The 144,179-nt window shown below is 39.8% G+C and overlaps 1 protein-coding gene across 1 annotated transcript; it reads left to right on the top strand.

The window, feature by feature from the left end:
- Window positions 1–70,992: 70,992 nt before the first annotated feature.
- On the top strand, window positions 70,993–143,889 carry cntnap5a (contactin associated protein family member 5a). The gene is made up of 24 exons (XM_026375697.1): window positions 70,993–71,127; window positions 86,418–86,528; window positions 87,676–87,869; window positions 95,441–95,588; window positions 99,413–99,616; window positions 100,190–100,374; window positions 102,264–102,407; window positions 105,751–106,018; window positions 109,996–110,139; window positions 110,385–110,544; window positions 113,775–113,881; window positions 115,209–115,328; window positions 118,692–118,892; window positions 121,702–121,858; window positions 122,473–122,600; window positions 124,010–124,180; window positions 125,062–125,280; window positions 127,939–128,178; window positions 130,405–130,632; window positions 132,864–132,997; window positions 134,809–134,896; window positions 135,104–135,304; window positions 137,383–137,457; window positions 140,893–143,889. Exons 1-24 carry the CDS (start codon window positions 71,055–71,057, stop codon window positions 141,090–141,092), a joined length of 3,900 nt encoding a protein of 1,299 aa, XP_026231482.1. The 5' UTR covers window positions 70,993–71,054; the 3' UTR covers window positions 141,093–143,889.
- The last annotated feature ends 290 nt before the right edge of the window (window positions 143,890–144,179 follow it).

Here is a 144,179-nt window from a genome sequence, read left to right as displayed (position 1 = left end):
TCAAAGAACATGACTCTCACAGTGCTCCCGGGGGATGATGGCGTCATCCAATCCGAAACCAGATCAATATGCAAACTGCAGCAGGTCCAGTGATGAGTTCACCTGGGTGCGGAGGTAGTATGGATTTCCTTCATGTCACTGGCTGCCTGTAATTTGTTATGTTTTAAAAAAGTCTGTCTGGTTTCTTTTTGCTTTTTAATAAGATATTTGGGCTGGAAATGTATAGAATCATAGTTATGTCATAATAGGTCTTTATGACCTACTCTTGATATTTATTCCATGTGAATGTAACTTTAAGAGTGTTACATACAGTTGCAAAAAGGTAATGGCTCTGTTTACAGTTTGCTGTTTTTCTGCATTAATACGTCATGGAATGTGTTTTGTACTTCACTAAAATCAAAAATATCAGCAAACACAAACTTTACTTGTGACTGTACATGTGCATACATCAGGATGCACTGTTCTTATCTGGATCCCTTCTACTTGAGTCAAGGTCAACACAGAATGTGCTGACACCTGATGACTCCATTTATGTCTGTGTGTTAGCCAGGTAGAGCCATTTGAGCTAAACACTAACCAAGGCCTTCCTTGTGAAATAAGGATAATTGTCTCTTGAATGGAGTTTTCTTTAGCCTGACCTGACCTGTTGACGCTGTTCATTTCAGACTCCTGCATTCATTTAGACAGCAAGACAAAAACACTTTTGGAGCTTTTTGAGTCCTCTGTGTCAAATTTTCTTCAGCAATATTATAACCTAATGTTTAATTACAAAGATTTTCTTCTTACCTTAATTGCGACTCTTGCTGCGTGAAACCACTTTTACTTACTAGTAAGATACAATTGGTACAACGGACTGTTTAGTGCATATCATTTGTATGAATGTATGTCCAAGTATATTACTGACAGTGAAAACGAAACCATAGAGCACCATCCAAAACCAAATCAAAGAAAACAGAGGCTGTCAGCACCTCAGGTGGATCACTAGAGTAAACAGTGATACTGAAGGTAATTGAGATGCATCAAAATGGCTCTTTAAATGATCTGTCAGAGACTGGATACGGCGATGCATCTATCACAAAGGGACAGTGTGAAATCCACATTTCCTCTTGGTTTGGTTTGTAAATGTATGAGGGTGTCTTGGCAGTCAGCGATATTGCAGCTAAATGAGTTTGCTCTCCTCACTGGGAAGCCAAATCTATAAAGCAGCTACTTTGGCATTTAGAAAATCCATTTACCATAATTGAAACTATCCAGCTGAAACCACTACAGTCTGTCTTTTCATTCCCAAGAGCCAGTACATCACACATATGATATTCTGAAACAAACTGAAAGGAGAAGTGATCTTCACATTAAAACAAAAAATGACATTGCAAAAAAAAAAGAAGAAGAAAAAAAAGTAATTGCTTTTCATGACTTTTATGAGTATGGAATACTTAATTACAAGCATGACGCTGCAACAATTATGGCGTTTTCAAATATATTTGTTAACACTCTGACTTAAATGAAGATCAGATCATGTTTTATGACAAATTAATGCAGAAGAACGGGAAATTCCAAACGGTTCACATAGTTTTTCTTGCCACTGCATATGAAATAGTAGAAGCAAAGTTTATTCAGCAGCGAACTGATGCTAGTTTTTTGGTAACAAGTGGGCACAGATTACCAGTGAACTGACCTGTGCCAGGATTTCATGTTTCCTTGCACAATGAGATTGTAATGTGGGGAAAACAATAAACAGTTTGTAGATGTTTACTGAAGTGGTTTGTTTAACTTGGATTCTAGTCGATGAACTATTCCCTGAACAGCAGAGTAGTGCATACCAAATGTATCTACCTCTTGTACAGCCAGTTTGAGCCTGTAGTGGTAGGATGGCCTCTCATTTAGGGAAAAGGGAACGTTTACAGAAATGGACAGTGAAATGATTGTAAGCTGCAGAGAAGGAGGGATGCTGCTGTACAAACAAACTTGCATTTGACTGCACCTTGAGCCAAAAATGTACTAGTGGTGTCATTTGATAAAACTATTTGATCACGGTTATAGGCTGTGATTTATCACAGTTAATCGTGATTTATTTTTCTTTTTTTCTGTTGTTTTGTTGACATACTTGCACCAGCAGCACTTTTCGTTTTTATTCTATGAGCACTTGTTGCCTCTGTCTCACCACTTGTGTCTAACGTTAGCAAAAATGTTCTTTCTCTGGAGTTGGTACTTTAGATGATTTTGATGGAAGGACAGTTAATCTGTAGAATATGTGCACACAGCTTTGGTTTTATCCAAACTTACATCTGGAAATTTTTTATAATGAAACTTTCAGTGCAGCACACTGGCTGATAACTCCTCTGTCATCGTATTATCTGCATTAGACGTGCTGTTATCACACACAGCCAGGTACCATTTGCAATGTGATCACATGGAGTCAAACTTGGTTACATGATTAATTGCCCCTAAAAATAATGACGGTAACATTTCTAGGCTAATTTATTTGATAACATGTTCATGTTGATAACCCTAGTTAAAACACAACTGTGTAAAATACATGTAAGGCAGGAAGGATAAATACTTGATGCCTGCGAAACACTAGATAAAAATGTCATACGTCTATCACTCAAACAGGCCTTTCTGGGTTGTATTTCATCTTTTGGCTGCTACCCACGCAGCCTCTTGTGTTGATTAAAAGTAATGCTATTTTCCTGGGAGCTCATTTATATAGCCAAGTGTTTGTGATCAATGGCATGCAAATGTGTACTGGGTGAGTTTCAGGCGGTTTTGACTTCAAACAGTAGGTCAGAGTGTTTACACTGACAAAGATAGTAACACAATCAACTGGATGAAATCACAGTGAAGCTGTTGGCTTTTGATCAGACTGCACAGGATATAGTGATGCATAATACTCTTGTTTTCAAGGTCTCTTTGAAGATGTGTCTTTGTCTTTCTTTGCATTTGAAATCTGAAGTTGTGTACTTCACCAAATTACTCTCATCTTGTTTGACTAAACTGTTAGGAGCTGGATTTGACGGATTTGTGTAAGTGTATTTTTATGTTTTTTTTAATAATCCTGTTCTCATAAGAGGTATTGGTTTTTGGCATACTTGAATTCTGTGTGTGTGTGTGTGTGTGTGTGTGTGAAAGAGAGAGAGAAGGGAAGGAAGGAAAGAGAGACTGCATACATAATGTTATCTCTGGCAGAAAGTGAGCTTTAATATCGTCATGTAGCAGGATGCAGCAATATTAAGGAGTTCAAGACTTCAAAGCGATCAGTGAAATTTCTTTCACTCTGTTTCGTAAAGCATTTGTAAAACGTTTTCCACATTATTTTACATATCGTCTTAGTCCTATTATCTGTAAATGTTTTTGGTTTGTTTGGTCTGTGCCGTAAATGGACACAATACAAAAAGTAATAATAATATAAAATTAGTCCGGTACCAAGTGATACAATAACTACTGCAGGTTTCAGGATGTTTAAAACAAAAAAGTGAGAAAAGTGAGATGCACCTCAAGTTTTATAAATGCTATAGCCATGTCACACAGGCCTCTTCTATTTGTTATGATCACAGAACACACAGCCTGTCAGGTATTATCCTTTACTTAATCCAAGCGATATAAATTATAGCATGATCCTCAAGCTCTGTGGCTGTGTCCCAAATTGCTCACCATTTACTACATAATGCTTTGTCCAAGTGCAGTCCAAATTATCAAGTGTTCTTGTTTCGTCTGTTTTATCAAGGATACTTTGGCAGTTGACATGCAGACCTGCTCTGGCCAAGTATCCCAGAATGCATTTTGTGCTATCCAGAGGCAATGGCAGCCATTCTGAGCTAGGCTCAAAGCTGCACTGCCACTCCTAATCCCTTTCTTCTCCCTGGCTGCCCATACTTTTGTTTTCTTACACTAGCAGAAAATCATTCAGTACTTCTGTCATAACCAATACATCTGTCAAAATTACTTTTTAAATCAAGGAAAATATCATAAAGTGGCTTGCAGATTAGAACCATCTGAATACCCCTCCCACTCTGCCTTTACCAAGCATCAGAGGGCCGTTCAGGTGTCACGCTATAGATTCATCAAAGTCAAGCTGCTACTTTAATGTTAAAACTCAGGATTCCTTTAGCTATAGCAGCGGGAGGCAGCCCTGTCCTAGAGAGCTGCAGGTCTGCTTGTTTTCCAACCAGTCTTGCATTTACAGAATCTGATTGGCAGAACACACCTGATCCAGGTAATCAACAGTAGGAAGAGCACAGATAGTTGGAATACAAGCAGGGCTGTGGCTCTCTAGGACCAGTCAATGCTTAGAAACACTGTGCAGCAACAACACACTGTCCATAAAAGAGGACTTGCTCCCCTAAGCTAAAGGGAACATGGTGATTGTTGTTTTCAGGTGATTACACACTAATGTAAACATAATGTATTCCAGCTCTGCAATTAAATCCATCTAAATCTTAAACTCACATGCATAAACTCTGCACATTTAAATCCTTTTGACACTGTAGCCTAACAGTACATAATAGTAAACTAAAATAAGTGACTTTAAATATTAAATGGTTAGTTTGATCAGCACTGAATCAAAGCAATAAATATATAATCTCAAACTACATACAGTTGTCATGACATAACATACTAGAGTACTATGGATAATGGGCCAGAAACAGTGTATTAGAAGGTTTATAAAAGATGTTGTCTGTATTTGCTCAGTCGCTGATGGAAACCAAACTCCAGACGACCTAGCACCTGTTTTAGTGACAGCCAGGGTTCTAGTGATGAGTTATAATCATGTATTGCAAGCTGACTTCAAATGAGTCTGTCTGAAGCAATTACCTCCACAGCCTAGTGATGAAATGAACTGTCGGGTTGGTTTGTGACTTTGTCAAAAATGCTAATCAATCAAGAGAAATTATCTGTTTTCTTTGTTTTGTCAAGGAGCCACACCATGCATTTATGAAATTATAGACTGAAAGAAATGCATTTTCTGCTCCATATCATCCTAAGAACTAGCATTAGCTAGAGTTTCATATGAAATACTTCAGAATATATTTGTGGTGATGATCTATCCTTGGTAACAGGCATGTAATTCCTTGAAGCATGGATCTCCCACTGACACCAAGCAACTGCAACTTTAAATGAGATGCTGTTTTCAGGGGCAAACTGTACTGCATGGTTAAGCCCAGAAGGCTTAAATCCATTAAAATGTTTTTCATTGCAATTCAAACAGATTACTGTCAGCTGGAGTTCAAACAGGTATTTTGTGTATTGAGATTTGCTTTCATTTCCCAGTCTCAGAGTGCCATGAGTACTATTATGGGTTAGTTTCCAACACAGGGGGCATTTGCTCTACAAAGGATGTGTGCTGCTACTAGTAATTATTTTCTTTTGTCATTTAATCTTTGATAAAGTGACTTTTTATTCAATAAATGTCAGAATTATATTAACAGAATTAGTTAAAGTAGAGAAAAAGAATACGTGGTATTTTCATTGACTGTTTTCAAACATAGTTTTGTTTTTTACAAAATCATCCTGTTTCAGACAACTTGCTGTCTTTTTTTTTTTTTCAGGAAAAATGAATTCTTTACATCTGCTCCAAATTGCTGGTTTGTTTTGTTTTGGTTGTTTTTGTTAGAGATTTCTTTGTTTGTTTCCCATTTATTGAAATTTATCGCTATAGAGGAAAAACAACAACAACAAAAAACGCGGAAACCCAGAGCAGGGGAAACTGCATGAACATGGTTATCTAACCACTGAGCATAACTTGTTTGTGATGTTGGTTAATTAACCCTTTCACAGGCAAAGGGAGCAAGAGACCAAACAGCTGCAGCAACCAGATTAATACACTTGGAGCACATGACTTCTCGGCTGCTAAATTGGATTAGTAATTGCTGCTTTCACTCTTGCAAGAAAAGCACATGACACCACTGAGCTCCTAATAACCTCTCAAAGTGCCCTCTTTGGATTAAGTGGTAAATATGGCAGATGAAACAGAAGCTGACAGCCTTCTTTCTTCAACAACTACAGAAGAAATGATCTCACTTTCATTCTAGTGTTACGCACGAGGAAACTTCCAACATAAGCCAAGATAGCATGTCACCCATCACATTAGCAATCTCATAAGAGTTGAATAAGAACTAAGCTGGTGGTAATTTTTTTTGCAAGTCTTGTCATCAGCTTTTAGGCATTTCACCAATTACTATCATGTTAACACAGACACTGGGTTTTTAAGGAGATTGACAGTGTTTCATCTCAAAATGTCCAAATGTGTCTAATGAGCAACTGACAGGTCTTTTGGCTAATTAGCTGGTGAGCGTTGCAAGAACACACCTTGTCAACGTCTGTGTAGTACTAAACAGTTGAGAGTGGTACCTGTGGATTCAGCAGGGTTTATAGACATTTCATTAAATGTATTCAGCAGAAGGCAGAAAAGAAATAGTAGTGTGCAGCCTGAATTTCAGCCAAACTGGGGTAGTATACAGGACACAGTGCAGGAGGCAGAGTGGTGGCTTTGTTGTTGGTGTTTTCTGAAGCTCTGCAACAGACAAATTTTCCCAAATGAAATGTGAATTGGCAGCATCTCTTTCTTTTGTTCCCTGCACATCTTCCAATGAGGAAAGATTGATTGTAGAACATTAAAAAGAATATGTGCTGAGGTTAGCAGCAGAAAGACTTCATCCCCTGGAGTTAAGATGCTGGTGGTGGTGGAGTGAGGCTGGTTGAAGGCACAGATACAGAGATGGTGGGTCGTGCAAACTGAAACACAGAATGTCAGAATTGCAATGATATTTAAAGAACAGCATCCAGGGACTGATTAGATCGAGGAATGCAGGCAGAAAGACAGCTTTTCAGAATAGTATTTGTGGGGAGAATGGGAAAGTGAGGGGGAAGTTATAATAGGTGGATATAGCAGACTTTTCCCTAAAAGGAGCATGACGGGAAAGATCTTCCTCAGCGAACTTTCACTGAAGCTTTATTTTACTGTTACATCTGTAGCTGTAGGTGCTGAACACCTTATTGGAATCTTTAAATTAGCAAATGTGTCTCTAGCTTTGCGTCTTTGCTTTGAATATACTTGCAGCAGTGCACACCTTTTGTGATTCATGTTGTTGATCCCTTTGTTTTCTTGTGAGCTTAAACAAGAAGCAGCTGCTCTGTAGTATTTTTGGTTTAGATTGTTAGAGGCTTGTGTGGCTCAAACATATTCCTCAGCTACCTTTAGGCTCTGAACCGTGCTCTACAGAGAAACCTCAGCTATTTGATTCTGGGTTTTATTTCTAATTAACTGAGGCTAATTGTTTGCATCTAATGGCCGTGCCATTGTGGTCTTGTGTAACTGACTGTAATTTTTCTTCAACTTCAGAGCACTATACATAACACTTTTTTAAGCCTATTGAGAATTAATTAAGGAGCTAGGAATAGAAAATGTAAAAAGTACCCTCTTAAGCAACATTAAAATGTGGGGAAACCTTTATTGAACACATAAAAATATATGAATAATCAAGCCTTTATCAAGCTAAAGGCAGACAGATGGAGAAATTGCAGATCATTTCCCAGTAATGCCACTTCCAACAATGGCAGAAAGCCTGACACACAGACTGGGATTTAATGCTCAGGATGAAATTCTAGGCTCCTGGTGTGAAGTTCTGCCTCATCTATTCTGTGATGAATCCATCACCCATTTCCTGGCTTGGTGCTGTCATCTGAATTCATAGAAAGACAGCATTAGCATAAATGTGCAGGATCTTTAAAGAGCTCTGACAGAACAGTGCGCCTTCAACCACTGGGGAAAAAAAAAACACACTGTTTCTCCACAGTGATCTTCAGAAATCTAAAGTATCTATCGAATCTCCATCAAACATCAGAGACAGTAGGAACTCAGTGATAATTTTGTTCCATCTTTGTAAATGAACTGTTAATAATTCTTTTTTATGCTTCATACAAATGCAACTTTATGGCAAGACATCCATAGGCTCTATCAGCTAGCGAAATGTGGGAGCATTAGTAACACTAATGCTGAATTTCTCTTGGTTTATTTATTATTTATTTATTTGCATTTGTGATGAGGTCTCCCACTGGTTATCTTTAAAGCATTTCCCAGCCATGAAGTCACTCTCAGTAGAGCTCAGTAAAGATTTGAAGGACATTATTTCATGTCCTTTATCTTCAGTTTTCAGGCTGCTGATGCCCAACTACTGAAGATTGTTTAGTATTGGGTGGTGTCAGACATGTTATCTGACAGTCTAATGGAGCATTCCTAGAATCACTGCAATTACTCTGTGTCACAGCTCACTCATCTTACCCCATTTTCTAAAAGCAAGATGCTTTAAAAGTTGGGGTAAGAACCTGCTGCTGCCTCCTGAGCCGCAGAAGCACAGATCGGGTTGCTATAATGGAGCAGAGAGGCTGAAGACAGCGTCCCTTTGTTATCTCTGAGCATGAAGACAATGTCCTCTGAGAGGATGTGGCTGCTCTTATCTTTGTCACCTGACACACACAAACTAGCTGTGATACATCACCCCACTTTATCATTGTGCTTTTCAAACAGTGGCCAAATCTGGCCCATCGCAGCTGTGAACAACACATTATTGTTTTCACAACGAAACAGGATCAGATAGCAGCAGCCACCAGTTAGTGATTCATTACAGAAATATGGACGCTTATCACCGAAAACAAAAACATGTAAGCTTATCACTGACAACAAAGAAAATTGGAAAATAGAAAAAATATCCATGTTTACATGTATTCATTGACCTGATCTAGATCTGAGCATTTCACAGATTGCAGAGTACACTGTTTAACATGTGGCAGATGGATGAAACAGCAGTGTGTGAACGCCGCAGTGTGGAGCCACACTTTCCTTTTCTGTCCAGGAGCCATTGCTGTGGAGGTTACAGCGTGTCCCTGAGATGATGGGTCATTAACAGCTTGCTTTTTCTGATGCAGGCTGATGGCAGCATCCACCTTCATAGCCAGGAAAATGGTGTCCTTCACCGTGGCCTCCACACTTCAACGATCTGAGACACTGTTTCTGACTCTTACATTAAGAGAAAAAAGTATCTTGTTTACACTGACATCAAGCTGCAAATTGTTCTGCCACAATTTAAACTGTGATCAACCAAATCGTACCCCTGTGGATTTGATTAATGTAGCTCCACAAGTCTTAGTAATCACACACTAATCCAGTAAATTCAGCCAATGCATATGTGTGAATTATCACTGCTTTAACTATACCTGTGTGCAACTATGCAACAAATATGTGTAAATGGCAGAATCTGAAAGAATGTGAAGTAATCTGCAGGTTAAAAATGTTTTTGTAGCTGTGGAGTAGAGCTTACTAACTACTAAATTAGTAGAATCATCAAACTTTTTTCTGCATGCCACAATTACACAATTAGTGCAAGTATTAGCTCTCTTAAGTTCATTAAATAAAAGAAAAGTAAAGCAAATTAACACTCAAAGTATCATTTAAATATCTGCTCACTGCAGCAGTTGTATTTATTTCTTTGCACTTCAAAAATCAAGAACTTATTACTTTACCCTGCAGTGCCCAGAACATTTACAGCTCAGGTGTAAAAGCACGAGAAGGAGGAAAACATTTGCAGCATGGTGATTGCAAACAATACCTTCAGTCTTAGAAAATGCAGGATAAAAACTTTGAAGACAGAAGAATTAACAGTGAAGTGAAATCACATAGGAGACTATAATCTTCTTTTCACGTGCAGCTCCATAGTGAGCTTAAAAGAAAATCATGATTTAATGAAAGGGCAAAGGAAGTGTGACCTTCTTACATCTGAGTAACATCTGAGACATGGATGTGTTCTTTACTGTAATTGAATAATTTTACTTTGAAAGTTTCCTTATTGTTGGGTGGTGACAGCAGGTAATCAAGCGGCAGTTCCGCAGCAGTATTGCATTGACAAGACCTGTTATGGAAAATGAAACACTTAACTTGTCACTGTCGTCCTGAGCTATTAATGCAGCTTTCTTGATTTCTGTGGAGAAAAGAGTCGGCTCATTGTGTTGTACGCTCTCTGCAATGTAATACTTGCTCCAGTCTGATGGGAGGCAGCTGTGTAGGGAGACAGGGAATAAAGTCTTCATGCGACATGTTAAATTTCCTCATACACACAGTGATAAATAATGTCTCATATTTGCTGTATGAGCCATTGAGATTAGCCAAATATTACAGTAACAATACTTACCCTTTGTCACCTGAAGCTATAGTACAGCACAGTGGTCTGTACCAAATGCTTCAGCATGGTCTTGACCGTCTGCTTGGAAATCCCATCGTGGTTGAACTGCAGCACAGTGTTTAATGTCCCTAACAGTGTAGTGAGAGTCATAATCAGCCAGCTGAGGAGGAACCAGCTGCTGTCACATCTTGAGTGATTTACAACAGAGCTCTGATATACCACAGGCTTAATGTTATTCAGTGTAATTGGCTTTAGCACATTTATAATAATAAAATGTGTTGGCATGAATCACAACCTTTGCATACGCAATATATCACCTGTATTACTGCTGCGGTGAAAACACTTTGTATTTATTAATGTATATGTGTACATATTTCTGACTTCTTATAGGTGATGTTACACATGTTAATTAACAGAAAAATTATATTTTATCATATATATTCAACTTTATCTGAATTTAATACATATACAGCATATCAAAATAATAAAGTATTTCCACTTATTCCCACTTGTGTTAAGTGGATACACTTTTGGCAACAGTTACAGCCTTGGGCCTATGTGGACTGGTCCACTTTGCACATCTCAACACCACAGTTTTTCCCCCCATTCATCTTTAAGTCACGTATAATGAAGACTGTGATTGAGCAATTTGAGTCACAGATTCTGAGTTGAATTGAGGTGTGGGCTTTAACGTAACCTCTGCAAGACATTGACTTAGTTATTTTGAAGCCACTTTTCAATTTTGACTTGTTGCCTTGAAATAAAGGATAAATCATCTCCACAGAATCATATCTCTGTCAGAAAACAGCAGGTTTTTCTTCCATGTTTTTATTTTCTACATTTTATGGCATTCATTCACCCATCTTCACAGTCTCTCAAGGGCTTACAGCAGGGAACCACATTACTGTGTTAGGGCCACATATCGGCTCAGATCTCATTCAGTTGAATACTTGATGATTCACAAAATTACCAATGTTGTGTAAAGCGAGCAAGCCAGTTCTTTCCTTATACAATAAGATGCAAATGTGTTACTTTAAGTTCACATTTCTAAATTGTAGACCGAGGATTTTTTTTATTTGGCAAATGCAAATCAATTCAAACATGATATGTCTATACTGTAGTTTTAGTTCTCTGTGAGCCAACAGAATAAGCAAGATTTAAAAACCTGCACTACTTACAAGAGCAATAACATGCATATTTAAGAGTAAATATTAGTTCGTAAAGCTGTGCATAGACTGTCAGTAGCAGATGTTGCTATGTTTATCGTTAACAAATTCGATAAAAAGACTAAAACCAACAATTGTGCCTACTTACTGCAACGCCTTTGAATCCAGAAACTGAAATAGCTTATTTGTGTGTTGCATAGAACATTAAAACACATCAATGAGCCATAATCACAATCTGCCTCATGAAATGAATGTGACCATACTGTTTAAAAAAAAATTAGAGAGAATGGGAGTGTAAGAAAAAACAAAACTATGGAATATCACAATATTATATTTTGTGATACTTTTACATTTACATTTGTGATCTATTTCTAAAAATACTGTAGATTTTTAATATAACAGTTTACATGCACATTTTGTGGCAGACAATGGTTCATTTTGTGTTGTTTAATATAAGTAGATTTTGTGATTGCATAAAAGACAAATATACAAAAAAATGTATAATGTGGTTGTGTATTATTTATAACAAAAAAAGACATTAAAAAAAACTACAATATATAATATCGTCTTGCTTGAAGTATTGCAATATATCACAATATATTGAATTGTATCTCTTGTATCGTGAGAATGAACAAATCACCAGATTCTTGCCAAAACAGCCCTATACTGAATTTGGACTTCTGGAATAGGTGGCTCAGTGGATGATGGCCATAATATGAACCACCAATTATACCAAGATAGTTTTTCAGATGGATGATTAAGACATGTGGCCCATTGTAGTTGTCTCTAACACACAAATAGAACTCACCTCAGTGTGCAGATCTCTGGAGTCAGCATTTTGCCAACAATTCGTTGTCATAGCAGTCTTGTAAACTGCAATGGATCAGGATGATCTCCATGGACTGTAACTCCAACCAGCCATATGTAGCTTTAAATACTGCTAAACTTAAATTTGTGCATGTTATAATTACTCTGTTGCCCCAAATAGAAACATCATACACCTAAGAAATAGGAAATCACTGCCTATATATAATATTTAGTGCAGATGTGCCCTGAGAAAAAGAGCAAATGCAAAGATCAATCTTGAGTGTCTCAGTATTGGATCATTCAAGTGGAATGATGATAGCTTTATCATGCTCTAGTCTTTCCTTGACTCAAAGCTTCAGTGTGTTTAAAGCTGCTATGAGTAGCCGCACTTGAAAGAGGAGAAAAAGGACTATCATCATGGAAAGTGGTGAGAGACAATAAATCATACATGACGGGGATAATGGTGCACATGTTTTGGCAGTTGATCCTTAAAGGCATTCATGGTGTTCCACTTGGTTGTACACACAAAGAGAAACAATGCTGCTCTCAGCAGTGTCCTCTCTTGTGTACCAGATGCCAAATACACTGAAAGCATTGCAGCTGAGGCATTATTAAACATTAGCTCAACTGACACCTATGATAAAAAGAAGTAATGATTTTTACACAGATAAAGCTTAGAAATAATACACAGTATTTGTTAATAATTTGTCTAGTCAGTTTTTGTTACATTTCAGAGCAGATGATCACAAAAACAACTAAACAGATCCTCAGATCAGGAGGAACTTATCAGTTTTGGTGTCAAGACTGCTCTCACAAAGCACTTTTCCTTTTGGCTCATACCTCAGGAACATTTAAATACTGCTAGGTGTGAAAACAATGTTCAGTCACACAGCCAATGTAAATGCTAAATATTTTTCTCGCAATGTTGGTCCTTAAAATAAACCCTCTTACAATAATTTAAACTTTGAATAACAAACCTGTATTCAGACTGGTCAAACCACAATTTGCAATATTCCTGATACCAAATGTTTAGCAGCATTTTTTCTAGTTGTAACATACTGTACATCTACTGTATTGGAATTGTTAATGAGCTATATTAAATACCTTAAACAAGTTGGGAATAAATAGCAGTGGTGAAATTATAACGCATCAAAATTGTTTATACGTGACATTGATTAATTTGCAGCTGTTTGGAAAGTTGCCACGAACCCTTAGGGGATCTAGGTTTACAACAAGTTAAAAATGAGAACAAAGAAACAAAGCTGTCAAGTCAAGATTTATTTATAACGTAGAGGCCTTCATCACATGGCATATCTCAGAGGACATTAGCGAGAACAAGTCTACCTAGATCTGATTAAAGCTGTGAAAGTATGAATGAAAAATAAATGGGGGGAAAAAAGACACCAGAAAGTTTCTTTGAAGGGCACAGTGTAGATTTTGTATGTAATTGTATGTACAGACTAACAGAAGAAGCGGAGGTGTTTCCTAGCTGACTGTTTGTCACGAGCAGAAACAGATTGCTTCCATATAATGCTTTAACACCTATTAACACGTATTACCATTTCTTCACAAGGACAGATGGTGCTTCACACAGATCACCTCACAGTTCCGGGGGTATGTATTGGCACCCCTTCATCCCCAGCCATTTCAGACACTTCTATTTTGACAACATGTATGATTTTTAACCTCTGTGTCATTGTGCAGGTTTGTGAAGACACATAATCCAAAGCAGTTACTATTCACTTTAGTAAAGCTTCACATCAATCAAATCAATATGCAGATATAATTAATATAAAGAAGGGTTTTGGTGTAATCATTGAACCTTGTGGGACTCCACTGATGACCTTTTTAAGACTTGACTGTGTTATTAATTTGAACACATTGTTGTCTATTTTTTTAATTTTCCAACCATGACTAAGCTCTTGTTCTTATGCACTTTTCTTATTATGATCTAATGTGTCTAACACTTTCTGTACGTCTGTACAAATACCAGTTGAACACCTTTATGTCTGTTAGCTCCTCCACCACCATTACTGCATATGTAGTGGTTCTGTTTTCTCTAAATTCATTATTGATGTCCACTCAATAATATATGGTACAGTGCAAAGGTCTTAGCTCACAATTAGATTTGTTTTTAGCAATGCTATGATGGCCTTTTTTTTCCCCCTTAGTTTGTACATTAGAGCTAGAAGCACAAAAAATTTATTTTTGGCTTCTCTCCTTTTACAAAGACCATTACTGATCAAGCGTCTTCTGACTATGGAAGGAGTAACTTAACAGCTGGCTGATGCTGTGTCTGTCAAAGAACAAACTGAGAAACTAATAATCAGATTTTGACAGGTCTTCCACTCCTACTTTTGAATTCTAATAGAGAGACTAAGAAAATACATGTATATGTGTGGATGGATGGATGGAACAGTACTGTTTATTTACTTTACTATCATACCATACTTTTTCATATAATTATCCAGCTGTTTGTCAAATACATTGGGGAAAAATGCTCTGTGCAAATCAAATGTATTAATACAACCAAAATGGTTGGTGATCATAAACCTTCAACCTTCAAAATAAAATCCTCCATGGCGTTGATGGAGAGGAAGGTGGAAGGAAAATTAACATCCTGGGATGTGCTGTAAACCTGTAAACCACTCTGCCTGGAGGAGAGTGGCCAAACACCATATCATCCTGGATGGTTACAAACCATTACAGCCTGTTTGTAGCCCACCACCTTTTCTAGGCATTATGTTGTGTATGCTAAATGACTCATTGAGCCAATTTGCTTCAAAGCAAGAATATACCATGTATACCATGTTGTCTTTGATTGTGCTGTGAAGTGAAGACGGTAGTGAAAATGTTATCATTTTAAAATAATGAAGTCAATCAAGTTTATCTTACTGGGATATTACTGGCTATATTTTCAATCCTATAGGTAGAGCGCTACTTGTTATTTTATATCACTAGAAATGAAAAGCCCATGAAAATCTATAACAAACAGGATAAACAAAAATGATCACTTTTATGATTTATATTTCTCTGTCGGTAAAACATACTCTAGCATGACCCAGATTCAGCCTTCACAATCCTACTCTTGCCATTTGTAGAGGAAATAAATGACAGTATAGGTGCGCTGCTGGAGCTCCTGGCACAAACACTAACATAATTTTTGACAGCAGAAGAACCGTACTAAGGAGATGAAAACCAGACCGTTACCTTTCATCCTTCTTGTAATTCAGTGTTAATGGAACCACAATCTGGAATGTACCTAATGAAATCTAAGACGATCCTGCTTTAAATCCTCCTTTACTAAGGTGTTAATGTTCATAAGTTTTTCACAACGTAACAGTTTTAGATATGTGTTGATTCTGTGTGGTTATCTTGCATAGAGGTTGTAATTTATCCAACTTTCCTGCAGTGTTTCAGTTAATAACCCTAACTTCTTTTATGTAAATGGGGTGAACAAAATAATAAAAACACCTGCCACAGTCATGAAATACTATTAAAAAGCGCCACAACCAATATCTTCCAAAATTATCATAATGTCAACAGCAAACTGAATTAATTTTAACAACTAAGTGTATCTAATAAATTACTAATTGAGTGAATGCCACGGTTGTAACGTCATCTGAAAATAATCCACCTTTAGTCAATCAGAATCCAGTGTTTTGTTTTGCCTTGATTTAAATCCAAATCAGCTTCTCTAAGAGTATATATATTTATGAAGCAGGAACCCCTTCAGGAAACCTACTCCATGTGGCTGAATCACTGCTGTCCTCTCTATAGTCTTCTTCTGTTCTATAGCACAGCTCTGCAGAACAAAGTGCTGTCTGTGGCTGTTGTTGATTGGCAGAGTCTCTCCTCCCTGCAGTTATTTGAGCTCACAGGCCAGGCTCTAGCCGACAGCCAGTCAGCAGCAGCAGAGGAGGAATCGGCAAAAACCCAACCACTTTGTCACCCAAGACGCCTCTCTCAAGTTCTTCCTCTTAATCACATCTTGGAGCTGCCGTTTGCGATTTTGATAGCACATTAAGGTTCCTACACAATACTTTACCATACCTTGATGAGAAAAAAGTGATTATTAAGTGCATTTATGCAAATGAGGCTGCTTTGTTAGAGTAGCGGCAGACAGGGATCTGCAGCAGCATAATCAGGCATGTAAGGTCAAGAGAAATGATGGAGCAGCAATTCTTGCTCTCTCTCCTCAGCCAGGGGATGGAGTATGCCACCTGGCTCATCTATCACAGCTGGAACTGCTGAGACGGTGAGTGCTGCCAATAAACAATCCTCACAAAAATGGAGCACACAGAAAATCCACTTAGAAGCAGAGAGAGGGCCTCTATGGGTTCCATAACACCCCATGTACAGTCATTCACAGGTCCAGTAATGCATTGCAGGTTGTGTTTGTAGGTGTATGAAATAGTGGATGTATGTATATTTAAAGAATACACTGTCTGGCCAAACATGTGTTTAGTGGTTTATTTCTTAGGCAGTGGCACTCTGCTTGGAGAGAAAGTATAATTGTACAGCATACTGTCAGATTTTAGAGAGTAAATAGCTTTTGTGGTAGTTTGGAGAAGACCCCTCCCTGTTTTGACAAGGGGCAGAAAGTCATAAATGGTTTTCTCAATTTGGTGAAAAGAACTAAAATGGCCTCAAAGAGCCCAAATCTAAAGCCCATGAAAAAGGCAGGTGTGATCATCTACCACCAGGACCCAGCCTTTCTCAGGCTCCTGTGGCTTAATAGGAGCAGCTAGGTTTCAAAACATTACCAAAAGTCTTCAAAGAAGAGCAGATTAATGTGATTAATGATTTACAACAATTGCATAGTATAATATAGTGTATACTTCTACTTCTGTATTGAAGCTGGCAAAGAATAGCTAAAGGATAGGCTGTGGTTATCAGGTGGGATCCAGGTAATTAGCAGGAGGTAGGGCAGGCTGTAGCACTTGAGGAGTACAGGTTGTACCCTTTGGCTTTTTCTAAATACTACAGTTAATTGTGTGAGAGTTAAAATTAATATGGTAATATTACCATGATAATATGGTATTTCACTTGTCTAGGCTAAACATAAGCTCCTCCTGTCATCTGCCGAAGTGTCCTTGGGCAAGATACTGAACCCTAAGTTGTCCCCAGTGGGTCAGGTCAGCTGCATAGCAGCTCCACCATCAGTGTAGGTGAGTGTGTGTGTGTGTGTGTGTGTGTGTGTGTGTGTGTGTGTGTGTGTGAATGAGAAACATTGTAAAGTGCTTAAAGCACCAATAAGGTAGAGAAGTGCTCTATAAGTGCAGAGTATTTACTATTTAACGCCGCATGCTGGCTCCTCTTTTAGCCTCTTCAGATTACAGTTGTTACACCATTTTCAGTGTCAAATATTTGTGTCTTTGGAGAAACATAAATCTAGCTGTAGACTCACATTGACATAACACATCTACCATCTTAGAAATGAACAAATATTTAAACTGTTATAGACTCGAAATGGAACAAAGTCAGACTTGTGTTGCACTAGAAAACCGTTTTATGTTGTACAATTAAAATAAAAAAGATAGGCATGCAGAGCGTTTATTGTCAGAAGAATGTTTTCATTGCCCTCATTTTCACCTCATCTCCATTATCACAGTATTATGAACATGTGAAATATGCAACACACAGCCACACTTATGGTGTCAATGCGCAAGTCTTGCTACCTCAACAAACATTTCCATCTCCACTCTGCCATGCATTACTGAGTCAGTCTGTTTCCATATTCTTAGAAATTTTCAGCAACTGTGGAGGTAATGGATAGGCTTCATTCCACAGCAGCAACATCAGTAACACCACAACAGTGTGAAATAGAGGAACACCGGGCATCACATGTATTCTTCACCAGAAATTCACTTTACCTACTACACTTTACAGGAGAACTGATTGCAGTGATAAGTGGAGATGATCTGTTTTGCTTTAAACTGTGCACAGTTTTATGAAGCTTTCTTCCATCACATTTGTCAAGATTAATATTGTTGTGCAAAAGAGTCTGTATTATTTTCAGGGAGAAAATGGGTTGCAAAAGAGTGTCATATTTTAAAAACAAAACCACCAGTTACTGAAGCTTTTAAAGCACTTTTTAAGCTTTCTCATTGGTTGTGTCACACCAGTTGATGTTTCCAGAATGCTACACATTTAGTTAATGTTTCTCTTTTACATAAAAATACAAGGAATAACTGTCCTTAGAGCCTTGGTACAATAAACCACCACAGAACAAACATTGCAGGGGACTATGCTTTTACCTTCACTAAAAGTGAAGTTGCATTGACAGCTTCACTTCACACACAAAAAGAAGTCTCTTAACAAGTAGCAAGGCTGCATTGTAGATCAATACTTTTAAATTATTGATGACATCGTTAATTGATTTTGCAGGAGTGTCAGGAGTGTGTTTGGTTACGTCTGACATTCAGATACTTCTTAGGTGTCTAATTTTAAAGATTGTTTTAAGTTGTGCTGTATACTGTATTTAGTTCTGTGTGTCCTTGCTAGTTTATCATGCACATGGCATATTTTAAAGGGGAAAAAAAGACCATTACCATTAGTTATTGTTGTGGTGAAAACTACAAATTACAAACTAGTTTAAAAAGTTAAAAGTAAAAATTCAGATTTTTGTTATTCCTAAATACAGAAGCTAGTATAAGTGAAAGTAGCTGACACACATACAGTTCCATGCAAATATGTTTGTGTAACAAGTTGTTTGTGCTTTTAAGGAGACTTACATGAAACTTTTGTGAACATTCAGTAAGAAAGATTACTCCAATCATCATTCCAAGCATCTTTTGTCACTGTCACACATTGTTAGAACACCTTCCATTTGCAAATGCCTCCCACATCATATCTAATCATCTAATTATCTTTTTTTGGTCACATTTCATGAACCAATCAGCTACTGGGTGCAGCTCTATAAATATCTTTTTGATCTTGTCTGTCAGAGCTATTACTGCACACATTTCCAATTAATCTCTCTCTATTGGTCTAATTTAGAAATCATTTAATCTGTCAGACTTTGCTTTCACTAAAAGGATTCTTCTTCAGGGGGACTCAGACATCATCACCTAAAATGTGTTTTGAAAGCCCTCATCTTAGCCCTTTCCCCTCTGTGACTTAACGAATTATGAGCCAGATTCACTGAAAGTTTGTGTGTACAAAAACATGCATATCACAAACAGCACACACTGCTCTACTGAAGACTGTCGTTCAAATAGTCAAAAGGCTGTGGCTGTGATTGTAACTGTTTTTAATTTAATAAAAGGCTAGTGCCATTCGCTTGTACACAGATGGCTGCTGCTACTAAGGCGAGGAGGAGGCATAGGAGAAATGAAAGAATTAATCAAATAATACAAGTCAAAAGCAGCTTTTATGTGGTTTTATGCGTCGTTTATCTAAAACCTTTATTATATTGAGAATGCATTACCATCCTGTTAAATACAGTCTTGCCAAGTGGTAAGGCCCGCTCGCCTCCTCCTGTGATGGTCACTAATTCTCATCAGTCATATACCTGTTGGTTTTTAATGAGTTCCCTATGAGCTTTTAAGTCAAAATCTGTGTGTAAGGTTGTACAACTCACTGTCATTTTTATCTTAACCCTACACAGCACAGCTTCCCTTGCTTCAACCTCTCAAAAGTATTGCTGCCTCATTTTGCAGTGGCTCAGACTTCAGAGAGCCGCAACAACAAGGTACACAGTTGTTTTGATCCTCGCTCTCTTTTTCTGCTGTTACAAAAAAGGTTGTCATGGCTAAGCCTTGCTTCTGAACAATATGTCATCCTGTTATTGTTTTGCAAGCAGCGGGCCCATACATTGGCAGGCAATACTGTCATGGATTTTAGTATGGATATCCACCAATCAGCACTCGTGTGCATGACCCTTTGATCTTTGCTCTTGTACTTCCACCAAATTAAAACTTCTCGTTGACACAGATGTGCCTGTGGATATTAATAATCTCCAGAATTTATACTAATGACTTCTACACGAGTAATGTTGATACTTACTGAATGAATACTAATGTAGCTTTTAGTTTAACCACCTTACCTGTTCTGTACCACTTAAACCCTGCATCACCCCACCACCATCCATCTATATCTCTCAGTTTAGCTGCTGTTTAAAAGTGTATATCCATATTAATATATCTGATAGTGTCTGTGCCAAAGTCTTCTGCATTTTGGTATACTAATTAAAACTAGTTCAGTGACTAATTCTTCACACTAATAGGAAAATGTTTCCTGTGAAGTTCTGACTCTGGACTATGGACCCAAAGGCAAAGCTAAACAACAAACGAGTAGAAGGTTGCATCTCTTTACATAGTTCAGGCAGGTTCATTAACAGAGCTACACAGGCAGAAAACAGGTGCAGGTTAAGGAAAAGGTGAAAGGGAGGGAGCTGGCTGGAGAGCAATGGCTGCAAGAGTACAAAGACAATCTGGCAACTGACTACTGGGAGAGCAACGGTATACAGACTGGAGAGGGTAATGAAGCAGTGAGCAGTAGGTGTGCAGTGAAGTTTGGTGATGTAGGTGATGTAGCTGCAGGGCAAGTGGGAATGACAGGGTCTGAAATGACAGGAGATGTTAATGACTGAGGGCAATAAGAAGCAAAATAATAGAAAGTGAAGCTGGACCTGGGCGGATGAAGCCAGAATCAACAAAGGAACCAAACAAACCAAACAATGTTGGAGAACAGATGATCTTTACAAACATGCAACACAACCCCAGACGTCTCATCTATTGGCTTCAAGATATTTTTTTTTTCATATTCAGGTCTGTATTGGTTTGGATCTAAGAATAAAAAAACATCAGTTCTAACACTTTCATATTGTGGGCAGGAGACATTCAAAGCAAAGTACAGTAAGAAGTTCTCTGTTTTATGAGATGTAAGTGCCAGAGAGGGGAGAAAGGCTGCACTGCAGATCTTTTTGTGTGTCTCTTCTGTTTTGTGTGTGTATGAAGTCATATGAATGACTTCCATCTTCAGCAGTTTGAATGTTGGGAGTAAGGCTGCTATGAGGATACAGATATAGGTAGGGAGCTTGTTTCACCATTGTGTGAGCTGAGATCTTTTTCTGTGTGATGTAGGGGCCTGAAAGAGGGTGTTTAGGTAGGAAGGTGTTGCTGAATTGACCACTCTGTAGCTGAGTGTCTAATCTTTTAACCTAATGAAGGCGCACACTGGAAGCCGGTGAAGCGATATGAAGAGTGGCGTGATGTGTCCTTTTTGGCTGATCAAATATGAGACGTACTGCTGCAGTTTGGATGAGCTGTAGAGATTTGATTGTGCTGAGATTTGGTTTCCCTGTTAGCAGGGTATTGCAGTGGGGAATGCACTGATCTGACTTTCTGACTTAGCAGGGGCTGAAACAGTGCATCTAAAATTTAATGGATCATTACATTACAAAGGTGGCACTTTGTTGCATGTATTACTGAATTATTTTGGAATGGCACATTCAAATACTGCAAAATGTGGTAGAGTATTGTGATGATTATGGAAAAATGCTAATATTATATTGACGAGATTAATGAGATTTATTATGTATGTTAATTTAAATTTGAATTTGACCACAATATAATTATTTATTAACGTGGAGAGCGAGCACCTATGATTAATTTGGGAAAAGGGCAGGGCCTTGAGCTGCAGTAGTTACTATTACTCGGAGATTGCAGGTCTGCAGGAGTCTCCAGTCTCTCCCATAAAAGTCAACAACCCTGTTTCCAAGAAATTACTTTTATATATGACTAAAGAGCTTTCCCAGTTAGGTTGTAGTGGTAGTGTAATCATTGGCTTGGATTATGATTAGAGGTTTTTTTTTTTTGAATGAATGAATGAAGCGCTACATTTAAGAGCACCGCGGAGTTTCAGCGAGGTGAGTGGCTAGCATACAAAGTGCAGGACTGTGACACCAGCATCGAACACACTCTGATCACACAACATTCTTTCTATTATCTTTCTATATATTTTTCTCTTTGACTTTCTCTCCTCTAGCATCTCCTGACATGTCAGACCCCATCCCTTGGCTGGTTCTGCCTGAGCAGACACCTGGCTCTTCCATTCTCGCGGTACACCCTTTGCTCATACTGCATTCCCCTATAATCCTCTAGTACTGCTACAGACCGTAAGATTTCAGCAGTCTTATAAATTTACATTGAAGTCTTGTGTCATGTTGAGCAGTGCATCATTTTGCCATCATTAAACGGTGTGATATGACACCACCCATTTTGAGCCACAAACAAAGATACAGTATCTGCACATTTAGTGATCTTTCATCTCGGAAAGATTGCTAGTATAAAGCCTTGCTTCTAGTCCTTGTTTGTACGAACCAAACCAAAGCAGTTTCTTTTACAGTTGCCTCTGTTTATAGACACAAATACAGGTGATCCGTTTTTTCGGCCTGTGAGTCATGCTTCTGAATCCAGCTATGAGACACTCTCCACCAGAGATTTTCATCCAGACTTCTATCTGTAGTTTAGGCCTCAAAGCACTTAAGGTAGAAGGTTAAGATTCTGTCATTGATTTATTTATTTAACTTTTTCACTAAATCACTAGACCACTGTGTTCCATGAATGTCTTAATATAGTCATGAAAATGAGGAACAGTCTGTAGTCACTGAGAGTGTATATTGTACTGCGAGGTTGAATACTTGGGCAGAAAACAAATAACATTGTCAGTGAATATTTTCTGATATATTCAGTGTCAGTTTATTTGAGACTTGCCAAATCCATTACAAAAACACTTCCTTATTATGATAAGGGAAAACACATTCTAGCCACAAATACAGTCCCTTCAAAATGTATTTGCTTTGCAAATTAGTTGTGTGTAAACATAATTTGTAGGAGACAGGGTTGAGGTCAGATACACTGCACGCCCACCTACTGCCTCAATCTCCCCACTGTTACTTTTTGTGCTCCCATATACTGAACCCAACATAATATCTTTACCGGATATGAAAAGTGAAGTGTGGGATTGTGATCCTGACAGATTCTTTCAACAAGCTAATGTGAAGTGTTATTTCAGCCTTTAGAAAATATCTACAGAATCAAAATGCTGCCAGTTTATTATGTTTTTTTACCATCTGTCTTTGTCAATGGGAGACGAGCTAAAAACAAGCGAGAGGAGAGGGACTAAATATTATCCAATGACCGATTCCAGCTGCGTTTGGCATGGTACCAGAGACGACGATTATCTGTTCCCAAAGGGCCAACCATACTCAAAGCCATGACCAGTTTCTTGGCAAAGACAAACTGCACTGATATGGCCCCACAGAGGCTTGAAGAGCTTAAGGAGCATACTGATCCACAGCTCCAGAGGGCTCCTTTCACAACCCTCTTTGAAACTGTAGTAAATTAATTACAGAAACTGTTTCTCTCTGTGGACACTGTTGAACCAACATCACATAATGGTCAGCCTAGAGGTTGCACCCAAACAGCCACTGGTTTTTATTATGAGTTTAGTTCATTAAAGTTTATGCCGGCGGTATGCCTTGCTTGTAAACGTCTTGGGTAATTGGATGACACTATCATCAGAAGTTAATTTCACAGACAGAAAAACAGCAAAACAAACCAAGTCATTTGGAAACCTTTTATCGGAGCTTAAGTTCTGAGGCTCAGTGAGTTCTGCCCTAGTTTCCACAATTGGCAGTGTTTTTCTGCCGCTTCATTTAGCTGATCCTTTGAAAAGAAATTCTCTTTGCTGTTTTATTTGACATATCTTAATGTTTAGCAGCCAGCCGTTTCCATCTTTAAGCTGTTTCTTTCAAAATGTCACTATTTCCAAGTAAACATGGAAGTAAGGCGGAAAGAGAAATGGGATTTTTGTCTCTAAGTGACAATTTGGCAGGTGAAAACAAACTGACTGCCAGAAGTGGAATTGTACTTTTACCTTTAAAGACTGCAGGATTTTAGCCAGTGCTGTGGTTATTTCAAATTGTGATGAGATAAACATTTTATTATACAGTAAGGTGGATTTAGTCGTCCACACTTATCCAGGCCTTAGCAACTCAGGTAGCATCAGAAAATACACATTTGAGTAAACAATAGCACCAAGGAAGATGATCAACATGACTGTGTTTTTAATCTTTTACTATAAGGATGATATCAAATTACTACACTGTACTTAGAATGGAGAATCAGTTGTATTAATTTCAGTCTGGGTAAGTAAATAGCTTTGTAAAGGAGATTTTGGGGTTTTTAATACATTTCTAAAAATATACTTTCATTTTATTTTAATGGGTTATTGTTTATAGGTTGATGGAAATTAGTTATTTTCCATTTTAAGTTAAATTTACATCACAGTAAAGTGTTTAAAAAGAAGCAGCTTTACAGTTGTTTAAATTGTAAATCCGATTAAGATCTGTAAACTAGGCTACATAAATCAAGTTTGATCTGAAGTGAATGCATTCAATAGCAAAATGTCTCAGCACGAGTCTAAGTGCATATTATTTCACAGCATATCAAATTTCATTATACAGCCAATCAATATAGATTTCTACAATTCTCCAGCTTTTTGTACGTCTTTTTTAGCACAATGCAGCTGAATTCAGCTAACAGCCTGACAAGTGATTGCATTCTTATTCTTGTATATACAATACATGCATTCTGTTCACATTTCAGACCTGATGTTGAATGTGGGACATACAGTAGCTTTCCGTCATGAGATCGTAGACATGTAGGAAGATGCTCTTTCTCCTTTGTTGTTGGTGTGTAGTATTATAATATTGTAGATACAGTAATAATGTCGTTTGTAGTCAGGCACAACGCTCACATTAGCAGCAGAGCAGAGAATGTGTTGATAGACTCCACAGCAAACCACCGCTGCTTTGTTTTGTTGCAAATAGCTGAAATGAAGTAACTACCAGTTGTAATAGGACGGCCTTCCACATTTCAGCTAAAATACAGAGTTTGTTCTGAGAGGGGTGATAAAAAAAAAAGATTATTATGATAAAGATTTTTCCAATTATTGCCTTCTTTGTGCAAAGAGATTTTGGCCTGAGCATCGCACAAAAGAGAAGCTTAAAATGAAAAGGGAAATTGAGGTGTGCTTGGTAAATGCAAGCAATATTTCTCTATTTCTTGAAACAACCTATGAAAACTGAAAAATATTCAACTAAATTGGCAAATTATAGTACCTGCCACATCCACAAAAATAACAAAGCATGGACCAAAATTATTTATTTAATTTTTTTACTGTGAAGTTCAAATAAAAAAGATGCACTTACCAGAGCTCAAACTGCTTGAGAAGCACATACAGCCGTCTACGGTAGCACCCCGCCTGCAGCCTTACACTTCACTTTTACACAGCATTTGGCACATTTATTTTAGGATTGTTTCATTGAAAGAATGGGGAAAGGCTCACAGTAATTTGTACAAAAAACATCTAGAAACACTATATTTATTAGTGCTAGGTACAAAATAAAGCATATTTATGTTGAGAATATGTTCAGACTTACAGCAAGATGTCTGTGATATTATCACTGTATATGCACTGATGACCTGAGACACTGTGACATGGCCATATGGAAAAATAGTGCACAGTGTGGCTTATAGCTGCTGATGTCAGTGCTTGCCTTCACTGTAGGAGAGTGCAGAGGTGCACACTGGGGACCCATTCATGCCTGACTGACACCACTATCCATCATCTGGTTTATCAGAGTCCAAGTCCAAGTGGCAGTGCTGAGAGTGTCCTACAGCTGTCCATTACGTAAAGAAATGGCCCACAGTTCTGATGGTGGAACCAGACAACAAAAGAAGCACAGGAGCAGTTGACCTTTAAGACTGGCAAACTTCAGAGAATAGATGAACTCTCACTGGAGTTCATCCAAATTCAGTAAAGGCATTTCACATCAATCTCCCGGGTGGTTTTGCAATGCCCTTTAATCATTGAAAACATAAAAAATAACTTTGGAGAAATTTTAAGGTCACTGTATCGTCTTTACTTGTATTCTGTATAAATTTAAACTGAAATAATGAAATGTAAGATCTGATAATACCTGCTTTAACCACTTTTGGCAGCAAGAACCTGAAGCACTCTCTTAGAAAAGCTGCACAATAAACCTGCACAACATTCTTTGGACTGTTCATCTTCTTTTGCAATCCTGTTTTCAAAAAACGACATTTCTAGGTAATTAAGAGATTCTAAGCTGCAATCAAAAATATAATTTCTAAGGCAGCATAATTTTGACTAGATTCAGTTTTCTGTTGATGTAATAAGTATACAGCACTTTTCCACATGCTATAGAAATCACTGTTTAAAAAAATGTCACTCGTTATGTTGCTGTAGGTAATTGTTTGGACATAGCAGCTTAGTGATCAGGGAAAGTAGATGGATATTATTAGTAATCAGTTAGAAATGGTCACATGTAAATATAGTAGGACCTACTGAAGATTGTATTGTATTAGTTTTGCCATATTCTCATTATTATAACTAGTAATAAAAATAATAATGCAAGAGTATTATGGGTGAAAGAATATATTGCATTGGTTGTTTTTTCTACCCATGAGTAGTTAAAACAGTTCTGTGTTGGTGTTTTATTGAGCCAGATTGGGTCAAATTTAACCCACTGATTTTTAGAGTGGGTACTTAGCAGCCATAGTACTTACACACTTTACCCGTGCACCCACCCACGCACATGGTAGCAGACTTGCCATGCAAGGCACCAGACTGGCCACTGGGAGTTATGTGGGATTTGGTGTTATGGATATTTTACCAACCAGACAGTAGGAGTTGGAAACAGAGTCATGCAACTAATGGAGAACTAGCTCCATCCTCTGAGGCCACACAAACAAAGGGACGCACACGGCTGGTCAGCTGCTGTGTAGTATTACTACATAGGAGTAATAAAAGTAGGAAAATCTGAAGCAGCAATGTTAACACTGAGATGTTTGATCATGTTCTAGAGAGAGTGAGCAGTGTAAGAGCTTTAAAGTAATCATATTTTGATTATGTTAGGGTGCAGCATGTTTTTTTAATGAATGAATGGAATATAATGGAATTAATGGAAAGTGAGCAGCAAGGAAGCGATGAGGTCATACAGTGTTCAGGACTAACGAACTGCAGACTTTAATGTAAGTCCAGACTCCAGTGTCAGAAAAAAATCTATTATCCATTTAATTGACATGTTCTTTATGAGTGTATTTTCAATTTGACATTTATGTTAGTTAATTGTTCTCTTTATTTTATACAGAAAAATGCATAAATGTATAAAAGAATATACATTAATATGAAGCATTTGCCAAAAATTATTACTTATATTATTACATTGTTTTTCTATATTGTGTTGTGGGTGATTTATGTAGGGATGTCACGTTCAGATTGATATATTTAAAACAAAGCTTTGCAAAATTATGATGAAAATTATATGTATGAATAAAAAGATGTGGAACATCTGCATCTTGGAAATATAATATTATCTGAAATAACAGGTCTCTTTAGTTTATTATTGCTAATAATTACAGGCAGCAGCTATGCGGTGCATTGTGATAAAGGGTTCATTGTTCTCTTCTTGATGAGGTAACACTTTTTTCGTTTCTACACACCATGTTGTATTATTTTGTTGATTAGGAGCTTGACTATGCAACACTTACTTCAGGCATGCTTTTTTGTGTTTCAGAAACTGGGGCACAGGTTCGGCGTCACCTTGTCGTCTCGTATGTGTCTTTGACAATGAATCCCTGGGTACAGAAAAGAGGTAATTTGATTTATTGTTGTTTAATTCACACTGAAATGCAGGTGTGAGCCTCGTGATTTGAACGTGCTGTGTTGAAAAAGAAGCTTGATTTCAAAGTTTTTAATAATTCTTATTTATTAACACATTCGTAACCTTTTTTTTTGTGAATTGCATGAAACATGTTTAAGAAGAAGAATTTCGAGCATGTTGTGGTATTTGTGCCTCTGTTTGTCTATAACCTGCTGCTTATTTCCTGCTTATTTTTTAACAGTGTGCAGCATGACTCATTGGTGAACTGGGCTGATTGCATCCATCATGTCTGGGCAGGGAAGAGTGTCAATTCTTTCCCCTGAGCCAGTGATTGAACATAGTAGGGGGCCAAATGTAAAACCAGTCCAGACTCAGTGAAGCTTAGCATGATACTCACACTCAAGTAGCTCTTGCAATTCACGTTTAAAAAAAAAAACCAGATGTGTCTCATTGGTTTTAGTAGTGCATTATACTTTATTCTGAGTGCCCTCCAACCTCAGTTTCAAGAGCTAGACATTAAACATTTTTGAATCTGCATTATTTCATGTTTGTGTGTCTGTTATCATGTAACTGCAAGCAAACGCATCATAGATACAGCTGCACTGTCAATTCTACGATTTAATGAATGATGTATGAAGCAATAAAACTGACAGACCACCTGCTGACAATGTGTGGAGCTCCCAGTCTGTGCTGAAGTCTTTATAAAAATCTTAACAGAAGGCACTAAAAGATTATTATGTCCTAATGTTAGGGTTTTCCATTTAGAGCATCCTTGGTTCGCAAGATTATAGTGGCTGTAATTACACTATCAATCAATTGTACTGCTTTGTATATGCACCACATAATGAAGAAAAGCCAATTTAGCATGTGTCAAGATGAATTGCCTTACTTTCTGCAAGAAAGATTTTCCAAAATCAGTTCAAATACTTCAAGTGCTTTCTTTGAGCATCATCATTTGAGTCACAACTGCAAAGAATTGATCAATACGTTATTCAGCAACGGTGAATATGACAAAAGAACATTGGCTTTAATCATGTGCTTTAAGCGCCATTTGTCACTGGCACTGCGTTCACAAGAGAATGAACTGCAATGCATCACTCTTTGTCTTGGTTTAGTATCAGAAAAGCTGCACACTGTACTGTGCCAAGAACCAGCATTAGTGGACTGAGTCAGTTCTGCTCGGTAGTTAACGTAATACACACAGAAAGCAACAGATTGGTGCAGCTTAATTTAGACATTTTAATTGACAGTTGCTCTTTATTTTCCAATTTGCTGGTACCAACCTACTGTCTGCCTCCTTCTGAAGACTTTCAAATCAACTAGCACAGCTCTGTTTGAAAGTTCAAAAGATTAGAGCATGGTCTGCCCTGACTTATTCTGCACTGCTCACCTCAGTTCTTAACCAGACTTGAATATGACTTACTGCACTGCTGTAATCACCCTGTCTGCTCCCAAGGATAGGCCTTCTTTCCACATTGCTGCATCCCATTTTTACTTCATTTTCAAGCCTTTCCTTTTCTGATTTCATGTTCATGGAAAATGTACCGCTGTCCCAGTTCACTCTGTCAAGTGACTGTTTAACCCTCCCCATCTTCCTCCAAATGCAGATTTTTGGCTCTGGACATCTGGGATATTAAATGTGAAGTAAATGTTCTGCACTGCACTCTGCATGCAAATTTATCAATAATGTAGACTTGTGTAGTTATATCATTGACATTATTATAATACTAATCTATTCTGCAACAGCCAGTAGATTATTTACTGCGGGCCAGGTTATATGTTATATTAACCTATTGGGGTTGTTGTCACAAGTAGTAACTACAGCACTTTATTATTGATCTTTAACTAACTTGGATTTAACCACAACCATATTTAATTTCTTTACCTAGACTAAATTAAAGTTCTGAATGTAGATTTTCATCCGTTCATAAAAGGTTGCTTCTGAATTTAATCTGATCTGGTGATTAAATAAACAGTTTCATAATATATAAACCTACTTTCTATGTGAGAAGTATTGGTGGTGGATTGATTAGGTCTTGGTGGGGCATCATCAAAATGATGACTTCACAATGATGGAAAGGGCTAATGTTGATCTTCAGGAAAAAAAGTCAGTGACCAACCAATCAAGCCTGTGACCCATTGACATCACCAACCTTTTGTATTCTTCTTTCCTGATGCTTTTCCAGGCTTTTGCTGCAGTCTCTTTCAGTTTGTTTATTTTGTTACTACCTTCAGTTTCCTCCTCTGATTGATTTTTCATCTTCTCTCAGCTTAAAAATTGCTTGTTTTTTTACCAATAACAGTCTTCCAGTTTTCATGTTGGTTACACACCTAAACCATAAATATGACATAAACAGGCAAAACCTGGAAACTGAGCATAGACATTCAGTTTTATTTGTTTAAATAATCAATGTACTAGGACACACCTGGACAACAAAACACACACTGTTCCAGTACCTTTGGAGTATGGAGGTAATGGGTGCATAAAAGTGACATGAAACAGTAAAGTGGACAAAGAAGTCACACCAGCACTAGGGTTTAGCAGTAAATAGCAAAAATCAGTTCATGTTGCTACAGTTGCAGTGGTGGAGGTGTGAGCAAATCATGTTTAGTGTGTAGTATTCAGTTTTGCAGGATAGCATTAGGGCCATTGTCCAGTGTCTCTGTACAACTGAGAATGAGAAGTGCACCGGAGGAAAACACCTCTACATCGTAAATAATAACACTTCTGCACACTGCCTTGTTTACTGTTGGTGTATTATTCTTTTAATGTTACCTGTATATTAATTCATGGTTGAGGCTAAATATTGTAAATGAATACATATAAGTGAGGCGGTGTGCTGCTGACCAATTTAAAATCACCTTGAGAGTGCTAAGCTTTGAGGAACAAGAAGGCTGGAGTCAAAAATAGAAGATGGTATCATGTTTGCTCTCTCACTGAAGCTCAAATTGTTCTCTTACCCTCCTGCCTAATGCTACAAAACACTTTTGAGTTCACTGACCCGGTTCAATGTGACATTTGTGACAAGAGGTACCCACTTGATAACCCCAAGTGACATATCAGTAGCAGAGCTCAACACAAAGTGTGCAGCATTCAATCCTGCACTGTTTATATTAGGCAGCTGTTGACTGATGCTGGCTGTCTGATGATCTTATAGATTTATGACAGTAATGTCATAAATCTTCTTTACCGTCTTTGTGGGTTTGGCATCTGTCTGCCATTTGAACTTGGGCTGTGGATGAGTGGATTAAGGCCAGCTGAATTCCCACAGGGAGCAGGGGGAACTTCAGAAGTTTCAGTCAGGGTTAGTTGTTTAGATGTTCTCCATTGTGAGTATTCAGATTTATAAATAGGCCACTGTTTAAGTTGTGCTTCTGTTCTCACCCTGATGCTGGAATTGTCGTCAAATAATACAAATCATACCTAGATTTAATATTTGTCAGCTTTTACCAGTACTCTTTGATTTCTTTCTGTAAAACTGCAGTAGTCTTTTTCCAGTGGATGGGAGCAGCCTCTTTTTCTATGCATTTATGCTTTGTTAACTCCAGTTGTCATTTCAGCTGATAATAAATCATACAAGGATCTCTGCACCATTGATTATCAAGGGGAATTATTCAAGGTCTCGATTACAATACTTATGGTTAGTTGGACAGTAATGCAGGTTTTGATGCACTATTATTCAAATAAGAAGGTGATGCCATAAATCACTGCTTGAATTACATATACAGTTGAATCAAGCAGATCATCAGACATTCAGCAGGAATATAATCCACAATAATACATGGTATTTTAAGAGAATGCATTCATATGTAAAACAGTGATATACAATACACGTGACAAAAGTTGAACCAACCTTTATCTGTATAAAGCACATAAATACACATTCTTTATAACAAAACAACAAATCAAGGCTCCCCCTGCAGCATTTACCTGTCAAAGCACTGGTGCCCAACCTTGACTTATGAACACACTGTGGGTAGCGACTTTATATGAATATTCATTCGGAGGTAGCTTAGGGGTTACATAATTAGCATGTCGTATGAAAAACTCCCAGATATACTTGTGGGATAGCCATACCAACTCCAAGCTTTATGCATAATTAATGATAAATTCTTGACGAAGTGCGGGATACTAATTTGAGTGGCCTTATAGCCACAGACAAGTAGGACTGCTAAGCTGAAGTTTAACAGGATCACAATCCCGTCAAAAAATGTGTGACATACTACCAATATAAATGTTTGTGTGACGATGAATTGTTGTAGTTTATAGAAAGCTTAACATGTGTTTGCATTTTATTTTGATCACGAATGCTAAATAATATCCTGTATTGAAAGGACATCTAACCTAAACCATAACGTTTTACTAACCCTAGTCATGTCTCTGCTTAAACCTAGCTAGGTGTCTTTGTGCCTAAACTTAACCAGGTTGTTCCTGTGCCTCAGCATACATTTTTCAGGTGTTTATATTGTTTACATTAAGAGAAAGGAACGGGAGAGCACCTGCAGTTATGGTGCTCATCCACGATTTGTCAAGTGACCGTGTAAAAGTCAGCAAGTGTTTCACAGCAGTGAGAAACTTTCCATTTGCATAAGCAGTAACCAAACATAACCTTTAGTCAGTGTAACAAAAAGGAATTGAATTTAAAATATGATTATTGGAAAATAAAAAAATATTGTTATATTTCACTAATATATGTTGATGCCCTACAGATAATGCTGACTTTAATAAGTACCACAAACAATAACAATTTAATGGTCTGTGATTCCGCTGATGATCTGAGGTCCTGCTGCATTGTTTCTATTCTGCCATGTGTTTTTTTTTAATGCAGTACATGCTTCAAACTGTCAGCGTGTCACATAACAATGTTTTAAGGCTAGAAGTGACTGCTAATTATAGCTGCAAGGCGAGGTAGAAACTCAGGGGCCTGTTCACTTTGACTGAGGACTGTCTGTACAGAGTATTTCATTACTTTTTACTACAATTAGAATAAATGCAATTATATAGCAATGTGTCCCATACAGTTTGAGCTCACACAGCATGACAGTTTAAATCATGAGGCTCTAAGTTTGGTATTTACTGCATGGGTCAAGTTGCCCTTGTGCATTGGGAAAAGCTCATTTGAAATTCACACCTCAAGACTAAACATGTTTCAGTGAGGATCACGGCTTTGAAGAGAGAGGTTTGTAATATAAAGAAAATATGTTACTTTGCTGATCAGATTAGTTTTTACTTGTCTAAATGTGACTTTTTAAGATAGTTTGATTAGTGTCAGTGATGTTGTTGATATTGATTCCAGTGTTTTCATTGTGTTGATTTGAGCTTATTGTTTTTTTCCAGATCCGTATTATTTCCTCTGCATACTCATGGACCTCAGTGTTGACCTGCAACTCTCCTGCTGCTATGCTAAAATGTCATACATTTTATGAATGCTGAAATGCCTGGTACATTCACTACAGCTGGCTTAACACTACTAATGATTGTTTTATTAAGTTTTCTTCAGTCTGAAAGTTACTTTCCAGTGATAGTTTGTATTATACAGTATATTCTGAATGTGCTGATACACATGTTAATCATGCACAAATGTAAATGCATTTTTATGATATATATTTCTATATATATTGGCCCAAGCTATAGTTTGACTTCAGTGTTCCTCTCACACAACCGTGTTCAACTATACAAATGTGTCTCAGTTCATTTGGACTGGCTGTTTTTCACTGTCTCGTCTGTCCGGACCTGAACACTCCCACTGGCCCTGCAGTACTCCCAGGCCTTGCCACCTTTCCAGTCACCCGATTCCCCACCCCCACACACTCCCACTCCCACATTTTATTCCCTCCCTCATTAGCTCCCCATATAGCAGGTCGTTTCCACTCTGTTGGTTTGTCTATCGTGCCATCCCAGCTTTACCTTTCTTGCCTTCTGGTGCTCACCTGTCTGCCTGCCAGTGGTTCTGATCTCCTGCGTGTTTTTGGACAGTGCTTTTTTACCTTTTCCCGTATGCTTGTTTTCCTGTTGTCCCTGTCTAACTGTGGTCAGTAACAAGCAGTGTGCCAACTTTGTTTCTCTTCCAAGCCCCTGCCTGCAGTTTCCTTGCTACTTTTTTAATAAAGGTGACTAATTTGAATTGTTTTTCAGTCAATTATATGGTAGAAATACAATAGATAAAGATAAATATAATTGTCTGTAACACTGATTTAGACCTTTTATGGCTATGCTTTTATGCAATAACATTTCTTGTCAGTAAAAAAACTTAAAATAAACTGAGAAGAAAATTGAACAGTGAGCATGTAGCTGGTATATTTTTCAGTTAACTGTGAAGCTTAAATGTGACTTGACTCCCTTTAACCCTTTGCCCTGACATAGCGAATCCAAGTATTTGATATTTAAATGTATACAGCGTTAACCATGCTGATGCATTTACATAGACACAGGACTGAGGCTAGACTAACTGTTTTTCCACTTTTGGTTTTTCTCTCTCCAGAGACTTTGAATCAAAATATGCAGAAATGGATTCAGAATACAGATGAACTCTCCAACAGCAGCAGAGCGCAGAAGGCCCGTTAAGTTGGTAAAGAATTAGGCAGAGCTGGGATCTCTCAGGTCCCTTTACCCTTTATCCATGTTCTTAAGTGATAACAGCAACACACAATGTTCATGCCTCATTTCATTTCATTATCATGTCCCATTCGCCTCATCGCCTCAGTTCCCGGACTAGTCTTTTATCTCAGCATGCGGGCAATCACTCATTGACAGCAAACATAATGAAAGTAGGGGGGATTGTCTAATCAAAGGTTTGTGAAGCCAATTTACCATGCTCTAGAAAGAGCACTCCAGAGAGAATGCACTCACAAACTATTGTAGATGGGAAAACTCTGCATAATACTATATGAGAAGCTTCAATTTCAGTTATGGTTTCGAGATTGTTTATAAGCAAGAGGAGTGTAGTGCAGTCAATTTGTGTCACACACATCTTGTTATTTGTGAATTCACAACAACATGAGTGAAAGCTCGGCTCTATTTGCACACGAGGAACAGTGATTCATACTCTATAGTGCAGCTGCACAGTCGATTTTCATAGGGCTTCCCCGAGCACTGTTTTTTTTATTTATTTTTTTTTAAGAAAAGGGGAGAAATGCACTGGGCAATGGCAATGTGACCTGTGAAGGTCAGTTTTTACACAGCCCTTCATATCTCTTATCTGGATTCATAGAGTATCACCTGGTCACATGGATCATGGAAAGATGAATGGTCCAGGCCTCAGATTTATAACAATCCTAACACGTCAGCCTGTATACTAGCTGTCCTTGACTTTATCCCATCTGGAAATTGCTCTAGTCTCCTTTTTCATTATATGAACAACATTTTATTGGTCAAGACATATTTACGGAGCTGATTAGACATTTTAGCCCTAACTGAATTTGACAGTCATCGTGTTGAAACCCATTTCAAACCTGCACTGAATCTACAGATGAAGTGTTTTCATCGTTAGAAAAATAGGTTGAAAATTTCTTCTTAGGAGAACTGTGAAATTGATCTGGCATTCACTGAAAGGCGTGTGGAGAGGCTGCTGATTAAAGGAGACATCCCATCCCTTCCCCTGACCATTGTCAACCTCGGGGCTCTGAACTAATAGCCATCACTGCCACTTTTCTAACAAAGAATGGCTCTGTTCACTATGGCTCTTTACCTTTATGAGCCATCCCCATGAACAACTTTAACTTTGTTTACAACTCAGAGAAGCTTGTTCCATGATTATGATTCAGTGGCTGCGTCCACCGAATCGATCAAGAGTGCAACATTATCGGCCTGCAGGATTGATGGAAGCTATGAATTATTAGGTAGCAAGGAAAGTAATATTGGAGGACTGAGGATTGAAGACCTGCAGCAGAAATAACCAGTGACTGCAGTGCTGCGGTTTAAAACAGACATTCATATGATTTATAAAGTGAAGGGAGGCCCCTGGAGAAAGGCCAAGGCTTATGCAATTAGACCAGCCTAGTCAGGCCCAGCCTTTTCACAACACTTGGCCACCTTTAATTCCTTCAGTCAGAGAGAAATTTGCTCCACTTTACTGCGATGGATAATTTTTCAGGCGCTGTCACAGCTGCATCAGAGCATGCCGCCTTAACCTCACTGTGTTGCTAAAACTTTCAGCCAAATAACACCTATTGATTAGATTATATAGTGCTAATTTGTGGTGCCAAATACATTTTAAAGCAAGCATAATTGCTCCCTGGAGTACGTGCACTGGCCATGGTCTGTAGAGATGGACATTCAAGGCTTTGACAGAAGGGTTTGTGCCTGTGCCTCGCAGTAGTTAAGTTTTAAAAAACAGTGAAATATACATTACTGATATTTATTTATACATTCTACAACTTTGCAGATATGTCCATTAAAATCAGTTTCTCTTTATTTTGAGTCATTGAAGAAACCAAACGACTCCTTTGACTGTTAATAATTGGTACAGTTTCAGATTTTAGATAGTTTTGAACTGATTAGGAGAAAATAGGTGTCAACGGTGATGCAGATATAAGCTACTGTGCTTCCAGTGTTGTTTCTGACGTCATTTTATTTTGCACTCACACAACATAGACACTGTTCTGCTGCACGGTATCTGTTCACTGATGTTTTAGCTACATTTCCATGTTTCTGTTAAAAAAAACAAAACAGAACAGGGAGACAGAGTAAGTGTAATGAAGTATTGCTTCAGATGTAAAGACCTGAGATGTAAAGTGGATTTCTACAACATAGTGTGAGCTACCCACGAGGAAATATATAAATGATGAATGCAGCTGGAGTTGCGATAGTGTTTGAAGCACAAACTGTAAGTGGAGCTCTATATTCTGCACTGTACTGACATGACAGATTTCCATGGCTCCTTCTTGGTTTCAGCTTTTGAATTACCATCGATTTATAGTTTCTGTAAATGTCTTGTAATCATCTCTAAAGTGCAGGTTGCACTTACAATATCATGTATGGTCCCAAGTAGAGTACTCAATATCTGTAATCTTTAGAAATAGAAATTCTTACTCATAGTCGTAGTGTTAAACTCAGCCAGTCTCCAGCACACTCACCGCTGCCCCTACCATTAATCCAATTGAAATTGAACTGATTGAACGATTTTGAATATTTCTTTTTTTCCAATCTGCTCAGAAAAAGCAGCCACATTTATGAACAGCGTCTTTCAAACCACAGGGCCTCTTTAAACCTTTCTACTCCACTCAATACGCTTCACTTGAAGAGAATTGTCATGTTGACCTGGTGTACAGCCAGTATTCAAGGTGATGCTTTCAATATTTCCCTTTGAAGTCAGCTCTTCTCTTTGTCTCTGTGTTTGTCCAGCAGTAGACAGGCTGTAATATACTTTCATCAATCAGCTCCACCATAGATGAAAACACAAATTCTTCTTCATTCTCTTTAGTAATTTCAAAGATATCATCTCTGGCTGTGGGAATCTACAGAGGGTATTGTGTGGTATTTTATAATGAATGTAATAAATGTGTGGCCTCAACTTTTGTTTGGCCAATGTAAAGATTTCATTTATGTGATTAGTGTTTTCTTCCTCAATTGTTTCTCTCTCTCTTTCTGTTACACTCGAGGATGGCAGGCAGCACACTTCAGATGACCCTCCAGGCGTTCCTCGGATGTTGCATTGACTTTGACCTTTGATATCTGACCACCAACGTCTAATGAGTTCAGTTGGATCCAAATGGACATCTGTGTCAAAATGAACATCATCATCAAGTGGCTGTACAGAACTGTCAGGTGATCCTTCTAGTATATAATAGTAATAGTAATGTTATTTCAGTCTATATAGTGGAAACACGACCGTGTTCAGTGCAGCTTCAGTGACATGTTGACAGACTGTGTAACATATGAATAATAAAGACTTAGGATATCAGTGCATGAGATTGTGTTGGGGTGTCTAAAATGTTTCGTCACACATATGGTGTGCCATGGCAAATCACCAAATGAAGCTTGATGAATGCAAATTTGCAAATATGTGTATCCACAGTCTCATATATATGATTTGGCACGTCTTTGTTGGCACGGTGACATTTAACCGAGAACTATCTAGGTCATTCTTTCATCCGTGTCTTGGGCTGTGTGGCTCTGTGGGCCCACTCTAGTAGTGAGGCATTACTGGTGGTGAATAACTCCTTTAGAAGCTCACTTTCATAGTCAGTAAGTAGGCTTCAGGCCCCCCTTTCCTTTCAGGTAGTTCAATTATGGGTAAATTGCATGTCTGAGAGTGTCCTTCAAGTGTTGGACATTTTTCTTCTCTTCCCTTCTTGACAGGTGCATCGAGTTGCTTGTCATCTGTCTGAAGCAAGTTTACAAGGTCTGTTTCACTAGGCCCACATTTCAAGAATTTTATAGATTTACTATGACTGTGACCTGAATGGGAATGACGAAAGACCGAGGCCGACCTCCAGTGTCCCATGTAAGCACTAAACTTCACAGATTTAAACCAACGTCACCTGTGACATCCCCGTACATAAGTGTGTTAAGTGCAGGAGGATGTGAGGAAATGCTGTCTCATAAATGGAACAGCACTTTGTCGCATTCCCCCGGGAGACGTTGCTATGCACAGTAGAATATGAGGCTGAAGTCTTACACCATATGTATTTTGATGAGGTCAAATTTCATTGCTTCCTGTTGATAGGCATGAGCAAACAAACATATTTGCAGTCAGAATCTCACGAGAGATAAACAGCTACAGTCAGAAGCAATGGTTAGCAAAATGTAAAATTCTAATTACAAGCAAAACGCCACATTGCTGACTCACTCCATGGTTTGTTTGTTTTTCTTTATTATTATGCACGTGGGCTTCTCATTTCAGCAAAGTCTGCAGAGTTGCAGAATTATAGAACGTGTGCATGAAGGGCTCAAAAAGTCTGTGACGAAGCCCTCAGAGCCTTCAAACACTTTGTCGATTTCACAGTGAGACAGCTTTGAAACGATATGGACTTAATGTCTGTGAGTGTTATAAGGGGGGAGGAGGGTATTGGAACTGGGCCTGAGTCTCCAGTTGGACGAGTAAGAACCTGGCGTTATGTTCATCTTTACACAAAAAGTATTTCTTCCTTTACTGTACATTTAACTGTGGTCTTATTTTGTGAGTGCTGTTTGTTTCTCAACCACCACCAAACATCCATCACTCCATTTCCCACCACTTCACCTTGTCTAAATAGTGGTGGCAGCAGGATAAGTGAAGTGAACAGTGCAGCCTTCTCTCCTGGCTGTGTTTCTTAGTACTGTAGGTTCTTGAGAATCAGAGGGCACTGCAGTTCAGGTGTGACATTTAATTCCTCCTGCATCATCTGGGCATCCTCCCCTATCTGGGATCAGCACAGTCACCCAGTGAAAGAAACTCGTGACGACCGTCTTCACTCTTTGTTACTGGCCGACACTGTATCACCACTGTCTCGATGCTGTTTCATCATAAATGTTTTTCCAGGTCATTGATCGTTTGTGTGGAGTTTTTGGCTCTTGGAAATGTTTAAGGCAGTTGTCCAGAATCATGGTCGGTGGATCGATCTCGCTGCGAACATTTCTCTTTGTCAGGACTCGCTGTGAATTCATAAGCGTCTCAAAGTTCTATAAAAGCAACACAATTCATTGATTTATTATTTCTGAGATATTTTTAGATGTTTATTCCCTCGTGTTCCTCCATGTAGGCTCTGTGAGCAGACTGCCTCCTCCAGTTGTTGTTTTGCATTTCTTTGTTTGTGATTTACATTTAAGGGTGACATTTTCACTGGTGACACGCTGCTTGTGTTAGATTTAAAATATTATTTTAAAAACATTTTTTTTAACCACACAAGAGTTTAGAACCACATACGATGTGTACACAGACTCACCAGAATCTCATCAATCATTATGATGATGCTACAGTAGTACAGGTGAAGTAATGATTTAAGCATAAGCACAAATGATGGATCAAAAATGTTTTATTTATAATAACCAAACAAAGGAGGTTGTGTGGAGTGGTGAAAGAAATCATGCTTGGTATGCCACCTTTTCACAAGCAGCACAATAAAACTGCCCTGACCTTTGACTTTACCGTGATTACCTGTTAACATCTGTATGAGGGTTTATTATTAAACAGCTCATTAGTGACTATAACAGGAACTTTCCTCTGGATCATCTGTTAATAGTAGATATTTTGTTACTTTGGAAATTGCATTTTCACAAAAGCTTTCACAGTAAGTGATATTGCTAGTGCATTTTAATTAACGTTTTTACACATATAGTCAAATAGACCACTTCACATATCCACCAGGGAGGCAAAAGTTAATCACCTACCTGTGTAAATGTGACAAACAATAGGTAAAAATGGTGGAAATATTTCCACAGAGCCATGATTAGAAAGGAAAAAATGATATATGATTAAATGCAAAACCTTTTTGATAGAAACATTTCTTTATTAATCAGCTCTACAATTAACTCATTGTTTGTATTTCTTAATATTTAAGTTCTCTGATCCTGTTTGCTCCCTTATTTTCTCTTCACGAGCTTCTGCTGTGTAGAAAGTGAAGACCAGAACCCTTGAAACTGCACTTCAATGGAACCAATATTCATAAATCATACTCTGATTTTAAAATGGCTCCATTTACGAGTCATTTGGTGCAGCTGCTTTGATGTGAGAGGCTTGAGCTGTTCTGTGCAGACGCCAGACAATAACGGCTTCAGTGTCAAAGTGCAAGTGAGATAAATGACTCACAAGCATCTGTTGTTGAGCTATTCTCCTCTGACTGTCGCTGGGTCAGGGACATTTCCTCTTCCCCGGTCATATCCAGTGATGAGGCAAATTGTTTTCACTACTGTTTTTGATGCTCTGCTAACAGCACACCACTCTGCTCTCCAAGGCAAAAGTTATTTAGTTGATGAATCACTTTTATTACTGTAATTTAGCAGCATGTTTGTGCACGTACTTGCACGGAGTCATTGAGGTGACTTGTTCTTACCTAGTGTTTAAATGGTTGGCCAGGAAAAATTAACAAAGGTTTTTAAAAAACATCCAGAAGGAAGAGACATAGCGTACACTGGAAACCAAACAAAGAGACTGAACATCGTACTTGAGCAACTGGAGACAACTTGAGATTAATGTAAATGTTGCTGAATGTGTAAAATAGAACAAATTAAATAAGGTGATAATGTAGTGTCTTTGGACGGTGCCTGTGTGTTTGCTTTGGGGTGCTACATTAATGTAGCATTACCAACAAGAAATCGCTGAGCCAGCAACATCGGCCAGTGGAAGCCTGGCGTCGAGTTGCACTCTGCTGCGTGAGACAGAGACAAAAAGACTCCAGCGATGCAAAAGGCGAAGGATGAGGAAAACTCAACTAAATGTAAATATGCTGTGACAGAGTTCAGCGAGAGGCAATCAGGATCACGTTGATTCCAGTTGGCCCGAAGCGGAGAGCGAGTTTACTAAGCGACATGAAAAAGAAACAGAGCAAAAGCAGTGCAGTGTTGGCTTCCTGATGATTTGCTTCGGGTTTAACACGTTATGTAACGTCAGCTACCAGGACTGTAAGAAGAACGAGTTGTAAAGTCACAGCATTGCATGTAAATAGACATGTTCAACAACAATCAAACGTTCAGATCTGCAGCTTGGTTAGAGCTCAGAGATTCAGCAGTGATGGTGTGCAGTGCAACATAATAGTTTAATTACAGTAGCTACAAAATGGAAAAGTAATATGTTGTCTGGCAACATGGTGATGACATGTTCAGTATTTGTTTATACTGTCTAGCAGCTGGAGTTAAGTTTTGTAGCAGTATTATTTTTAGAAGACATGGTTGGTTTGTTGTCTTCTGTTCCTTTGTTTACACATTTTCACGTATGAATCTCTTATGCAACTTAAAATGTATGTTGGTTTATAGGCCAACAGTAAAACTCAAGATAGAAAAGCAGCGTACCCACATCCAGAATCTGCAACACAATTCGACTCTTGGTTTTTACCAAAATACAGACTCTGATCGATGAAGAGTAACTTAACATGCCGTGGAAATCTTGTCAACCTCACGTTTAAATTCGCAGCTTGTTGCGTCAGCCATCAGCCTTCTCATCTCGCACCCACACCGTCACTGCTCTGTTGGGCACTGATATTTAACAAATTCACAGGGTGTGAATTGGCAACATTTCAGAAAAGTTCCCAAACCTGTAGTTTGGTAGGATTTCCTCTTTTAAAGGTCATTTTGTAGCTGCTGCTGTTAATGTCACCCACTCCAAATACTACCTCAAGAGGCATTCGTACTTTTCTGCCTGGCACATGTTGATTGCACTTCATGACATGACATTTGTTTCCCAAAGTTTACAAAATGGTGCTGCCAGTTTTCCACAGGATTTTATGTTGTGGTGGTTTTTATTTATTGCGAAAAGAGTAGGTGAAAGCACAACTTGGCAGTGCTAGCTGTAGCGCCTATTGTCAGTGAAAAAGAATAAGGTCAGACTCCCTGTGACAGACAAGAGGCCGTGAGTTGCCGATTCCTAAGAGCTCACACACTATAGAAAGGCAAGAAAGTGGCACTAACAGACTCAACAGCGAGAGAAGGTCAGTCCATTTTTAAAAGGCTGCTTCAGATCATGACTGTGTACTAACCGGGCCGTGGGTTTAAAGTTGAAATAGTATTTTCTTTACTGTCAGCAAAACCCAAGAAATGACAAAGAGCAGCATTTTAGTTCTTATCTTAACATTGTCTGACGCCGGTGCCTTTTCTGCGACACTCAGTCAAAAGCACATTTGTTCCCACTGAAGAGTAAATGCTTGAAAACAAAGCCGTAAACATAAAGCATAAGTAATGTCCAAAGAATATGAGACGGGCTTTGGAGTTTTAGTAAACATTTCTCAAACAGGAAGAAGCTTTATTTGCTGGGGACTTGTTTCATCTGTAGAGGAATATGCTCAAGTGAGTATTTCTGACAGCAGGAGGGCATGTGAGATTGACTCAGAATAAACTACAGTGCCCATGTTTATCATCGTAATGAAGAAACATGTCAGCCAGGGCAGCAGTGTGGCTCTGTGACAATTTCTGTATTGTTTTTTGGCAACAATGGGACTCTACAGAACAGAGAAATAAGATATATCAGGCTTTGGCAACGCAAGTGTGAGTAAGATAAATGTATTGTTGGTTTAGGGCTTTGTGAAAAGATTGGTGACATCAGGAACAATGCAGAAGTCTTATCCTTTAATGAAGGAATCTGAGAAGAATTAATGAAGGCGTGGAGCTGTATTCACAAGGCTCCCTGGTAGAAAATGTAGCTCTTAGCGGAAAAGCTCAAATCTTGTAAATGAAGTCATGCAGCATTGATAATCTAATCTCTTCAGCTCCCTTATTGCTGTTATCCTGAACCAAAGCAACACTCTAAGACATTTATCCTATATTTCAATTTAAATCCCTTCACCTACGACTACTCACTGTAACGTCTGACACCACGACCTTGATTCCACAAACAATTAAAAAGCCACAACATCACATTGGGTCACGTTAGATTTTAATTATGTGACCTGTGCACGCTGTAAACAAACGGCACTGATGCGACTCATGGCGGCTTCATCACGACACTACTTGAGATAAATCTCTGAAATAATATATCACACCACTCTCACCGAACGTCATCACCACAGCAGCAAACAGACACAGCTGCTATATTGAAATAGTGGACACTGGATTTAGTGAAGACTAAGAGAGAATAAATTTGGACTTTTAATCACCATACTGTTCTCATCATACTGTTTACATACACTCTCATGTCTCTTGGCCACTTAATCATTATCTATTAACCATAATATTCCCCTGCGACTTTCCACAGCGAAGGTTAGAAGGCATATTAAGTCTTAGCCACACAGTTCAGACATGCTCGTTCAAGTGTCATCCACTGAATTGCAGGGTGTCACCATCAGATGACACCCTGCAAGAGTAGAATAATGTGTTGATGTACACTTACATTAACATTTACATGTAGTCATGTAGATACAAGTGAGGTACCAGACAAGCAAAAAAACTACTTCAGGAACGTGAATGCAATTAAAAGAGGAGACTTTAGAATCATTTTTGGGTTGATTACCGTACTTATAATAAAATAATGTCTACTAACTACTTTGTTTATTTTAACATCATGAAACTTCACATTATCCTGAAAATCTACTCGTCTGACGAAAAGCTTTAATAGGCCTTCACTCACTCGTTGTTTGCCTGCTCCAGAACTAATTTTTGTTGGTTTAACAAAACATGACTGAGAACAAGAGTCCACCGCTCAGATACAATAAATTTCCTTGAGTTTGTCAGCAGCAAAACAAAACACTTCACGAAACTCCCCCTTGCAGAAAATGACGGTCCCCAGAGACACAGGCTAAAGGTCCTATTCTATTAAGCTATGATGATTTTGAGCTCACAGATGCAAACAGAGAATGCTTTTTATTTCATCTTGCAAATGAATTTGGTTGACAGATAAATTTAATTAACTGAGCTCACAGGCAGATCAGTCACAATGTTGAACCTGATTAACTCACAGCTCCTCTAATTGAGATGCTATGTAGATGCATTCGAAATCAAATGCTGCAAACCAGCTGAATGAAATTAAGATTCAATTTGGACCAAGTCCACTCATGTTGTGCTGATTGAAGATTCCTAAAGCTGCGAGTCTTGTCAAATTCAACACAGTCTTTCCTCGGTAACAGTATTTATTTACATCACTTACAGTGCTTGTTTTTGTTTTTGTTTTTGTTTTTTAGTCTGAGTAAAACACGTAAGGCCTCCAGTGTTCAGATGAACTTCACAACAAAGAATAAACATCAATTAAAACCTTAAATATAAATCTAATATGCTAATGTAGCACTGCACAGTAGTCAGTTCATACTGTAGCAGACGTTTTAGAAGTGATATTACCCGTTGATGAAGCTCATGCCATCTGTCTGCAAACTAAGCTGTTGCTTCGTGTTATTGTTGGATCAGAAGTCTCACTCTGCCATTTATCACCTATTTTCCTGCTCACTACATGTTCATCTTTTGCTTACCTTTTACTTCTCCAGTTCTTCTGACATGTTTGCCGTGGTCACCTTTTTTCGTTGTGGCTTGCAGACTATGAAGTGACTCACCACAGCCACCCACTGCTGTGGAGTGTCTCATTGTTGTCTTTGCTTTTACGTCAGGACCTTTGCTCACGCCTTGTTGTTTTGGGAACACATATGAAGGCATCTCTTAGTCAGGACATCTATTCATCACTTGACTGCTTTAGAAAAACTCTGATTTAGTGGTGAAATATTATGTCATGCTCAGCTGCTGCACCTGATGCTGCTTTCATTTGACCTACTGTACTTCAAGTCAGATCAAATCATTGCCTCAGTTTGCTTTATAGTCTGTTCAGCAGCAACATCTAAATTTGACCCTAACACATTGTGAAAATGATCCCTAATCTATTAATTAGACATAACTGCCTATTTCCATTTTTGTTCTTTTATGATTTTTGCTTCAGTTAATCATGTATTGTCTGAATAGCTGCAAAAATCTGATGCGTGCGTTGATTCAGAGACCTGAAAACCATCTATGGAGATTATCTCTGTCACCACAACATCGTGCTGTGTAGCAGGAACTGCTGCTTTCTCTCAGCCTCAGAAGCCAGAAGCCATTATGTGGTACGTTTCCAGTATAACTATGATCTGATGCTCTAATTTCCATGATGGAAAAAAAACATGGATTCGATCACAATGCAGACAGAAAGCATGTAATTACCACGACTAAATGCAGTGAGACATGGTCAGAGTGGCTGTAATGGTCATTAAATTAGCTGGGTAGAAGATTATAGGGGAGAAGTGTGAGCTTATTTAAGGGCTTTGTTCGAAATGTGTCACTGAAATGGAGGAGAATCGACAACTCCATGCTCGGTCATGAGTTATTTTCAATTTGGTGTTCTGATTTAATCATATTAAAATATGTGCCAATGATCTAAAGCATTGATGCTATTTGCATTCTTAGCACCGCGGTCAAAATGCAAAACACATGCTGTCAGGATTAGCATATTAACAATGCTGCATATTTTAAAAAAACTGTTCCCAAAAATGTGACAAGAGCGTTCAGCAGCAGAGTCCAGGACAATAGCAGAGTAAAACAATAAATAATAGATTACTCAGAGCTGACTTTTAAACTGGGCTAACCATTTAAAGCATACAGAGTAGACACAACACTGACAGGTTTGAATTATTCATGGTCCACACACACGCTGCGGCAAAGCCTCAGAAACAGAGATGAAGAGCAGCTGGGTTGGATATTTTTTATTACTGGTAAAGACAAGAACTGGAAATAGTTGAAGAATATTTCATGTGAATGAGAAAGAGCTGACATGTCAATAGTTTTAATGGACTTTATCACTTTATTGCCAACATTTCAGAAAGTTATTTCTTTGTTCTGTCTTTTTAGATACTTCTCACAGCAAATCTAGCTTCTCGCCAAAGCCTGAACTGAGTGACGACAAACAGAATACTCCTGTAAACCGCCGTACTCCGATGTTGTTGTTTAGGTGTAAAGTCACCAAACTCTCTACTCCGTGTAGATGCAGTGCAACTGTTGCTCTGTGTTCGAGTACACACATCATTTTTGACTTGCCCCTCAGCCCATAAGTCCCAGGCTCAGGACAGCCCAGATTCAGCACCATGGACAGCAGACTTCACAGGAGCTTTATTGATTGTTTGCTAGACTTCCTGTGATAAATTCAAACTTAATGAGTACATTTAACTCAACTTACACAAAGTCCTTCGAACACATCGTTTGACATCGCTCTCCAGAACCACTGATATGACCCTAAAGAGCATCTCTCTGTGGTCTCCAGGTGAAATGTAAACTGAACCTTTAACCTGCTCCAGGTTAAAGGTTATTTCCACTGGGGATTCATCTGACATGTCATCAGCCTGACAGTCGTCCTGTACGTGTTACAGCAACTAGACGGCTTTGTTACGTGAATATAAAGGGAATCTTTATATAAGGGTAATGATCTACTGGACATAGTTTGGTTTATGCAGCGGCTTCACGTGACACCAAATACTGTTTACAGCAGCAACAGTCACATTATCAGTCTCATCCTATTATTGTCCAGTGCAGCTGATTCAGACGTTCGTGTTCTCACATACAGCTCCTCTGGGTAACGTCTACATAAGTTCAGGGTTGCAGTGGTTTTCAGAAAACAGTGTCTGTTAGGGCTTTTTTATTCAAAGGACCCATGCTGTCATTTGTCTTTGGAGGTTATTCACTTAAGCTTATTGTTGCCATTAGGAACAGCATGTGTGACTAAATAATCTATAGTAGAATAAAGTATGGTAGGTTAGTTTAATTTATGGCTGAACACACTCAGAAGAGGCCAAAAGGTGTTTTGAAATGTTATTCATTTGTTCTCCAAGTATACGTCCTGTTTTGATTCATTCTGGGAGAGGTAGCAGGACTTGTGTTTTAAATGTTGGTGTCTGCAGCTACACATTTTTTTCCATCCAGACCACAGATTGGGCCTTTAATTGAGATAATGAGCTTCTGCATTTCATGGTCTATTTAAGCGAGTTACATAATGGAGTCATTCCTCTGCGCCTTGAGAGAAAGAGACATTCCTGGAGAGAAATAAAGCTAAAATGCAAGAGACTAAAGAAGTGGGGTCTAAACATAACAGTACATTTTCAGTAATTAACACACGCTGAGATTTTGAGGTAATTAATTTACAGCACTACCTTTATTATGTAATGTTGAAATGTTCTGAAAATGTTGAGAATGAGTCATAATTTAAAGTAGAACGTGTAAAAGATGAGACGTGAGAGAAGTCATGATCACAAAACGTGTTGATATAATAAGATAATTAAGATAGATAACAACAACAAGGTTGTCAGCTTGATAAACAGGTGTAGAATATGGTAAATAAGCAAACACACGAGAAGTGAGTGGAGTTTCCCACAGCTGCTGGATAAAAGCTACAAACCTTCCCTACGATGGCTGGTTTATGTTTCGTCACTGATAAAGTTTTGAGTCACAACAAGAAACCCTCAACCGACATTTCCCAACCCTGTTGCAAATGTGGCTCTGCACAGACTTGTCTGGTGTCTACCAGGAAGGATTGAACAGGTGCCTGAGAAACTTTCTGCAGCCAATATATCCTCCCAGACATCTGCTCGTCGGAGCAGCAGTGCCAGGTTCTTCCAAGACACTTCGCACATGAACACGGCCGCTCGAATTTAGCCTGACAGCCTTCGCATATCCAGGTCAGAGAGGACACAGGAAAGTAGACTTGAGCTGAAGTAATGAACTAAATGAGATGTGTGGAATCAACCCCAATGAAAGTCACCTCAGGTTTCTTTAAAATTAGATTAGACATCACAATCACCTTCTGTATCTGCTTGTTTTAACCCTGTGATACTTACTGTCCATTGATTTCCCACATGAAGCTGTGAAACACTAGCGCCGTTGCATGTTCTTAACCTGCTCGGCTGAAGTTTGTGGTTATTTGAGGTGCAGCAGGTACAAATAGTCTTCAACAGAAAGTTTGTTTGTATGAGCGACATCATCAGGAAAGTCATGACAAAGTTACAGTATGTTGTAGACGTATGAGCTGAGTGCTGTGGGAGGGTGCAGCAGTCCCATCAGTGTGCAGACACTGATAAATATTGATGATGGAAAGCAGGCCTGTTGACATAGCAAGTGACTGTGACACAGTTACAGCTGGCAGTGAGTTGGGGGGGAGCTGCACACTTGGCACCCATCATTCCCTCCGAATGCTCGGAGTGCTGAGCAGTGCAACAAAACCCCTCTATTAGATCAGAGTAACACATAATAAAATCAATCTCTGTTTGCGCCTGCAATGTAAGCATCTTCTATACATGCAGTGCACTCGGAAATGGACGGACAGCGTGTCTGCATAAAAGATAGCTCCTTTAGCTCTTCTGTTCAAATGCTAGTAACTCATATTTAACTGCTTCAATCTATATTCAATTATTTTATTTATAGAATTGGACTAATGGATATAATATAAAATGCATTTAGAAGTATGAATGGGAGCTTTGCGTTTAATAATTAATTGACTTATTTCATAAGCAATCGCATCCACTTACTTTTTACACACTTTAAAGTGAGACCGATAAACACAGTCCGTGAGTTTCTCTTCATTGTAGAGTTAAAGGTCACGATTCTGGTCTGGAACCAGGTCAGTATGAGCCGGGGCTGAAACAGAAGGCCTCATCACTTCTTCATTCACTCGACATTTATGTGGCGCTGATGTTAAAGTGTGTTTTGTTTGTGACACGCCGTGTACACAAGCCAGTAAAAGCACATATATTAGACTTTCATTCATAATTAGAATGAGAAGCAGACCTTGAAATACACTGCAGCGCTGCTGCTGAAGTCTAAAACCTGTAGAAGGGGGAAAATGAGTCAAACCACTTACTGAAGCACACGTCTCTCATATGCACACGAGAACAGTCCCTATTGAAAGAAAAGAATATTTACTTACAAATTCACAGCTGACAGAATGGAAATAATTAAGTTATCCACAGGCTAATAACTGTAAGTACCATTATTGTTATTAAAATCTGTTTTGCTGACAATGAAATTCTGCTAGCCCGTGTTGTTGCAGGGCAGCGGCGGCGCTCGGCGTGATGCAGCTCAGCAGCAGTTAAGCCTGCAGATGCAGCTTCCTCCACTCGAGGGAACAGCTTGTTTACAAAACACTGGCTCTCTGTGCCTTTGGTGTTGTTACGCTGAGATTCGATTTTTTATTGTTCAAAGAGGTCTGTTATTGCCATCAGGGTTTATCTCTCATCACAGAAAGACATCAAAGGGAGATGAAGTATTCTTGTGATTCTTCAGACTGTGCCTTCTGGAGGAAACCAGCTCTGGCTCCTTGGTAGAAGGGGCTCCTCAAGGTCCCTGCCTCCATGAACCACTGCATTATGTTCTCTTGGCCTGTTTGGCTGCGTTTCCTTATTTATTTCTATTGTGTTGTTTGCCAGGGAGAATACAAGTTGAACAAGAATTAAGCGGAGCAGTAGCCACACAACGCGGCGTGCCGACTGCACGTTATGTTCAGTCCACTGAAATCACTCCATTTCTGATTGGGACCTTTATGTGGAGTGACACCGTTGTCTCACAGTGCGCTGCACGACAGAAATGAGGGCGATCTTCAGCTGATAAATGCGTAGACTTGTCAATTTCTTTCAATTAAAGTGAAAATGTTGCGTAAGTAGCTGTCAGCTCAAAGAAAGAAATCAACTCTCAACTTAATCCTATAGATTAGACGACACAAGAGAAACAACCATTTAAATAATTACCCCTCGTGGTATGAAACCATCACAGTTTGGTTACACTGAGGTATAAAACATCTTGGTTATGTTTAGGCACAAAAATACTTAAAAAATGTCTGTATATACTTTACATTGGTTATTGTTAGGTTTCCTAACTGTAACCATTACAGTCTATTACTTATTATTATTTATAATAATAATGTTCCCCTGACTTTAATCTAGCATCATCATTGGTTCAACAAAGATTAAGTTTATATGACACTAATGGCTTTATGTTAGCATGCTAACATGCTAATCTGTGTTCATGAACATAATTATACCTGCTTAAAATCCACACATTATCTCATGCATATTAGCGTGTTGTTGGTAGCGTTTACCTCGGTGCCCCACGGCTCTGGAAAGTTTATATTATTATATTATATTTTATCATTTTATTTAGAAACTTCTGTCCAAACATATCTGTGATCGGAAGTGTTCATACGTGATCTGAGCGGCCGCATTCGATGGTAGAGTGAAACTAGGCCGTCGCAGAGAGAAGGTGGAGGTGGTTTTTGGGTAGTAACCTTGTTATTGGTGGAGATTTTCTCACCCGGACATCTTTTACTGTGTTGAATTCACATGAAAAGTGACAAGTTGAGGCAAGAATGGGGAAAAACGAGCTAGAGACACACACAGGTGACTGTAGGTTAAGCACAGAGTGAGATGTGAATGTCAAATTGTGGCTTTTACAAAGGTACCACTCTGCACCTTTGTACAGAATAGTCGGACACAGCTCCCTAATCCGATTTTGGAATTGCGTGGGGGGGTGGGGAGTTTCTAAAGCTACTCAACAATCTGAAAAGCCGTTCTGTGGGGGTACACTGGCCCAGTTAGTCTTCTTTATTTCCACTTGTGATTTATATGTACTGTAAGCAAGTGACTGCAGTCGGTTTAACGTGAAACAAGGTTCAGCTCTAATCTCCAGAACCGGAAAGGTTGCAGAGGCTGGGAGGAATCTCACTGAGTACATTCACTGTCAGTATCTAATTAACAATGCAGCCTCTAGGGCCTGATAGGCTTTGGTCTGCTTATCATTAGAAATTAATACTTGACTTCCTTAAGACTGAGTTAATGACACACTGTGTTTTATTCCTTGAAACACACTGGAAGCTCGGTGCTGGTGTTTTTCTTTCCCGCTCATATAGATGAGTGAATGCTCTTCATACATGCCCACACGGCTCCACCTTTAATTTAGCTCTGGTTTCTTTGTGTAAATCAAAATGGTGCTGACACTCTTCCTTGTTCTGGGGTAAACAATGTAGAAAAGCGTAATGCAAACATATCACAGACTAGAAAATCAATAGACAGGCGTGCAAGAAAAAAGCAGAAGGGAGAGGAGCAATCAAACACTGATTTGGACACAGATAAATGAAGTCACTGTGGAACAAGATTGAATTACATTAATTACAATAACAGTGATAACCACAATTTAAGACCCTCGTTCTCTGTTCATTTCTGTTGCTCTTTATTAAATCTATGTCAATAAATACTTATTTAAACATGACCTCATTCTCGACTTGATTAATTTTTTTGCCTTTGTCTTGTCGCTGCCTATGTACTCAAGCACTGAGGGTAGAAAAGCATTTGCTGTAATGAGGACAGACTCCATCTGGGCATGTTGTCGAGGAGTTGGAGATCAGATGCTCCTTGTGCTGCTGTGTTGCTGTTTCATAAAGCAACAGACAGGAAGTCGATGATGATGTTGGTGTATAATCACACTTAGGCATAAACTATTTTTTTCTGCACAGAGCTGTTATTGGGAATATCACACTTCTGGACGAGCATTAACAAACTTTAAAAGGTGACTTATCAGATTAGACATGTCCTCAGGCAGAATAAACAAAATACTTTTATCTGTGGTGACCCACTGTGAGCAAAAGTGGCTGCTCAATCAAACGGTCAAGGTCTGCGCTCTTACCTGTCGATATCACAGCTTGTGAAGCTGAGATCTGAAGACTTTACATTAAATTCACATCAAGTCTCAAAAGCTCGAGTATACATGTACAACGTGCTTTATCACAGCAATTAAAGAAACCTTTCACCCTCAAATTCACACTAGCCCACAGTCTTCTAGAGCATTGACACGATAGTGGTAAGAAGCAAATTCACACTTTCACTTGGCTGCATTCAAAAGTAAATGTTAACGACTTCCTCAGTATCAGTGTCATCAGCAGCACGACAGTATAATCATCTGAAACTGATTCATTACAGTTTGTTGAATTGAAAGAAACTACTTTCTGACATTTCAATGAATCCATCAGGTACAATTAAATGTAATTTAATGTCCAGTACTGTGCACATGTTTTAGTTCACCTTGGGATTTGTTGTTTTGTCAATGCTATCATTACCATATATACATATTTCTTGCTCCTTATTGAAATACCAGTAGAAAATAGAGGCAACGTGTACACAGTATTCAAACAGCTTCTGTAGGCTACAGTGACAAATAATGAGTGTGACCTCTGCTGAGGAATCTGAAGAGGTCAAGGACATAAATAGAAGTAGAGGACCTGTGAAAATCTGATGAGATGTTTCATAGAGTTTATTCTTTCTGAGACTGGAGGAAGTCCAGCACAGGCCGGGCTCAGCATCTGGCAGCTTCATTTGGATGCCAAGTGAGTCCCTCCATAGTCCAGAGAGGCTTGATCAGAACTGGTCTTTGTGGAAGAACAGCAGCCAAGAAACCACTTTTTTATAATCTCATCTAATCCAAATTAAAGATTTGTCTTATGTGGCTTCACAAGTCACAAACATATGGCATCTACTGTTCTTTGACTTAAAGGAAAAAACACCCACAAAATAACATTTTAACTGGAAAAAAGGAGGAAACCTCAGAACAATCATGATTATGACATTATAGATTATACACTCACAGATCAGGAAGGACACTGAGAAAACCATGCTGCCAACAGAAATGACCTCTCCACAATGAAGACCAGGCAAAACCGAAGCACAGGACTCACACATAATAGAGAAAGGAGGAGAAGAGATGGGACAATGAAAACAAGTGAGAGAGAGAGAGAGGGAGAGAGGGAATAGGCTGAGACTCCTGGTGGGCAAAGTTCCAGATCCAGCCCATCTGGAATGTGGCACCGACAACCTGGAGGAGGAGAGAGGTCTCATGGTGGCCAGTGGTCCAGCACAGGATGAAAGGATAGTGAGCATGTGCTTGGTATAGAAGGCTCAGAGAGATGCAGTAATTTCCAGAAAGGTTACATCAGCAGGACAGCACAGAGGAAACCGTGCTTACTAGGTTTATTAGATTCACTGAGAGTGAGACCGGTGACTGTCTAACAAGCCCTGAAATAATCCGATAATAGTTGGTGAGTTTTGATTCAAATCCTGCCTCTCTACAGACGGAGACTGTCTGATGTCGGCAGGGAGGCAGTGCCATGAAGTTCTCCAAACTGAGGTGATGTTTTCTTGCAGTAAAGTGCAGCTGGCTTCACACACTATCAGAAACACATTTTTAATTATCCCCTTTAAATGTGTTTTAATGAAAATTCACTTTTTCAATGCGCTGAAAGTGTTAATCTGTGATTATGAGCCTATGTGAAAGATAGAGCTTCTGACAGGAACATTGGACAAAAGCAGCTGCACAGCATTTGTATATGTGCATCACTCATGGTGTAATACTCACATGGAACCCCGCAGGTGCCAATGCATCACTAATGCTCGGTCAGTGAATGCCTCGTCTATGTCTTCGAATGGCTTTCTTGATCTTCTCATGGTTCTTTCTGCCTCAGCCCAACCCGAACAAAAGGAAATAAGAGGGAGAAATGTTGGAGGCCACTAAAGACGCTGCAGGTAAAAACTAAGAGACTCTGACATGAAGCTCGAAGTTGAAAAACTGAGAGAAAAATGTAGTGAGCAAGCACAAGTAGCTGATCCCCGAGAATGCGCAAGGTGACACATTTAGTAGGCAGCTCAGATATATCAAATCACAGAGAACGATTTCTACAAAGAACGTTATGCAGACACTTCACTGATGCAGGTAATCACTTTTCGAGATAGTCTTGAATAGATTTTCCCCAGCAGTAAGTAACCAAGTGTTAGATGAGAGAGAAGAGGTTCGGGTTACAGGAGATGCAAGATTGAAAATTCTACTTGGAAACCAACAAACATAGGCAGATTTAATGGACTGTTCAGCAGGAAGTTAACCGGTAAGGTTGATATTGCAAAACAAGCTGCTCCTAATGTGTGCACATGTTAAAATATGTTACTGTAGGTTGTTTGTCCCAAACCAGAGACTCTCATTTCTTCCCACTATTTTTATCTCTTTCTCGACTTTTAGGCTAAAATATAGATTCTGCTCTAATTTTCCCAATACGTCTCCTAACAGCTTTTGTTGTTTATTGATAGGCTGAGACTCCTGGTTGATAAAGACATTATAAACACAGTGATGCATCCTGTTCACGCTCCCAATAATCAATCATCCAAAAAAAAAAAACAGCTGATGAGTGACCTGCAGGAGCAATCAGCTTCAAAGATGCTGTTGAAATGGAAACTCTGTTGCTGTATAAAAAGATGTTGGCCCTTCAATATATTGAAAAGCTACTGCCTAGATAAAATTAACCTTTTATTGCATCATGTTCCTTCAGGTAAGTCAATTTTATAGGTCAAAAAGGCCGTGTCATTCCACAGAAGATTAAGGCCTTAATGAGGACTTCCCTCTTACGGTGATGTGCCGATTACTGGCAGTGACTCATCCCATGATCCCATCCCTGCTCATTCTGCACAGAGCCAGGCTATCAGCAGTGATGCTTATTATTAGATTTGTGTGTGCTCTGAAACATCACGGCCCTTTTACACAATATAGAATTCCTTGTTTATATCTGCCATCATTTAAAAAATATATTCCCAAAGTGTGATTTTACTGACGGTGAGCGCTTATTTATGAACGACAGGAAACTTCATGAACCCTTCCTCCCTCATATTAAAATATGTCTCTGCTTGTGCCTGGAGGAGTTCTGCACTTTAGATGATGTCTCGATGCTCAAGCTATGGAAACTGTAGTTTTTACCGGCTGCTCCTGCAGAACTGCTTCAGATGATGTCACCTAATGGAAGAAAGGCAGAGTGTAAAAGGCATTATATAAAACTTCTCTTCAATCACCGTTAGTCACTCACTAATATTTTAGAAATTATTCTCTGGGTCTTTTGTGTTTGTTCTTCCTGTGGTAAAAGCTCTAGATTGTGTTTGTGTGTTTTAATGAGCTCATTGGCCTTCATTTGTATTCATACTGCAGGCGTGGCTGTCATCCTCTGGTGGCATTTTTCTAGACCTGGTTGTCAATATATATGGTGGTTTTGATGAATGTTGCCTAATGAAGGTCTAAGGACTAAAACATTGTTAATAAAGTGAGCACTGGTGAAGTATTGTGTGCAGCATTTATGCTTTATGTTCTCAAACTGAGATTCTTTTAATAAGGGGGTGGTGTCCATCAGGTTTGCAGTTGTAGATGATCATGTGCAGGCTGTATACTGTGTTTCTGTAAAGCATGGTAATTGTTCAGTTATCCCGTATTGTTAATAACAGTTGTCATTTAAATGTCTAGACGTTTAGATGTGGGGGAATATTTTTATCCAGGCTATTATGCTTGTAACTGTGTGGCCTAATTATACCACCTGAGCTTTGGAGGGACTAAAGCTCTTAACTCCTTTCTCAACAACAATGACTTGAGGATAAAAAAAAAAAAGTATCCGCCTCAGAATAAGACAATGCCAGTGTGGGTTGAAGCAGCACAGCAGTTTCTCAGTTTCTGGGATGTTCAGAGGGGAATAATTATTTCAAACCATGTAATTGTAACTATAAACTCAGTTTTTTTGTCTCAGCAAAAAGAGACATTCAGTTATGAAGAGTTGGTGTAATTTGCTAGTGTCAGCTGGCCTTGGTGTAGAATCCCCAGTTGGGAGCTTAGCTGCTCTCAATTAAATCCACAACTGAGCACTTTGATGGTGGAGGGCTGCACTGTGAATTAGCCTCTATATGAAGCTTTTGTAGCTTTGCCACTGGCAGAGTGCACTCACACTGACCTCTCTTGTGTCCTCAAGCAGAGACAGAGAAAATTATAATGAAAAGGCAGCAGTGGCACTGAAAAAAGTGTTTTATTATACACCACTATAAGAGAAGACTGTAAAGTGAAGTAAATTATAGGACACTGCGGCCCTTTATAAAGTCATAATGTCATCTGAAAAGTTTTCATCAGCAAGCAGGCTTTAGAACGCACTGGTGTTCAATTTTCTTAATTACCATGATGACATCCCAGGGCACTCAACCTTTACAGCTAGAATAAGTGAACACAACCACAGCGTCTTTACTGTGTCTGAACATTATTTACACATCCAGAGTGCTTTTTGGAACCCAGACACGGTCTCTAAGTTAAACTTGGAGACAACAAAACAAAAAGAAAATAAAACAGTTTAATTTCTCAAACCTACAGCGTACAGTGAGTTCCCAACAGTAAGAACACACTGTACTGTTCAGTCAACACAACTCAGGCACAGATTACCACGTTAAGATGGACGTGCAGCTTCCTGCAGGAAAGAGGTGAACGGATGAAGGGAGTGATGGGATGAAGTGTGTAACTCAGGGGTCAGTACCAGGTTTTGGTCCGAGCGCCTCCGGCTTTACACTGCACATATATTGAGAATGATGTGCAAGAAAAAAACAATAAAGAAAATCTAATCAGTTCATCACAGTCCAATTGGATCTGGGGTCTAATTTAAAGTATCTGAAGCCTCCTCCTTCAAGGCACAGAGAAATCACATCGGGTATCGAATGGATGAACAACCCAAAATGAAAAGTCAGCAACATGTAAATCAACTTATCAGCTTCATTTTATTCCCAGATTTTTTGACAAGTGACCATGGAATCCGATCAAAAACACATCATGAAACATTTATTAGCCGTCACACCACAGTTGAAATAATTAATTGCAGGCAACTTTTAAAGTATTCATGAAAACAGTGGTAAACATTAGATCTGTTTTGATCAGTCAGAATCAAAGCAGAACGGCTGTTGTCGCTGATGAGTGTTGCATCAGTGATAATTATAAAACAGGGACAAACTCAACAGAGAAACTAAAGAGAATGCATAAATAGACCAGAATACTGTGAAAGACACCTTTCATGCTTAGTGCGAGTATAGAAAACCGATTATTCCTACAGTGCTGTGTACACAAAATATCCTAAATCTAACAGTAGCATATTCTATGAAGTCTCTGTACAACAGATTGACCCCTTTAAAGCGACTAACCTACTTTAAATCATCAACTGAAAGAAGGTTTGATGGTCTGAAGATGCGAGACCTGAGCTTTCTTGACATCGGATCAACAATGCTTGACATATAACAAACCTGATTCACTCACGATCCCAAAAAGAAGATTTCTGTGCTCAGAACTTTAGGTTTAGGTTTATCGTGCACACCAGGCTCCCAGAGTGCAGTGGTTAGTTTGATGAAACAGATTAGTTGCCCTCTTTTGAGTAAGATTTGTGTTTTCAAAGCCAAAGCAGCTGCATGCGAGGGAGGATGATCCACATACAGACTGCATCCAGAAACTGTACGTCAATCACACCGAGCCCAACTCTGTACAGGCTAAAGCCTTTAGCTTGTGCACTTCTCTCAGTTCTAACAGCAGTTTAACTGCAGACTCTTAGCCAGAAGCCATTAGTGCCATTCAGATTTTTGTTGGTAAGATAAAACACTTTGCAGCCCCAGATTCACTCTGTGTCTTTTCCCCACAATGGAAAGACCACACACACTCATTCGCTCGCACACAGACACACAGTTGCACAAAATCTGTGGCTCAGACGTGTTCAGCTTTGTAATTTTCAGCTGAGGTCTTTCCATTCCCTCCCTCTCTGTTAATGTAAGATGGTAGGAGCCCAAGTATGACAAAGAGTATATTTCTCTGTGTTTGACAGGGTGACCCAGTGGGCGAGGAAAAGCTTCTTCTACTGGGGGAACGCATCTGACCGACTTGGTATTATGACAAATCTCCCTCAAAATGAGAGTACGCTTGCAATATATTACACTGCTGGATTGGAACCTTGTGGCCCAGAATGATACCAGCAGCTGTGTCCACGTTCCTCTTCCATTCCAGGAAATGACAGTTTCCCCTGAATTCAATAGGTCATAAGAATATAGCATTGTTTTCCTCAATCCATCTGGATATTTTTAACAGTCAGAAATGCAGGAATGAAAAATTAATAATAGAAATACTCGCAACACAAACATCCAACAGATTTGCATAGTTCTAATCGAGTGACTGCGCTATGAGCAGGAGGCTTTTATTTTTCCTTTTTCTTTCTCTCTGTTAGTGGCGTGAAACATGACCTTGGGTATTCAAAAGTAAGCAAACACTACAGCTCCATGTTGCCTGGGAACCTCAAGTCAAACGCAGGTATAATTCAGATTAAACCTGTTCGAACCAATCTGCTTTCTTTTATTTCATTTGGAATATTTTTATGTAAAGCAGGAGAACCGTATAAAATATCACATATGAGAGTAAAATGCTTCTAACTTTTAGATAAAGAAGGAATGGCTGCACCTTCCAAACCTTTAACTGTGCACTCGGGAGTTTTACACAAATTCTTTTCATGTCCAAATCTAGTAATTTACAATCTCAGGATCTAATCAGTCTAATCTTGAACACTGTCATGTCTATTTTAATAAAGCCTTTTTATCCATCAGATCCCCAATAACTTTTCAGATCATCCACTCTTTGATTATGTCAAAGAGTGGATGTCTTTGGCTCTTTGGAGACAAAGACATCCGTCTCTCCTAAAGCTCAGCCAGGGAGACATGCTCAGTGTTTGCATGTCTGACACAGAACGTTGTGTTACTCATTGTATTACTTGTAGCAAGGGTTTGTGTGAAGGGTGGGGACAGCAGTGTGTGATGGTTCCTGGACTCTGTACATCTTCATCACCATTCAGATGTTTTAAAAGATTGCTGAGGATGAGGTACATCTGCTGCATGGGGACAGTATTGATTGTTGTATTAAATTAAACAGCTTACTACCTCTCAGTAAAATGATCGATGGCAACCGGCTCCTTGCACTGTGTGTAGGGGTCAGACCTGGTTCAACTGAGTCCAATCAGCTGGTGTAACTGTTTTCATAATTGGATAAACAGGTATAAAGGGTGTTCATGCCTTTACTTAAAGTTAGGACCTTGTGCAAATATCATGCGGAAGCATTCGTCCAGCACCGTCCAGTCGAGAGTTACAGTAACCTGACAACCTCAGAGTCAGATTATACTGGAAAAGAAGTGGCTCAAATGACGTGTTGTCTGACAACGTCAAGAGTGCTAATAGTGGTTATTTCCTAACGGCTACACTGGAAGTCAGACTGAAAAGCCGGCTGTCATAGAGCGTGGGGGTGTAGTGTTATTAAAATGTGGGCTTAGCAACACACATTTCCAGACAGTCACTCCTGGAAGACATGCAAGGTGTTGCACTTGGTTGTTTAGACTAAAGCTGACAGAGTTAGTTGTGTAAAATCTGAATAGACAGAGGCAGACCTTTCTCCCCTTTGTACAGCCGGGAAGTAATGGTGTGAAGTGGGTGTGAATTTTGGACAGTCAGCGTCAGAACATTACAGCTCCCACGAACACCACAGATGTATAGATGGAACCTTTACTTAGTAATCTGAAATTTTAGGTATGATGGGATATTTGTGTGAAATGTAAGTCTTCACCAGTTTACGTTGTTTTATTCACGAGAGACAAAGGAGAAGCTTGGAAAGTGCTTTGGTTTCATCTTATTGTCATAGTGTTTTCACAATAGGAACAATATGACACAAGCCTTTGCCGGTTAGGCTCCATTGTAATGTTTTAAAATGGATCTTAGACCATTAGCAGCACAGGAATATTCCCTGATGGAGTCTAGATAATGGTGGTGGTGGTAAAGAGGTGATGGCTGAATCTGTCAGTGGAGATTTTCACTCATGCAGGTCTTGTTATCCCAAAGGACGGCAAGTGGAGTCCCTTTAGTTCCTTTCAGACGTTTCACCTCTAATGCAAAAACCTTCTTCAGGTTTAATTGACTGGTTGTGAGTCGCAGGTATTTAACCTTTGTGGAGATGTTAAGTCGTTAACACCTCGAGGGTCGCTGAGGTCACATGCAGGTTGCGTGTAATTAGTCATGCGAGTCAATCCAGCCAATCTGCATTTTAAAGACAGAGTACAGTCCATTTGTTCTGCTCCTGTATTGTGTGTTACAGTATATACAGTTTTCCTTCCAGATAGGTCTGCTGGGATTGGGCGTCCACGTAGCGGGGATGGGACTTTGATACACTCTCTGTCCTCCTGGTAGCAGCAGCAGCTGTCGCCTGGGTGGCAACCAGCCAGAGCTACTTTCTTTCTACTTCTATTCATTTATTCTTTTGTTGTGGCAGGTCTTTTGTTTCTGCTAGGTATGGTTGATGTGTTTGTTTGGGTTTAGCTGAAGTGGCCCACTGTGTGGTCGGCTTCAGTGGCTTCTCTGTTTTGCTAATTTTGTCCAGCCTCCCATTTTATTTTGCTGTTTCTATTTTCTGTTAAGTTCATAGTGTCACCATCATTACCATCTCCACACTGCCTGTGGAAAAAAGGAAGATTCTCTGTGGTTCTCAACACTGTAGATAACGATGAAAAAGTAACCTCAGAGCTCTGCATTGGAGAAACTAAACAGGTCTGTCTCCTCTGGAAAATCAAGACCACTTCACAGATCCACCAGGAAGGCCACACTTACTACTGCTCGCTTTAATGGGGTTAGGAAGGGTTGTCAGAGTTGTGACTATTACATTTACTATGACATTTACACCCCGTTCCTCTGTCCATCTAATGAGCCTGTTCAGGTCAGGTGAGAAGTGAAACCACCTTGCACGACCTACGACCTTTCCTCAGGCTGAAGAAGCAACTTGTGACTACTGAAATGTTTTGACTCAGTGTAAAAAGAAAGAAATCTAGTTACTATGACTCAACTTTCAGAACCTTTCACAACCCTTAGAGGCGCGAGGTGAAAAGTCTTTAGTAACCTTAAGCAAGTCCACCTGCCACTGAGTAGCCCCACTGGGATGGCTGCACGTGGATGGAGCAGGGGTGTGATGAGCATAGTGAAAGAGCAGGATCTGATCTGATGAAGCCTGGTGCTGGATTTGGTAGGGGAGGGATGCATGGAGCCGACATTGAAATGGCAGCAGATAGCAGTAGAGACAGGAACAGATTTAGAGGTTTAGGTTTTCCAGGTTGTAGAATCAGATTGAATTAAAAGCACAAAGACACAAGGAGTGAGGAGGAGGAGGAGAAAGTAAACACAGTGTAGTGTGCTCCAGATTGAACTTTCACTATAGCTTCATTAAACAGAATTTCAAGTGGTTCTGAAAGGTCAACTCAACCTGCTCTTTTACTCCACAGGTTTAATAACAACTCATCTCTCTGTGCTGCATATGGTTTGAATCTGGAGGCGTGTAAACCTGCTCTTGGTAGGCACTGTAACCATAACTAGTTAGTTTCAGGGGATTAAACAGTACAACAAGAAATTTGTAGGGCTGCTACGTTGTAATTTAGTTTTGGCCTCATTTTGATTTTATGAGTATTTACGGTATATCTGTGGTTTTCTAATCAGTGTTGGTAGATTAGATTGGAGCATTGACATTTCCATCGTTCTATGAATGAATGGATTAAACCTTGAATTAATCTGAGCGTTTCCATTTACCCAGCATCAAGGTGTTTTTCTTCCCGAGCCAAAATTAGGACCTTACCGCAGGTACTTATTCTAGTGTGATAGCATTTATTCAGGTTTTACTCAACAGAATAACTGATGTTATCTCACAGCCCGTTAGAGCTATTCACTGCTGCTTATGAGATATGAAAGTGACGCATGTATCTGAAACTGCTTTAATTCCAGGCCAAAGAACCGGAAAATATTTTTTTAAATGACTTTTTTTTTTTTCATATTAACCAGATCTTGTCTCTTGTGACTCCTTTGTCACAACTTTGCAAATATGAAGTCCTGAACTTTTCTGTAAATGTGAAACGGCATAGAAACAAGTAAAGAGGACTTTTAATAACAGTGAAACCATGTGAATTCATTTTCATGAGGACAAGGTGACAACGAACCCAGAGGATGTGTAAAAGTTCAAATGAGCAGAAGATGAACAACATTAACACAACAGTGAGGAATATGTGCCTGATCAGAATGAGTGTGAAGTGGAATTTTGTCACTGTGAGTGTTCAACAGGAGTATGTGAAGCGTAAATATCTTCATTTATACTGGACAAAAAACTTTTTATGGCAACATGAACATATCTCTGACTTTGTGCTCAGAGGAAGAAACATTAAGAAATAAATATGTGAAGGAAGAACAAATGCAGCACATCTATACATTACTTCCTCTTTCTCTGAATAATTCATTAACTTTAATTTACTGTAAACTGTGAACCTTCAGTTAATCCCCGTGTCAAACATCCTGCCATGAACAGGCCTGTGTGTAAACTGTGAGACGAAGGAATGTACTGTAGTCCACAACAATAGGTAGAAGTCAGATGAGCTTATTTAAATAAAATGACCGGCACACACAGTCCAATGTGCACATTCCTGTAATGCTGTATTTCATTTTCACAGAATGAAAAATGAAAGTGTCAGATTCTTGTCATAAGTACATTCTTCATTTCAGGCATTTCACCAAACTGTACATTCAAACCATTATTACTTTACAGTGGAGGCAATCCATGCACGTCACATGCAGTGACTAAGTGGCAGTGGATGAAGAAGCTGCTCTGTTTGTTCCTGCAAAGTCATGTTTCTTGATGTAGAGCTGTTTTCCTCTGATTTTTATTTTATTTTGAAATCATTAGCCCATATTCACATGAAACACATCAGTGACAGACAACTTCAGAATGCAGATTATTATTGTTAAATATTTATCAGTTTCTCACTCGTTATTTTTGGATAATGGATCTGAATATTAGTACAGTCCTTAAAGAACAAGTCTCCCATCGTGCTCCCACCAGTGATTAATAGTGAAAGTGGGTCCATTGTTAATGACAGTGACACAGTTGAAGCAATAACTTCATTACATCATGTCCTGAGGTGGTAAGTCACTAAGTACTCGAGGACTGTATTTGAGTAGAGGTTTGAGGTACTTTGCTGGAGTATTTCCATATTATTATTATTGTTATTTTTACTTTTACACCTCTACAGTTAGTACATTTTACTCCACTTCATTTAATTTAACAGCTTTATTTACTTTCTGCTGATGAAGATTCTTCAATATAAATGAAAAATAGAATCTTATAAACTAATAAATGTTAAGAATTAACCACCTGTAAGTAAAATCACCTCCACCTTTATCAGCTGTGCTGTTTTGTAGATAGTCGGTAATAAAACATTACTCTTATTTGTATTATTATAAATTTCCTTTTCTACAAATACAGAACTCTTTAAATTATTGTGTTTCTGTACTTTTTCTTTACTTTAAATAACATTTTAGAGAATGTCCATAGTTCCACTTTAATGCTACCATTGCATGTCATTAACCTTGTGTTATCTCTCTCTTCTCCTCTGCAGGTATCCTCCTCCTTGCAGCTGTATATTTCCAGAGTCCAGTTACCGGTTCCACCAGCCTGTCCAGTGTTTTTGCTGCTTGCTGTTGCTGTTTTTTGTTACCTGTTGTTCTTTTCTCTCTCGTACTGTATTTCCAGTCGAGGCAGATGCCCGTCCACCCTGAGCCTGGTTCTGCTGGAGGTTTCCTCCTCTCCACTGTCACCTAGTGTTTGCTCAAGTGGGGTTGCCTGTACAATCTGCCATACTGTCTAGATTATATCATGGAGTGATCCTTCTGCTGCCACACTGGACGCCGTCTACCACTGGGCCATTTACTTACTCTGTGAGTTATATAAAAATGTTGGATGGTTATCACTGCCGTCGAGATATCTGTATCTTTATCTGGAAGTTATTAACTGTTGAGATATTAAACATCAGATCACAGCAGTTCCTCATACCCACTCTGAATTAGGGAAGACTGGCTTCGCATTGTCATTAGCTTAGTTTGAATTTTCAGACACTCATTAGATACTGCAGTAGTGAATCTTTACAATAATATTCGTGACTGCTGTCGCCATTTACTGTATTTATGGATGTTTTAGGTGAATAAAATGTTTTAATCTGATCTTGTAATAATGTATTTTCTCAGGTCTCTTTTGAGAAGGATTTTGATCTCAGAGAGATTTTCTGATTAAAAAACAGCCATTTATAAGGTGCTGACATCGGTTTGTTTTAAACTAAACCTAAAAACATTTGCAGCCACAAATCCAATAGATGCTCAGCTGAATGGTGAAGGATTTTTTTTGTCAATTTGACCTAATCTGTTGATACTATCTCTTTAGAGATAGGCTCTATTATGTCTTTCCAACATGCTGTCTTGTGCTGTCTTTTGTTTTATCCCACTGCACACTGTTTTGTATTTTTGTCTCTATATGTGATCGTTTGATAAGTTTGTTCTTTCTAAAGCGGCTTCTTTGCTGAACATGATTAGCTTTTTACAGACTTCCATGAGCTGTTTCCTTTGTCCCTGTTTGGCAATTTTCTCAACCAGAGGATAAAATCAAGGAATTTTTCAGGTTTCAATAGAAGAATAGGAAGCTTTTGTCAATGCGGAGACCAGTAAACGTGATCGGTCAAACTAAATAGCAACTATTGTAAAAGCTTTAAATGAACTTAAATTTTTGTAATTATTATATCAAGCATTTTGTGGTAAGGAAAGATTGTTCCGCTAACGTGTACTTAGTGGTTTCTAGTCCGTTATGATGACTACTTCCACATTTCCAATGTGGACATTTTGCCTGGGGTGAATGAAAAGAGCCATGTGATTCAAATGAAAGCATGAAGGGACTTAATTGGCTCTTCAGTGTAAAGAAAAGCTCTGAGAGAGCAATGAAGCAGGAATGTGAAAGGCAATGAAACAAAAAAAACATTAGCTTTGGAAATGAGTTCCATAATCCATGCAATTAAAATGAAGTGAATGACAATGTAAGGTGGCCGTTTCCGTTTGCTATTCTGGAATTTCTCATGTTCGGCTCCTTGCAGCGACATACTCCTTTGATCCTTTCATGACTCTCTTGAGCTTCCTAGAGAGGAGGGGAACATTTAGGAACATTTGTTTCAATGACTACAGTTTTAGGCACTTTCAATTTTAGAACTAGTTTTGCATTATGTGGACAGAAAAGCTCCCATAAAGATATTGGAAAATATTACAACCATTCAAGCTGAGTCTAAAGCTCCATTCAGGCAGGATTTATTTCTCCAGAGGTGGAGGGGTGATTGAAGGGCAACTTCACAGCTTTTCAGCGTGATACTTTATGTTCTAGTTGGGGTGCTGAATCCTTGGCGCTTTATGTGACTGCCTGTCTGAAAGAATTCCCCGAGGGGATTAATGAAGTATCAGTTATCTTTGTGTGGAAAAAGAAGTCAAACTTGTCTCGAGTCAATCCCAGCTGTTATCGATATGTAGCCACAGAGAACCATTCAAACACATGCAAACACCCACAGAAAGGCACTCGCAGACCAGTGGATTCAAAACGTTAGCTGTGAGGCGACTGTGCCTAAAAATGATGTTTCAATTACAACTAAACCACATTTGCAAAAGTTTTTGTGGAGAACTTAATTGCAACCGGTTAAATTTTTTATAAATATAATGACGGTATGTTCACAATTAACTTAAACAACAAGTTGCAGATTCATTGATACTTAACTTAATAATTTAACCTACACAGTAAACAAATTTTTGTGCACTAAAATATCTGATCAACTCTTTTTTATTTCCCTCAAAAATATCCGAACATCCATATTTGTGACTCAAATTTTCTTCAAGTTTTAAACTGTGGGGTTCAGACACTCGCAGCACTGAGTTAAGGTCAAGAAAAGGTGGTGGGCTTAATTATACAGAAAAATGATAATCCCAAAACTCTTATTGCAAGGAAGCTATAAAGCTATAGCACACAATACTAAACAATGAAACACTAAAATTATTTATCTCGGTAGGTGGAAGTAGCAGACAACTCCTGACAGGAGTAACATTGGTACAAATATTTAAAGTCAGAAACAAGTTTAATATATTGTTTTTGCAACATCTCTCTGTCCATTGACTCAGATTAGCCTCCACAAGTTATTGTGATACTGAACCAGGCTGCAGATGTGCAATTCTTCAGAATATTAAATTGACTAGAGATGTGTTTTATTGCTTATGTGTTCAACAAACACATTTATTTTTTAAAAAGTTGCACATAGTCACTTTAAAGTATTATTTTTTTGTTGCACTTGCAGCTGAAATTTGGTGTCAGTGCCGCATGCTGTACTGGTAACAAGGCTCCGTCCAGCAACAGATAGACCAATGCACATAAATTCAACATATTGCACAATAAATAATAATTCACAGTCAGACAGTGCAGGAAGCAGAGAGAGTTGTACATAGGGAACATGATGCATGAATGCAGGAGAACATTGTGGGGTTTCTCTGCTCCACCGACTCACTTGTTAGATGAAAGCTCCACTGTACCATCTTTCCCTGATCCTAATTAAAGGAACAAAGAAAAGAAAACTACTTTAAAGAAAGAGCAAGGAAAAAGTGCAACAACATGCTGTGTGAGTGGTGAAAAATGCTTTCAGATACCTATATGCAATGGAAAAAGTTTTGCCTAAACCCGTAGAGGTTTCTCACCCACCCATGTGATCCTCCTGCTTTTCCAGCATTTCTTAAGTGATTGTTTTGTTTTCACAGCCAACTGTTCACTGTTCAGCTTCAGCTAACTCTCATTAGCAACATTTTTAAGTCACTGCAAGCACCTGTTCTTTAACAAAAAGGCTCTGAAAACCCACTGTATGCTGTCGAGCCAGCACCAAACAGAACACAAAGGCAGTAACCCCTGTGGTCGCTGAGCGTAATGGAGCATTTGGCTGCTAAAGAGGGAAATCTTTCCTTCAGGAGCTGATGGAAAACAAAAGCAGAGTTAAGAGGAGGGTGAATACTGGACTTTATATTCTCACTTCTCCAGCTTCACTTTTTTATTTTTTCACCTTTCCCTTGTCACCTGCTGACCTGTACCCACCTGCTCACCTGTTCCCCATACATACCAGTCCCTAATCAGTCCTTCATGTTCTCCATTCTTAATCCTGTTTGGGTGATTCTACCTACTTGAAAGCTTTGGTTGAACTTCATCTTGAAATTAGGGGATGTGTTGTTCATTTATATATTTATGTATGTATATATGTCATATTCAGCAGCCACAGTCTCACACAAAAGTTCAGAAAGATTCATCAACAGAAGAAATCTGAGCCAAAGAGTATTTTCAGAATGTGAACTCAATGTCTTTTCATCCCATATACTTTTATTTTTACCATCTACTACTGTATGTAGCACTGTTTAAAACACAGCACTTAGTCAATGTTAGAAAAGGACTCTGGTCTTTTCCATCTCTAACCTTTACCAAACTACTTTTGTTGCCCAGGCCTCCATCTCTGTCCCACTCTAGATGGCAATTTAACTTTTAGCAGTAATGTTTTATTTTTTATGGGTCCCTACAAAAAAAATGGGTCATGTTTTTTTTAGATATTTTTTATTTTATTTTATTCATTTATGATTCTAACAGATAACGTCAAAAGGAGAGCATTAATTTCCAATGAGAATGCCCGTTGCTGTGGCGCAGAAAAGATCTTTTGATTTTTACTTGAGGTCTTTTCTTGTTTGTTTCTCGATACCATTAAAGTATTTTAAACTATACATCTAACCCTATACAGTCCTTACGATAAGCATTTCATTCTTTCACTATAAAATATGAAATACAGCGTATTCTCCACACCCTCAGACCGAGGTAAAATTCAACATTTACTTGGGGAATAAACTGACATTGGCAGGGAAGCAGCAATATGTGTCAGAGCCTGAGGGAACAACAGGAGAACAACACACAAACTGTGCCGAGCTTCTTCTAAAATCTGCCTCCGCTCCATGTTATTGTTCTTCATTTGATCTCTTTCTGTGGCTCTCATCATAGAAGGGCTTCGCCTTCATCATGGTGGACTAGAGATGCATAACATGGTATTGAATAATATATCTTTTTTAGTAATATTTAATAATTTCGTTCTGAAAATGACTTTGTGAGTAGTGAACTTCATTATGGTAATTTCACTAAAGCACAGCGACGGTCTCAGACTATCTGCTGTTTTTGTGCAAAAATAGATGAAACTCTGCTATTTTCTTAATCACTTGAAGAAAAGGTTTTGAGTCGACCTCCGTCAACAATGTGTTTTAATTACTGTTGGTTCATTGTTTGACCTTTACTGTGCAGACTGATGTATATGCAGAGTTAGTCACTGTAGAGCTGTGTTCACAGTCGTCATCAGCCGTCGTACAAAGTTTCCCTGAGCTCACTTTGAATCCGAATATAACACGTATACATACAAAATGATCAGCAGGTAAACTTTAGAGACCCGCAGAAAAAGAACAGTGAGTGTTTTACAATTGCGTGTTTCCAAAAGAAGATGGAGAGAAGTTCCTTTAACCAGCTGGCGCTCAGGCTCAGCCCCTCCTCACAGCAGATGGCCTGCAGAAAAAGAAACATGCACCAGTCCGTGGACATCTGCAACACAAAACTCATTCCTGTTATTTCAGTTTTATTCTGCTGACGAACTTCACACAGGCTGCAGTGTGTCTTTAATACCATTTAGCAATGAAAGGACAGACACAGAGTGGTGGATTATGTGGGCAGTGAGAGCAATCAGACACTGAGAACGACATTAACCTAGAAAAGACTGAGTGACCCAACAAGTGACCACAAATTGGCCATTAAGACTGGTTGTCACAGAAAACCCTGGCAACCCAGAGAAAACAGACTGAGACAGTTCTGCCAACGCGATTCAGAAGACAGAGAAGCACTGTGTGATACACTGAAGCCTGTGTGAAGTTCGGCGGCAAAATAAAACTAAAATAACAGGAACGTGACCCTTTGATTAACACATTAAGTTTGAAATGAGCTCTTTTGATTTGAATTTTCTCTGCTCTCTGGTTTTTACTACCACCGTCGAGTTTGTTTGCTAAACTACGTGACTTATAATGGCTCTATAAAGCCTTAATAAATGTTTTATTAACTGCTACTAAAGCCACTTATTGCACTGTATGGAGCCTTTATAAATAATGCGTTAGCAGAAAGTGGTACCCACTAACTGATAGTGAACATAGTAAAGATGGTAAAGGGTTCAAATGTCACATCACATCTAGTCGTGCCTCTGTTCTACCATAACTTCAGAGTTTCTTTCATCAGTATTTGAAATAAAATGTGTTCCTGTGTTAAAAAACAAAGTTCAAATAAGGATCACTCCTGTTTTTAATTGTTTTCTATTTATAATCTCTGCAGTTCGAAACCTTTATTTAGTCGGTTGGCTCATTTCACTCAGAGGTCACCTTTTTCAGGAACGTCCTGATCACAGTCACACGTTCACACCTGGAAGCTGCCCAGTACCACCACAGTCACTGGAGCAGGTGGGGTTTAGGCCTTAATCCAGGCACCACAGTGGTGTTGGTGTGAAGGAGAAGCAAACTCCACTTTTTCCACCTGCATCGTCCAAATGTTAATCCCGTCCGATGGGATTTTAAAGCAGTGACCTTCCTGTTGAAATCTCACTTGTACTGTCATGAACTTCTACAGCGTCCAGTCGTCTCTGTCACGCTGTGGTTACAGTCTAATGCCTCGATTTAGGATCATTTAGGAGGCAAACTGATTTTTTTTTTTCTTACTTTTGGAGCCCGGACGTTCTACTTTCATCTGGTTTCTGTAAATGCACATAAGCATACAGTTAATACATTAGCTCACTGGAGAAAGCTGATTGTAACCCCATTACTTAAGTGCATGTGGGCACACTCATTGTGAGCCTGCTGATGTTAGCACTTAGCTTAAAGCCCTGCTCTTTAGTCGAGCCACCGGGCATGACTGCACACTCCCAGTCCTGTTTCTACACCCGGCGTTGTTGTACAGTACGCTTTGTGCAAAATTAGCTTTATATAAAACAACAAAAGGAAACTGTGGAGCTTCAGCTCTTTGCACAAAACATGAGAAGATGATAAAAATCAGTGTAAGCACATGCTTCACAGGGATTCCTACCACAAATAGAAACGCTGTCGTGGGGGTGAGAAGGAATTCATTATCAGCCTGCCACAACAGTTTGATGGTAAAAATAATTATGAGAGCTACAGCGTGTTAATCCAGTGTGTAAAGTAGAACTAAGAACGTCATCGATCACACACTGATGCTCACTAACAGTTTGATGAATCCTGGGTTTAAAACTCATTTAATATTTAAAAATCAAGTTCTGACAACATGAATATTGTTGAATTATAGAGAACAAACTGAATGAATGACAATTAAAGATGACGTGACGTCATTACAGTACACGCCACGCTAGTGGGCGTGGCCTAGCAACACCTGTGCATCCATTTCCACATCACCTTTCTGACCTCATGCCCCTCCCCTTTCTATGAGTGCAGCCACGCCCACTGCGATGACGCAACGGACGGTGATGTAGAAAGATTTGAGTAAATACGTCACCTTTGCTGCCCCCCTCCTCCCCCCCCCACCTCCTCCTTTAATGTTTCTCATTTGACAAATTAAACCTGAATGTGGATCTGAGCGCGCACAGTTTCCATGTGGGTGTTTGCTGCTGTTGGAGCATCACTGTGCACCAGTCCTTCAGAAACAGAGAGAGAGGGGGGGGAGAGAGAGAGGAGGGCTGTACCTCACAGTGAGGGAGTGTCGCTCCTCCACATCACACTCCTTCTATCCCTCCGTGCTGGAGGAGCAAGGAGGAACCTCACCTCAGTTTCCCCTCTCTGCGGACTCACGGATAACCACACCACGGCTGGAAAATGGTTTTTCTGCTGCAGATGTTCACCCTGTACAGTCTGAGTGTCTTCAGCGGAGCGTCCGCCGCCACTCACCGTGAGTATTTCCCCTCCTCATCTCACCTGTGAGCTTCTCTCCGGGCTGCGAGACCCGGAGCTGCCGCCGGAGCTGGTGCGTGGACGCGGACGGAGGCTGCTCCGCGCCCCGGCGGCTCCCTCCGTCCCCCCGGATGGTTGCAGCAGGAAGCGTCGTGATTGATTTGAAGCTGTGCTGCTGTTGCTCATTTGAACTTCACCTGACGGTGTCTGTGAGTCGGTTCCTTTGTGTCCGTGTGATGCAGATGAACAAGTTTCCTCTCAGTGCGCGATGAAGGTCAAGCAAACAGGTTCATGTCTTTTCATTCACAAGTCAGACGCAGTCTGGAGAGAGCGCAGCTCCTTCTGCAGCTCCGGGCTTGTTTGGCTCCAAGCTCTCATGTGTTCTGGGGTTTTTTAGGAGTGTGTTTTGCTGATGTGTGTTGCTGAACACAAACTGCTGACTGGTCACAGCTGTACTGTACAGACGCCTGATGTTATTATTGGTCGACTCCTACGTGAAAATCCACACAGGCTGAAGACAGATTGCTTTTTCCCCACAGGCTTTTCATTGGAAATTTGAAGCTGTGCAGTTTTGTATTTGATTGCATGAGTGGTTCCAATAATGTGCGAGTCCATCAGTCATTTATCTTTAGTCATTTGTCAGGCAGAAATTCAGTAAAGGCACCACTTTCAGATTGTTGAATGTGGAAGCTCCTCGTCTATAAATAATAATAATAATGGAAAGAACAGTTTTATTATCTTGTATGAACGTGTGCACGTGTTTCCTCATCATCATACATGAACTATAAAATAGATAAATATGCATTCATGACTTATTATAACATGAAAATATGCTGAAGTTTGTGATTCAGCTTCTCTCAGTTGCCACACACTTAAAAAATGTAGGATGTTCCAGATATTAGAGGAAGTTAAACAAAAACTGAACATTATATAACCCTGATGAATGTTGCAGAGGTGTTTCATTAGAACATGTTTCAGAGAAGCTGGTTTACCTTGTTAACTGGTGACTGATTGTTGATTTTACAGCTGTTCATGAAACAACATCTCCCTCAAATGTAATTTTCTGAATTCACGGTAACATGTGCAGCTTTTATATTTGATCCAGCAGCTACAGTAAATTAGCAGTAAACAAAGGTTTTAGCTTCATTTTGCTTCATTGAACAAAACCAAAGCTAATTATATAAAAAAAAGCAGCAAATGCAAAAGTAATTAAAATAAAAAACACAAGAGCAGGAGTGAGTAGTGAGAGCTCGTTCTGTCAGTGGTGGTGCCACAATCCCTTTTCCTGCCTGAGCAGGTTGGAATATTCTCTCATTCTTATTTCTGTATGTTTTGTTTCTGCTGATTAATATTTCACACGTCTTTTCCACATGCCCCCAATATTGGTCGTTTTTATTTCTTCACAGAATTTCTTCTTCTCCGCTTCTGTATTTCTATTTAAATCAGAAGTCTTCTCGTGGCTTACTCACTGGTCACAGATTCCTGTAGATATTCATGCCCAAATCTCCACTTTTACACAAAACGAATGGATTTATATTTCACATTTTACATTCATGCGTCTGAGAAGATTCATTTTGCATGCTCTGTGAGTCCTGCTTCACTTTCAGGACAAATTTGCACACAAGATGTACAAGTTAAAATCAAATTCTTACATTCTCATAAGAGCAGCAGCGTTTTATTTTACTGACCCTTTGACCTATCATCCAGCTGCACCCTTAGGATAAAGTTTTAATTTCTAACCCTGCTGCTGGAAATAGCAAAGTCCTCTAATCATTTCAAATAACATTCTTGTGCTGTGGAAAGTAAATAACGGCCTTTGCTTTCGCTCCCATCCAGCCATGTTAAAATGTAAACGTGATTCCACGGTGAATCAATACACCAGAGGCATGGCATCACTTAATCTGTTTGTCTTTGCTCTCTGAGGGCGAGTGTGACACCAGGCTTGTGTTCAGGCACTTTATGTTAAGGTGAGGAACTGAGCTAAACTGACAGCTGCATTACTCATTTATGACAGTCCTGTGGTTCTCAAATGTGTGCTGTGATCAGGCCTGACACGCTCTGCGGAGATGAAATGGTGAGATGCTCCTGGAGGTCAAAAAGCGGCGCTCATATTTACCACTGAGAAACAAAAAGGATGGGAGAAGAGATGTGTCATGGTCGGTTTGTGTGGCCTTCGTCAGGTGGCAGATAACACGGGTTTCTCTTCGCTTCCTTTGGCTTAAAAAAAAAAAAAAAGACAAGGACAAGCGCATCATTAGTCGGCCATCTTTAATTGATACTGTGTTGGCATGGCTAAACACACAGAAGCAGCGTGTGAGCTCCTGGGAGCTGCGGAGAATAATTGATAACAAATAAACAATAAGATCCACATTTAAACGCGATGGCTACTGTGCTGAACTGTGCTTCGCCTACACCTCAGCAGGATAAAACAACATTACGACATGGAACATTAGGGACAACAGCAAATCTCGAGATGCTCTCCAGCTTTAATATGACTGAAAGAGAAAAGAGTCGGAGTGAAATGGAATTGAACTGTCACCAAATGAAGTCCAACAACAGTTTTAATGAATTAATTTGTCCAGTTTATTCATTTACCATTAATTCTTTTATTTCTACGTGAAGAGCAGCTATTTGTGTTCCGGTTTGGAAACACGTCGGCTTTAATGATGCACTAAATCGATTCAGTGACTGAGAGGGAGGAGTCAGGGAGTGTCTCAATCAGCTTTCACTCTCATTTACTTGTCTTTATAAGATGCCGACGTGATAAATTGTGAGCACACTTTCCATTAGTGCCTTTAGAAACAAAATCATGAAAGACTCTTGCACACTGTGCGTAGGTCGTAATATTTATTAATTTATCACCTTCTTGCCTGTTTGACCTTCATCAGGTATCTGGGGAAACACCTCATCATTCCACCTTTATACACAGAGGTTATCCTCAATTATCCAATCAGAGAAGCACGGGAATCAAATCAGTGACCTGAACCACCTTGACTTGCTACATCCAAGTTCACATTCAATATTAAACCAATTGGGAAATTAGACAAAGCACAAAAAATAATTCATTACTGTAAAATACGACAGATACAGGTGAAAAATGGCCTGAATGTTCGCTCCTCATAAATCTTCTGATACTAAAAGACGATCCATAATAACATCCACAGAAGCCTGATGAAGGTCAAACACACTGAAACACTGATAAATATTACAGCACAGGAGACGTTTGCAGGAGTCTTTCATGTTTTTGATCTGTTTTTTCTTTCTTTCAGATGCAACTGTCATATATTCAGTAGTTGAAGATTTTTAGCTAACACAAAACCGTGCACGTTACATTTACAAGCATGTGAAGGAATTTGAGGAAGAAGGAGAATTATTAATTATAGTTGTTTAACTCAGTAAAACTTAGATACTTTGACTTGCTGATGTTTCCGGCGAGACTATACATCTAAATCTTCACATTAGAAGGTTACAAGCTGTTAAAAAACCTACTGGACGTCTCCAGAACACGTCAACTTCATTATCCAACACCAGTTGACTTGAGTGACCATAGCAACGGCACGCATGTCCGTCACTTTTTAGTGCAACACTGGAAACATTGTCGAGCAGTGATGGACATCTAGCTCTACAGGTGTACATGTCACCTTCTCCTGGAAAATCACTATGGTTGACTGTGCTATCTGCAGCTTTTCCAAATGTAATTGTGTTTTCTCTGTTTGCAGTTTTTTCTAAATGCTGCTCTGTGTTTTCTTAATTTGCTGGATATTTTGTGAGTCTGTAAAATACAGAACAAGTCTGTAGGTGATTTGTAGCAGCAGCCGAAAACAGACAATACCTACAAATTACTGATGAGCTCCAGTAGCTGCAGTGAACATTACATGGTCACCTTCAAACGTGTGTCACATGGAGGTTGGAGTGGATGGATGGGTCAACAAAAGACAGAGACCACAGTTCAGGTCCAGTATAAAACAACTGTCTGTTGGTGTTTTTGCCATTTTGGTGTAAAAGGAATGACAGACGCCTGCTTCTGTACATGGGGTCGCACCTACAACAAATGCTCATATTGGTTGAATTAGAGGGTTGTTATCGGCATACACAGGTGATGAGGTTGGAGGACTTTAGTTTGAATTGTTCACGTGTTTTTTTAAGTTGCAGTGTGTTGAGCTCTAAGGGCCACTGTAGAATTAACCTTCTAAGAACCTTTAATGTTTGTACAACCACTGTTACATTTGTGGTCAGCAAATAAAAACGAAATAATAACGTGACGGATGGACAAATGCATAATTACACAATTCATTCAGTGTAATTCTCAGTTCACTTAGAATCAGATGAGTGACAAAAAACTGGTGGGACAAACTGTACAAACATGCAGCAGAAATCTCATTTTGTGGCGTGGACGTCACATTAGTGTTATTCTGTCTTTCTTGTTGTTATCAGAACGAATGAATAAGGTCCAAGATTGATAGAGAGAATAATGCTGCCGCTGTGCCGATGCTAGATGAGCAGGAATGACAGAGAACGAGCGGTTCTGTTCCAACAGTTTAGAAATGACAACTGGATTTAATGAGGAGATTCAGTCTGTTGTATTCCTGCACAGCAGACTGACATGGACACTGTGTGTGTGAACAAGTAAACAGCACCTTTTCCACTCACCTCACCATAGATGGGGAACAAAATGTGTAACCATGGCAACTGTACACAACAAAGACGGCGTCAGCTGTAGCCTCAAAAGACTTGGACTCTAAACTCGAAGATGCATGAGAATCATTTTACCTCCAAATGCTTCTGTTGGAAAAAAAACTCATCACAAACAAATGTTCGGTTTTTGTTTTCCAACGATCAAGGAATATTTGAGACGTTGATGTTGCTTTAATGTGCAAAATAACTGCAGAATACTCACAAATACAATAAAATGGGATGAAAATAAAATGGCGATGGCAGAAATAACAGAATATACACAGTTATATGTACAAGAATATATATATGTTCAGTTAAAGGCTTCTATCTAAGTAGTATCTCAATACAAACATGCCAACAGCAAATAGAATAGAAACACTTTAAGCGGGTCAAGGGCAACTCTGGGAGGTTCGGCCAAACAAAACAGGCCTAAAGAAACATGTAAAGGCTGAATAATTGACTTGTATCAGCCAAACCATAATGAATCTTCCTTTGATTAAGCTACTTGAAGCACACATGCAGACTTATTTGCATTTGACACTGAAATATATGAGTCCATTTGTGTAAACGGGTTATTACATAGGTCCATGCTGTACAGTGTGAAACTTATGTTATAACCATGAGTTGACAGGTTGTTTTTGTTCCCTCAGTAATCAAACCAGATGTTTAATGCCAGCTGCTATTAAGATGCTATTCCAAAAAATTCCTGCTGCCATAGGGGCGCTGTTTCAATATTATTATTAATAAGTATTCCCGCATGCATTTATCATCTTACTTCACCAGTCATCTGCATTTTGACTGAGGCACGTTGTACCCTACTGTTGCATTTAATGGAACAAATAGTGTATGTTTTTAAATAGTATTGTAGGATTTTTAAATACGGTGGTATATTTTGATATTACCACACACGCCTGTGCAGCATAATTGAGGCTGCTCTTAGGGAAGTGTTTCCTGCAATGAGTGGAAATGTGAGTTTTTAGCTTGCTTTTGGCTGGAAAAAGCAGAGGCTTTCATTACCGGCTGATCTGACCCTCTTTACTATGGTTCTGTGGGAGGAATATTGCTGCAATTTCAGTGATTCCCTCGCAGCAGGTGGAGACCACTGCACCAGACATTCATCTTTTATAAGCCAGAATCTGTTACCCATGTGGCAAAGCACCACACACACATATTTACTTAAAATTTCATGCTTCAAGTTAGCTCAGCAGGCAGATACTTCACAACTAATTATTTCTCATTTGAAGCACCTGGAACGTGCTTGAGCGGAGCTGGCATTCAGCATCACAGCAGAAGTGCCGGTGTGTGCGTGTGTGCGTGATGGAGATGATGCAGCTGCAAATTCAGTCGGCTAATGAATGTGAAGCAGGCATTCAAGAAACACCTAACCGCTGTACACATTCAGGACCTGATGAATTTATCAAAAGGTAAATGAGGCAGAACACCGTGATGTGACAGCACAGGCACTTTTCTCCATGTTTAAACATATAGCACACGTCTTAAAGACACAATGAACCAGAAGAATGCAGAATCTAAACATGCTCAGACACTTTTTACAATGTGAAATTAATGCCATTAAATTGCAGAACACATAATTAGAACATATGATGTGATGTGATCACTCTCCTCATGTCCGTTATTCCAAACCTAATGTTTTATGACATTAGTCTGAAATGAAGACTGGAATTGGATTTAATACTTATTTAATAGATCTATTGTATTTCATTTATTTATTCAGCTTTTTTCTCTAATCTGGATTTTAATATTTTAGTGCCATATAAGCTAAACTCAACAGGAAGGAGATTTTGATTGACTGATTTTTGATCAAAAGAAAAAATCTAATTATCATGAGAGGTAATCATTTTCAGAAATGACAGAGATAGTTCTCTTGTAAAAATGCATTTGCGATAATATAATAACACATTAATAATAATAAATTTACATTCCTACACGTCTCAATTTTTGGCAGGACACTGTTTTTAAATTTAGCTTGGACAGATTAATGGCTAAAAGCTGACAAGCTTATATTTCCATCACATTGTCCATTAGTGCGACTTGATTTTTAAAGTTGAAGAAGGAGCAGTGCTGCAGAAGACTGAGGGTTTATTTGGTTAAATTGAGTAAATGCAGCATTTAAGAGCTTTCTCTGTGGTCTCAGAGAGACTGCAGCTCTGCAGAGACTTTTACAGTTCGTATTTTCTCAGGAGGTGAAGGCACTTTGTCTCTTCTTGTTATCGACGTGCGGTGTGGACAACATACACAGACAGATGCTGCTGTCGTCACATTGGTGTTTCAGATGCTGTAAATGCATCAAGTGTTGGCTTCTTATTTTTTTACTTTGTGGTTTTATATGAAAATGTTGATGTACATATCTTCATACTGTGTAAAGCATTTTCTAAAAACGCAGAATTATTTGAAAGAATGAAATAATCATGGATTTTCACTAATACTGAAAAATTAAAGCACTTACACACATGGATGGAAAAAAAATAGATAAAGTCCTTGATTTGCACTTAAATTAACAATAGACTGTTCATTCAGAATATTATTGGGACAGGTAGCACAGTATTAAATGCCCCCCCTTTAGTGGCTAAGAAGCTATTAAAATGCCATCCTGTGTTTTTACTGTCAGTCTTCAGAAATCCATCTTTAGAAATCCTTCTAAGGGCAGAAGGAAGCTCTCAGACTGCTGTCCTCTGCAGATTCAGTGTACAGAACAAAATGCTTTTTGATTGTAATGAGTAAGAAGAAAATAAAATGGATACATGATATGGGACTATTTAGAGGGATAATTTCTGCCTGGTCTCTCGGGAGCAGAAAAAATCTATCGTGATGAATGTGGCGCCAGTGGAGGCCTTTCCATTTCCAGCTTTATTGTCCACACAGTGACACTGCACCAATTCCTAATCTATAGAGTGCAATGAATATGCTTCAGATAGCTATGTAGTCTGTAACTTTCATCCTCTATTTATTTTCAGTGTTACTGGCAGAGGGTTTGAAAGGATTATCAACACCCACTGTCTATCGACCGTGCCAATAAGATTCATGCCATAATCAGCAAGAGACGGCTACTGTGATGGCAAAAAAATGATTCCTTTTTCAAAATGTAGAGTCTATAATGAATGAAACATTAAATCTAAAGGTAAAATATGCCAAGGTCTGCTCCTTGTCTGTTTAGATTTCACATTCGGTATAGCACAGATTATAAATTTATGTAACTACATTGTGATATGAATCCGAGTGAAGCATGGATGTTCACACTATGATTTGATATTGATTGTGTTGTGATCAAACTGAGCTAAAAAAAAACAAAACATAAAAAACAACATAATTATCTGGAGGTGCTGATTCACAGGATTGACATGTCGAGGCTGGACCTGCAGAGCTATCTTTCAGTTTCATTTCATTTCTTTAAAAAATGAGCGTAGTCGTCTGCTTTTATTTTTTAGAAGTTACTTGACTGAAATATTGAAGGTCCTAGTTGAAAACAGCTTAGATTACTGATATGATATCAGAGAAAGTTTGGAGAATGTGAGTCCTGAAACTGACATTGCACAATCCTCCAGAGAAGATACGGTATCAGCCCGTTGGAGATACTCAGATACTCACGTGTGACGCTTCTTTGCCTCATAAACAATCCTTGGCTAAGCACAGACACCACAGAGGACGCAAACCTGATAACAGCCAAGTTTAATTTTGACTTTTACTCACAGAATCGACATTAATTAGTGACATCTGATGTAATCTGCCACCTCCCCTCCAGCGTTTGACATTTTAACCACACAAAGTGACGGTTAGTGAATAAGACTCCCAGCAGAATGTTTTGTACACTGGTCTTTGCTAATAACAGAGCACAGACAACTGGTTTGTTACCACTGGGGATCCTGCTGCATTCATGCATTATTAGTAGAATGTGTAGAACAGAAAAACACCTTATTAGAAGGATTCATTCATTGTTCAAAGCTGCTGCTAACCTTGGTAAATCTCACACCAGGTAAACAGTCTAAATTAGCGACGTTTGTTGTGTTTTGCATTTCATTACCAAGTGAAATCAGTTACAGACAAACATATAAAAAAAGCTGAATCAGTTTTTAATTAAACATTTTCAATGCATCTATGCATTTGAAGCCATTTTGGGCTGCTAATTGTTAACAAGCCAGCTGTTTTCTCTCCTAATCAGAGATAATCACTGTCAGTGTCGGTGTCAGTGTCAGAAATTCCCAGTGTCTCAGACTCCGATTTAGAAGGTGGAGGTGGCGCCACATATTTATATGTATTTTACCACTCAGTTGTTTGTAGACGTGGTTTAAACAATGTGGCATCGATAACATGATCTATTCTCATCAGGATGTGACCCCCTTAAAAACGGTTTTAAGGTGTGTGGCGTGTTCCATTTCAACTGGGAATTAACATTTCAGAACTGGAACAACTACTCGAACAAACCTCGCCAACCTCAAAATCCAAGATGGCTGCTCCACTTAGTGAAAACTGTAGTAAAGTAGTGTTTACTTGCACTTCAGCCTTGTTTGTGTCTCATTAAAGCGGTCGTACACACAGTAAAGACCAACTTCTATCTGTGGACATGTCACTACAGTGTTTGTTTGTCCAATTACTGTGCGATGCTTTGTTATACGCTGTTATTACTAACAATGACTTACCTGGAATATTTCTGGTTAAAATGGTTGTTGTACTGGGACACAGTGAACTCAGCTGATGCCATCACCAGCTCTGACTAACGAGATAAACACAGGATTAATTAACGTGTGAGTGGGAGTGCCTGGTACAATGATGGATTTTGGCATTTACTTTGAAGACATTTTACCATTTATGTTTAACCAGCAGTCCGTATTCTTACTACGCATTAAAATGGTTTTACTGCATGTTGTTGGGCTTATTCAGCCTGTCGCAGCATCTTTGAAGCAATATTTCAATGCAGACTGAAGGCAGCATGTTGATGCAGGCGTCATAGCTATAAATTTGTCGTCTTAAGTGACTGCCCACCAAATGCTATGTAAAGCACTGGTGTGAAACTCTCTCCATGAGCCATTCCTTGTAGATAAAACTGGCACTTAAGAAAAGCTCGATTTATCTACACCACTCCATCAGAATCACTCTGTGCAAGATATTTTTCATCTTGTCTCAACTTAAGACAAACGCCATCAATAGTGGATCTTTCCTACTTAAAACTAAAGTGTGTTTATATAGATATCTTTAGATATAATTTCAATTGAACCTTATTCAATTTTAGGGCTGTTCATGGAAAGTCAGATCATGCTGTTACAAACACTGTCAGACATTATTATGATGTTTTTACCAGTCTGTTCATCTCCCCTGTATTAATACAATGATATTACACCCTAATAGTTACTACGTCAATATTACCCCATTATTATTTTTAATAAGATACTCTGCCATATTAATTTATTTCCAAGCTGTTGTGTAAAATGCTCCAGAAATCCTATAATCCAACCCAAAAATTAACACAAATCCTGTTTTACTACATTCTTGAATGAGTGTTGAATAATTTGTGTTTGGCAGATGAGATGTGTATAATCACTAAAGCTGTCGATATCCCAGTAAGGCATCCTGCAGGCTGCCTGTAAATGCTTATAGGTCCCTTTAGATTATATGCAGTGTTCAGAGAAATGAAGTGCAACAGTAAAACGGACCGTATTCTCAATCATTTGTATTGATGTGTTCTTCCTTGAATTCAGCCAGGACTAATTGTGAACCAATACTAAGGCTGTAGCCAGGCTATGGTTGAACAGAGGTCACTGAGCCCCAGACCCATGCAGGGTATCATATGAAGCTTTATCAATACCACACAGAGGTCTGAGGCTGATCTGTTACCAGATACAATCGCTGCATCTTTTGATATTCTTGACACTGTGGTCTGTGTTGGTTGAACTTGTGCACTCTCCAACAGTGTGCTTTTGCTCTTGTGGGGTTTATCACTGCGATGAAGTTCCTGTGCAGATGGGTTTAATGGTTTTATTGTCTCAGAACAGAATGTTATCATGATATTGTTATAATATTATGTATTGTCTTTTTCTTTTTTGTTTTGGACATGGTTTGTTTCTGATGTGGCAGAATTAAATCAAACCAGTAAAGAAATTGTTAAAACAACTCCCAAAGTGGTGAATGTTACTCATTTCTTTCTTTTGATAGTCTCTCTAATGGCCTGTAGACTTTGTTTAGAAATCAAAATAATCACACACAGAACATTAATATATGACACATTTGATCAATCAAATCTTGATCTAATCAAGTACAGTCTATTTCAGAGCTAGGTTAATTAGAGCATTGTGTGCTAGGAAAAATCTTCTCCTTTGCACATTGATATGTTTCCTGAGCAAAAAAGTATGATTGTTATGTTGTTTTTACTTTATGTAATAAGTACGTACGGGTGTCAAACTTTGATCAGATGGTGGCAGGATTGAGTAAGATGTGGTTATTCTGCCAAGACGCTGGTATTTGCACCACAGATATTTTTTTCAGTTTTTGTGGAGAGATAGTGGGGAAGAGTTGCGTGGGTAAAACTGGTGATGGCAGTCCACCGTGTAAAATAATCAGTAAATAAGCACATATCTTATTTAAGTATGCATGATTAAACACTTTTCAAGAAGTTATCTTAGGGGTGTATAGGACAGCACTGTCGCCTCACATCAAAAAGGGTCTGGGTTCAAATACGCAGGCCGGCCGGGTGCCTTTCTGTGTGGCGTTTTCATTTTCTCCTTGTGTCTGTGAGGGTTTTCTCTGCGTAATGTCAATTAGTGTGAATAGACTGGCTAATTTGGAATGTAAAGCTCTCGTAAAGGTATTGCACCATTTGTGCGTCTGTGGATGGACATTGTGTATTCATTTGACTCTGTGGTTTTCCTGCCCACAGCCCCACTGCCATATTTTTGCTAGCTTATTTCTTTTACTGTGTTCTGTATTTTCTGCTTTATTTTCTGAAAGCTGCAAGAAGCTGTTTATCAGGTCCCATGTGTAAACTAATTTTTCCCAGGCTACTGTGGTGCAGTATATCCACTTTTGCTGAAGAAACAATTTGGATGTTTCTTCCACCACAGCTGATCCCCAAATGTAAAAGATACTCCATTATGAGGCTGAGCGGTATGGGAAAATAATCAAATTGTGATGATTGAGAGCAATATTGCAATGTAATATGCAATTTTTTAAAGTTCAATTTTTATGTCTCTACAATGCTCTCTGCAGCTCTCTGCAGCTCCAGTGTTGCCGTCTGGTTGAAGTGTGAGGACTATACATTACTGCTTCTTCAGGCTCTTCAGTAAGGGTTTAAACCTGTGGTGAGGTGCAGCAATACTGGGATAATTTTCAGTATTTTATATCCAGTCTAGTTAATTGATCTAAATGCACCCACTCTTTTAAACGCATCATATGTTTTTCATGGTAAATTGATATACTATTAATATTTCATTTGATATATTTTATGTTTTTTATGTTTAAAGTAGCACCAGCCGTCACGCTCAAACTCATACTTACAAAAGTAATAGTGGGCTCAACCTCATTTCTGTTAATATGCACAGTATTGAATTTGCCTTAAAACTATTTATGTGAGTTGTATTCTGATTGAAATCACACAGCTTTGCTCCACCCGGTGAAGAGGATCAGGCCAGATTGAGAAGCCTGCTCTACCCTTTGCCTAGCTCTATTTCCTGTTCTATTTTTATAAAATCCCATTGGCATTTTTTCATATCCAACTGTTTGTACATTTCCTGAGACTCGATATCCAGGAGGAAACTCAGGCTTCCTCATATCTGGTGAATTGTGTTCATTGGATTTGGGGATGTAGTCATCTTCAGGTGCAGCGATGCCTCTGCTACTAGAGCTTAAAATATCCCGCCCATGTGTGCTACAAAAAGCACTTTGTTGTGATAATTGATTTCTTTGTGGTGCAGCATCTGCTTTGTGCACTCGGGTTAAGGCGGGTTTCTAATGAGCAGAGCGGAGCACTTGAAAGGCTGCATGTACAGTATGGCTGAGTCTAATCTGTTGATAAAGAGCGTGCCGTTTCAAGGATCTCATGTTATCCCATCTTGAGGTGAAACCTCGAGCCAGAACAGAAGCGTGTGTTGGTATTCAACTGACCCTTTGCATTAAATTCGTTTTTATTCTATATGAAACATTATAGATCGAGTTCAGTGGATAATTCATGTTTAAGAATATTTTTCAAAGTGAAAGGAAAATAAATGGTGCATGGATATTGAAAGGTGGGATTAAAGTATAAGGCATGCAATATTCTATATTGTTTTTATTGGCAGCAGATCCTGTGCAAAGACCAAATATCAACAAAGAATTGATCCTTGTAATAAGTACTGTCTGTGTAACCAAGCCTGATGTATTATAGCTTATTCCTCTGCGCCACAGGGCTCCACTGTCGTCCAGAAACTATTAAAAACACATCACTGCTGTAACATATTCCTTCCTGCAGTGTGCATTTTGATTTGTTCCCACATACTCTGTTCTAATGCTATAAATACTCGCTAAAGCACCAAATGTGTAATAATCCACAGCTCAAAATTGTCCCCAACAAGCAGCGATGACTATTGTTTGAGTAGCAGTTACTAAAAACCACAGTGACCAGTTTTTGGAAAGGACTGCACCTTTGTAAGCTGTTATTAAAGACTCACATCATCATTATCGTCTGCTACATACAGGATAGTATGTATAGAGAGTATAGAGTATAGAGAAGTACTCATGATATAATGAACTCAAACACCTTCCTTATCCTTTAATCAAACTGCACTACTGTATGTTATGGCTTGGAGTCAGTGTGCAGGTTCTACTCTCTGTCATCTATTATTTTTATCCCAAACACAATCTGTGATAACCTCTGGTGCGCCGTAAGCCCATGAGTAGCAACATGACACCTCTCTGCTGGCCTTCTGTTGGTCTGCACAGACAAACTAGCACTTCTGTGACTCCAGCTGGAAGCTCTTCCTCTATAGTAGCTCATGTACTTACTCTGTGATTTCAAGAGATTAAATATTCCCTCTCTGCTCGCGGTTATGCCCGTGGGTTAAGATGCACGTCTGGGTTCATTTGGCTACGAGTTTCGAGCCTGAGGGACTTGCATAAAGATCGGAAGTTGGCTTCAGAGGATTTTCAATCATCCCACAGACCAAGGAGCAGCTTTGCAGACAAATCATGCTCCATCCATAAGTCTTCCTGACTGGCAGCCAGACATCTGGCTTAAAACCAAGTCTGTAAACAACAACAACAGGGTCTCGAAGATGCACACTACGCACACGAAAAAATAGTTGTCTGCATTCACACAACCATTGAGTTATGTTTCACCTGTCAATTTGACAACATGTGTTACACCATCAGAAACTGTTTGTTTAGCCTTTTTTATGCTGTCAAGGTCTCATTTGTTGCATATGGTGTAAAGTGGAGATGGAATGAAAGAGCAAAGCAACTGAACATGCTTTTGAGGTGTAAGCTCACAGAGATTTTGTCAGCTTTTCAACTAGTGATGAATCGTTCAAGAAAGAACGGAGGAATACAGATTGAAAGGGAGATGAGAACAGTGAGAGTTATCCTTTAGACATCAAAAGTAGGATATGGGAGACAGATTTAGAGTGGTCTGCTTGCATAATAACCCCAGCTCTTGTAGGGGTGCATTAAGATGTCACGCCAATGTTCTCATTTTCCCAGTATACATCTGCAACTGCACTGCAGCTCAGCCATAATTTGAGTCTTGGACAAAACAGCTTTATCCACTTTAGTCACACTTGAAATCAGGATTAGAAAAATCTCTTGGCAAGCGATCTGAGAGCAGTCAAATCAGGTCAGTTGGAATTCATCAGGATGCCCAAAAGGAGAACAAGTTCATGTTGTCAGTTCTGCTGTGCTCCTGTCGACCAGATGGATGGCCAATTGCCACTCCAGATGTGCTCAGAATCCATCTGAACACAAAGTAGAATGGGATCCAAAAACAAAAGGCCTCTTGCACTCAAAAGTGTGAACAGCACGCTGATGGAGAGAGTGCGGGGATAATTGTAATCAGGCTGCTGCCAGTTTTCATTATGTTCTCAGATATAGACCTTAATGCAGCACTGCATTCAAGTAAAGCCAGGCAACGGAAAAGCTGTTGTTGTATGACTCACTGCTCTTATTGTGATGGGCAGGGTGGATGAGAGGAAGATGGGCCTGACAGCTTTACATCACTGGACTCTTAATCTGCTCTTGCCTGTTGGACGTGATGTAAGCTCACACTGTGGGATTAAAAAGAACACACTCATACTGGCGCGCACACACAAAAGGAGTCGCAGCGTTTTCTGTGCTGTTTTCAAGGGTCACTGCATGGGTTAATAGACTGTTTGAGGCATCCGAGAACTGGATAAGTGAGGCAGCCCTGTTATTTTTCCCAGTTCTTGCTTTAAGACTCCACCACTGACAAGTAAAGGTGCACTTTGAACTATACCAAGATGCATTTTCTATTATTACTGTCAGATGAATAAATCCAGGTATAGCAAGCAGCGAGCCTGCTTCACAACCATTCTTCAACAAGTAAGATTCGCATGTGTTCACTGTGTTAAATAACATTTTTGAGGTTAAATGTCTTTACACTGTCTGTGTTTTCTTCTGCAGATAATTGCAATGGTCCTCTGGTATCCGCATTACCCCATTCATCCTTTCAGAGCTCCTCTCAGTCCTCAGTCAGTTTTGCAGCTTACAACGCCAAGCTCAACCGAAGAGATGGTGAGTACAAGAGAGGATGTTTCTCTCACAGAGTCAGTATTTCTAAATGATTCAGATGTGCACCACCCACCTGCTGCAACAGCAGTTACCAGTGAACGTTAACAATCGAAGCAGCAGACCAGTAAATGCTGATACGAACAGTGTTTCAAATGGTCACACGGGTTATTTTTGAAGGCAGAGAGCTATGACTTATGAGGACTTGATGCATTTACCACATGTTGCAATTCAGAGCATTCATTTTCAATGGCTGTGTGTATTTAGTCACAGACTGAACTGAAATAACGAATTCAGTTCCGTATACAGCGACTGTATATAGAAAATAAACTACGATTTTTATTCAAATGAGTCCCAGATAATGAGGGAATCCTGGATTTAATTGAGTCTGTAGAGGAAATTCACAGCGTAGCAGCCCCACAAGAGGGCCGAGGAACAGCCAGATGAGTTTGCTGCCAATTCAAATCAAAGAGCTACAGAACATACAACATGTAATAATAAACTAAAATTGTTTAACTGTGGCAGTTTTCAAGTATTGAATCGGCTGCAACAAAAGGAAACAGCCTGTTTGCTTTGATTTGAGTCTAAATGTACTGTGACACAGTAAACTACCTTGTTATCATTTCCTTCCCTTCTAGTCTCAGCTACTCCTCTGACACAACTTATAGCCTCTCAAGTAAAAGGAAACTGCAGCTGAATAAATAACGTTCAACTACCACAGCTCCCACGAGCTTTGGATATGCGGTACTTCATCTGAATCTAATCAGAGCTAAAGCTGGGGAATACTAACAAGACTGTATTTTTTTAAATTGAAGAAAAATTACTAAAATATTTCTAGCATGTGTATTTAACATAGTGGGAACAGTAAAGATTTTCCAGAAAGAAACCAAATTTGTGTTGTGGAGCGGAGGCCTGCAGACGTCTCAAAATGAATCAGCTATTTTTGCAGGAGCTGAGCCTCCACTGTGGCTGCTGGGGTGTAACGTCACCTCAGAGTATGTTAGGTACCAATACCCCCTGTGTACACATCAGGAATTTATACGCTTTTCAATCTGACCCCAGTCGCGACTGAGAATAAACCACTACAATCGGCCGTTCATCCACAGAATCGATGTGTAATCCCGTCTGCCTGTAATTTGTTGCTCCGCCTCAGGTGCAGGCGGCTGGTCTCCGGTGGTGACCGACCAAGAGCCCTGGCTCCAGGTGGACCTCAGGGAGCAGATGGAGGTGACCGCTGTGGCCACACAGGGACGTTATGACAGCTGGGACTGGGTCAGCAGTTACCTGCTGCTCTACAGTGACACGGGCCGAGCGTGGAAACAGTACCGGCATGAGGACGGCGTAGGGGTGAGTCCACACTCTGGGACTACTTTCTGTATCACTTTGCATTTAACATTGATTTATTTGTGTCTGCGACTGAATGCAGCAACTTTGAATGTGTGGAAATGTTGAGATGCACAAGAAACCGAATGTGTAACGCTGATTCTGGTTATTTATGGTCAACTGGTTCATTTTAGGAAATAGGGTTATTTGCTTTCTTGTCAATAGTAAGATGAGAAGATCGATACCACTCTGTGATGTGTGCATCTTTAGCCTAAATTCAATTACACAGTTTAGGTTAGCTCTAAGAGCTCTAAGACCTTGGGTTTCCTCCTGCTTCCACTGTCAAATCAGCTTCATATTTAAAACACAGAAGCGAGATTGATAGCCTATCACTCCTCTGGTGTAACTCCCGGCAAACAAGCGAATACTGTGTTTAGATTTACTGAAAATGTGAAACAAACGACAAAGACTGCAGCGATATAAACAGCCTGTGTCACTGCTGTATTCATCCATATGCCAGACTCGGATCGTAAAGACTCTCCGGATGAATTATCACATAAAGTGGCAAGAAAAAGTATGTGAACCCTTTGGAATGGCCTGTTTTTCTGCATTAATTGATTTTCAAATGGGATCTGGTCGTTATCTAAGACAAATATAGACACGATGCGCTCAAGGCACTAAAACACAAAGAAGAGAGATTTCTTTTCTAGAGACACGTGGTTCACATCGACAGATACTTCTCTTTTAATAGCGAATGAAAATGTCTTGGTGTCAAAGTAGCTCTGACCTCTGATCTCATTTAATTGATTTGACTCCAGGTTTGCAAACTCCTGACTCCAATTAGCTTCCAGAGAAATCAGTAGCCTAGGGGTTAACTGAGTTTTTCCACCAGCACACGTTGAGTGTTTAAAAGGTGTTTTAAATAAAGACACAACATATTCGAATTGTTTGTGTGTTATAACCTTCAGCTCAGTCTGTTTGTCTACACTTGACACTTTCGTCACAATTAAATCACATTTCAGGAACAACCGAAGCAGAAAACCAGGAAATTCACAAATGTTTTCTTGCCACTGTATCAACTCTTTCTCGTGCTCTGAGCTTTGGGGACCAGCCTACATGACTTTGCAGGTCTGTGTCAGATAACACGTTTTCTGACACGTTTCAATGTGTGGGAAGTGTCTGGTGTCAATTATTATACTGCTTTTTTTATCCTCCATGTAATGTCACAATATGTTATGGCAGCCTGTACAAGAAATCACAGTTAAAAAAAAAATAGCCTCATGTTGGCACATGCCATTAATTCTTTATTGTGTTTGCCCCAGTTATGTCAAAGGCTGCTAAGAAGATGTTAAACTGTTTTTTCAGTAGTGCTCTCTAATTGGCATCCAATTAGCATAGTGTGTAGTTGCCCACTGGCACGCCATTGCTGCAAAGTGGTCTTTTTTTATTGTGTTGAAATTAAAAGAGCACACAGATGTGAGTGTGAACATTCTGTCTAGTGCTCTGTGTTGACTTGAATTATTTATCTTCCTCCCATCTATTTAAAAATTCATTATCTAAAGTACATCACAATGTAGGAATTCACACATCATGAGGTTGAATAGCTTTTAACTGTGAGCCAGGTCGAAGCCGAGCCAGAACTTTCCTGCACCGACCGTGGGACGGCTTTATTCAGTAATATGTTATTGTCATCAACACAATGAACCACAGCACCTTTCTGCTTTATTTTTTATTTCCCTGAAACAACATCATGAACTGATGTCTTGTTGTGACAGCGCGACGGCCTCGTGCACCGGCCGGGACACGCTCCAGAGCTAGCGTTAGCTGCTCTGTAGCATTTCAACAAAGGTTTATAGTTCAGCCATTTATAATGTGTTAGTCGAGGCTGCATTTGCTTTGTTATATCTATTACAAGGAGGTGATAGTAGTAATGTTAGCAGCGAAGCTAATTTAGCTTCTGGGCTCCATCATAGAGGCGGTGGGTCACGCAGCAATTAACACCAGCAGCTGAAATGAGACGTGGTCAAGTGTGGGGCTGATGAGGGCGGATGGGTCTGTGCTGGGTCTGTGCTGCGGGTTTTGTTCAGAGGCAGCTGGTTGACAGGCTCCACGCGTCTTTTAAAAACCGGATCAACAGAAGGGCCGCTTGGAGCAGACTGTGGTGGAGCTCCCGACACCGTGTCCTGTCCCGTTTTCACTTGATTTATCAGAAAACTCTCAGTTAATGGAGCTTTAAACATGAGTAATTAGAATTATATGAATTTCTTAATTCTGTTGGTTTTAAACATATCAACAAATAGCCTGATTCTTAAACACTTAAATTATGAACTGGGGTTTTTATACGTGTAATTTGCCCATTTCGGGGCCTAAGCAGCAGCTGCGCTGATGCCTCAGACTGAATGTTAAAGATTTCATGTGCCATCTGGAAAAACTGTTTCAGTGCTTTTTGTCATTTCAGATTTATAACCCAAGGTTAATTTGTTTATGTAAACAAGAAGGAAATAGCACAACTCCATTTTGTATTAAAACCAGGCTTGATTGGTCTTTATATTTAATGATGTGCATTCAGCTCACACTCACCAAATTGAAACCACACGCCTCCTCGCTCCTCTTTGGTGTCGTCGCGAACTTGGATTTTAAAACTGTGCAGGATGAATGGCAGCCAATTAGTAGGCAATCACAAATGAAAATCACACCCAGCCTGACTAACTACAACCTTCACCAAGACCTTTGCCTGATACCAACTCACATCCATCTGGCATCTTAACAAGTGAAGCTCAAAGGTAACGGCTCACTGCCAGAAATGGACCTGTGGGGTACTAATGAGAGAGGAGCAGCTGCTGAAATGACTGCTAGCTCTAAGCCACAATGAGCTAATGCTGAGCCAGATTAGCTCCAAAGAAAAATTAGCTCTGCAAAAAAAAAGCATGACAAAGGTCGACAATCCTGCGAGTATGACCCATGTGCTGCGTTTTTTTAAGAATCAAAAATTGATAGTTGTGAGAGTTGTAAAGCCAAAAGAGCAGTTTGGCCTAAAGTGTTTGGACGATTACAGAGTTTTTATGTTTTTTTCCTTAATACACCACCACGATGGACTTCAAATAGAACATTTAAGATGTGATTGAAGTGTAGATTTTATTTTAAGAGGTTTCACAACAACATGAATTCTAATTACAGCCATTTTAACCAGAGTACCTCCATTTTCAGGTGACACTGACAACAGCTGTCCAGATGTACATGTGCACTGACAGGAGTTTATATTTAACATGTTTAAATGATGCAAATCAAAGAGACTACACTGATTATTAATTGTAGTGACACAAAATAGGAAGAAACCTGTAATTTGAATGATAAATGACTTTTTCAGCCACAAATGTCTCCAGTTCTACTTGTGCTGAAGGTTCTTCTTTCATTTATAATTATAAATACTTACCACGCTCTGAATCTGGCAGGGAGCAACCAGGAGTGAATAATTAAATTTCTGGGGGGACCCCCCTCTGGTTCCACCTCTGGTTGTCAGCCTAGTCATTAAAATCTAAATTGGAGAGCATGACTAATATCTTACAGTAGTAGTTTGTAGTTTGCCAGATGTTGGTGTCAAAGCACAGTATCAGGACACTCAACACATATATAGCCTCGTGCAGGTTATCATAATGTTATTTGAATTTGTCTTGCCTGTTTTCTCAGACCTCAGAAACTGTCTGTCTCCGTCAGTCCTCTCTCTCTGGGCGTGTTCTCAGCAAAGCCTTATTAGGCACTAGAGGAACATGTGAAACAACAGGGTGGCACTCTTCTACAAGCTGATAATAACCTAATTAGTGAAAGCCAGAGGAGAACGCCTGTGAAAATGACTAATCTCTAGTCTGACTAGTCTGTGGAAGCTTTGAGGAGATGAAACGTGGACGTTTTATCACTTTGTGAACTATCGAACACAAAGAATGACTGACTTCCAAAGACTTACTCTTGAATTTCTTTCCCAGTTCGATAAAAAGGTTTCTCTGTGATAATACTTTTAAGGTAAATTCTCCAGAAATGGCAGAGCCCCGTTAACCTAATTCCCTGTATAATATATTCTATCTACTCTGTAAATTAGCTCAATAGTCTTTGCAAATATTCATACTGTATGTAGGAAGAAGAATGTATTCTCGCAGGGGGTCCAGATTACCGGCATTATCCTTGGAAAACCTTATTTAAAAGTCTCTTTTTAATGCAGCTGTGAATAAATGTGTGAAACAAAATTGCCTCCTTAAGGGGGAAATTTAAACATTAATTTTCTTGCATGTTAGCAATTCAGGTAGATGGGGATCTAACGAGGATTAAAATGTGTTTGTGTGAGTGCTAAAGAGTAATTTTCTGCTCCCAGTGGCATTGCTTTTAATAGCACAATAACACAACTTGGACTTACACGTTGATAGCGCTTCAAATGTGATACAGCCTGATCTCCGAGGAAATGGAAACAGCATTGGGAGAAAACACGAAGGCTCATTTAAGGTGTTTTTAGCAACACTAGCTGCATTGCTAAAGGAATTTGGTGCAGGTTGGAATATTTTAACACACACATGTAATGGCATGATTTATTGCAAAGGCATGCATGGTCCCCAGAGGATGGATTCCAGTGACTTTGGAGGTTGCATGACTTTTTAGAGTGTTAGGTGTAGTTGAAGTTTGTTTTTAATATTTTGCTACTCCTGCTAATTTGCGAATGAGCTGATTTTTGCTTAACCTGTGGTTCTGATTTTTAATTCCTGGCTGTAGTTTTCTCTGAAATGTTTTGTATTTATTTGCTTAAGTCAACACCAAAACAAAAATAGCCACCACAAGAACAGTCGGGAAGAAATGAACAGGCCGCCCAGTACTAATGTCAGTGAACACACAGGGCACCTGCAGAATCACCCCCCTGGACAGTGGTCGTGGTAGCTGTGCTGCTGATGTTTGCACTGTCTCAAAGCATCACTGAGCTTAAGTATAACTTCACAGAGCTGCTGGCGTGACAGCAGAGTCTTTTTTTATTAAAGCTAAACCAGAACAGTGCAGCAGACGTTAGCCAGTATAAACCCTTACAGTACAGACAGTACCTTAATACAGCCATAACTCAAATACCCTCTAACTTTATTCAATAGGTGTGGTTTGTCTGCAGATCAGCAATTGAAGTCATATTTTTACTCATGGCAAGGTCACATTCTCGTAGCATTGTCTTCCCTTGGTGTTCCTCGAGGCTGTTTAACTGGCCGATGACCTCGTGGAACATACTGTAGCGTCCTCATTGCCGGCAGCAGGATTTATCCCCCAGTGAATTGATTAAAATAAACTTTTGTGTGCCTGTGCTGTGTGCAGCATAAAGTAAAACTGACACAAGGGAGCTCATCACTGGAGAGGAAGTAAGGAGTCTTAATGAACGGGAGGGAGAATGTTCCACAGTGACAGAAACATAAATACAAATAATGAAGTCACTGTGGGGTTAGTGCTGTTTATGCAGATAAGGACCAACCTTGGTCGTCTGGCCCTTTGGAAAATCTTCTGCACCCTCAGGCCTTAATTCAGATACTGTGTCTCATCTCCCAGCAGGAACACACAGGATGCTCTGTTGTAAGTTTTTCCAAAGAGGAAAAAACCACAAACGTCACGATGATCAAGGCAGCCCCTGTGGTATTCTTGTAATGATATTGCTTTTGAATGCTAATGACTCGTGCTGACGTGTGTGAGCGTTGTTAGCTAATGAATTGTTAGAATGACTGCAGCCTCAATCAGACTTCATTGGGTTTATTAGATTTTCCAGACGTTCAGCTGGGACACAAGTGGAAAGACGGGGTTAATAATTATAATAAGAATAACAAGAAGGGTTTCATGAGCACACACACAGCAACAGTTTGTTTTCCTGCTATTTCATTTTTCAGTTTTATTTATTTATTATTATTTTTAGCTTTGGTTATTTCACATGAGGGATTTCTGTGTGTGTTGTTGTTTCACACTGGGTTGAAATGGGTCGGGCTCAGCTGGAAAAGAGAAATGTAATATATCATGTGAACTGAGTTTAACAACATTTGAATCAGAATTTGGTGACATGTGGCAGCCTGTGTTCTCATGTTGCCGGACTGATTTTGACTAATAAATAATTCCTTACGATGTGCTTTTCCAGCATTATTACTACTAGTTGTGATTGCTGCTTATCTATTCATGAATATTTTATAAGACCACATTGTAAAGAAGAAATGAAAGATTAGAAGATTTTCAGAGGCTTTAAATTGCAGCTTTTGAATGCAGAACAATCAAATAATCTTCCAGTGCGATGTGTCTTGGACAAAGCCTTAAAATACACTAACAAGGTCGTGGCCAGAGCCTTGCATGACAAGCACAGCAGCATGTTTTCATCCAAATAAAATAATAATGACTACATTTAAATTTCTGGGTGAAAACCCAAGCATTATGAATATGCATGCCTTCTTTTTTTTTTTGAGGCCAGTGTGCTTCTGTTATTTAATTTGCTCTAAATGTTGTGTGCAGTGCTACTGTAATGCATTGTCTTTGACCAAATGTGTAAGAACCAGTGCTGTGTTAATCCCCTCCTGTCCAGACATGAATCACCGCACATGTAGGGACTAGCTTAGCTTGTGCATGTTTTAAGATTGAACCACAAGGAGCCACACTCTTTAAATGGCTCAAAATTGGCGAGAGGTGCCATAAATCACCATAACAGCCTCAACAGTCTCTCTGTTGCCTTGATTATCTACCAAGAAGCAGAATACTGGTGTGTATAATGAAGCCACTGCTTTGCTTTCCACAAGCATCCGACTGTCATTTGTGCCGCTGGTCATTGTGTTTCTATTGATGCGGAAAGACAGCTGAATTATTGGCGCTGTCTGACTGTGTTGAACTGTTCACAAAAGCCTGGAGCTCCACTGTCAATGATCTATCTTTTTTTGTTCTTTATAGTACGAGTACGTATTGATTTGATATGTCACCTGCCTAGAATCGGTTATGAAGAAGCTGGTAATCAGTCATCGGAGAGGAGAAGCTGTTTGTCTCTGTTTCAGTTTCCATCTCTCATTCTCGCTCTGTTTCGTTGTTTATGTCCCCTGGCGTTGTCTGGAACAGATTGAAAGTTGAGAAGAGGTGAAAAAGAAAAAGAAGACATCTCACAAATGTACAAAGAGTTTTTTTTTTTCTTTTGGTTTTTAGCCCTGCAGGGAGGAAACACAAAACGAGAGCCCTCATTCTGCCTCTGGGTACCTTGGTGGTCATTTTTCCTCCGTCTTATGGACCTGTTTGAGCGGATATTCTCGTATTTCTACACCACACGATGATTCTTATCACTTTACATCAAATAGTATGTTCAGGGATAGGAAGAAGACTTGCCCTTGGGTTCGCCTTGTCAGCACTTTGTTATAGTCTGTGCTATTCAAGGATTTAGATTTTTATTCTGCTTATATTTCAAGTATTCAGCTAAAAACAGACTTTTCTGCTCCCTGGCGAAAATATTACTATTCACATTTGAAATGAGGTCATTTTGTTTCTCCGTGGAGCCCGGGTCATTTACATGAGGTTTCTTTTTCCCCCCACCGCCATAACCACCTTCTTTGTCCATTTCTGTCCTGCAGAGGTTTGTCGGGAATGTGAATTCAGAGGCTGTTGTACAGAACAAGCTGTCTCACCCAGTGAGAACGCGTTTCCTGCGTTTCATCCCTCTGGACTGGAACCCCAGTGGATGGATGGGCCTCAGAGTGGAGGTGTACGGCTGCTCCTACAGTGAGTAACACACACCCTGCAGTTAATAACACACTCTGAAAGCACACGAACCCTCCTAAAAGGATTGGGTCATTTATACATCCAGGTTAGCTGCTGCACTCTTGATAGAGAGTAATAAGGACTGTTATCTCTTCACTGTTGGTTTTAACACTCTGCACGATGCCCTGGACAGCACTGAAAGTCAAAAACCCAACAGCCAGGTTGTGAAACACATGTGCACGGTTATCCCTTCTCACACTTCCAGTAATGCACAGTGATTAAATGTGCTACATCAGCAGCTTAAGACAAACAGCAGCATCTGGTGATACCCGTGCTTTGGATTTGAAAGACAGCTAACTAAACAGCTGCAGGACATGAGAGCTGGCTTGTGAGATATAAGAGTTATACTAGAGAGGGTCAAAAACTTTAATTCATGTAGGTTCAAGCAGCAGAATCTGTCAGTTAATGACATTAAATGAAATTATTGTTTGTTGTAAATTAGTGGTTGAAGTTGAAATAATATATATTATATAGTAATGAATTATTAATTATGGAATGAATCACATTACCTCTATGCTACATACTATACTCCATCTTCTCAGGAAGCTGATATCACATCCGTTTTAGATTTCTTACTTTAAGTGATCCAGTATTATTGTTTATCCAGTAATTTATCTATTTAATGAAACCAAACAGTTTAACACTAATATAGTTTACCAAAGTATATATATACATAGTCTCAATAAAATATGTACAGTGACACCTTTACGACATCTCTGTAACAATGTGACCTTTACGATCTTATTTACCTGATATATAATTTACATTTAGATGTGCATATAATTCTATTGAGATGTGAATTCACAGCTTTTATTATGATAACAGAACATCTCAGTGCTGTGTCCACATCTCTGCATATAGAACTAGTAACTGGCTTTCAGATATATTTTATATGATTATAATCTTAAAAGTTAAAAGCTGTACTTTAAATACTTTTGAAAAATACTGTATGAATCATGTCTGTGTTCAGTTTTTTGTCTTTAAAGCAGATTCAGAGCATCGTGCACCAACACTGTGAGAGACTCTGGATGTTCTTGATGTGGTAGATTCAAATTGTCTCAAAAAAGAGAATCTGATAATTGACTAAAAACCATGTTCCATGGAAACAGTCTCCTATCACAAAGTGTAAATACATGATCAATTACAGTTATATTATCATTACTGATACACTCAGCATCATCTTATGCTGTTCTGTAAACATATAAAAAACACGCTCTACTGTGACTATGTTTCAGATGTAATTCTAAAACTAATTTAGATAAACACGTTTATATGACTGTTGATAATATTCCCTAAAATATAACATCTTTTGTAAATAAAGAGTTTAAATTAGATTTTTTGATAATTTTTACAATTCAACAAATCGTGGATTTAATTATTTCAAAATAAAAGCATTACAATCTCTCTGTTTTTTGGGTTTTTTTTTTTTTGCTGTTCATACCACTATATTCATGCTTTTTGTCTTTGTAGGACAGAGCAGTGTAGTGGAAAAAAACAGGTTCTTACTCTGGTTCAGAGAGGAGGCAAACAAGCATTAGACGACATCATCCCCATTACTGCAGGTTCACTCTGCAGACTGCTGTCACTTTCTGCGTCAGACTGCATCCTCATAATTCATTTCTCACAAACGTACATCCTTTTACATAGGCGGGTGCAACCTGTTTGCATCCTGATTTGGCCAGAAATAGTTTGGCAAACTTGACATTTCTTAAAATAGACTCTGATTATCTGTTCCACTCCAGTTCTCCCATCTTCCTTAAATAGAGCTCTGTCATTGGGCTGATCCACTTTCGCTTCTTAATTAATCGTATCAGAGCGAACTTGACACCCACAGCTTACTGCAACAGAAAAACAGGATTCTTCCACAACAACAACAGCAACATTCAGTTTATATGGAGGACATCACTCTGTAAAACACCGACCGTGCATGTGTGTGCATGTGCTGCACTTCATGCTTAGCTGACTCTCATCGAAGAATCTTTTTTTATTCTTAAACTTGAATTATTAGGTAATTTTAGGGGACCAATATTAAAAGAATACGTTTATATAATATCACACAAACTGGACCTCTGTGAGCAGACACTACTTGATAAAAGGATAAGCTGCTGAGACGCACAATGAAATTAATATCCTGAGCAAGCCTCAATAAAATACATGTAATGAGGATTCACTTACACACCTCTCCCACGCGATGTGGAGCAGCACTAACTAGATGAGCCAGAGAATTACTGTACTGTGAAACACTGTCAGAATATCCCACAGTGAGCAGTTTTATGATGGCCAACCACCACGCAGTAGTTAAAAGTGTTAGATAAGCAGGTGTAAAACTAATGCGTCCTCATATACTCCTACACTGGTCAATATATTTTTAGATTCATGTGTCTGCGTATGTATAAAACTGTCTTTAAATACCATATGCACAGTGTAGCTGATGGATGACTTAAGTTATAGAAACTTGTAATCTGAAATGACGGAGCAGCTTTTTCTGCTGCGTTGAAGTGTGTCTTTCTGAACAAGAATGATGTTATATAAAGGTGACACTGAAAACGCCCAGTGCCATTAACTCATCTCCAGCCATATTCTTCAGCTCCCTCTGGAATCAATTGTATAAATGAGGAGGCTGAGACAAAGAGTCAAATACTGAGATTGAGGTTCCCTTCATTTAGACTGGGAGGCAGCTGTGAGTCGGGAGCATAGCAAAAATATTAGTAAACAGAAAATCCCCTCATCACGGCGTGAAGCGCTCTGATTCGTTCATTTAGATAGGCGATTACCAGGCTGCCTCTCCTGTCTGTCTGTCTGCTGCAGCATGACAACACAGAGCATCGCGTTCAGACAGCCGCTAACAGAGTCCCGCATCTCGACTCACACTGTGATAAACCTGTGAAGTGTGTGCAGTTAGCAGCTATAGCCACTTTATACAGGAGACGGTTTGACTTGTCAAAGCAGGAAGTGCACAGGTATAAATAATTAACAATGGCTTCATTCCATTAAGTGTCCCAGTAAGCCATGTCAGCATGCACCTTGCCAGAGCCCTGGAGCTGGCTCACCTAAATGGATTTCAGCCATTATTCATGTTATTAATTCCACCTGTGCTTTTCCTGCTTTGACAAGCCAAAATCTCTGCTGTGAAAAAGGTTTATTGACTCCGCTGTGGACAGACTATTATGTTAAATGCATTTACAAGAAACCACCATTCTACTGATTATCTTGGTGCATTGAACTGAATTTCATAGGTACTAGTATTAGTCTTCCGACAGCAAGTCTGTGCTGTAAATTAAACGGTTTGTCGCCACAAGAAACAACATTTATCACAACTGTAACTGTTTGTAATTGTACTCACTGAGTTTAATTGACTGTTATAACATGTTCCTTTTTCACAACATTCACGAGAATTAACGTGATATTAATATTAGTAGCAGAATAGTGGTTATGATAAAGTAACTGAGTATATTTACTGCAGTATATCAATCACTCGTGTCGTATTTTTACTACTTCACCTTGATTAATGCATGTGAAGTCACTTTGCACCATAATCGTGTATTAAGTTTGCGTATTATATAGTATTTGTACCTGTGTTAGTAATATTTTAATGTAAGTAATATCCAATTTTGAGCTTTTATAAAGTTGCTTTAAATGTGTCAAAAATAAACCATATCAAATATCACAGGAATCTAAATGCACCAAATGTACACAGTCTTTAGGAGCATATAGTGCACGTGTGCTTGTTATGCCCTAAAAGCACAGGATGCAGTGCTAACTTTATTATTCTGCCTTTCTTTTAGAGTCATATGTGGCTGACTTTGATGGCAGAAGCTCGTTGCTGTATCGGTTCAACCAGAAGTCCATGTCGACGGTGAAGGATGTGATCTCTCTGCGGTTCAAGAGCCACCAGGCCGAGGGCGTTTTACTGCATGGAGAGGGGCAGAGAGGAGATTACATCACCCTGGAGCTTCACCGAGGACGACTGGACCTGTACCTTAACTTAGGTGAACTCTGCTTTCTTGAATGTTCCATTTCCAGGAGAATTTAGCCCCAGATGTGAGTGTTTATTTCGAAAATCACAGCTAGATTGAGAAGATATGAAGCTTTTATACGAGGTCTATTTCAAAGGATGCTGTCGTGATTGAGAGTTATCACAGCAGTGTGATGATTGTCCTGTGCACATTTAACCTCATTTCCACGTGGTAATGGAAAAGTTTCTCACAACATCCCAAAGACAGATTTGTCAGATGAAACCTTAAAAAGTGATGTGGAGGTGAGAATATCTTTAAATTTACACAGCTGATTTCCAAGCAAAGACATTTGATTGAGAACATTATGAAAAAGAGAAGAGGAAATTTGGTCAAATAACCATTAAAACAGTTCAAACCTATGGTACCTACAGATCATTTTTCCTGTATTTACCTCCATTCCAGTATACACAGGACACAATAGTGCGATAGTATGTGTGTGAGGTTTGTTGGCATTCACTCCACACCTGAGCTCAGCCTGTCTGCCCTCACTGTGGAAGATTTAAAGCAGCTGACCGTGTCCCTGCTGTTTTCTCTGTGTTCCTCCAGACGACAGCAGGCTGAGGTTCAGCAGCCGTCGTGTTGCCGTCACTGTGGGCAGTCTGCTGGATGACCAGCACTGGCACTCGGTTCATATAGAACGCTTCAACAAGCAGGTTAACCTCACCGTTGACTCCCACACGCAGCACTTTCAAACCAAAGGGGAAGGACACTCACTGGAGGTGGACTATGAGGTGAGTTCCTGCGTTTATTAAATTACATAAACTGCAAGAGAGGTAAAACAAACAGCTTTATAAATGTGAGTGTACCGCTTAATGAATTTACCCACTGAGGGCCAGACAGTGCTATTATTTTAAAAAAATGAACGTGCATTACATTTTTCTTTTCTTTCCCAGTAACTTAAGTCCACAAACCTTCCCGGGGTTAAAAGTCTTTGAGGAAACTCTGATCTGCATTTGCATAGACCCCGGAGAATAAAGCTAATTAGCCTCTGGCGTATCAAAGCGTGATGGTTGGTTACTTTTTATGTGTGCAGCGGGTTTTCACAAATGGCGATTGTTCAGCGTTTGACCTGCAGTGATGTTTAGCTCTGCAGGTCCTGCTCTGATAGTTCCTGGCTCTTCACAAAGTACCGCTTGTTCACCAGGGACGATTCTGAAGGGACGTAGAACTGCGGCTCTAAATTTAGCCTGTGGTTCCTCTGATTTATAAACTGATAAACGTTCTTAAATAATTATTCTCCTGAGCCAAAGATAGAAGAGCTAACGTTTCTGCTTTTATTTTAAGTTTTATTGAGCGTTTATCATTTTTATAAGATTAAAGTAGACACAAGGACATTTTAAGCATTTATTAATGTATATTTATATTATTTAAACAATTATAATATTTCCCATGAAGACATATTTTGTATTATTACAACAGTTTTATTCAATATGCTTCAGAGCAGATGTAATTGCTGTTAATTTATGAGAATACCCTGTTAATTTATGTACTGTATCTGGCAAATGGGTTGTAAAATGTTTGCAGCCAGCTTATTTGTTTTCTGTCCAGTCTTGCAGTACAATATTCACTTGTAGAGACTACAGCAATGTTAATTTGTTTTAATTGTCATGTGTAAACGGTGACGGCACAGATCGTGGCCTGGTTTAAAACAGAGAAAATCCACAGTGACTTAGCACTGAGCATGTTTTTGCTAATATTGCCTAAACCTAACTACAGATGGAACTGTGTACATGAACTCCAGGATCTGTTGGGACAGTTATGTGCTTTGTATCACCTCCAAAAAAGCTGTTTGAATTTCAGCCAGTGTTGAAATACAACATTCACACTCAGTCCTGGACCAGTGTCGACTCCTGCACAATAGAATAATGTCATTCCAAAACCATGGGCATTAATCTGCTGCTGTTACAGCTTCCACTCTTCTGGGAAGGCTTTCTACAAGATTTTGGAACCTGGCTGCAGAGATTTGCTCCCATTCAGCCACAAGAGCATTAGTGAGGTCTGGCACTGGTGTTGGGTGATAAGGCCTGGCTCACAGTTGGTGTTCCAGTTCAGCCAGATAGATGGGGCTGAGGTGAGGGCTCCGAGGCCAGCCAAGTTCTTCCACACAATGGATTGTGCACAAGGTCACATTATGTTGGTTAAAATAAGGTCCTCCCCAAACCACTGGAGCATTAAGATTTCCCTTTTTTTTGTTTTACCATAAAGCTCCAGACCAGAAGTCCATGTATGCATCCACAGACTCAGTGTTCAGTGTAGGTTTGGATCCTGGGAGTGGGTGTTGTTTGCTTACTTGCTAAATCATTGGCTCAGGAATGATTTAGCATGGCTGCAGGAACTGGTAGAATAATAGTGTGTGTGCCTCATGCATGTTGCAGCAATAATAGTTTTGAAAGTATATTTTAGCCTTTATTTCATAGTTTAACATGGAAGAGGGTGCGTCATGCCACAAAGGTCGCCAGCCGTCCTCAAAACCTGTGCACAGACCATTAGGCTACCAGTGCACCAGTAATTATTTAACATGCTGTTTTTTAAGGAATGTACATTTTTGTACAGTATTTGGCTCAAATTGTGATTAATCGATAATAATCGATCTTCCGCCGCGGTTTTGTGTTCATCAAAGCTGAGTTTTGGAGGCATCCCACTGCCTGGCAAACCTGGCACCTTCCTGAGGAAGAACTTCCACGGCTGCATGGAGAACCTCTACTACAACGGAATCAATATCATCGACCTGGCAAAGAGGCGCAAGCCACAGATACACAGCGTGGTAAGTTTAATATATTTACAGTTCCGATTTTTAGGCAATGTTACATACCCCTGCTGGTTCAAAACTATATAACAGTGATAGATACTGAATCATACTGTGTGTTTTGAATTCCTCTGTGGTGATTTCTTGTCATATAATAGCAACATTATATGTTATTACATCTTTAATAAGCTAAAATCATCAGCTCTTATATGACATTATTAAGATAAAGCCTCTGTATCGAGTCTAAACTTTGCAGCTTCTCTTGGAGATAACGGTTGAATCTGTGCAAATGACTTCCTGGACCCTGATATTTTTCCCTGCTTCTGTTCCAAGAACACATTTACTGCATTCAACAGCCCAGAAATGTGAGAAAGCACTATGCCATTTAAAAGCCATCGTACAGTGTAGAGCATCTCCATTAGGGATGGGAATTCATATAATGATATTTAAAGAGAGAGGGAGTGAAACATAAAGCGCACATGTGTGGGTGAGCAAGAGAAAGTGGGCGAGCGTACTGTGAGCAGGAAAGTGAAACTGTAACTTAGTTTAATTTGGTAATCATATATTGGATTTCAGTGTAATTCTATGGTTTTGCAGTATAAGGGTAAAGTGGATACATACAGTGTATAGAGCTACAGTGCAGACTGGAGACTCTGCTGAGAATGACAACCGGAGATTAACATGTGACAGCTGTCTGGTATAAAATGAATGTGGGCTGAATGTGTGCTCATATAAATGTCACTTGACAGGCGTCTACGATGTTTGTTCCATTAACTCAACTCAAGAGGTCATCTGTTTTCAGGCAAAGGTTTAGAAATAAGGTATTTTAAACGACAGCAGCATAAACAGCCATGTACTGTATCTGCAGGATAGTATTCACATGTTATAAATTCCCTCAAGATTATTGCTGAACTTGTTGAACTACTGGTTCGTCCGGTGTCACTTCAGCCAGTTATATCGGATGCTTCATTTTTAATTCCAATGCATTAAACACTGTCCAGCAATGGCTGAAATGAGTTTCCTTCACAATTAGAGATAAAGTGCACAGCTCTGACATCCAAAGGGGGCTCCGGGTTGATGCTCCTTCATGTCAAAAGGAGTTAGGAGAGAGATTTGTGTGGACCACTGATCAGGAAGCCTCCTGGACAATTTTCCTTTAGGGGATTTTTCCGGCACCTCCATCTGGAGAGAATACAGTTTGAATTTCATCTGGCTTGGATGAGAGGGATGTCTGGACTACCCTGATTAGCCCGCTGCCACTAAGACCCAACTCCAGATAAGCTGCAGAAAATGGATGGCCGCACGGAGAATGTTAACAGCTGCTAATTAGCACTAAACACAGTGTATAGCTGAGTGTGGAGGGAATGTTATTTGTTTTACTGGTCATAAAGAACCGCACGGTGCCAGGCGAAAGGTCGGGACCAGCAATTCTGGGGGACATGGATCACGACATCATGGTGGCAGGAAATTGCCAAAGTCAATAAGATACATCATCTGGGGACCATGAATGCCAGAACAAACTGTTACTGTGATCCATCTTAATATCTCAACTTATTTCTACCTGAACTGAAGTGACGGACCAACAAACCAAAGCTAACGTCCACTAGGGAAAAACTGAAAGACTGATATTGAAAGAGTAGTAAAGGAGGCAATCCATGTCAAAGTGGAACAGCCATCACTTAGCAGAGGGGGTGGTCTACGACATCACTTAACACCCATTTACTGTACATGCAGTCGTGGGATCGCTTTCCCTGCAGTTTACCAGCAGTTCACAGATTTATTGACACACGTGATGGTCGGCTGAACAATAATTCACACATGACCTCAGCAACCCTCAATACAGTGGCAAGAAAAAGTATGTGAACCTTTTCTAATTTCATGGTTTTCTGATCATTGATGTCTTTATTTAGAACAAGCACAAAAATCTCAGAAGGCTAGTGGAAAAAGTATGTGAACCCTTCAAATTAATGACCTTTTCCACCTTTATGTAAATCAACCATTCTTTTGGTGAAGCATGTGGTGGTTTTTCTCAGTCGCAGTAGCTCTAGTCCACACCTTCAAACTAGTTTTCTTAACTTATGCTAACACCTGACTCCAATTAGCTTTTTTGAGGTCATTATTCAAAGGGTTCTTTTTCCACTCGCACTGTGAGATTTTAATAATTGTTCTCAATAAAGACATGAAAGATTTTTGTGTTATTCTTTTAGGTACATTATATTTGTTAATACTCTTGACTTAGATGACGGTCAGGTCACATTTTATGATAAATGAATGCAGATTTTCAAGAACCTCTCACACTTTTGGGATTAGCATCCCCAGGTCCATGCAGCTGGTGTGGCTAATCACAACAAAGAGGAATAAAAGTTTATTTCCCTTTGTTGTTTGTTTTCATGGCGATAGTTAACTAGTGACATTTAATGTATTCTGGTCAGTAATTGAAGAGAGAATATCGTGCAAACAATCATTACATCTGTTGTGATCCTAACCACTATCATTAAATCCAAGTGTGTGAATGGCTTCATTTAGAGAGTCAACCTCCTACACAAATCAGACCGGTCGGCCAAACAGCCACAAGCCACATCTCATCTACACCCCCTGCCTTTAATGTCTGATTGCTGCATTAGAAAGACCTTCACTGACAACAGAAGAAGAGAGGCAGAGAGGGAGACCGTGATGATGGAAGTTGTAATGGAATTTCAATGGGACAATCTTCCTGAGGTTGATGGAGGAACCACATTGAGAGTCAAAAAGCTGTGATTGCTCTGCCCTGCCCTGCAGGCACCGGTACTGATAGGACTCTGACCTCAGCAGACATGACGAGTCTGTGTGTGAATGTACCTAACATGACTGCAGCACTGCTCAGAATTCAACTGAAAATGCAAACTTAAATGTATTTTATCTTGGCCGCTCCACCGCACTGGTTTGGAGCCAATACATTTCAAATCATTTCATGGCTTTGGGAACTTGGATGAGGTGTTTTTCTGATTTATACTTTGGAGTTTACACTGCTCCTGAGCCAGGAGTTATTCACTTTAAAAAAGCGACAGTAAGAATTATTAACTCCATATGACATTATTCAAATGTTATGAATTCATATTTTCATCACAGTAACATAAATAGCTGATGCTAATCATTTACAAAAAATCTGTTTAGCTGGTTAAAGGTTTGATGTAATTATTTCAGTTGGGGTTAGACGGGTTTTGGCCTTGCTCACGGTTCTTGACCATCTGTTCCTTTTTTCTGCATATCCACATGACAATTATTTCCAGATATATCACAGTGAATGACATATGAGACCAGCCTTTCCTAACATAGCTGAAAATACATCTAAATGCGCGTCCTTGGTTTTGTCATCCTGCAGGGCAACGTGACCTTCTCGTGCTCGCAGCCCCAGCTGGTGGCTTGCACATTTCTAAGCTCCAGCAGCAGCTTCCTGTCGCTTCCATCAGCGGCGTCGGCCACAGGGGGGTTCTCCGTTCGCTTCCAGTTCAGGACGTGGAACCCGGACGGGCTGCTCCTCTCTGTGCAGCTGAACCTGGAGCCCCAAAGCCTGGAGCTGCAGATCAGTAACAGTCGGCTACATCTGACCCTGCACAGCTCAGGACGGCGCAAATCAGAGGTTTCTGCCGGTGAGTCCAGAACCCACACGCACACATGCAGAAAAATTTAAATTGTGTTTGTGAGGACTTTTCCTAACTCTCTCTGGTTAGAGAAGAAGATACTCCACAGTCAAGAAACAATTTTAGGACAATTGCATGTTTTGAATATATGATGATATAAGTAGATTTAAAAATTATCATGGTTCACACAAGCATCATACACAAAGAGTCCCTGTGGAGTCGTGCTGCGGTTGTCTCATGAACAGAGAGAAGATGTTTAGATGAAGAATGTAAACAGTGCTGGATTTGAAATGCTTTGAGTTTGTCAAATGTTTTAAGAGGAAGGTAAAGCATTCACAAACACATCACATCCACTACAAGTGAACACGCTGTTTCCTTTACAAGAAAACTCCACAGGGCACCTTTAAGTGAATCAGTGAATGTGTGAATGTTTATTTTCGATATTATTTAAAACACTTTGAGAGGAAGGAAAAAAGCAGAAGTCTGCAGAAGAAGCCGCAGCTCAGATACATCTCGTCTCACCGAGCTTTGACCTTGGAGATGAATATACCAAGGCGTGTTTTGTCCGTCTTACTTGTGAGACCCACACATTCGCATCAGCAGACTGAGCTCAGCAGAGTCCACCACTCTGCTTGTTTGTGTGCATCACTCGACCGACGCAGGGAAAAAGACACACAGTGTCACCCCAATCCAAAATGTGGAAATGGAACACATTGGCTGGTGCAAGTAATTTCATCTCACTTACTTTTATCACCTTTGTCCTCGGAGGTGAAAAAAACTCAACACAAAAGTACATTTTCTTGGAATTACTTGGAGAAAAATATCAACCAATTCTCTGTATGGGATTGCGTAGCAGAGATAAAACTGATAACTGTGATTGTTTGGGTAAGCCAGATTTTAGCAGATGGTCGGCCTCAGGGAACTCTAGATGGAGAAGACAACCACACTTAAGGAACAATGTTCCCTTTTATATAATTTAATGCACAATACTCAAGAGTCTGTCAAACTTATAGCTATAGCACATGAGGAGTACGACCTGGAGTCCTCAAGTTTCATTATTATTACTTTGATATGAACAGAGCTGTTAGTAAGTGGAGTATTTATCTATTTATTTCTTTCCTTTCTGTTGTTTTTTCTTGTTTTTAGAGGTCACAGCTAAAATATTATCGAGCAGCTGCACAGATAGCATGTTGGTTGCAAACTCAGGAGGCTGATGGAGCTACTCAGCACGGAGACCATTAACGTTTTAAATGTACTGACAGATAATCCCTGGGATCTATTCTGTAAATGTGTGTAAAACCCAAATTTATCCTTTGTGAATGTGCTGAATCAAATACAGACATGGGGGGTAATTTCCATAATTACACCAAGGTTGTGAAAATAACGCTGTGCATGTCCAGTGTGAGAGGAGAGTATGATAGTGGGAGCAGCTGGAGATCTTCTCTGATGGATGTGCTAAATCATAAGCAAATACTGAGATCCAAGCAGAGAAAACTGGACTCACCGCTGGTAAATCTTTATTTTTCCTGTGGTGCATAAAGATCGGCTGGCTTTGAAACACGAACATGCTGTGCAGGGTCTGGTTGAGTTAAAAAGTTACCTGTTGATGCAGCTTTAGTGTTCAACATTATCTTTTTCTATCAGCTGCAAAATCGTCACAAGTAATTTCAAATAGCTGCACACACAGCGAAGATACAAGCATTCGAAGCTTTGTTAACACACAGAAAAGAAAGAAATGATTGTCAACCTGAGGATTTTAATTAAAGGTAAGTGAGGTTAATAGATTTGAGGTCCTTTTCACCTATCTCACCACTCTCCTTTCAGCTTATAACAGCATCACATACCTCATAGCAATGTCAAATGTGGCGCAATGGGGGTCCCTCAGTGCAGTCATTAAATTGAGCTGCAGGGTGCAGTCGAATTTTTGCAGGTAAATTTTTTTCTATTCTTAACTTGCCTTTCTTCCTATTTTTCCATTTTTTTGATTTGAAACTTCACCTGGTAGATTGAAAGTTAAATTTTCAGTCGGACACGTAGACAATAGAACAGCTTCAGGAGAAATGCAGTTGGCAGTGTTTGATAAAGTGCTGTACTCAAGCAGAGCGCACAAGAGCGTTGATGTGGAAACAATATTGATCTCTATCTTCCGCTGTTCGGCCCAGAAATTATCTGCACCAACAGTATAGACTTAATTTCCACTCAAGAAAATCTCTTTGTCTTGCTGTCAAATCACAAGCGACACAAATGTGTACAGTGGGTAACAAAATCCAGAGGATGCTTTTGTTTTAGTCTCCTCATCCTGCATCTCTTCCAGTTAGGGCTGTCGGAGTCTTGAGGCAGCTGCAGCTGCAGTTTGGTACAGTAGTGACTGACACATGAAACTGTGTATTTCCTGGAGGCAGTAGTCAGTTGTAGAGATGTAGTCTCAGACATAAGGTTAAATTTTTTAACTGATTAGCAATAGTAAAGCAGATCACTTCAGATTTGTGTGCCAGGAAACGCTTTGACACTCCAAGCTTGGCCAGGGGATTGTGATATATTCATGTATATGAGCTGAAAGGGGGGAAGGGAATCTCCCACTGATGCTCACCAGCAGTCCCTCGCGGCTACACTGTGTACTCCATGAAACAGTCAATGGAGTGAGGAAAAAAACGCCCTTGGCACTCGCTGTCTTCTCAGATAAAAGGTTCTGCTGTAAGCGACAGGCATCAGTGGACTCGGTGAAATTCTCAAGTTTTCCCCAAGAGCCTGGACAGATCTGATTTCTAAAATAACTCCCAAGGTGCACTGTGCATGACCATCTGGTCCCCTCTGAGCTCCCTAGCTACAGCACAGCTCAATCTGGATGCTAATTTAGTCTGGGACCAACACATTCAGAGCAGAGGTGTGTGTCGGTAATTTCCATTCACATCTGCCGCTGTGGTGATGTCCTCCTGAAAGCTACAGCTCTGTGAAGATGAGCTGTCACTGTACATTTAAAAGAAATCAAATCATCATCATTAGATCACCATGAGCTGGGTTCTTACTCACCTTAGTGGGATTAAACAGATTTTTAATGATTGGGTTTAATCAGATTTTCAGTGTGATTTTAGTTCCTTGGTACCAGAATATTTAGTTTAGCACCGGGGTCAGCGATTAAAAAAAAAAAGATTCAAGTTCAGATGAAAGATCCCAATTAAAAACGAGAAGTGCCAGATTTTTTGAAGCTCAATTTTCAGGAACCAGACTGAAAATCTGCCTAATGAGCATCAGGGTGATTATAAGCTGAAAGTTAAAGATTAAAAGAGATTTGGTTGCAGATTTGGTTTGGTGTGTAACTCATAACCTTAATTTAATGAAACATATCCGAAAACTGCTTCCATAACAGTCCAGTTTAGGGTTAATCAGCGTGGAGGAGTAAAACTATGCAAATATTATCTTAAAAAATTACTCTAATGCACTTAGTATTATCGGGGGATTAACGTGTAAGAATTATTATAATGTTGCAGCTGTTGCACATTAACTTTTTTAGAAGATAAAATATGCAGCAAGAATGTTATTGACAAGTGACAGAGCGGAGGAGGGAGAGCTTTTGTTTGAGGATCAGTGTGTTGGAGGAGCCTGGAAGCTCTGTGACTGTCTCTTGTGTCAGTGATGTGAAAACAACTGTGTGAAGAAACTGTGCTGAGAGGAAATGAGGGGATTCGACACCAGTGTTGGCAGCTGTTTCAAAACTAATAGTGTATCATAAAATAAATGTTTAATTAAACCTAAACACGGGCGAAATGAATAATCAACGAGCACAGCCTCATGTCACCCTGATGACACAAATATTGGAAAGACTGTAGCCACAGCGCTGAGAGAGAAAACACCAACACTGTGACTACATCACACCTGACACAGTATGCACTAGTAGAAATTCTTCACAGCCTCCAGCTCTACAGCAATAAGTCTTCTTGTCATACAGCTGACTAAACTGTTTGCAAATGTGAAATGTTCCTCCTCAGGTCACAGAGTGGACGACGGACTGTGGCACTCCGTGAGCCTCGGCACGAGGAATCTGCAGGTCACTTTGACCGTGGACAGCGAGCCGTCGTCCACGATCGAACTGTGGGAACAGCTGGAATCAAGAGGCAACTTCTACTTTGGAGGTAAGTCTGTTTGCACACATTAACACACACTATAACACAATTTAACATGCAATATAACAGTATACAGTACTGTCCGAAAGTCTTAGTCACAAAAAAGTGCTTCTGTTGACTCAGAGAACGAAAACAATAATTAGATATGGTCATCGTAAAAGTCGGACTTGTGCACAGTACTGTATTTCTTTCTGCTGTGGTCAAGCACGTGTAAAGTAAAACTAAAGGTGGCATCGTGTGTCATTTCCATCCAGGCTGTCCCACCGCAGACTGCCAGGTCCCGACTCCGACCTTCCAGGGCTGCATGCGGCTCATATTCATCAACAGCCAGCCGATGGATCTCGGTCATGTTCAACAAAGGTTTCTGGGAAATTATAATGAACTTCAGTTTGACACCTGCAATATAAGAGACAGGTAAAAAGTTTCTCGTTTGCACTTAAATGTAATTAAAAAGACACTTTTCACAGAGATCTTATAAAACTGTGTGCACATTCAACAGTCAAAATGGGACAGACATGAAATCTTTACATTATTCAAGTTGGCAGCAGAGTTATTCATGTCCACATTGTTAATTTGTGGCTGGCAGTGTGTTGTCTGCAGAGCAGTCTGAAAGTCACTGACATCTTGTCCTATAGAGACAAACATGCTGACAGGATCATCCAATTAAATTGCAACAGAAACTCTGTAACACCTTCTCTGGCAGAGGACTATGCTAACAAGCTGCTCCCCACTGTCCTGTGTGACGTGCTATTCCTCATTACCCTGCACAGCTGTGAGCCCTGTGCACACTATCTGCAGACCTACGAGCTCTGTAAATGTTTGCATGAGGTTTGGAACATTTAAAGGAAAGACACAAACATGCAAACTGCCACTTTTCCTTTGTATTTGCCCTGAAGAGTGTCTCTCCTTTGTCACATTTCAAACTACCTGCTTTCTAGTCCAGATTGTTCGCTGTCAGAGGATATGCAAACACAACAGCGCAACCAGTCTGTTGTGTCAGTGGGCGAAGGGATGCACTGTAGGAAATGACAGAGTGATGGAGTGAGAAGTTTTCTTTTACCAAGCTGAGTTGCCTACATGCACGAGTGTTGACGATCAGGGAGAAAGAGATTTGATAGCTCGCATTAGATTGATAACTCTTTCAGATGATCTGATCCCTTTTTGCCACTTTGGAAAGTCTCCACCAACTCCTGGAGGAAACATGCAGCTCCTGGGTTCTCTGTCATTTGGAGCTTTTTATGCCTCCACACCAGTGAGAGCTGTGGCGACGTGCTTGTGTTTTCAGGTTGTCTGTCTCATTCTTGTAAACACAGGATCTCAGGAACCTTTTGATGGAATTTCTTTAAATTGGGCCCAAATATCCACAGGGACTCAACAATGAACTGATTCGATTTTGGTGGTCAAACATCAAGGTCGCTGTGACCTTGAGTCTGTCCAGTTCCCATCGTTACAACTGGAGAGAGAGTAAAACTAGTTGGAAAATGTCAGGAGAGGCATTTGTTCAGCTTAGTGTCTATTTATTGCCAGACCTTGAGGTGTGGAGATAACTTCAGGGAGAGCCCCAACCAAAACAACAAACCAAACAGTCCTGGACTGGAAATCTAATTAACTACTGACTAAACCCAGAGGAAAACAAAAGTTCACTCCTGAATCTGACCTCTCTGTCAACAGAGAAGATGGAAAATGGCAGCTCTTGTCCTACCAACGTCCCGCCAAGGAGCCAGTTAGGAGATAAACATAGAGGGAAAAACCACAACACAGAGAGAGAGAGCTACGAACTGATCAAATACAGTAGTTCAAATCAAACAAACTGGGAACAGATTGGTCAAGAGGCCCAGGAACCCAGGAAGCACAGCTGCTAGGTTTGTGTATACAGTACAGTACAGTACAGACCCCAACAGGATCAGCCTATGAGGATGCAGAGTGTAGGGAAGCAGCAACAAGAAGGAAGTTGCACCATTAATAAAACACATCTATTCTGGGATGAACTGTGGAACATCTGGCAAAAAAACAACAACAAAAACCCATGGATGAACTGATTAAAATGTGAATCTGTAAACTGCAGCTCGACTGAGTGGTGGAGGAATAAAACCAGCGGGCAGCAGCTCTATCTTTTTATTTTTTTCTGCTGGAAAGAAGGTTGACAAGGCCAATGAGCCTGAACCAGAAAATGCTGTGTCACAGAAAACACAAAGTGATGAGCAGGAAGAGGCTCTGCTGTCGGTGCTGGGGCTATAGTTTACTGTGCAAAACACGTTAATGTCCTTTTTATTATTAAATGTCACTTCATAATGCATTTTCTAAGACAGATGCGAGCTTTGATAATGTGTGATGTATTGTACAAATAAAACAATGCATCTACTGTAGATGCTACATACAGTATAGAGCAGCAAAGAAGCTTATAATGAAAACTGTAAGTGCATTTCTTCATGTTTATATATACTATATATCGCCAGTGTCTTTGCAGAGTTCTGTGTTGTAATCTCCGAGGCCGTGACGTGATGTTGGGCTGATGTGCTGGAGATTACATTGACATTAACTTTCATTTCACATACTGAGTCCTATTAATCACCTCAGAGTGTGAGAAAATTAAGTTTTCTCAGAGTTAATTTCCTTTTTTCTGTGTCTAATTAAACTTTGTGACTCAATTTATGGCTAGTGTGCACTTAGGTGTTCGGGCTACTGTAATTTCATGACCCATAAGGGCACTCATGACCACAACAACAGAAAATAGCTTGATGGTAATTAAACCAATGGGTGCAACCTTATCCGTGTTGTGGCTGGCCCACTCCGCTGCAGTTAATAGGTGAGAGATGAAAGTGTATGAAATTATAGATGCATGCTTGAAAGCCTGGCAATTATGTGAAACTGAAGGAGGCTTGAGGAAGGGACTATTAATCAGAAGAGTGCGGTTGAAAATTTTCCTGTGAAGCGCTCATTGTGGTAAAATCCCATTAACAGCCATTGTAGTCTGAAGGTGACAGTAATGCTTTTATTTTTAGTGAAACACCATGATGTGTCAGCTTTTTTTCAAATTCAGACAAGGGCACAGTATGAGACACCAGCATTTCACAGTTGTTTGGGATTTTTTAATGCAACTTCACAAAACATGAATAAACAGCAAATTAGTGTTTTGGGTAGGTTCCAGAGCTGCTGTTCAAACGGCAGACAAAAGAAGAAAAGGAACAGTGAGCAGGGGTCTCGCGTACCTGATAAATAAAAGATCAGCTTTGTAAACACTAACAAAAGAAGAATCTCTACCGATACCTAATGAAAATGCCTCAGAGACTTGTTTGAGCTTTTGTTTTGCTGTCAATAAATTGCCTCATTTTTGCAGCTCCTAATGACTTAATTCCTTCTTTTATTCATCAAAGTGCTGCAAAATTGAAGATATATGTGGATAAGCAACCGATCTTTCAGTTGCACTTGTAAAAAAGACAGATACTCTCTGTTTGTAGACTTTAAAACAAGCTGATTTGATGCTTTTTGTAAGTTTTACTTCAGTGTAAAATTGAAAATATTTAGATTTTGGATAACTGGAGCGATAGCAGGGATTTATATTGTTCTATTATCTGGTATTGATTAATCGAGGGAGCGATAACGAAGATAAGCAAACTGTGAAAACTGTTGTGATGTTTTTGTAGATGCCTTCCCAACCTGTGTGAACACGGAGGGCGCTGCTCTCAGACGTGGAGCTCCTTCTCCTGCGACTGTTCGGGAACGGGCTACTCCGGAGCGACCTGTCACAACTGTGAGCCATTCTTCTCACTTTCATTTCTTCACCTTGTCTCAAACCTGCTATTACAGCCTCTACACCTCCCCATGTATTTTAGGTCTACTGAGCTGTGTCATTTGATTCACCACATACATCTTTACCTGTCGTGCTCATAGCTTCTTTGCTGGGTGCACCTCAGGGGCAAAGCAGAAACTTGTGCTGCTTCAACCTGACATGCCCTCACAATTATTGCTGCTATTCTTGCTTTTAAATTTCAGGAAATCTGTTGTGGCTGTAGCTTTAAATAGCATTCGACTGGCTGACTTTAGACTGACTCTACATGTAGTTTTTTCCTTACGGGTGTCATTTTTTGACATCCTGCAACATCGCATTGATATTTTTTGTGGAGTCTGATGCTGGAAACTATGTGTGAAATTCCCCTCCCCCCAGAATCCTGATTTCTTGTTTATATGCAGGCAAACACAGCTCTCTCTGCACGTCAGAGGGAACAGGACAGGAAAGCACATCTGCTGAATTAAAAATAGGCCTCTTTTTCTTTAACTCAACAGTCATCATCTTTGCAAAAAGAAAAAAAAAAAACACATAAAATAAATATTTTCATCTAAAGCTGAAACCTGAAAATCTGAAACTGGAGCAGAACCAGATTCTGGTGCTAATGTCACAGCCCTAAGAAGTTATATATTACTATTCATCAAATATAACATCCTCAGAACCTTCACATGCAATATATAATGTTTACTATGGAGTCTGCTACAGTTCAGGATCATATGAGGCCCTGTCCTGCAGAAAGTCCAGTCACACTCGTTATTTAAGATCTTGTTATGTTTGCCAAACAGGCAGGTTCATCCTCTTCTACAAAGCCATTTCTCATTCATAAGAATACAAGTAATAAAACATCCATTAAGTCTTAATTCTGTCAAACTGTGCAGCTAAACAGTAAAACAGGGTTAAGTTCTCCTGCTACACCTCTCTCATTTTAAACTCTTCTTTGTGACTCATCTAGACAACAGACTAAAAATGAACCAAATAATGGTAATAATACTGTAAACTGCACATCAGTCGGTTTGGTGACTGGTTTCAGATACTTAGATTTTAGACTGAATATAAACCGTGAGCAGGCCTTTTACAGTACGTGACTGTAGGAGCCAAACAGGACTGGATGCTGTGCCATGATCTGGATCAAAAAGTGTAAATATATAGAAGAGAAACATATGTACCAAACATGACAACAATAACTTATACGCAGTGAATAAATAGAAACAGATTATGTGCAGTCAGATGACTCAGCGTGGGCTAATTCTTGGAGGAATAACAGTTTGTGTCCCCGCTCTGCTTCTTCCAGCCATTTACGAGTCTTCCTGCGAGGCCTACAAGCTTCTTGGCAGCTCCTCTGGCTTCTACTCCATTGATCCAGATGGGAGTGGCCCCCTGGGACCCACACAGGTTTACTGCAACATGACAGGTGAGATCGCTTTAGTCCACATGTTGTCACCTTTACAGTTTTTTGAGTTTCTCTAAGGACCAGCACAAAGTTCAGAGTAAAGAGTGCACTCACTTAGAGCTCACTCTGCATTGATCCGTGCAGCAGCAGCTATCTGACACTTCACCATCCAGTAAGAAATCATTACGGCCACTCAGGGCAGTTCCTGAGAGTTTATCTGTGTCAATATCTTTTGTAAATGTCCGTGTGGTTACACTGCATCAATTCTGTATCTAAGTAGTCTTAAATGGTCGTTAAAATCTGTTATGTGGTTGTAACTTCTAATTTTATTCAGACAAGCGAAAGCAAACTCGACGCGTCCTGTAACTCGCTGCCTCGTGACGTTATCAATAGCGCCGCGACCAAATACTACAAGCTGCCGTTGGTTTAGTTAGAAGAAGCATCCTCGGAAATCAGCCATGAAGAAGTTATCGCTTCTCAAATTAAAACGTGTCATGACAAGATTACAACTTAACACGCTTAGTTCAAAGCCCCACTGGTAGCCTCTAGAGGCTGCAATTTTCATTAGCGCATGAGGTCATTAAAGTCAAAAGGGTTAATCCCCTTGGGAACATTAATCAGCTCAGTAAATTTCACGGCGGTGTGCCAGTAAGTTATGATATCTTGTGTGCTGTGCTGACATTTAGAACTAATATTTAGCATATAACTGATAATCCCCAGCAGAGCACATGTGTGTTCAGTACATTTAACAGAAATCCTGCTGTTATATTTGGATTTGGTGATGTTGGACTGATCGTGGCGCCAAATCCCAAAAAGATTCATCTTCTAGTAAACAAATCCTAAATATCACGTCCTAATGTCCACGTGTTGCTCTAGAAGTAATGATTGATTGCTGGGTGAAGAAAGATGAAAACTAGGCACGAGGAGTCAATAAAGTCCTTACATATCATCCTCCAGGCAGCACAAACATCCACACCAAACTTAATCAACTGGAGATTCGTAAGCCGATTTATGTTATCGGTGTGGATCTTTGGAATATGGAAGCTGCCGTAGTGCCATGATCCTTTGAAGGGGAGAAGACAATGTGCTCTGTATCACCTGAACTGTCACATGAGATGTGACATTTGACGGGCAGAGAGAGGGACGCAACCTGATCCGCGGTCCTCGTGACACATAGGACAAAACATATTCAGTTAAGTTTTGACACTCTGGAGACAGCATTCATCACGTCGCTGTCACAACTTTCTCACCTACTTTGTCCTTTGCAAGGTTAATGTACCGGTGATGCCATTACAGAGGAGAGCTCGGCCATCTATTGCTGTCTGGCTCTGGCATTTTGTGTTTTCAGTCTTTCCCCACACACATCTGAATAGTTCGGCAGCAGCCAACTCGACCTCAATTAAGGAATCTATTAGAAATGTAAATAACTCTAAGCCTCACAACCTAACGTGAATAATCACAAAGTGGAGAGGGATTTATTCTAAGGCAGAGTAAACACGGAATCCACGTAATGAAAACTGAGTGGGGATGGAAATAGGATGGATTCCTTATCTGATTTTATCGCACAGACTCTTGACTCCTTTTTGTGTATTTAAATCCGTTTGAAAGAGTTAGAAATTCAAATTTAAGCAATGTGAACAACGAATGTGAACTATTAGCAAAATGAGTTCCTGCGCTGTGATAAGACCGCGTGCTGGCGAACTGTGAGAGCTTCTTCCAGCATGTTAAGGTTTTCGAATGCATTGAGCAGATTGATGGTACTCAAATTGTTGCCTGGAAACAAATGCATTTATTAGGTTTGCAGTGATGCAAAACTGCAAAGATTTGTGAAATGCCACCAGCAACACTGATGGTTCAGCCAAGAACACCAAATGCCTCACTGACTGACTAATGGACTTGGCTGAATGCAGAGCTGTATAGTAAATATGACACACAAATGGGTCAAGGCAATCACACAGCAACATGATAAATCAGAACACCTACAGTAGCCTAAAATTATTTATTTACCAGTTGATTAATCTGCTGTGTACTGTGAACTTTAAAAAGTAGCTCACATTCTGCCTGTAGAGACGTTCCCATTGCTTATATACTGTATATGTTGCTTTATTCTGTCATGCTCTAAATGAAACTGAATTTAAACGACTCGTGAGATTAAATTCTTTACTGTGTATAATATGACACACAATTCTGAAAACCATGTAGTGATTGCAGATGTTTAATATTAAAGGGTTATTTGTGGTTTGTGTACAAACTGAACAGATCGCTGGTGCAGCTGATTTCTGCTAACTTTGTGTTTAGAGGACGCGGTGAGGACGTTGTGTTCCTCAGGGCGCGTGTTAAAAGGCCATCACACTTCTTTCTATTTAGACTAAAAGGTGTGAACTGTGGGTTCAGCCTAACCTTAACACATACACTGGCTTCAGGAAGTTTCAAACCACTTTAGCCAAGCGCAGATTTTATTTTTAAAAATAATAGAACAGAAAGTGAAATCTCTTATTTACTCTTCGACTGCGGCGAGCGGCATCCTGTTTGCTTTAATTATCCTTGAGACATGTCTAGAATTGATTGGACATGCGAGCAGTTCAGAAAGGCCTGCACCTGTCTGTGTATATAACACGCATAACAGAGCAAAAACCAAGCCACGACGTGCAGGGGATGAGGCGGAGACCAGGGTATAAAACCATTTCTATAGGTTAGAGCGTTCCCAGGAACACGGTGGTCTCAGTAATAGTGAAATGGTTGGTCGGTGGACGCCTGGTCAAACTGACTGATTTCTTTTGAGAAACACACACAGCCACATACAAGTCCATCTAAATGAAAACTACTACTACTAATCTTCTCTAGTTTTACAGACTTTACTCACCAAACACTTTGGGCCTCATCATCTGACTGAGTGATGAGACAAGAACGAGTTTCTCTCCAAGACCCGTTGGAATAAATCTGTTCTTTGTAGTGGCTCAATAGTTGTTAGACGAAAACTACTTGTGGCAAAACTCCATCAACCCAGAGAGCTGACCTGACCCGACTGGGACGACGACAATGACCTGAAGTACAGAGCCATCTCCAGACAACACTGGAGTGGCTTCAGGACAAGTCTGTGACTGTCCTTAAGTGGCCCAACCAAAAGCCAGACTTACTCTCCATTAGACGTCTGAGGAGACACCTGATGACAGCACACAGACACCTTTCCATTCAACCTAATAGAGCTTGAGAGGAGTCCGACCCAAGATGACTCAATGCTGTAGTTGCTGCCAAAATGGTTCTGCAAGGCACTGAATCCATTTAAAAATTAAAGCTACAACATAATCTGAAGTGGGCTTTTCTTTTTGTGTAGAGGAGACAGTGTGTTCGCAGCATATTAAACATTTTTAATCTTTTTTTCAGAGGAGAAGGTTTGGACGGTGTTGACCCACAACAGCACAGCTCCAGTCACAGTCCAGAGCTCCTCTATTCAGAAACCGCACATAATGAAATTCAACTACAGCACCTCGGCTAAACAGCTGCGTGCCATCGTGTCGGGGTCAGAGCAGTGCCAACAGGAAGTGGTGTACACCTGCAGGAAGTCCCGTCTCTTCAACACAAAAGGTAATTATTGTACTTTGAATGTCAAACTGAGTTTTAGTATTAATGAGCTGCGGCCACTTCAGTGTTTTATGAGTACATGTTGCATAAACAGATTCCCACCAAAACGAGGTCGGCTCTGCAAAATGTAAAGAGCTAGATGCAGGAAACTGCAGTTCATGGCACAACGAGGCATTTTCCACCTAAAAATCAGTGTGGCAGCTGTTTTCTCTTCAGTCACAGCAACCGGTTACACAGTAATCTACCAGGTGTGTGCACCTGCACACATTCGTCTGGCCTCCACAGTGCGGTGCCTTGACATCAAAATGTGTTTGGTCAACAACCTCCCTGTTTTTTTTTTTTTTTCTGCACTGGCACCGACTGCACCGCCACATTGAAATGAATAAGCAGGCTGCGTTTTTTTCACCCAGGGTGAAGTCAGTCTGAACATGGCCTTGGTGTAGCATCAGGGGAATGACTGTTGTTACACTGTGAATTGAAAGTCAGGCTGTTTGTGCTTTGTCACATTGGGAGCTGCTGCCCCTTCAATACCCTCCCTCCTGCCTCGCTCTCCTTGTTATATTTTGGTAATAACTGGAAAGGCGGTCTCTCAATCTTTCTGTGCGCATACGTCTCGAAATGCTCTGGCTCCTGCGGTGTCCCAAGCATCCAAACATTTGCTCTTAAATCATGAAACATTCATGAAGTCCCAGATTCTGCCATTCCCTCGGTGCCATGTGTGTGCAAACAAACAAGTTCATTATCACACCAGACTTCAAAGAGAGATAGAAACCAAGCTATTTTATAGCTGTATGAACACAGCAGCTGAATTTTAGCACGGCTACCTTTGTTGTCTGAGAGCAGATATCTCCTGTGGAAAAGGATCAAATATCTCTTTGCACACCACTTTACTGAGGGTGCAGATAAGAACAATAACCCTTTTGACGAGAAACATAAATATACAGCATATTCAGATTAATTATTGGACAAAATTGCACATTTTATGCTAATTTACTGGGAAAAAACCAGCAACAGCAGCTGTTCAAAGTCTAGCGGGTTTTTAGATGCAGGTTTGTGCCAAGAACTGCTCAAGTTCACATCCATTTGTGGAGTTTAGCTGCATATCTTGCCCACACCCCCTTCTCCTCCGTCAGTCTCTGCTGTTCACTCACAACACAGATGTTCCGTCACTTAATGTCCTTGTAATGATGCTCAACTGTGGACTGATTTGCATTGTTAAACACCTTTTCCCTTATTTAAAGCCCGCGATGAATTAAGCTCGCTTAGGGATAACTCTTCTAACATCACACTGAAGATTCACAGCAGCAGTTTAATGAATGTTTTTCGTGGCGTCCTGTTCTTCACCCTCGCTTGTTATTTGTATCCAGAGATGTTTGTGTACATATTTGTGTCTGCGTGAAGCCTGCATGTCACACGTCTGCATGAAACCCTTAAAGCTGCATGAGGCGACTTGGCATTTAGAAAACTTTCATTAAAGCTCACAACACATTCATCTTTATTCACCTCGCTGTCGTGGTTGGCTGTGCCTCATGCACAAATGCACCAATAGAAATAGAAAGTCAGTTGTTGCACTCGTGTTCTACTATTTTTAAAGATCTTGGCTGGAGATGTTGATGAAGAATGATGATGCTGGTGGGTCCAACCAGAGGCTGTTGGAGGCAGAAAAACAGAAAACATGTTGCACAACCAGATTTCAGTGCATTTGCCTTCTTGCTGTGAATAAGTTCCGTCAATATCCAGACAATTTAAGGGAGAGAGAGTGAGACTGACCTCTCCTTCAAGAAGTATTGATTGTTGCCTTTACTTATTTGTGTACCTGTTCAGTGTCTGAATGGTGTTTTTTAAAAAAGCAGCGTACTATAGGCCAAGTGGTGCAGCTGCAGTGAGTGTAAGAGCAGGAACAGAGGGTAAGGACAGCAGCTGGGTTTTATTTTCAACCTTTGTAGTTTAAATACCTCCTCGTCGGCTGGTGTCATTTTAACCCACAGTGTTTTCCACTTTAGCCTGAGCTTCACCGTTGCACACAGTACATGCAGCTTTCCAATTTAGGTCTGGATAAAGTGTTAGTTTTAGGTTTCAGCTCGAAGATTTCCAGGGAGTGTTGTCTGATGAACTAATGGCGTCTCTGTGATTTAGACTAATGTGACATGTGTATCCATACATTACAGCCTAATGCAGCTGTAATGTATGGGCAGGATAAAGGCACCGTAGTATGTGACACATGATTATGTATTGTGACATGTAGCTTAATGGGTTTTCCCTGCTCGCTGGCCTCCTCTTCAATTCAGGGTCACGCTGTGTGACAGATGATTGAAGCTGGGCCACTTAACCTCACAGTGGAGGTAACGAATTGTGCCTCTGACTTTCTATCCCCTATTATATTTATTCATTTTTAACGTAAAGTGATGATCCTAGTTTGAGCTTGACAGAAATGCATTTGTAGAAGTTTTCACATTCCAGCACAAGAAGGTTAGATTTTCTACATTTGAGGCCAAACAGTGTCGACTAAAACAGTCTGAATACAGTATCTAAAGCCTATGTTCTCCTTTATTTTTGCCATTTTAATTTGCTCATATCTCATATTAAGTAAGCCTCTGACAGAACAGGCTGTCTGAATTCCTGCATTCTGAATTTATCTGCTTTTTTCAGTTCACTTCCATAATTTCTTCCATTTTTGGATGAAGCCAGTGCAGCAAAAATAACAAAATGCTCCCAATATAACCCACGACCTTGACCTACATGAGCTAAAGCTCTGGCACTGCAGCCATCGGGCCGCTGCGGTGGTGACCGACTGTCTGTTGTATTGTTGCAGATGGCAGTCCTCTGTCCTGGTGGCTGGACCGGGAAGGGGAGAAGAGGAGCTACTGGGGGGGCTTCCTGCCTGGAGTCCAGCAGTGCTCCTGCAGCCTGGAAGAAAACTGCATTGACATGAACTACTTCTGCAACTGTGACGCCGACACAGACACATGGTACACATTAGTATTTGTATATTCATACTTGTTTTGTGGGATAAGTAACAGTATTGCGTCTCTGTCTGATGCAAGACAGCTCAACAGCACCCCAACGTCCAACATAACAGTGACAATACATTTGAATGAACATTACAAACGTCATGAAAGAAGAATTTAAGGAAGAACTGTAGAAATAATTAATAAGATGAATCTCTATATCTCATCTATATCCAGTGTGTGACATCATTTAGCAGCATTTTTCTCATTGTGATTAATTACAGCTCATATAAAATAAATTAAAATCATCATCAACTTGTCACATTTTCTGATCACTGTGTTGACGAAACAAAGGATTTTCCGGTTTTCATTCACGTTGCTGTGTTCGGCGTTCTGAACCTCTTTGCATTCTGTGTTTTAATCCACTCTAAAGCTTCTCTGGATTCAGCTCAGTTTGCATATTTCCAGAGGCAGTTGTCTGCATTGTGATAGATTGCTCCCTTTTTAATGTGTTTACTCAGAGTTCTGTGCTAATGTAGAGGAATGAATGCTTTTATCTGGACCCCCACAAAGGCGACCGGCCCTCCAGGGCCCCGTGTTACTATTTATTTGTTTCTTTTCTTTGTGTGCCACAGGGCTAATGACACGGGAATCCTCTCCTATAAAGACCACCTACCGGTGAGCCAGATAGTGATCGGAGACACCAACAGAACGGGCTCGCAGGCAGTCTACCACGTCGGCCCTCTGCGTTGTTATGGAGACAGTAGGTGATCACCTCAGTGTTGAAGCTACAGTACTGTTCCAGATTTGGTTGCAGATGGAGGATTAGTGCTGATCAGAGACAAACCGCGTTCAGATGATGTCTTTATGCCTTGTTCGTTTGTGTTTATCTGTGGATAGAGAGTTAAACCTCATCTGTTCTGTTCTAAGTCTGACACTGTCTGTGTGTATTATAACCTTCTGGACCGACCCGTGGGTCCGTCTTTACAAAATCATGCTGTGCAGCAGAGCAATGGTGCCAAAATGGAGGGAGACTCAGGGGGAGCGGGGGTGAGGCAGAGCTGGACAGCAGCACTGGAACATGAAAGAGATTGTAGATATTTACTGCTTCATGTCCCACAGTGAGCTGTGGACACGGGGCTGAGAATTTCTACCAGCTCATCTGCAGTCAAATGTAGTTCAAACCTCCAGTGGAGATATCGAAGTTTCTTAAAGACATTGAATATGAAGAGGGGCTGAATTAAAGACAGTACAGTACAAATCAAATGGTCGAGTATATATATTTATATATTTATAAGTATTTATTTATAAGTATTTCCAGAAACAGCATGAATGTAGTGGTGAAATATCGTTTGGTGTATGTAACATGTCAACACATTAGGATATAATGAATATATTAACATGAAGACAGAGTGAAGAGAGTGTGTGTGTGTTTTTGTGTGTATAATACTATAGTAAACACTCATTGCAGCATTGCATAGGTATGTATTTAGCATTATATAGCATGAATTCATTTAGGTTTCTATAAACTACTGTACTAACTAACTTTTTTTAATAACCGTGTCAAAACTTCTCTTTTTTATTTTTTCTCGTCTCCAACTTGTAGCGAGAACTTTCACTGTGACATTAGTGCTCACCTGAGAGTCTGCAGCCCAGCTGTCTGCGTTGCTCAGGGTGCCGCTGACATTTTCAGACTAAAACGAAGCCTGACATTAACAAACACGAGCTGAACAAGCTGTGGCGAAATAAATAATTCTCATGTCTTAATGACCCACGTGCAGCCACAGCTCAGCTGTTGATCCACTTATAGAAAGTAGGAGGGATGGTGTTATATAGTAAATATTTCTGTCATTGGAGGAATGATTCAGCAGCACCTCGACATTATTAGTATCTCTGCTGGACCGTACTGCATTAATGATGTCAGTGATACTGTTGTACCATCACAAAACAGAGCAGAGATCACAGGTTACTTCCTGTTTTACTGCAAGAAGTGAAATTTGGGAAATATTGGTGACAAATCTAATGTCGTGTTCCACTAAATCCCTCCTTTGTTGTATTTCATCACGGTAAATGTGAGGAAAAGCTGCAAGCGAGACAACAAGGAGACAAATGAGACACCATCGCTCAGTCGAAAGCTTTGTTTTTTCTCATTTCTTTTCCCTTTCGTTGCAGAGTCTCTGTGGAATTCAGCGTCTTTCTACCAGGAATCCTCCTACCTCTACTTCCCTACGCTGCAGGCCGAGCTTGCCTCTGATATCTCCTTTTACTTCAAGACCAACGCTCCTTCAGGAGTCTTTCTCGAGAACCTGGGCCTCAAGGACTTCATCAGAGTGGAGCTCAGCTGTGAGTCAACACTCCAGACCAGAATAAGTGCAGCATGAAACAGTACATGACAAGGACATGCACACAGATTGCAAGAAAGAGTAGCCATATGTAAGAACACCTACAAAAGCTGTCAGTGATATTTTTTTCTTTTCTCAGATGGAAATGCCATCTGTACTATAGTTGACAGTTTAATTTCCCCAAGAAGCAGGCTGTCGGGACGGCACAGCATGATGTAATCCTAATGACACAGTCAACAGCGATGTCATGCTGTTGTAGGAGATGTTAAAAGCATTTTTTTATTACCCACGTAGTGAAGCTGAAGTCCTTGGATGGATAGCGAAGGAAAACATTATTATAAAATCTTCCTTATTTCCTTTTTCAAAGAAAATCCTGCAAATAGGGTATATTTAGATTAAAACTGGTGCTCGTTGACATGAGTAATACACTGTAGTCTTGTATTTTTGCAATACATTGAATAATTAATGGACTTACACTTGTACTTACCAAATATATTTAATGCATGGTGCAGCACGGAGCACAGCTCCACTAACTGGGGAGGTAATTCAAGCAGCAGAGGATTACTTTATTCATTACAGGTGCTAAGAACATGTGAAATTGTTGATTACAGTGTGTTTTGTTCCTGAACCTGAGGGAGGGGTTCTCATGATATTTGGAGCCATTATGTATTACTGCAGCATCAGACACATGGTGAAATATTGAAGAGCTGTCAGCTGAACCCCCTCATAAATCTATTCAGGTCATCAAGTTTTCCCAGCAGCATTGTATCACATTGCATCAGAAAGGAAGGACAGAGGAGAACATAAAAAACCCAATATCACATTCAGTCTGTCATGGCTGCTCAGTGTATGTGTGTGTACACCTCCCCACTGGCCTTCCAGCTCCCTCTGTGGTCACTTTCTCCTTTGATGTGGGAAATGGTCCGGCGGTCCTGTCCGTGAAGTCCCACCTCCCCCTGAATGACAGACAGTGGCACTACGTGAGGGCAGAGCGCAACGTGAAGGAGGCCTCCCTGCAGGTCGACCAGCTTCCCCTCCGCTTCCTGGAGGCGCCAGCTGACGGACACCTCCGCTTACGGCTCAGCAGCCAGCTGTTCATAGGTGGGTTTAATATACCTACACCAAATTTGAATGAAGTGATTGTTCTTGACTAATACGAGGAGCCGTGCATCAAACTGTCAATTTATCAATGATGATATCACGTTCAGTATTCATCCACCTTTAATCTCTAAATGAATAAACATCCCTCCACATTCAGTTAGTTAACAGGTTCACCTGAGCTTTTTACTTATTCCAAACTGCTGCCTACTGGTAGAAATGAGGTTGATGAATTTGATTTGAGTGAACATAAACAATACATTTGTGGGCAATTAAAACCAGTAGAGCTGAAAGGAACTGAAGAATCATTAATTATTCTGAGAGTTTATCACTAATATAAGTACAGTAATTAATGTAGCGCAACTTTAAAGCAAAGGTTCAGATGTCACATGTGCTTTTCTGTGAGTTATAGAAGGACAGGGTGAGAGGAACCCAGTGCACCTGGATATTCAATACACTGATATGGTTGTTATCAGTGTTGGTTTTTTACATAGAGAGTCAAAGGGTTAAAACACCAGTTCAAACAACTCGTGCACAGTAACATGTCTACATTATCTTAAAATGTAAGTGTTGAGTTAATCAAGCCGTGTTTTCTGTCGGTCGCTTCTCTCAGTGCCAGTGGTTGGTGAGGCTCATGGTTTCCATTGGACATGGTTAATAAATGACTCCTCAGAATCAGTTCTGAACTAATGAAACTTACACATCTGGGATCATCACATCATTCAGTCTCATGTCGGTGTTTAACAATTTAAACAGGAGTAGAGAACGCAGACGTACAAGTTCACTGTGTTTGTTTTGTGCCAATATGCATCGTAAATTACAGCTGAAGATAACACGAGGCTCAGACAGTCTGTTTTCAAGTAAATATTTCCCTGTGTTTCCTCTCCTGCTTAGACATAGACTTCTTTTTCTTTTAACAATAACATGAACCGCAGATTGTTGACTCTTATCTCCTTCTACAGTAACGCTCTCCACAGAAACAGACTTAATTCTTGAAATGTCCCTGTCCTGTATCACTGCATTAACAATTACAAATGACAAACTCATTTATTTTACTGGCTTTACATTATTGTTCTGTGGCCGCTCACTTTTCTCCTGTCACATTTCTCCAGCAACCTTTTCCCCTCTGATATTTTAACGTGTCTCTTTAATAACACACCGGGCCGCAAGAAGAGACAGAGATAACAGAAAATAATGTGTTTTTTCCCAGTGTTAGGTCCTAATTCAAACACTTAATGGATAATTTACTTTAAGAAGTAATTTATCAGAGGAATGAAATGAAAAATGGAAGCAATAAGCCTGTGAAAAACGTGTCATTAGGTGAAGATTTAATTTTCATATGACAGTACAAAGGTGACGTTTTACAAAAGGACTCATCTATTCTCATGGAAAACAAAGTTAATATAAATGTGTGACTATGTTGGTTATAAAGGCCTTTAGCTCGTCATTTTAAAAAGCTAGTTTAGTAGAAAAAGTAGATGGCGAAGAATGTTTTCTAAAATAAAGTTTTATTGCAGTATAGAAGTATCTAAAAACACAGCATATAATGAATAAAGGAAGTTTTAAGATACTTGAAAAGCACTGAACCTTAATTCATGTTCTGTCGTACATGTGATCATAGCTGGCTAAATGTTTGAAATACTGTGCAGTAGTAATTAACACAGAGAGGCTGTCCATTACTTTAAAAGCTCTCTCCATTTACTGTACCTTAGATATGTGATGTTCCCGCCTAATTATATAATTACACTAAAAGGCTGGAAGCTGTATTAAATGCCAAACGTACACAGGTTTCCAGTTTGCAAACAGCAAAACAAAGTAGGAAGATTCAGAAAACACGTTTACCCCACACAGCCAAAGTAAAGCGATGGAGACAAGTAGCATTAGTTTTCACAGGTACATTTCTAAGTAGTTAGCACAGTGTTTTACGTATCTGCTGGCTAAAGGTAATTAACAAACAGCAAAACAACAGATATACAATAACAGCAGTAATCCAGACTATGTGTTCTTTCAGGAAGTGACAAATTACCTGTGCTATCTCCCATTAAGAGATAGCATGGGTTAATAACATGTAAATAACCCTTACATACGCACTGTATTAGAGCTAGTGGCAGCAGTAAGATTAGTATTTGCTGCAGACCCCCTGCTGTTTTTGTCATCAAAATACACCAAACGTTAGACATATGCCAGATGTCTAATGCAAGAACTGTAAATTCCTGCAACGTACACGGGGAAAGCTTCACTTCTGAAATGCTCCAGGATTTAACACATATCGTTTATGAGCCTCACGGGACCATGAAAGAAGATTATAGCCACCTGTGCTTGGTGATACATTTGTGATACGCTCTACATGTCATTTTCCATCCCAAGTCTTCCACCTCTGTGAAACCAACCAAATATTAGCAGCTGTCACAAACGTATTTCCATATGCATCTTACAGCGGCGTCTCTTGGAAACCAGCCGAGTCCATTCCATTGTATATTTGGTGTTAATGAAGGTTCACACACTTCAGTGCCTACAGAGTTCTCACACTGCACACTGGAATTAAGATACTTGGCAGAAATCTTCATCAGCCTCTAAGGCAATCATGATTATAAGTCATTTTGGATGTTTTTAGCACAGCCAGTAAGCATTAAATGTGACTAATGCCTATCCTCTGCCCAGGGGGAACAGCATCCCAGCAGAGAGGCTTTCTGGGCTGCATCAGGACACTGACCATCAACGGCGTGAGCTTTGACTTGGAGGAGAGGGCTAAGATGACGCCGGGGGTGAGCTCTGGTTGTCCCGGCTACTGCAGCGGCTCCAGCAGTCTCTGCCACAACAGAGGGAGGTGCATCGAAAAGAGCAACGGCTACATCTGCGACTGCTCCCAGTCCGCCTACGGAGGAACCACCTGTAACCAAGGTGAGTCCCGGTCGGTGCAGCATGTTTAAACAAAAGCTGCACGCTACATGTAATTCTTTAAAGAGATTAATGTTGATTGAAACAAACAAATAATCGATCATTGTCAAGGTGATTCCATTTCGGTGCACCAATAAAAATGCAAGTAATGCGAGAGGCCATTAATACTTGTCCAGACTCTGAGAACATTTAAAATGCATTAGACCAAATTATCTCCTGCAGTATGTGAGCACAGAGCACAGGGAGCCAATGCATGAGAAACCCCCAATACAAACACAGATAGAAGAGCAGTAGGCTGTGCAAACAGCATATATGAAGGAATAAAAGTCGTTTTAAGACACATTCTGAAGGAAAAGATATAAAAGTTTGGCTGCAAACGTGGCTCAACACACTGTGCTATTTACACTGTTTACTCTTGCTCAGTTTGTTAAATATAAAAGTGGCAGCCGTGCCAGGACGCAGCTAATCTCAGTTCTGTTCCCAGATATTTTTGGTTTGTTGCAACTTGGATTTTGCAGTTAATGCGGTGAGGAGTCACGACAAGTGCTGGGTTACAGACTCACCCTGTGGTTCACGTCTCACAGAACAAATGCACGTCTTGGATAAACGCCGTCGGTTCTGTGATAGTGTAACGGACGGTTTTGAAGCTCTGTGTGGCTAATGTGTTGACAATACTGAAAATACTCCACCCAAGACAGTTTTGTTAAAAAAAGGCACCCAGCTATGATATGATGGAGCTGCTACAGACCTAGTTAGACATTACTTGCTTCAGTGGACGTGCCCCCACCAGAGACCGGGGACTGTGGCACCACTCAGGTACTCAAATGTGTTGGTGCAGCAGTGTGAAGCAAGACCGAGGCGTAATGGCGTCTCGGTTTGTGGCCATATTGTGTCTTCCACTTTTTCCACTCTCCATTAATCCCACAAAGTACGAATTTAATTTGAAAGTTAGAACAATTACATATTCATCTATCAAGCCACAGATGACCGGCTGGCTTGTAAAGGGAGTTTTAAATCTTAGCATCTGTTGCGACCGTCCACTTGTGGAGATACGTCTCCCAACAGCTTGTGACTGTCATCACTCGTTATCATTGTTTTCTGATTTATTTTCTTTATGATGTGGTTTTGTGCCTTTACAGTAGCACGTATTCACAATTGCTACCAGTGTTTTAATTATACTCATCCTTTGTATCCCCCGTCATAACTGTAGGGCACAGCTCCTACCTGGGAGAGCAGGCTGCCTCTTAGCAGGACTCACACTTTTACACATTAAAAGTCTGTTTACAGGACTTCAGGAGTTCTATTACATATGTGAAAAAACCTGTGTGAAGCCTTTTGTGGCTCCAGAGGGAGGTATGTGAAGAAATGTCTTGAAATGCTGTATTGCAATGTTTGCTGCAGCCCTGCTATGAAGGACAGACACAAAGGCTGGATTTACTCTTTGTTGAGGGGTTACACCGTAGCTACAGGAGCTTTGTGTGCAGGCTCAGAGGCTACGTCACTGTAGCTGATGTGCCTGGTGTCAACTGAGACACTGTGTTGGAACAACACACACCAACTGTCTGGCTGTGTGTTTCCCTTCACACGTTTCTTATGTGGAGTTTGTTAATATTAAAGACAACCACAGAACTCACCTTGATCATCACTCTTCATGAAAGAATGAACATACACAGCAGTTTTTCATCAATGAAGAGCAGAAATAGTGTGAAACACTTACTGTGGAGAATAAAAAGCCTGATGCAGCCAGACCACATACAACACATGCTTCGACCATTGTGGATGTGAAACCTCCTGCATTAATCCTTATCTCTGAAAATCCTGATTCCAAATCCCAGCCGCTAACAATTGCTGTTCCTAGCTGAAAGCCATCCTGGTCGGCAGCCAAATCCCGGCCGTTTCCCAGCCGGCTTCCAGCCGCCCACCCTCTCCTGTTGCCTGATACGGCATGTTTAGATTCCACAGTAAATATAGTTTATACCACAGACTCTCTGATGAAATACTCCAGTTTGGTTTTTGTTCAAAGTTAACGTCAAAAATATTCAGAAATTATTCAATGCAGCAAATTACATTTTTCACCTCAGCACTGAAAAAGACGTGTAGGCTGCTCTACAGTACATTAGAATGTAGCAAACATTTCAGCCTCCATTGACTGTGAGTTAGGCTTTAGTCTTTGATTTATAACAGAGCCGCCTGCACTGACACCTTCTTTTTCCATCTCTGCTTGTGCAGAGGTGTCAGTGTCCTTCGACAGAGAGTCCTCGGTGACCTACACCTTCCAGGAGCCCTTCTCAGTGATGCAGAACCGAAGCTCGCACACCACCAGCGTGTCCACCGAGAGCAGCAGCAGGGCCAGAGAGGACGTCGCCTTCAGCTTTGTCACCTCCCAGAGGCCGGCCATGCTGCTCACTGTCAGCACCTTCAGCCAGCAGTACATCGCTGTCATCCTGGCCAAGAACGGTACATAGAGGTTTTACAATGCAAAAAAAAATAGACACGCACAAAACATATAACACATTTAAAGTGAGATGCAAAGAAAAAATGAGTTTTAAAGCGAAGGGGAGCAAAAGCTTCTATGGACACCTGCTCCATACTAAATATGTGTGTGCACGTCACCGGGCTGGCTGCAACAAATACTGTTAAACAGTTCTATTATGGGCTGGTTGTGTTATTCATTTATATTTGATTTGATGTGAATATGGCAGCTCTTTGAACTCAGGTCTTTGAAACCAGTTCAGATCTTGTCAAATGTTAAAATCCTATAAAGTGACGCGTAGTTCACGTCCTCGCATGGCAGCAAATATTTAGATGGAAACGTTTCACATATGATGCACCCACTGTTGCCCTCAGGTCTGCAGCCGTCACTTGAAATGATCACGATTCAACGTGATGACTGTGAGCTCAAAATGCTGCTTTATTTTAAAGGGTTTTTAACATCAAAACGTGGGGTAAATAGTCATGAAAGTAATTATTTACATCTAAGTATAACTCGGTCACCAGATGTCAAGTTTTTTATGTTTTTTGTAACTAACAGGGTGAATTGTTTTGAATTTTTACATCATTTACCTGCAGATTTTTCGGCTTTATATGAGGATTAAAGTGAGAAATGTGTAAAAGGAGAGAAAGTGGGTTGTTTTTCACTGAGGAACTAAAGAATTTATGCACTTTGATGAAACAAAGAGCCAAAAAGTCCAATATGGAGGAGGTTGTTGTACCTTGTTACCTGTAACCTCCCATCTGGATTCAAACTGGGCCTCAACAGCTTTGCACAGTTATAGCTAGACTAAAGATTAAAAACACACTTATATTACAATGGTTTTAAAATGATTTCATAGGCAGTTGCTTTGTTGGCATTGAGATGCACCAGAGCTCACCGAGAAGCAGTCAGAACAAAATGGAGTCCAAATGAATAAGAAAGCTGCAATCATAAACCGATATAACCCTCAGCAAGAACGGGTTGCAAGCACATATATGAATATGCCTGTAAAAAAGTGTGTAATAGAGCTGTCGCAGGAAGTCTGAGGCCGCATGTTGGAACTTCCAAAGTTGAAATTGAGCTTTTTTTCTGTATATGTTTATCTTTCAAGTTTATTTTACATGTTGAAATGTGGACATGAGCAGAGCATGGAGTGAAGTTGACAGTGAACAGGCAGCTAATGTGCATCTCGCTGGTGCCACAGTTGCTAGCACTAATATACTGGAGCCTCCCCCACAGCTTTGTGCAAACCGATTATAGGCTAATGATCAGATTTAACCTCTGCAGTTCAATTCCTCCTCCGCATCCTTAAAAAGATCGCTCCTCACTGGAAGTCTTATAATGCAGTCATTTCAATTATTCCTTATGCAAAATAAAAGAAAGAAACATCATTTAACAGTCCTCATATAATAAATAAAATAAATAAGAATAACAAGGATAAAAACAAACTGAACTGTTATTGGATTAAGCTCCTTCACTTTAAATCTGTAGCAATATTCAGAAAAGCGCTTCACGTTCGTAACACTTGTTACAGGGTATTTCTTGCTGTCAACTCATGGCCTCACTGTTTAATTCGGCCTCTGACACAAGAAAAGCCTCCAAGCTTTAAGCCGATGGCTGTTAAGCTGTATCCAAACTGTGGAGCATCATATTGAGTGACACCTATGTGCTGTCGTTAGCCAAGCCAGTGTCCTGATACACTCTTTTGTGTTAAATCTCAACACCCACGTTCCTCGGGTCTCTGTAAACACCGAAGGGCAGAAGAGACACTTCATTCACACTGACCTTCTTCTATAGGGGCACTCGCAGGGTTTAAAATGAATCACAACACAAAGCCCTTCACCTACAGTCTGGGAATTGTAATATTGACCCAGCTCCACTTGACAATGCATAGCTTTCTGACTCTTTTATCTGGCGGCGACTGTGTGTGTGTGTGGGAGAAACATTGAGCATGTATTGACTTATTCAGTGTGGGAGTGGAGAGCTATGAGATAAAAATTTGTACATCTCAAAAGGCAGTTGAAGATAGATATAGTGATGTATTTATAAACAAGCAGCCACATCACTTCAGTAAATGGTGTAATATGAGATGACATTATAATGAAATGTGTAGATTAGGTTTAAAACAACACAATCATAAATCAGCCAGTAGAGAGTTTGTGCAGCAGTCTGCTTAAAGAAAACTACTACATGCCTTTTTGTTCTTTGTACCCAGGGAGTCTACAGATCTGGTATCACCTTCAGACAGACAGGAGTCCAGATGTGTTCAGCCCCGCTCTCAGTAACCTGGCAGATGGACGTCTTCATCGAATCAGAATCCACCGAGTGGGCAATAACCTCTATGTTCAGGTGAGTAATGAACATATGGAACCTTCCATGAGGATGAGAAATAACTGTACGTCCATATGCAACTGTTCTGCACAAGTTCATTCAGCAGCAACATTAGTGGCAACGCAGGAAACTGTGTGAAGTTCATACAGTGCAGTGGAAAATGTAAATAAGTCGTGTTTGCCTTCAGCAGCAGACCTCATACCACTAGTAAATGTCACTGTGCATACTGTTCATATATAAGACCTGTGTCCTCTGCAGGAACCTTTTGAGGAAACTGTTTTTCCACTGCTGGTAACTCTACTTCACTCGCCTTTATAGTTTTCCAGCAGACATAACTTGTGTTTCCTAGAACGTTGAGACAGAACCAAAAGGTGACATAAAAACACTGCACACTGCTAATTTGTACAGAGGAGCGTTACTCCCACCACCACAGTGGTCTCATTGTCTGCACTCAAGTATTTCTCAAACTCCCAAATGGTGATTTTCTTTTTTTTTCCCCCCAGTAGGCTTTTGTCTTGCTGCTTTCAGTCTCCTTGCTGTTACAAAAAGCCACGTTCTGGGAAACAAGAGCAGCATTCTTTGATATCCTCCATCGTTCCTATGCATGTCTGCAGTTTCATTGCAATTCATGGCAGTTTCATGTGGCGTCGCTATGACAACCAGCTACTTTCTGCACTGGAAAACAAAGTTCCTGTTACTAGAAGCGAGTAAAGTCAAGTTGAGCTTGTACCCTGCCTGTGGACAAGCACCATGGGTCTGATTTACTAAAGGTACAAAAGCATCCAGACATGATCTCACCCACAAAGAAAAGTGCAAACTGAAGATGCACATTGAGGGCTTCAAGTGAGTGTGTGAAATACAGAGAGGAGGAAATGCAACTAAATAAATTAGGAAGACGTAAGGTAACTTATCAAGCCTTGCTGTGACTTTGATTGGACTTGTAACTAATCCGTTTGAAGGGCAGGTGCGAGCTCTTTGTGCACAGATGGCTGCTGTTATTCAGGTGAGGAGGAGACGTAGGAGATATGAAGGAAAGCATCAAGAACACATGTTCACCACTCATGTAAATGTATTTGGATTGATGGAAGAACAACAGGACAGGTATCATCTGTCCAGTGATGCCATTTTTGGAGATGTAGGATGAACTTTGGGCGGATTTAGAACCAGCCACAAGAAGTCGACACAAAATACATGCCAAGCTAAAGTAAGGTTTTCATGTTTGTTGTTCTAGCCCCGACAAACTTTGTTACAGTGAGCGGAGGCACATGAAGTTTCTGCACCTTGAAGATGATGAAGAATTATAGGAATGAATGACAAATCAAATTCAATTAAACCAATTATTACCAATTATAGACTCCTTTACCTGGAAACACTGTTCTACCCCGAGAAAAAGCCCCTGGTTGGGTACTTTCTGAAGGTCCAGAACCTGTTCAGACATGGCTGTCGGCACTGAATGCTGCTGACTGGCAAATGCAATGCAGCATTTTAAACTAGCACATTTCCAGCAAACACTTAACAGTAGGGCAGGTCATCGACTGCAGTTGCACCACTGTAGGCATTTCATAAACAGCAGTGGGCATAATGCAAATTATGCAGGAACAATTGCAGATCATCAAGTTAAGTGATGCATCTGGGTCAGCATTGTCGAACAGGAACGAAAGGTCTAAATCACTTCAAAGCTAACAGTGGGCAGACATGGTTTTGTGTGAAGCTGCAGAGAACACAATTCTCAATCTATAATGTATTGAAATGTGCTGCCACTGCTGGTGCTACACCGGTTCAGATTTCTTGTAATCGCCTTGTTATTTGATTTCTCTCCACTCAACCAGATCGACCAGGACATCCACAGAAAGTACATGCTGTCATCTGATGCAGAGCTGATCTTAATCAGATCCCTGACATTGGGCAAAGTCACCAGTAAGTGCTCGGATGATGTTCAGAAAATTGCTGAAAAACTCTCACATCATCATCGTCTTCTTCCTTTCGTCCTAACCAGTCATGATTTCCCGTCACTGTTCGTTTATCGCCTTGGTTACTCAGAAGTATTGTACTATTGTACAACAAATCTAACATATCATCATTAGTGACAATGCTTATTTTCACCTACCAACTGCATTTATGTAGGAACGGACAACTTCAGCGAAGAAGTGATTCAAGCAGCTTCTAAAGGCTTCATTGGCTGCCTCTCCTCGGTCCAATTCAATCACGTGGCCCCGCTGAAGGCAGCGTTGACGAATCGAGGAAGCTCACTGGTCACCATCCGTGGTCCACTGGTGCAGTCAAACTGTGGCGCTCTGGCAGAGTCCACCTCACACACACTGCAAGGTAAAACACCATATGTTGGGAACCACACAAGCTGGCAATCACTAGATATAGTAACATGTTACACTGGTTTACTTTATATCACTGCACTAAACTGAATGAGTGAGTGGAGATATTATGGAGGGCACGTTTCACTATTAACTGATGTTTCAGAGATTTAACCTAAATTAAAAACTAATGGGACATGGGAAATATGCATATATAAATGTCTATTAATGAAGCAGCATTTCTTACCTCTGCAGTAGATGCAGCATACAGACAGATTATTACACAAAACAACAGGCGTAGGTGTTTCTGATGCATACTGAGTAGTTTGCAGCTTTGTTTCTTGCTACAGATAAAATGCTATAATGCTATTCTTCACACATTTTGATCGGGTCTTCTGAACTTGAATTCTCATTTAAGGAAGTTAGCTTTAAGCATGAGGTACCGTGGTGATCCACCCTGGTTCAAGAGAACTACTGTAGACAGCAAGTTAAGCTTCAAAAGTAGCTTCTAACTCATTATATTTCTTTGTGGTGCAGGCACCAGGCTTTCTCAAAATGAATAAATCAACTCAGTTTAATTGGTTTCCTGTTCAACTGTTCCAATTTTTAAAACTGACTTCTAACTATTGACTAGTGAATTCAGCTAAGCACAGTCTGTCTAAACCAGACACACGTCAGCTGTGTTTTCATTCGTCTGTCTGACAGAACAGATGCATTACTCCTGTTGTTGCTGACGGAGCTCTCACCAGCCCTGGGCTCATCACACCAAGACAAATGTCTTCACTTTTTTTTTCTTTATTTGTTTGTGTCAAGGCAGTCGTGTATTTGTTTTTTTTAATCATGCACTAAGTTGGAGCTTTGTAAAAATGAAGCAATTAATGTTAAACACGGATTCAACCGGACCTGGTTATTATGGTGTTCTTGGACCAAATACCCAAACACTTGCATTGTACGTGCAGTTAAATGAACCAGAGCTTGCGTTGCCTGTGGCTCACATTTTGTGTCATTTGTTTTACTGAATATCTACAGTGTAGCTGCAGGTTAATGGATTGCTTTGCATTATAGAAGCTGGTCTGATTACTACACTGAGGTCCTCATACATTTGTCACAATAGCTCATGGTTTCTACAGATCGTTTTGTTACGAATTTCAAAATTTCAGCATCGTTTCAATAAGCTTCTGCAATGTCACAGCAGTTATTCCGTCCAGATTTGTACATGTTTCACCATGATCTTGTATTGATGATGAGGAGAGGTGGACCGCTGCACAAGTCTTCTCCAACACATCCAAAAGGTTCTGATGCTGAACCAACCTGACCGACTGTAGCAACCCCAGATCATAACACTACCCCCACAGGCACTTTTTTATATTTTTTTTGACGGGCAGTGTACATTGGGATAAAGTATATCTGTATTTCCATTGGAATAGTTTCACAATGTGCTGATTATCAGTAACAAAAACACAATAAAGACCTAATAGAACAATATTAGAAATTGTCTGAGACATATTATGTACATGATCGAAGATATTGATTCTGTCCTGCTGGTCCCCTCAGAGGGGGCTGAGATTCACTATATAGTCACTGGGTTGGCAGGTTTGTGAAACAGCTCATCGTGTGGAGCTGCAGCCACCAGCCATCAGCCACTTCAAATCTCCTTCACTCTGTTATCCGAGTTTGTCTCGACTCTGTGACACCGGTTAAATGCGTCAACACAAAACGGCTAACCCTCCTCCATCATCACCCTCCTGGCTTCGAGTGGCCAAGCCTCTCTATCAGGGATTAAAACTTAAATCGAAGATATTGAGATGTGATGATGTTGATGACATTTAAATGTCATCCAACCAACCAGAGAGGGAGAGAAAGAAAAAAAAAAAAACAAGATGTGTTGACGCTCAATCAAAGAGTGGCAGAGAAGTAAAACTGAAAATAAACTAAAATCGGTTATCGTGTAAATTAGGGTTTTGTAATGCTAGAGATTAGTGCTTCGCTGATAAAGGTGGCAACAAGATTCCAGAAATCTTTACATCATACGCATGTCTCCTGTTTGATAGTGACGTTAATGAATTTGTCTGTTTCTCATTTCTGCTTCTCCAGATCAAGCAGTAACAGCCAATAAAGATAAGGAGCAGCATGGCAATGGTACCCAGAAGGATTTGGCTGTGATAGCAGGTCTGTTTTTCTCTCTTCTGTGCTGGTTTATTTTTCTCTGCTTAATTGAAAATGAGCCCCGGCTGTTTGTTATTTGTCATTCTCTCCAGTTGCCTCTGTCTTGATTGTTTTTTTCTCTTGTGATAATTCAGTCTTAGCTGAAGCTCATTTTCATCATTTCACTGCATTTCTTTTCATTAGTTTCAAAGTGCGTTTAAGGTGATAATGGTAAAGGACTTTTGTGCTTTATAAACACAGAACCTCTGCATTTTACTTCCCCTTATAGATGAATGGACTGTTGATAGGAGAGATTCCCAAAGTTTATCTAAAATATCAGTATGAGAAGCCATTTAAAAGAACAGTTTGACAATTTTGGTAAATATATTTGAGATCTAAACACAAATGGAGCAAAACACTCCAATATAGTGGGAAGAAATTGGGCCTAATAGCTTTCTGGGGGTGTTTGGGCTGGAAGGTAGAGATCTTCAACACATGACACCCAGGGCTGGTCTACACTAATTTGTGTTTGGCCCAAATAGGCTGCATGGTTTCCCAGCAAACCAAAACAAAAACCTGTGCAAACTACCCACAGAAAGAAATGTGATTTATTACGAGTGCGCACAGAGGAATCAATTTTGCACCTTTGCCATCATAAATATGCAAAAATGAAGGGAGGAGAAAATGCAGATACATAAATTGAGCACACTCAATGTGATTTATCAAACCTGAAAGCAATAGGTTTTAGAGCTGCAGTGGCTGTGACTGTTTCTGTATCTTAAACATTTGAAAGGCATGTGCAGTCTGTGCACAGATGGCTGCTGTCATTTAGGCGAGAAGGGGGCATAGGAGAAATGAAAGAATGTGTCAAGAACGCGTTTACCACTCATGTTACCAAATATATCGTCGGTCCAGGAATGCAGTTTTGGAGCTGGTGGTAGAGTAAGTCACAAAAATGAGCAACGCAATACCTGCCATGTCAAAATGTCTTGCATCTGGGTTATTTCAGCTTACTGTAGCTGGTGCTGCTGTGGTCACGAAGTAGGATTTCATGTGTGTTGTCCAAAGTCCTGAAGTTCTCATGGAGAATGGTGAATGCAAAATTACCTACATTTTTAACACTGTCAAGATGAATAAGGCCAAACTTACTTTTTATATGGTTGCTGGTTTCCATATAGCATAAGCAACAGAACCTATTGATATGATAATGTAATCAGATACAGTTTTGAATTTTGTTTAACATGTGTGAGATAAAAGCAGCACTTTGTTATTATTGAATTATTTTTGTTTTTTGGAAACAGTTAGATAAGACTGCTGTATACCACTGTAATCTGTAAGGTATATGTCCGTGCATAAAGCGGGCTACTCGCAAATTTTCATTCATCATGTGGGAGCACACACAGCTACAACAAAATGCAGCAGACTAATGTTTATCAGGAAAAGAACAGTTAAAATCAATGTGATTTTTCGAGTTCATCTGTGATGATAAATGAGTGTACATTTACACTAGTTAATGAATGTGTAGAGTCATTAGTGTTTTATTAGAGTAAACCCAGCTGCCAAGTAGATTTTCTTTGAGAGGATTTATCTGAAATTTGCACACTTTCCTTAATCAATCTCTGGAAAGGTGAAGTCTTCGGCACTTGTAGGAAAAGAATTTCGTAATGGCTACTGGTGTTATCATAAAATGAGGTTTAAGTGGGAATCACTGAATGTTCAATTACAAAGTCACGCTTACCTTTCAGTCGATCAAATAAAACACATGCTCATTTAAGCGCGTTTTGATTCCTCTTTCTGTTGATTTGTTTTTCATGAGTGTGAAGTAGGGCTGCAGATCAATGCATCCCCTATTATAGTGCTAAATTATGAAATTCAGATGGTCGCGATAAAATGGTTGATAAATCACATTCAGATAGCTCAGATGTAAAGTTACAGTGTGGGTGCTCTTTTCTGCAGGTGTCGTTTTTTACCTGCAGAAACTAACATCCACTCTTTCTTTAGAAAAGATAAGTGTTAAATATGACGGTAGGATTTAATTCCTAAGTCTCTGCATCAGTTTTTCTGAAGCATCTGTGAAGTTTCCATAGTATTAACAAGATATTTAGGTTATTTTAGCTCAACGATGAGATTGTTACATATGCATCAAAGCTAAAATAATAAGTAAGATTAAAATCCTCTCTGCGAACAGTCCACTGTCCTCCTCACGTTAGGACCTAGTGGTGTTACCTGCACATACGTATATTGGTTTGTCTTGGCCCAGAGTTTATATTTACCTTTGTATAAAAAGGAATTCAAGTGTTAATATATGAAAACATGATGCAACTGAAGGAGATGGTTAACATTACAGCTAGCACGGCTCTATTTAAAGCTAATAAAATCAGCACCTCTGAGCTTCACCAATTAACACGGTATACACTGTTTGTTTAATTATGAAAACCAAAGTGCAAAAACAACAATTTCCTGTGTAGCGGAGAGTTTGTGTGCAGGAGTATTTTTGGCTGGGACCAGTTTCCAGGCAACGAGTGGAGACTCCGGAGACTTGTCCCTCATATGGAAACATAAGAGTAGTATCACACTTCTAATGTAACTCTTAACAAGAAGGGAACAGCTGCATTTGACTAAATGTCAAACTATTCCTTCAAGAATTAGATGAAGGATTTTTTTATTAAAATCAACTCAGTAAAGTGTCTTTGTTTCATTTATCATAAAAACCCAGAGTGCTGTTAAGCTTAAACCTCATTTAACATGTCAAGTTAATTTCTTATTTGGATTATACATAAAAAGACTTAATATTTCAAACCTGCACACAACTAACATTTCCACATGGTGTCTTGTAATGATTCCTTGCTTCTTATTATTTTTATTGTGTTTTGGTAAATACTGTAAATATGTGATGATCTTTTTTCCTGCCGTAAATCCATCATATCATCCTCATTAAAATTTTCATTTCATGGTGCTTTAATGCAGCAGATTATGTCTGCTGCAAAAATGGAATTATACAATTTCATCACTTCTAGGTCTGCAGTAATTATCCTAAACGGAGTACAGTCAAGAATGCTGAAATTACATTGTTAGCATACAAAGTAAACCACAATTTCAACAAACCTCAGTATATCAGAGGTGAAATGACGACTAATTAGCCTTCTCAGCTCGGCAATGCTGTCAGAGAAACAAGATGTGTTTGCAAACACATGTTGACACTGATTTAATGATCTCTATGTCCGATCATTAACACCTCTACATTGTGCTAATGCAGAGATTGTTGTGTGATTTGTGGTTTTGCTTCATATTATTATTGTATCTTAAGCAGTATTTTATGTTTAAAGGTTAGAATTGTGATAACAGACTCAACCTATTTAGGCAGCGAGGTCAAATTAAAGAAGCTTCACGGGGACAGCCCTGTTTGACAGCATTGTCCGCTGACACGCTCTAATGCTTCCCCCCCTGCTGTGTTCTCAGGTGTGGTCACAGCAGTCGTCTTCATCGCTGTGTGTGCTCTGGCTGTGATAAGCCGTCTCCTCTACCAGCAGCGGCGGGCCCAGAGGAGCAGCAGCAGCAGCATCAAAGAGGAGCACAGACACAGCATGTACACAGACTACAGGACAGAGTTGCACCTCCACAACTCAGTCAGGGACAACATGAAGGAGTACTACATCTAGCTGCAGTGCACACTCCGTGGGCCTAAGTGTCAAACTTACCTCTCTCTTATGAAGAACTAACAGGTGGACGTGCCCCTGCAACATTTCTTACAACAAAACAAAATATATCCGTGCCCTGGAAGTCTCCCAGGAACACTGCAACAGTCCACTCTCTTAATGCTCAACTACAAGCAAGTGGCTGAATCTTTACAGTGTATTTGATGTTGGTGAAACTGTCCGAATCAAGCTGCTGTGGTTTCTGTCGTTGCAAAATGTGTAAAGAAAAAGACGATCGTTCCGCAGGCGTGGACGGAGGGACACCGTGAGCGCAGTGAGCAGCTGTCCACACTGAATGTGCACAACTTCAAATGTTTGTTAGGAACCCTCTAATGCTGAATATTTCCACATTTCAGTGGGACTCACTAAATTGTACTCGCAAAGTCAGGAAATGTAGGCCAGGCCTGTAAGATATGCGTGCATTCGCTGCTGTCTTTGTTTTTCCAGTGGTGGTGAATGTTGTAGACGAAGAAAAGGGGACAATACTGCCTATACTGTATGAGTGCCTAATTTGCATACAAGTTTTTATTTTAACATTTTAGAAGTTATTCATGTGATTTGCACAGAGGCATTCGCATTTACATACAGAGGAGGTTATTGTCATTCAGTTCTGCAGCCCACATACGCAGGATAAAAGAAAATTGGAATTTCCCAGTCATGCACAACATCTGCCAGTTGACCATTAGTGATGGGTGACACTCTGTAATGCTGCTGTCACTGACTTGTTTTCTTCGGCGCTGTTGGAGTCGAATGGAGATTGACAAACCTAATCAGTCCAATAAATCCAGGAAGTTCTAAGGTTTTGGAAACTAACTCTCAACACTAAAAGGTGTTTCAGGTTTTCCAGTCACATGTAGACCTGCATGGTGAACAATTATAGGCAATATTTAGCTGATGAAGTCACAGAGTATTTAATTTGTGCAAATGATTTGTGTATTTACTTTCCAGTGCATTAACATCTAAAAACATGTGTGTGTATTGTACCATGAGAGTAGCAAAATTAGGGAATTAATGGAGAGGATTGTAGTATTTCAATTCTGAAACTGTGATATACACAACAGTAAGAGGTTTAATTTTCAACCAAGCTGGCTTTGTGTGTGTCGCCAAAACTCTGCAGGCTGCCAGGAAACAGCATCTACAGGCTGAAAAACCGCTGCATATAGTCTCTGATACTGGAATATGAACAGATCTGGCGAGTTGCAAAGCTCCCAATAAGCATCTTTGGAATACAGGCAGCAGTTTGGTGTTTGGTAAGTGTTTGTGCAGGAATGTTGGGTGCAGCTAGAAACACATTTAACCAGCATGTGGGTTGAGTCAAGTTTGCAAGTAGTATGAATAATCACAGCAGCAACTTTTTTGGGGGGGGGGGCTTGAGCAAGCTCCGGGTGTAAAATGTGTAAGTCACAACCTACAGTACTCTACCGCACTTTGTTGCAGTGCTCGAGCGAGTGTGTACCACTGTTGAAAGGTTGTAATGCTTTTATCTCAATTGCTAGTTTGGTGATATGCAAAAGTCAGGATGTCTGGAAGAGGCTTGGCCTGCTTCGTGGTAACAGACTCGTGACTGTAGGGCTGTGATATTTCTACAGAACAGCGTAGAACCGGAGCAAACTCAAAACGTTCTGTGTCCATTATTTCGCACAGCTACCCAGCAGCGCTTAGAGCTTTTTGAAGTCATGAAAAAGGCCACCTCGATACCTGACGGTATTTGGTTTGCTGTTTGGACTACAGGGATAAGGTGTTTTCTACATATTTCAAACTGAATACTTTTATACAGCGTACTCTGGTTGATCATAAGAGCTCTGGAGCCTGTGATGCACATTACACAACAGAAAACAAAATCAAAGCATGGATTATTAAAAAAAAATTGTTTGTAGATCCTAGCTGCTAGTAGGGTTAATAAAAATACTTGTTTGACCTGAAGGCCGTGCCAGAGGAAAGACAAGGTTAAATTTTAAAATCAGCTTATCAGGCTCAGCTCCACATTAACAGATTTATCTCATTATCCGCTGGCTTCGGCTGCTCTTAGGCAGGTTGATCTTCACACGCTAAACTGAGGCTGACACAAATGTGGTAATTGTTTTTTTTTTGTTAGTTTGTTTTTTTTAAGTATCCTCCCATGAGCTGAAGTGTTGGGGAAGTCATATAATCCATCTTCTTAGGATCCTTAAATATCTGGGTAGTGTCAAGGAAAGCAACCCAACGACTGATTCCAGTTTTTGGCCCAGTGCACTGACGGACCGATGGATGAAAAGACAGTACGGACAATATCACCCTATGCTAGAGCCCCACAGCTCCCACGGCTGAAGATCACAGTACGTGACTGAAAGTGGCACGTAAGAGCGAAACAATAGGGTCTCGAGCCTCTGGACTCTATCTGTGCATGTCCTTGTAATCTAAGTATGTCTCGAGATGTGATAGTCTCACCTGTTTCAAATGTTATCACCCCGTTCAGTGGCTTCTCATCTGGAGCAAACTTACTCCACCACCTCATCGGCTCAGTGGTTTGTTGATGTGCTGGACCTTCGTCATTGTTACAGTAATACAATCAGAGCACAGGCGCAAGAACTACTTGGTCAGGTTTAGGGATAAAACAACGACTTATTAAACTAGCGACGTGGATTTGCACCGGTGGGGTGACAACATTCGAATCAGCTGGTCTGCAGATCTGTATCAGAGAATGAATACATACCTCTCAGAGTGTTTAGGTTATACTTCAATGGTCAATATGATGTGGATACTTCTTCTTAATGATTTGTATAGCTGCAGTTTTATTAAGGATCTATTGTATAGATGTATAATTTAATAATAAAAGTGAATATATTGTTAATCATCTGTTGTAAAATGGCTTGATTTCAACAGCGTGAAACAGGATCTTCACTTGTTGTGAGGATGTGTGACCTCTGATCCCAGTGAGGGGTCACATGCTTATAGATTCTCTGGAGCCTCCTACTAAAGGAGGGCGTCTATTTAATGTGATTTTACTTTTGTTTTTAGCCCCTTTTGTACGTCTTTTGGGTCATTTTCTCATGTTTTTAGTCTTTTTGTCTA

This window comes from Anabas testudineus, chromosome 21 (assembly GCF_900324465.2).
Source record: "Anabas testudineus chromosome 21, fAnaTes1.2, whole genome shotgun sequence".
NCBI lineage: Eukaryota > Metazoa > Chordata > Actinopteri > Anabantiformes > Anabantidae > Anabas > Anabas testudineus.
This window is presented reverse-complemented; position numbering and strand designations above follow the sequence as displayed.

Coding starts and splice junctions, on each gene's coding strand:
- cntnap5a (XM_026375697.1), top strand. CDS start 71,055: ATGGTTTTTCTGCTGCAGATGTTCACCCTGTACAGTCTGAGTGTCTTC. Junction 118,893..121,701: donor CCGTCTCTTCAACACAAAAG/GTAATTATTGTA, acceptor GTATTGTTGCAG/ATGGCAGTCCTCTGTCCTGG. Junction 132,998..134,808: donor GCAATAACCTCTATGTTCAG/GTGAGTAATGAA, acceptor CCACTCAACCAG/ATCGACCAGGACATCCACAG.